This window comes from Osmerus eperlanus, chromosome 17 (genome assembly GCF_963692335.1).
Source record: "Osmerus eperlanus chromosome 17, fOsmEpe2.1, whole genome shotgun sequence".
Classification (NCBI taxonomy): domain Eukaryota; kingdom Metazoa; phylum Chordata; class Actinopteri; order Osmeriformes; family Osmeridae; genus Osmerus; species Osmerus eperlanus.
Genome location: NC_085034.1, coordinates 5,225,902 through 5,368,648, shown reverse-complemented (window position 1 = coordinate 5,368,648; position 142,747 = coordinate 5,225,902). Strand labels below are relative to the sequence as shown.

At 44.4% G+C, this 142,747-nt stretch overlaps 8 protein-coding genes across 19 annotated transcripts in view; 4 read left to right on the top strand and 4 right to left on the bottom strand.

Annotated features, from left to right (window-relative positions):
- Positions 1–3,051, top strand: part of si:ch73-352p4.8 (cystine/glutamate transporter) — a 9,841-nt gene extending 6,790 nt beyond the window's left edge. The window contains exons 4-13 of the mRNA XM_062483140.1: positions 71–186; positions 264–389; positions 509–608; positions 704–748; positions 829–952; positions 1,164–1,267; positions 1,386–1,482; positions 1,605–1,754; positions 1,954–2,131; positions 2,344–3,051. Of these exons, the coding sequence (XP_062339124.1) occupies positions 71–186; positions 264–389; positions 509–608; positions 704–748; positions 829–952; positions 1,164–1,267; positions 1,386–1,482; positions 1,605–1,754; positions 1,954–2,131; positions 2,344–2,408 (1,105 nt within the window). The 3' untranslated portion in view covers positions 2,409–3,051. The remainder of the gene's footprint in view (positions 1–70; positions 187–263; positions 390–508; positions 609–703; positions 749–828; positions 953–1,163; positions 1,268–1,385; positions 1,483–1,604; positions 1,755–1,953; positions 2,132–2,343) is intronic.
- On the bottom strand, positions 2,715–8,275 carry foxm1 (forkhead box M1). Of its 4 annotated transcripts, none has more exons than XM_062483138.1 (9): positions 8,022–8,268; positions 7,054–7,542; positions 6,774–6,922; positions 6,232–6,432; positions 5,944–6,072; positions 5,677–5,736; positions 5,273–5,321; positions 4,983–5,149; positions 2,715–4,892 (listed from the first exon to the last, which is right to left on the bottom strand). In XM_062483138.1, the coding sequence occupies exons 2-9, from the start codon at positions 7,508–7,510 to the stop codon at positions 4,068–4,070; spliced, it is 2,037 nt and encodes a 678-aa protein (XP_062339122.1). In that variant the 5' UTR covers positions 7,511–7,542; positions 8,022–8,268; the 3' UTR covers positions 2,715–4,067. The 4 variants fall into 4 exon arrangements, with proteins under 4 accessions (XP_062339122.1, XP_062339121.1, XP_062339123.1 ...); XM_062483137.1 differs by having other exon boundaries at positions 8,055–8,266; XM_062483139.1 differs by having other exon boundaries at positions 5,273–5,318; positions 7,054–8,275.
- A 63-nt stretch (positions 8,276–8,338) lies between these two features.
- Positions 8,339–10,147, top strand: rhno1 (RAD9-HUS1-RAD1 interacting nuclear orphan 1). Its single transcript, XM_062483141.1, has 3 exons — positions 8,339–8,544; positions 8,782–8,978; positions 9,121–10,147. Exons 2-3 carry the CDS (start codon positions 8,802–8,804, stop codon positions 9,874–9,876), a joined length of 933 nt encoding a protein of 310 aa, XP_062339125.1. The 5' UTR covers positions 8,339–8,544; positions 8,782–8,801; the 3' UTR covers positions 9,877–10,147.
- A 169-nt stretch (positions 10,148–10,316) lies between these two features.
- tulp3 (TUB like protein 3) lies at positions 10,317–30,576 on the top strand. Of its 6 annotated transcripts, none has more exons than XM_062483257.1 (13): positions 10,317–10,428; positions 16,480–16,521; positions 18,622–18,673; positions 22,661–22,823; positions 23,673–23,885; positions 25,766–25,981; positions 27,444–27,577; positions 27,690–27,881; positions 28,025–28,137; positions 28,330–28,447; positions 28,612–28,710; positions 28,986–29,157; positions 29,296–30,576. In XM_062483257.1, exons 1-13 carry the CDS (start codon positions 10,409–10,411, stop codon positions 29,427–29,429), a joined length of 1,668 nt encoding a protein of 555 aa, XP_062339241.1. In that variant the 5' UTR covers positions 10,317–10,408; the 3' UTR covers positions 29,430–30,576. The 6 variants fall into 6 exon arrangements, with proteins under 6 accessions (XP_062339241.1, XP_062339242.1, XP_062339240.1 ...); XM_062483258.1 differs by lacking the exon at positions 10,317–10,428 and adding an exon at positions 10,529–11,179; XM_062483256.1 differs by lacking the exon at positions 10,317–10,428 and adding an exon at positions 14,444–14,681.
- Positions 30,577–31,230: 654 nt separating this feature from the next.
- On the bottom strand, positions 31,231–34,792 carry LOC134037718 (protein mono-ADP-ribosyltransferase TIPARP-like). 4 transcript variants are annotated; one of them, XM_062483198.1, is made up of 7 exons: positions 34,569–34,792; positions 33,355–34,223; positions 32,835–33,003; positions 32,485–32,672; positions 32,046–32,309; positions 31,724–31,873; positions 31,231–31,629 (listed from the first exon to the last, which is right to left on the bottom strand). In XM_062483198.1, the coding sequence occupies exons 2-7, from the start codon at positions 34,188–34,190 to the stop codon at positions 31,506–31,508; spliced, it is 1,731 nt and encodes a 576-aa protein (XP_062339182.1). In that variant the 5' UTR covers positions 34,191–34,223; positions 34,569–34,792; the 3' UTR covers positions 31,231–31,505. The 4 variants fall into 4 exon arrangements, with proteins under 4 accessions (XP_062339182.1, XP_062339181.1, XP_062339179.1 ...); XM_062483197.1 differs by having other exon boundaries at positions 31,231–31,873; positions 33,355–33,971; positions 34,065–34,223; XM_062483195.1 differs by having other exon boundaries at positions 31,231–31,873.
- A 110-nt stretch (positions 34,793–34,902) lies between these two features.
- trim35-14 (tripartite motif containing 35-14) lies at positions 34,903–41,344 on the bottom strand. Its single transcript, XM_062483646.1, has 12 exons — positions 40,827–41,344; positions 39,875–39,961; positions 39,561–39,791; positions 39,185–39,207; positions 38,980–39,104; positions 38,172–38,701; positions 36,809–37,261; positions 36,444–36,539; positions 36,142–36,372; positions 36,017–36,039; positions 35,809–35,927; positions 34,903–35,676 (listed from the first exon to the last, which is right to left on the bottom strand). The coding sequence occupies exons 1-12, from the start codon at positions 41,277–41,279 to the stop codon at positions 35,132–35,134; spliced, it is 2,916 nt and encodes a 971-aa protein (XP_062339630.1). The 5' UTR covers positions 41,280–41,344; the 3' UTR covers positions 34,903–35,131.
- A 14,848-nt stretch (positions 41,345–56,192) lies between these two features.
- On the top strand, positions 56,193–80,783 carry ptn (pleiotrophin). Its single transcript, XM_062482926.1, has 5 exons — positions 56,193–56,403; positions 73,773–73,870; positions 74,238–74,411; positions 75,615–75,776; positions 79,878–80,783. The coding sequence occupies exons 2-5, from the start codon at positions 73,774–73,776 to the stop codon at positions 79,931–79,933; spliced, it is 489 nt and encodes a 162-aa protein (XP_062338910.1). The 5' UTR covers positions 56,193–56,403; position 73,773; the 3' UTR covers positions 79,934–80,783.
- Positions 80,784–81,530: 747 nt separating this feature from the next.
- chrm2a (cholinergic receptor, muscarinic 2a) lies at positions 81,531–135,879 on the bottom strand. The gene is made up of 2 exons (XM_062482925.1): positions 135,720–135,879; positions 81,531–88,406 (listed from the first exon to the last, which is right to left on the bottom strand). The coding sequence occupies exon 2, from the start codon at positions 88,341–88,343 to the stop codon at positions 86,832–86,834; it is 1,512 nt and encodes a 503-aa protein (XP_062338909.1). The 5' UTR covers positions 88,344–88,406; positions 135,720–135,879; the 3' UTR covers positions 81,531–86,831.
- Between the last annotated feature and the right edge of the window lie 6,868 nt (positions 135,880–142,747).

Below are 142,747 nucleotides of genomic sequence, written 5' to 3'. Positions count from 1 at the left end.
CCACAGGTCTCTTGGCATTGCGTCTCACTGTCTGGTACCCTGATCACCTGTGTGTGTGCCGGCGTGCCAGGCCCGCGGTGGCGTCCTACGTGTCTCTGGCGTTCGGGCGCTACGTGGTGGAGCCCTTCTTCGCCCCCTGTGCCGCTCCGACAGCGCTGATCCAGCTGGTCAGCATCCTCGGAGTCAGTAAGTGGCTTTTCTTGTTCTGCTGGTGTTTTGGACTTTCCTTGAGGGATTTATCGGGCTTCCCTGTGTCCCTGTAGCGTTTGTGGTGGCAGTAAACTGCTGGAGCGTGACCTTGGCCACTCGAACACAGGTCACATTGACCTTGGTCAAGATGTTTGCCCTGGTCCTCATCATCGTCCCTGGAATCATAGCATTAGGGAGAGGTACATTCATGTAGTCTTGAAGTTCAAACTTAAAACCGGTAGCAAAGGCCGGTAGCAAATAAATAGTTCTTGATAGCGATGGTTATCAGATTATATTTCTCTTCTCCTCCTCGCTCCAGGTCAGACTGAAAACTTCCAGAATGGCTTTGAGGTTGACACGATAACCCTGGATAAGCTTCCATTGGCTTTCTATTCAGGGCTCTATGCCTATGGTGGCTGGTATGCAAAACACCTGTACATCTCGGGACATTGCTGTCTATTACGAACTGCACAGTTAGTTTAAGCTTGCTTTCTGTTTCTGTCTACCTCCGCAGGTTCTATTTGAATTTTGTCACAGAAGAGGTCATTAACCCGAATAAGTATGTATCAAATAAATGATCACTTCACCATGCTTTATCACGAGAATCCGATGGTCATTGTTTGCTCGCTGTCACCTCAGAAACATCCCGTTGGCCATCATCTGCTCCATGGTGACAGTGACGGTGTGCTACGTGCTGGTGAACGTGGCCTACTACACCACGATGACTGCAGATGAGCTGCTGGTGTCTGAAGCAGTGGCGGTGGTCAGTGCAGTAGCCGGAACACACGTCAACCACAACAAGCCCAGTCACGGTCTTTGAGCGATCGTAGTGTGTCACCAGTCATGGTCTGTGAGCGGTCATGGTCTATGACCAGTTACGGTCGGTGACCAGTCATGGTTAGTCACTAATCATGGTTGGTGACCAGTCAGGGCTTGCGACCTTAACAACCGTATCTGTGTTCTTCTCCCCGTAGACATTTGCCAACCGTGCTCTCCAGGGCATGGCCTCTGTGGTGCCTGTGCTTGTGGCTGTGTCCTGCCTAGGAGCGCTCAATGGTGGCTTCTTTGGAGCACCCAGGTAAGGGAGCATACTTCCAATACTGTAATTACAGCTACAACATCCGGTGCCTAAATGAAACAGATGACATTTCTGGTTGTCTGTCTCCCTGACTGCCCATTGTCTGCCTAAACCCCAGGATGCTGTTTGTTGGGGCCAGAGAAGGCCACTGGCCTGTACTGTTCTCTATGATCCACATCCGTAGACAGACACCACTACCTGCCGTGTTGCTGCTGGTACGGTACTTTCCGACTGTTGATGTCACTAATCGACCCAGTGCAATTAGTCTCATTGGCTTTTGTGACCCTAGGTGACAGGACTGAGATTGTTGTGTTGTCCCCATCCTCTTTCGACACAGTACCCCTTGGTTATCGTGATGGTGGCCAGAGGAGAGATCTTCCAGCTCATCAACTTTGCCTCCTTCTCCCGTTGGTTCTTCATCGCCTTGGCAACCATGGGAATGCTCATCCATCGCTACCGCTTCCCACACCACCCAAGACCCTTTAAGGTTGCTATGGCGACAGCTAATGTCCGCTTTCCTTGACGTCAGTCCTTTGAGGTTGAAATGTCCTCCTAAATTCATAATTGTATATACCGTAATTGTAGAAATATTATCCAGACTCTTCTCTAACAGACGCTAAAGCGATTGCATGTTCAGATGAACACATATTGAAGCGTTTTCCTATTCCTCTGCATGTTTCCTCTAGGTGCCCCTGGTCATTGCAGTGACCTTCACTGTGGTGTGCTTCTTCATCGTGGGGCTGTCCCTGTACTCAGACCCCTGGAACACAGGGTGCAGCTGTGCCCTCACCTTGTCAGGGGTCCCTGTCTACTACCTGACCATCCACAGCTCACGTCTACCCCCAAGACTGAGGCGCACCTACAGTGAGTCACCAAGCACTTCTCCATCACCAGTCATGTTTACAGTACTTTATCCCTAAAATACCACTTTATGATTTTTACTCTGAAAAACTATTGAACTATCTGAGCTTACCGCTGTGAGACCACTTCTTTATTTGAATTGAACTTCATTTTATCCAACACTGAGGTGAGAGCTTTGTGTGGTAACAAGGCTTGTGCTTGTCTATTCTGTGTAGACTACTGCAGCAAACAGCTCCAGATCCTACTAGAGGTGGCTCAGCAGGAGGTGAAGACCTACTGAACATCCTGACCCCACCTCCCTTCACACACACGGCCTGCTGCTCCTATCCCATATTCAAGTCATATTCAAGTACTAGGACCCATAACAAACTCGCTGTTCAACTACGATAAAAGGAACAATAAACAAATACAGCAACTTTCCCCCCCCCCCCAAGTACAGTAACTGGCTCATGTTTCGAAATGGAGTAAATGTGTCTTTCAATGCATGCAAAGAAACGGATTCATCGGATTTATGTAATACCATCTAGTGAAAGTTCTTTAAGTTGCACCTCCTCAAATCTTGTCAAAACAATAAGCAGAGACAAACCATCTTCTTGTAATTTATATCAGATCATTCAAATTGCATTGACATAAAAAGGTAATACAACAGGTTTGCTTTGCTACAATATGATCTGATATGGTATGAACCTTTTCTAGACCTTTCCAAATGGTGAACTCGTAATAGAATACAATTTAATGACAGACAGAATGTAAAAAGGATTGAAGTTGACCAAAGTTGACATTTGTACTTTTTCTGTAATTTGTCATGTTCTGATAACTACAGTGATTAAAAAGGGAAGTTTTGAAAACAGAAAACCTTCTGAACAATATTCCCAAGAGCAGCACTTTTCAAACTTTCAGAACAATCACCCAAAAACAAAGAAACTAGCTTTAAAAAGGTCCAAGACGAGAAACGCAAGTTGAGCATTAACATTTGCTCCAGTTGACATTATCTGACACAACTGTCAAAAACTGTGTTTATTGCTAAGTTTACAAAAGTCTTGTGGCGTGTTATTTTACACCCAAAATCAGACATGCCTGAACACCTTTACAGAACCACCAGAAAGTACAGAAGCTGTAAAGCTATTGATCACCCTTGAGCTCCTTAAGCATTTTAGTTATAATTTCCCATACAAGTATACTGCACCTCATCAAACACTTTCAATGTCAAAAAATCTAATTTACTCCTTCCTATGTACCACTACACATGAAAAGACAGTTCAACCACCTCTAGCAGGCCACTCTAATATGCTTAGATCATTTGTTACAAAACATGGCCACTGATTAGGCATAAATACAAACGGTCTTGTCATACCAATAATGTCTAATGTCTACAAAAGTGCACTGAAGTTGTTGACATACTGACAAATTAGAAAATTGTGTGAATCAATAACACTAGGAAGATACTTATTTGGACAAAGTTGGTGTTGGTTACTTATTGCTTTCCAATTCTTTGTTACTTCCCTACCGTCTGCAGATCTAAACCTAAAGACACTTTCAAGTGATTCATTTAAATGGATACTATTCATAAGCAGAGGAATTCAGGAACCCCATTCTAGCATGGTATTGTAAGCTCTTACTGGGTGACTGGATAATCCATTTAATCCATTGACATTTTCAAGAGCTAAAAACTTTACAAATGTGCAAACCAAACATACATATTATATATACACATCTCTATTTTCTACATGTTCCATCACAACTAGGCTGCAGTGAAATATATTTAACATACATGTAGCTTGGGTTTAAAAGAAGGACACAGAGAGGAAAAGCTGGCAGTTAGTGTCAAAGGCAACCAAAGACAATGGGAAAGTGGGAAGACGATATGTGAGCAGCTTGAATAAGGACTTGGGACTATGCAGCCTGCTTTCATCACCCAACGGGACAGCTGTGAAAATGATCAGAGAGGAGGCTCCTTGAGTTCAGGGATGAGCTGGGACCAGCTGATGTTCCCCATCCCCAGGTCATCATCCTCCAGGCCAGAAAAGCTGATGTCCACCAAGATCTTGCTCAGGCTATCGTTCATCGTGTCCAGGACCAGACCCTCTGTCAGGGAGTGGTTAGCCAGGGGTGTTCCCCCCACCTGGAGCTCTCTGGAGCAGCCCTGGAGCCGCTGGGGGGAGTAGGAGGGACCCCCCGCCATCGAGGAGGAGCGGGCTGACGTCAGCAGCTCGCGGGGGGAGTTGAAGAGGGGAAGCTCCTTGAAGGGTGTGCTGCTGAAACTGAAGGGCGTGAAGTCGTGGTGCTGCGGGGTGAGGCTCGGCCCCCCGGGTGTGCGGATGGGGCTGAAGTCCAGCACGCCACGGCTCTCCTTCCCCAGAGGGGTCACCTTCCAGGGCTCTGGCAGCACAGGGGGCTTGCTGGGGGTGGAGGAGGCTGGGTGGCTGCTTTTGATGGGGGTCTTGAAGGAGTACTGCCTGAAGGGGCTGTCCGGGTCGGGCCGTTGGTCCTGCTCGGCATCGCGGGTGTCCTGGAAGGTAGAGGCCGAGGCGTCGGAGGCCAAGCCCGAGTCAAAGAAGGTGCTGTTTGGGAAGAACAGAACAGGCTCCTCGATGGAGGGGAGGACCAGGCGTTGCTTGCGCCGTGAGCTACTGGTTTCTCGTCTGGCAGCGGCTGGCTGGATGCTCCTGGGGGTCTCTTTATTCAGGGGTACACACACCTGCTCCTCCTTCACCTCCTCAAGAGTGGAGCAAAACATGATTGTGGGAGTCTCGCTGTGTGTAACCTGTCAAACATATCAAACATGTATAGGGTTATACGGTGTAGACACACACACACGTACTGTTCGGAAACACAAACACGCTTTCTCTCTTACCTTGGGAGCAATACGGACCCTCTTTCCCCCCAAGGACCTGCATTTCTGTGGGGGGGCCGGCATGGAGAGCTGGGTACTGGAGGACAGGTAGAGGGAGGGGGTGATGGGCAGCTGGATGGGGACCAGGTAGGAGTCAGTCCGAGGGAGAAGGGGTTTCATCCTCCTCTCTGAGCGAGTTGAGCGCAGGAAGAGAAAAGGTTATGTCCTTTTCTACATTCCAGAAATGTTGCAATCTTCCAGCTGTTTTGCCCCCCTCCTTCCCATTATGCACAAATCCCCATTCCACTCACCAGAGGCACCGGCTGTTTTCTTGATTTCAGGACCCAATCTCTTCTGCTGCTGCCAAGACAAAAAGGAAGAATCATGAACTTCCCGTCCTTAATTTGTTCTCAAAGGCCCCTTTCTCTTCACAGGCAGCATGGGATAGCCAAGCATAAGCTAGCCTGAGTAACAGTGCATGTTACTGCTGGCTATATACTGTCGCATACTGACTCAATAGATGGTCAAGCTTGGGGAAGTGTCTGCCTGCCTCTTTTTCTGTCTGCATCTCACATCATCTGCTCCTGAAACAAAACTGCTACATCAGATAGAAAAGACTAGATTGGGTTGGGGGGGGTCTCCCGTCTGACTGTCCTGTCCTCCCTGGCTCTGCAAGGCTGTTCCAGAAGGAAACTAAAAGGTAAAACCATCTTACTTGTTGGTCAAAGACCTGCATGGCCTGAGAGGAGAGGGAGGCGGCAGAGTCACCATCAGGCTGGGTGGCAGAATGGGGATGAGAGAAAGATGGAAGCGGAACAGTTAATAACAAGCAGTTAACGTTATAGCTACGAAAGAAAAAAAAAGTCTGGATTCACAGTCAAACACGACTCAAGTACAGATACACTTGCTCAGAGAGACTTTGTAGAGTTGTGATTTGTGTTGTGCTATGCCATGTGTTAACATCTCCTGCCCCCATGCCTACTTTGTAGACCTGGTCCAGAGTCAGACATCGGTTGGCCTCTGGTCGGATGGTCCAGTAGGACACCTTGCCATCTTGTGTTGTTTCACGGATGAACATGTCATGGAGGGAGAGGTTGTGGCGAATGGAATTCTGGTACAAAAGTAAAAGAGGATTTAAAAGGATGACAATCTCATGCCAACAAACTGCTTTGTTTTCTAATATTGCATCTAGATCTGATTTCCTCAACAAACTAAACTATATATATATATATATATATATATAATTTATAGTGAAATCATTTGAATTTACCTTCCAGCCTGGCTTGGCCACAAATCTAAAGAAGGGGAAGTGGTCTTCGATCCAGGTGTAGATCTCTTTCAGGGTCATCCTTCTATTCCTTTTACTGTTGATGGCAAACTGGATCATGGCCATGTAGGAGTAGGGAGGTCTTTCTGAAAGGGGATCCTTCACGACAACACTCTCTGTCTCTACTTGTCTGCTCTGTGGCTGCTGTAGAACAAAACAAAAAAAACACCTCAACAACCTCCTTAAATATACACTTGACAGAATCTAGGTAAATGTATATGTTTAATAGCCGCCTGCTATTTTGTTCATTTGCTTCTCTGTAGAGCTAAACAACTGCAGCAAGTTAAATGGTTTCAAGGATGTTTGTAGTAGAATATTACACTTAAGTGCCATACATGACGGGCTGTCAAGACAAACAGGACAATGTTGGCAGTACACCCTGGAATGTGTGTGGCAAACAACAAAAACATCTGGGAAGCATATTTGAGTACAGGCTGTTGACATGTTCCCAGTGACAGACACTACAGTGACGAACAGCAACACACCTGGACAATTTGAGCACAGGCATCCTGGTTCTCCTTATCAGCCGGCTTCTTGGCTGAATCAGGGCCAAGACCATCTGTACTCATTCTGCCCAGCCATTGGATGTTAGTCAGGCTGTCATCAAGTGGACTGCAATCAAGGTCCTTGTTTACTGAAATATAGGAAAAGATAAATATCAAGCACAAATTGGCGATTTGACACTGAGCTAATTCCAATACCTGTATTTGCATAGGACATGGAGGAATCGAATTGAATAAAGATCAAAAACCTTTTTTTACATACATGGTTTAATTGTAGTCAAAGGCTTAGTATCCAGAAGGGAGTCAATGGCTGCTTCTTCCTCTGTCCGTGTGTCGAGAAGACCCAAACTAGTCCTGGTAGTGCACAACCCACCATCCAAGTTAGCTTGACAGAACGACTCTGGCCCATCATCTAGACTGCCACTCAGTAGAATGAACTTATTTGGTCCATGAGAGCCACACTCCTTCCCTTTAGCAGTGAGTGCTCTGATGACACCCTGAAGGTCCGCAGTTTTGGGAATGACGACAACTTGGGTGTCAGACATCGTAGGATGGTCCATGATGCGGATGCCATCAGGAAAGCACTGACCACCTGAAGGCTGGGACGGTTCCTTGTGTTTAAGTCCATCAGGTCCATCATGTGAGGGCAAAGGATTATTTTGCTGGAAAGGCAGCTTCCTCCTTTTTAGGATCAAGGGTCTTCTTGGGCTCTCTCTCATTCTGCTCGAATCACAGACACTGGCCCTTTGAGCTACAGAAATGGCAGTTAGGTGGTAAACGTATCGTAACTAGATAGCAAAGACGGAGTAAAAAAATGGGTTAGTTGGCTAGCTACATAGCTGAATTGGCGGTGTACCAGTTTACAGAGATGATAACTATATAGCTAGCTATCGACGTTGGCAACAAAAGCTAACGTTGGCTATTTTGTAGCTAGGCTAGCTACTTTTAAAGTGGATGAGCTACAGTAGCTGGAAATATCCGCCTTTCAAAAGTCAGCTTGGTTCTGATGCATTGTCTTCTAGAACACGTTGCCGTTGGTCAGCTAGTTCTCGAAGACACAAAAAAACATTCTAAAATAGCCAATAAAGCAACGTTATCTCTGATTGACTGCAGTATGTTGCTTGTTGTTAGCTTGGTTAGCCGGACTTCTAACATGGCTAGCAGCCTTGCTAGATAGCTAGTGCTACATTTGTTAACTGACTATCATGAAAATGAACGTACGAGTCAAACCTTCATATTAAGATGATGAAACTGTTGACCAACCTAGCTAGTACTTTTTGTTTGTTGGATATCTGCTCCATGCACGTCATGAAATTTTGATACAATCTGATAATAATATGAGATGTAAGTGTTATCGCTAGTTGAGAAAGTGAAAAGCATATCGTCTCTCTTTATGAAGGTGATTTTGAATTTTGGCGCAGTACGAGTAATTCCGGTCACGTGGTTTTCCATGACCCATGAAGGTCCACCCGTTTTATAAACCACATCAGCCTGAATGGGTGGAGGTTTTCCCTTTGAGCCAATAGACTCGCTTAAAATGAAGAATCCCGCCTAAGAGAGACATTACAACTCACAAAACAATTACTTTTAGCCGGGTTGGGCAATGGGCATACTCAATTTGGAGCTAATCTCTCGGAGATCACTATAACTCGGAAAACATAATTTCGTAAACCTAAAGGACTATTAACAAGTAGCCTGCCTGTCACACTGTTATGTTCATTTATTTATTCAAGTACGCTGTCTTTATATCAAGGTATGTCGGTTATTTGAACAAATGCAAGCTAGCAAGCCAATACACTTTCTCTAATCTCTTGCTTGCCAGCAAACAGATTGATCAAATTCCACTTGTTTTTGTCCCTGGCCGTGGACACTAGTCTGTGTGATCATGATGGACACTGCTTAAGCACCGACAACAAGCTAGTATGCATCAAGATGTGTGTTAATCGATGTGTACAATTCTCGTTTAACAATTTTGTCTGGATCTCTACAGGTCGAAAGCAATGACATCCAATGCCCCGACCCCGTAAATCACGAAAAAAGTCATTGTTGAAGTCGCCCCTGTTATTTTTGGAGCCACCACTTGATGGAGCCAGATACTATGATGTACCTCAAGTCCAGGCAGCACTCAATCCCAAATCGTTTGCGTCAGAGGAGGAACGACAGAGCAACACGGCACTTACTTCTTGGGTAATTTTGTCTATGATGGAAGTCATGTTAAAAAAACTGGAAATCAACTAACATTATACATAAAGTCTTTACAGTTCCAGACTCCAGTAATGCTCTTTCTTGTCTCTCAGTATCTTGTCTGCTTATTTTCATAATTTTTCAGGTGAGCCCACAGTTTGATCAAGTGCAGATTTCTGCAGTCCCACCAAGGCGAGGGAGGAAGGCCAAACCAGCAACAAGTATGCTGGACAGGAGTAGTCAATTGTCTAGGAAATCTAGCGTTTGCAAGTTCCCTTCCTTGTCCTTCGAAAATAAGACTACATCCCAGGATCACCAACAAAAGCATGCACCTGGAAATAAGAAAAAAAACACAGAGACTGTCGTTGGGGGCAGAGTGGTTCAACAGACCTCACGACAAGTCCAAAAGTCACTTCCGGACACTGAGACACCTAAATGTCGACCCTTTCTTAGGAAAAGGACCACTAAGGGGTCAAGTTTGTCTAGATACATGACACATGGAATTGCATCTACCTCCTGTAGAGGCTTAGAGGACCAAATAAATCCAGCTGATCACATTACTGCTAAGCAACAAAACAACCCCTCATGTTCTTCTATGACTCCTGGATCAGAAAACAGATACACCCCCAGTATGAGCAATGTTTTCACTCCACCTGATATAGAGACTCCAGAATTACACCAAGGAGGCCACAGTGGTCCCTCCACCGCCTTTCTGGATCTCCTAATACACCCATCCCAGCCAGCAACTCCTCTGCACAGACAGACCCTTGAGACTTTGGTGGGAGACACCCCAGAGAGGGAATATGGAGTGAAGGTGACATGGAGGAGGAGGCAAGGACTAATGAAGCTGCTGAAGGAGCGAGGTAAACTTTCCACCTCAGAAACTCTAATTAGTATCTAAAGTGGAAGCATTAAACATTTTCAACTTGTCAGTGTTGTTGTGTTATGGTTGATGGGCTAGTAATAATGATGCATGATGAATGAACTGTCATTAAATACATGGTTAATTAGAAGGGGAGTGCTGCTTTCTGCATATACCACCTATAGACCTACCGTGCTTAAAAAAAATACTATTTTACTATTCTATTTTCTTTATTTTTTCTAAACTTTTTGTGGAGGTAGTCCACTGACCAAAGGAAACAGATTGGTTTGCAATAAAAGTAAATACATGTGTGTGTGTTATGAATCATTGTAAATCGTGTTGATACGCATTTATTTGTCTACAATGTTATAAAATAATTTTAGATAAGTGTACCGCAGCCCGACAATGTTAACCAATCACCCTTCCCCTAAGTAACTCGATGTCCAATGGCATAGTCCGTTGTAAACGAGTGAGGTAACCAAGGCACAGGAACAATTCTTTTTTCAAGCGCGTGAACGAAAGTTGTCCTGCAGGCCACCAGCTGGGGGATCCATAGCAACCGTGGATAAACATGAGTTACTACAGCATAAGGTAGTCAAACCATATAAATATACGTTTGCGTGTCTGTTGTTATGCGTTTGTTGGCTAGTTTCTGTATTAGAAGCTGTTGCGTGCATTGTAGTTAGACGGACATTTCTGTTGAACACAACTTTTTTAACAGTACTGTTGCATTGCCCCCAATCTGGGCGAAGATGTTCAAGTGAGCCAGCTAGCGCGCTACTGTAGCACGACGAAATTGCGAGTTAAAAGTATTTGTTTATGGATAGCATAATACGAGTCAGTGAGTTTTATCGCTGAAATCTTTTCATGGGGATCGGTTTTGTGTTTAATCGCATGAATCGAAGTCTCGAGCTTGACATCTTGAACAATCATAAACGCTAGCCAGCTAGTTGACTGCCGCGGCATTCACGCCAATGTTGCAGTCACTGAGTGGCTAAGAAAAGCTAACGGTTTATAGATTGCAGAGACAGACAGATGTTTGGTCCGTGCACATCTGTTTAGAATGACGCGGAAGCCTGGTAATATTTCGTCAATCGGATATTCTTGCGTTACAAAGGTAATCAAGAAGGGAACATTATTGATCTCTCGCGTTACGGTGGCGGTGACATAGGAGCTTGAACCACTTACACTCCCTGGAGACTGCTCTGTTGAAGTGCTGGTCGATGATTAGCATTATACTTGGCATATTAGGGGGGACACGATCGTCGCATTGCCTCTTGCCAAATCCATCTTGCTAGTGTCCAATACTAAGAAGTGACGAGATGAGCTTCAACAACTCCAGGTGAACAAAATGTCATAATAAGTATAACATGATTGGCATTGTGTAGCCTAGCGATAACCTAGAAATCGAACTAAACGCTTTTTATCGTTTGTGATGCATCATCAACCACATCCTGGTGTTGTCAGAGACAACCAGCATCTTGCAAAAGCTAGCATAAATGAAAGCAATGGTTCAGAAAAGCATGTATAGACCTTCCCCTCCCATCAATTCTTTGCACAAAATGCTGTATATACTACAAATTCCTGGTCAAAATAATGAGGCACCTCCCCCACATAATGTAGTGGAATGTAGAATGGATTGAGTAGTTGGAGACAGGCTATCGGGTCGTGTAGTATGTGATTACCTATTCAGAAATCATCACCACAAATGGCTATAAATCAGTCTTTAGCATACGACATACTATAGTCACTCTGTACAGATAACCACCCATATTTACCTATACAACCACTGCTTTTATTGGCCTACAGAAACAAACCTTAACCCAACATGAGATGAAAGAAATGGGGAAGCTGGGTGTTCAAGTTGAGACATGTTCTTTGCTTGTCTGCCTGCAACATTCATCCAGTCTGCTCCAGGACAGAGGTGTCTTACATCTGACCAATAGTCTTTTGGGAATGGCAGGTTCTTTGCAAGCTGTCTTTTCATGTTAACTGATCATGAAAACAGGTGCTGGCCAGCCACATGATCAAAGTGTGTGTGTTTGTGTGTGTCCCTCTTCCTGTGTACAGAGTCAAGTAAGCTGTGGGTCTCTACTTGAATGAGGGAGAGATTAAAATCAGAGTGTAGTAGCTCCCACCCTTTCCTCTTCCTGCTACTATTGGGCTGGCATCATTTGATTGAATCTTTTAGCTCCACTGAAATATTTCCAGGGAACCTCTTAAGTGAAGGGGTAGGGAGGGACAAGACAATCATCCAGGAAATGTGTTACCATGTAGGCTAATAAACATAGGCCTTGTTGTCTGTTTTGTCAGTGGAAATGTGTCGGTGGTCATTGGAGATGGTTGCTGTGCCTTCTGTAGACTGAGTTTGGTAGGAGCTGGGTGCTAATGTATTTGACCAGCGTAAAGGCTGCATGTTGTGTGAGGAACATACAGTAGGCCTAGACGTACAGATTTTGATTGAGCTGTGATTGGACAAGTCCTCACTCCAGCTGCGTCTGTCCAATAAGGATTCACAGATGACAGCACACCCGTAGCCCCCTGCAAATATATGAGGAAGTCACTCGAATGTTATCTCCTATGCTATTCATGCTAGTAAAAACATCTCTCACAAGCCTCTCTTGTAGTCTGCTGGCTTTCATGTTCGGTTGGTCACACTCAAGGCTCTCTCCTATCGAGCTGTTTTTGTGCTCGTATGGTGACTCACTTGGTAGAGTGGGCTATGCCAGCTTCTGATGGGTGAGTGTGTGGAGTGCTGAACATTTGGGCTGTGAGTGGCCTTTTCTATCCCATTTTACATTACATTTAGTCATTTAGCAGACGCTCTTATCCAGAGCGACTTACAGTAAGTACAGGGACATTCCCCTGAGGCAAGTAGGGTGAAGTGCCTTGCCCAAGGACACAACGTCATTTTGTACGGCCGGGAATCGAACTGGCAACCTTCAGATTACTAGCCCGATTCCCTAACCGCTCAGCCACCTGACTCCCTATCCCGTGTCAAAGGCTGGAACAACACCACTCAGTGTGTTGCACATACGCAGCCCAGAAGCAGAGCTAAAGGTATACCGAGGATTGGAAAGTCATCACCATCGAGATGACATCAGGAAGTAGAGCTCAGTGGTTCAAGCACTTGATTGCTGATCAAGAGGTCGCAGGTTCAAATTCCCACTGTACTTCACCTTGGAGAAAACCGTCTGCCAAATGGAATACAAAGTTATTGCATTGCAACCACACAACCACAGAGAAGGGCTGTGTTTTTGCTTCATACCCATGTGTACTGTAGACTTCCACTTCTTTTCACCTGACAGTATGGTTGTAGTACACTTAACACATCGACTTAACACTACCCTGGAATACAAGCATGTGGCCGGCTACTACTGGACTGTGTGCTAGACTGGAAGGTCAGCAATGCTTTCCAGCTGAGGGAAGCATTTGATACAATTTAATTTTCGGTTTTCTTAGCACGACACATTCCTAACACATATGGCTCAGTGGCTTGAGCAATCCACTGACTTTGTTGGTCATGACTGGACTGCATGACAAGAAAAACATCTGGTATTTTGTAATCATCCGGTTCATGTGCCCTAAAACAAGCGCCCTGTTTTTGTATGCTTGTAAAGTAAGTGATTCCTCTTGCTTTCCTTTTGTAGTCCTCCATGATGGTCTTTCATGATTTGTAGGCAACATCACAAGGAAGTACATTGTTGTGTGTTTCTGAACACCTAATGAAGACGCTATAGACTCTCACCCAGAGAAGAGCAGCAAGGATGTGTATTTGGAATACCTCTGGGATGGGATATTATCAGAACACATCTCAAGTTTCCGTCATTTGTTTTGACATGGTTTAATTACTCCCTCAGGTGTGATTCCCCAGGCTGTCCTTAGCTGACCTGGATGACACTCCGCTGTTTTGTACCTAAACACACACACACACACAGACAAAAGGACAAAAAGTTCCAGTTTCCTAGCAACTGGACCACAGTCATTGGTCGCTGACATAGATCCAAACATTTCTAAATGAGAAGATAGTTTATGATTCCACTACTTGAGAATATTCTAGTAGCATAAGCATTTGTATAACTTTCATGTCTCCATATCTTTAACCTAGTTAAACTGAACTAAGAACTTACCGTCCAACAAACACATCAGTTTCATATGGCTTTGGTTAGCTGAAGTGACCCTACAGTTTTGGGGTTGGGTTATAGAAAAAAAAATGATTTTTCAGTTGAGCTTCAGTCAAAAAAACATCTTAGTGACTTGGGTTTTGAAATTTGTATATATCCACTTTTGAGTGTGAGGAAATGACGTTGTGCAGATTCATCATTTGTCAACTCTAATGAGGAACAAACTTGACCAGAACAGTTACTGAAAGAGGCACAATCTCAGTGTTTATAAGAAAGGGCTCAGCTGTCTTAATTTGATTGTTTTCTCTACAGTTAAACAAACAAACTTTTTTGTACAAACCTGACTTTGATTAGTAGCCTTCTCTAACAATCTTACTCGTCATAGTAGTTTGGCTCATCGTACATCACAGATTGCGAATCACTGTTTGGGGCGTGTGATAGAGAGTATTGCTTTGAGTGAGCAGTCATGGCAACAGCTCTTGGTCTCCTAGCTCAGTCACCCTCAGTTGTGAGAGCTGTCACTCCCCGGGGCAGCACCCCCTCCCTCGGGCCTCCTGGCCTCATCAGAGCAGGTATCTAGCAGGACCATACATGTGAATGAATGCCATTTAGCCCTGGAGTCTGAACTAGCATACGGGTGTACAGCAGCAGCAGCAGTAACATGGATACTATAAAGAGTGGGGGCTCTCAACAGCCTGTCTACAGCCGCTGGTCCTACAGGTACACACACACACACGTTTCCGTACGATGCTGACACTAATGATGTACTCTAGTTACATACGCACATTGTAACAACTAGTGTGTTGCTTCTCCTTTTTGTAGAGTGTATGGTATGACGGGATTAGAAAGTGAAACTTTGAGGTTTGACCCTCGTGCAGTCAGATAGGAGTCTGAGTCTGTGCTGAGTCTGCCTCTGTCCTGCTCTGTCCTGCTTTGCTCTATCCTGCTCTGTTCTATCCTGCTCTGTTGTGCTCTGCTCTGTCCTGTTCTGTCCTGCTCTGTCCTGCTCTGCTCTATCCTGCTCTGCTCTGTTGTGCTCTGCTCTGTCCTGCTCTGCTCTGTCCTGCTCTGTCCTGCTTTGCTCTGTTGTGCTCTGCTCTGTCCTGCTCTGCTCTGTCGTGCTCTGTCCTGCTCTGTCTTGCTCTGTCCTGCTCTGTCCTGCTCTGCTACAGTTAAAGATCTATGTTTGTCTCTCATGTTTCTGCAGTCATGTCGTTACTTATTCAAGGGGCCAAGGCTGCTGTAACAAGAGTGCGTGACGTTGAATGTCGTATGGTTGCTTCGGGTTTTGATCCCCTCGTATGCTGTAACCTAGGAAGGCATAAGAAGTCATCCTCCTGAGTTGTAAGCTCTCCAAAGGGACTTCTAGCTCAAAGCCTTCAAAACCAATGTTTGAAATAGGGTAATCCCCCTCCAAATGTTCAGATGGTGCATGCATTCATGGGTGTTTTCACCATTGTAGCCTATCTCCAGATCAAACCATTCCCTCTTGTCAGAGGGGTGGATTAGTGGATTCTTTTGTGTACTTTTAATTATGTTGCTTTGCTTTAATAATTTACCAAAGGGGAAAATGAAATTATTTTAATCTGTCCGATGCCACTGCAATCCTTATGCATGCATTACTATAGCATTGTCTCTTTACATTGACAAAAGAGACCCACTGTTTGTCTTATGCTAAACTCCTCACAGCCAGGTCTACATTTGAAATTGCTTTGATATCGTCAGCTGAATGCAGTTAGTTTCATCCTCATTCTGCTTTTACCAAAAGCTTGAGGAAAGGGATAGGGTGGTGGTCAAAGGCATTCTAAAACTTGTTGTCTTGACAGCTTGAAAGCACACAGCTGTCTTCGTGTTGTCCCTGTTTTCAGGAAATCTTGACAGCATAGTGCTAAAGCAGATTCCCCTTTCACTGGGGAAACAATTGGCTGCAGTTTTTAATCAATGCTCTTCAAGGTGCAGTGTTGACGGAGGTGTCCATGGTTACCTGGTCGGTGTCACGCCACACAGACGAGACTGCCTCTCCTTCCTACTCACCTACGCTGTGACAGTAATGAAACATTGATCTGAAACTGTGTGTGTGTGTGTGTGTGTGTGGGGGGGGTTGCTGGGGATAGAGGACGCTCAATGCTGGTTAAAGTACAGATTAAAGTATTGAGGATAATACCCTGAACTGTGAAGGATCAAGTGTCCTTCACACAGCATCTGCCCTGCTGTAGAAACAATCCACGTTATACAACGGTCAAACAGACATTAACTAGCCTAAGCCTATTGGACTTTACAGTATAGGTTGAAATGATACCTAGGATTTTGTACAAGCGTATTCTAATATAAATAGAACAACCAAGTCTGGTGTGCTTCGACATAGTTAGCCTGTGGTTGATTGCACATGCAAACGTAGCCTACTTTTCTCAAATATGAACGTAGGTTTGTGTCAGTTGCAAATGACCTTCTTCCATTGCTTCTTGTCTTGTCCTGCCTCCCTCCCCTGGCCCGGTGCCACCCTGCCCCGCCACTGAAGACCCTCCAGCTCCTCCAGCTTCTCCTCTACCTCAGCTGCAAGGTAAGACGTCCCGCCACTGCCAAGAACCATGACTGGCACCTGTAATCAAAGATCCACACACACACACCACACACACCGATTTATTGTGTCCCAGCTCGGACTATCGGTTTCCATGCACGCACTCCCCTAGCACGAGGCCGGCTTTCTTCGGAGGGAGACATGTAAACTACAACCCAGTAGGTTCAAAAGTAAAGTGAAAGCCGAACAGCGTGAAGCACGTGGGACATGTAAAAGAGGTGTGACCTTTGTTCTAACTTAAAGAAATTCATCTGCACTTCTGCCATTCTGATGGCCATTTTACTGCCAAGTCATGCTTGCATCCAGTCCTTGTGGGGAAGTCTAAAGCATACAGGCCTGCTAATCCCTATGGCAGTAACCATGTCCACCAATCCCCTGCTCACAGCAGAGGACAACACCCACCTCTGCAGCTCCTCTTCTCTGAGGTCTCTAGCTGGACAACTGTTGCTGGAGTCAACACACCCCTCACCCCCTTGCCCTAATGACACTACCCGGGTGTGTAATTAACACCTCCCTTCACGCTGTAGTCTGGGCCTGGTCTGACACCAGCTGCTGCTCTGTGGGGGGGTATCCTAGAAGTGACCTCCCAATAGACTGACCTCCATCCATGGACCAGCAACACCACAGCCACTTAGCGTTCAGAACTAGCATTAGCATGCTATGCCAACACTGTTATTCTAAGGGCATTGCATGCTTGCACACAAAGTCACATTGTTGGCTGATAATGACAAATCTCAAGGAAACGAGAGCTACCAAGTCCTTGTCCGTGTCCAGAATGGATTTGAACATCGACCGGCTCAGTTGTTTTGTAACCCCGTCACTGCCTCTGATGGTTTTACAGCAGGAAACAAAAATGGTCTCTAATGATCTGCTATCATATGACCTCGTGGAGAGCAGGAAGCAGTAGGTGGAGGTATGAAAGGTCTCAGCTGTGCTGCTCTGTGTCTGTCCCTCGTACACCTATGACATCAGCTGCCACTACGCATCACATCCTGCTGTAAAGGAATAGAAAAAAGAGGGGCGGCGGGGGGGGGGTAGTGCTGTCCAGAATATCAGAAAAAGGAGGGTTGAGCTGTAGATAGGATGGAGCTCCAGGAGGCAGACAGAGACATACCCTGTGCAGACGGAAGCCTCCTATGAGGTCAGATGTTTGGAGAGGTTTCAGACAGGAGCCAGACCTATGTTCCCTCCCTTCCATCCCTCCCTCCCTCCCTTCCCTCGCCTGGCACACCCACGCTCTCTCTGAACACCTACAAAGAAATGTGTGAGAGTGTGTGTGTGTACGTGTGTGTGTTTACGTGTGTGGATGTGGAGCAGAGATTGACTCCTTTGACTGTGTCTGTCTGAGTAGTGTCCTGCTGCTGCCCTTCTCCCTCCACTCTGTAGCTAAGCAACATGGGGCCCACTGGTCCTTTCATAGGTGTCCAGCAAGAGTGCCCGTTGGAGCCAGACAACAGGCCACTCACACAGCCGGAAACCAGACTGTGAAAAATGAGAATGATGTTGTGTGTGTGTGTGTGGGTGGGCTATCCAATCACCAAGGCCACTGTGACATTCACGCTAGAGCAGTTAGCTTTGTTGCAGGGCACGAAGCTGTATTTCCAAACATAGAACTGGTTTCATAAGTCCCCCATATACAGTTTCCAATATATCTATTGCATGCATTCAATGTGAGGGTATACATTTATGTGCCTGTGACACTTCTTGTAAAAAGGGCAACACAAATAACACTTGATTTAATTTGATTCTACACAAATGACAAGCGAAATCAAGGGAAGTGTTCAAGCACGGGTGATCATCTGGGCCAATCCTTACGATGATTTTAAACATGTTATCCTCCTCCTCGACAACACACAGCTGTGGCTTCGCGAGCTGTTCCAAGGTTCTCCTCCTTTCCGATCATTTACATCTGCGTTGCCCCCTAGTGGAGAAATCTGGAAAATCCTTGGTTTCCTTGGTGTGTGACCATGCGGGGGGAACCTGGAACCTGCCTGAAAGGTGCAGCTGTACGGGCGTAGTGAGTCACACCTGAGTCGTGATGAGAGTGCATGATGACCCATCCCCTGCCCCCTCTCTCCTCAGTGCCCGTGATGATGACAGCACCAGTCTCAGACAGCAGAAGCTGGAGAAGCAGGTAAGCAGCACACACATACACACACACACACACACACACACACACACACACACGTGTATATTCCCATAACAGGGTTTCCCGCAGAAAATGTGTTAGTTAAGGTGGTAGGGTGGGGTTTGCGGTCAGACCGGGGGACAAACCCCACCCTACCACCCTACCGTATTGTTTGTGCGATAGACTAATGCGGGGGGAGGGGTAGGGGTGTAGTTTGTGCGATAAACGAATGCGTTCTGCAGAGAAGGGAGACTGGCGTTGGCCACTGTTTGGAATGGAAGGGAGAAAACAGGACAGAGTAGCACAGCGGATATCGCTATTAACATCTTTTGGGGACGACGTTAGTTAAGGCGGCAGGCGTGTGTTGCTTAGGAGGCCGCCTGAACTGGAAAGGGCTGCGGGAAACCCTGCATAAACACACACACACACACACACATTAGCATAGCTGTTCAAGTTCAGCTTCTCTAATCAGCATGAAGTCATTTCGGACTATCATGTTATCAAATGGTAATACCCGCTGCCAAAGTGCTGTGGCCACCAAAAAAATACAATATCCAGGCTTGCCTCAGCCTTGTTTTGTGTGCATCAGCATTAGCATCTCAGTGAGAAGCTGACCTTGTTTTGTCAGTTTAATGTCACCCAGAGAAATAACCACTTCTGGCACACTGGTCAACACTGGGCTTAGTGTGGTGATTCATGTCAGGCAGAGGACCCACAAAGCAGCTCCGAGCTCTCTTCATGCTATCACACTTTCTTGACAAAAATAGGACATGGCTTCAAAACTGAGATTTCTCTATATCGCACATAACTATCCTTATATCACATTATACCTCTCCTTATATCACATACATACCTATCCCCATTTCAGTATATCTATCCTAACATCACAAAATGTGATATCTAATGCAGACCTGGGTGCAGTGTTCGCCATGTGTGATGTTGAGTGTACAACTGTCTCTGTCTTGATATACTGTGTGTGTGTGTGTATGTATGCCAAAGCACTTCTTACGTAATGAACACACACTCGAATTTGGAGGAGTACTTGGTCTTCTACAAGACTAGAACCAGTCCAAGACAACACTGTGCTATGCTCTGCGGTTCTATTTAGTTCCCATGTCCATTCATCCAGAACATGGAGCAGAACTGCCCCCTTCCATTGTCTTTATCTCTCTCTCTCTCTCTCTCTCTCTCTCTCTCTCTCTCTCTCTCTCTCTCTCTCTCTCTCTCTCTCTCTCTCTCTCTCTCTCTCCCTCCCCCATTGTCTGTATCTCTCTCTCCATCCTTCTCTCTCTTCCCCTCTCAGGAGTCTCTCTCTCTCTCTCTCTCTCCCCCATTGTCTGTATCTCTCTCTCCATCCTTCTCTCTCTTCCCCTCTCAGGAGTAGAGTGCTAATGACTACTGATTCAGTTGGAGACAGTGAACGAACACACACACACTCAAGCACACTTTAAGCTCTCTCATACAAACACACACACACTCTGGTGAGCTGTGGAGAAGGCAGGCGAGAGTGCGCTAGACGGACGTGTGGTGTTAAGGCAGTCGGTTGTCTAGTCGTCCCGGGAGGAGGGTCAGGGAGACCGAGTGATGCCCTGCAGAGGTGCTGCAGTCGGGGGGACAGTTTAGAAGTCTCCAGCCTCTCAGAGCAAGAAGGAACACAAAGCTGTTGGGTCCACAGGGAAACTGTTCACTTCGATTCACCGCTGTTCACGATGTCCATGGAACGGGTCGGTAATTATTGTTCATCCACAGATCAGACGTGAATGTTTAATGTATGTCGTTTGTACCTGTGTGCCAGAATGTGTATAGAATATAAGGAGCTGGATGGACAGCGTCGAATGCCCTTGGCTCCATGTTGTCGGAAGTGTTGCATTCTTGTATAACATGTAAAGTTCTACATTCCGTACGTGCTCGCCTGCTCGTGCAGTGTGGGGAGCTGTGCTCGAGCTCATCCTCTGCCCCGTGATATCATTGTTACAGTCTTCTCCTGTGTAGATATCCCCTGCTGGGTTCTTATCGTGTGGTATTTTCATTAGCTCACTGTTTAGTTTCCCGTTCAGCCTCAGCGGAGACGGGACCAGCCAAAGGGGAAACACATCCTCTTCCCTCAAACGCCCGGTTCCAGCCAGCGTAGGAAGAAAAAAAATGAAACGTCACAATGGATTTGTTTTAAAAATAGCCCTTTGCCGTCTTGGAGAACGTCAAAGCAAATGACTGAACGCGAGCGATCCCCTGCAACACTGCTCACAGGAGGGGCCGACACTGCCCCAAGGCATCGGTGGGGTTTCAAAGTTTGAGCGTTCTCTCAAACAAAGGCAACAGTTGACCCTCCGATATAGATGGACCAGTGCGCACGGCGTCTGGGGAGAAGCAACTCGTTTGTGGCATGGAAGGAAGAATCGGGAAAGGAGTTTGAATACGAGAGCAACAAATGAACAGTCTGGTCATTATGATAATCCACTGTGATGTTGAATTCATTTGCCGCTTTATTTGTAGTCGTGTAGACGAGTGTAAGTGTCACTCTTCTTAAAACAAAAGCCTTTTGAGGTGTTAACCAGACCCTGGCTGAATAGCAGATGAAGCAGCCTTTCATCTCCACTTTGATTAGCATGTTAATCAAAGAGGAGATGCCAAGTCTGTCTGGGTCACATTGCAGGTGTATTCATGTCACACTTGGCTGGATGCTGCAACCTTTGTTCGCGCTGTGCTTCTGTGTGTGAGTGTGCTTGTGTGTGTATACGTGTACACATGATTGCATGAACTTGAAACACACTTGTGCAAACATTTTTTCCCTGTTTGTGTGTGTGTGAAAACCATGTGTGTGTAGCACGCTCCTGTGTGTGTGTGCAAGTGCTGGAACCCCTAACAATGCGTTATGAAAGCTTCTGGGCTGGTGAATGGGAGAGTCCTCGTCCTGTTCCAACTCACTTCACCACCAAACCAGTGAGTTGTTTTGATGCTGGCTCGCTAATTGATGCGGTTACGTAAGGCCCAGCCTGCCTTACCAGGGACGGGCAGCTGGAGGGCCATTTTGACTGATCCTGTCAGATGAGTTTACAGGACTAGAAGATTCCTTCGATTATGCCATGGAGAAATCCCAGAACTTTCTTTTTTTAACTGTCAACCACAATAACATGTACATGGTAACTTGTTCTTGCAGAGTCTCCCAGTAGCAGCCTCTTCAGTGGCTCCTTCTCTGACAGTACTGCAGTACAGGTCCTGTACCTGCTGTCTTTCAGTAGGATTCCCATCCTGCTTCTCAGGGTAGCCTTCTCCAGTCAGCACCAGCCCTGACACAGAGACAACGTGAACGTTGTGATTCCTCTTGGTGATGATACTTTTGTGTTTCATTCGGTGCGTCAGTGCTTGATCGTCTCTCTCGCTCTCTCTCTCTCTCTCTCCCTGTCTTTACCTTTTCTTCTTCTCTTGCACTCTCTCCGCTTCTTTCTCTACCTCTCTCTCCCACTCTTACCTTTCTCTACCTCTTCCTTTCCCTCCTCCTCTCTACCTCCATCCCTGTCTTTTCTCCGTCGTGAAATGACGACAAAGAGCGGTCGGAAGCATGAAAAAGATTTCAAGGGCAGGATCCACTTCACTCTCAGGCACTAGAGCCTTCCGTTACCATAGGAACCTTGCGCTCTGAGCCATCCCCTATCAGGGCAAGCCAGTCAGAGCAACGTGCCTTGTTGCTTCTCAGCTTTTTTTTTTCTTTTGCCTTTTGACGTTGCCGGGCTCACCAGTGACCCATCCACCTTGTTTGTTTGGCTGAACAAGGACGTTGAGTGGTCGTTGTATCTGGGGAGACTGTGATGAGCAGTAACGGGAGCGTTCATTGGTGAAGGGACGAGCGAGGCTTCACACTACGCGTCCTGGGAGCTGAGACTGCGGGAGAGACGGCAGCCTTCAAACCCCCTTCAGCAGTGTCCCGCTTCCGCCTCGACTCCGCCGCCAACCACTTTCTCCACTCACCCCTGCTGTTCCCCTCCCCGTCCACAGAGGGCGCTGCTGGAGCAGAAGCAGAGGCGGAAGCGCCAGGAGCCGCTGATGGTGCAGCCCAACCCGGAGGCGCGTCCGCGGCGCTCCAAGCCCAGGCGCGGCGAGGAGCAGGCCCCCCTCGTCTCGTCACGTCTCAGCAACACCAGCGACGTCATCATGGACGGTACGTTTCGAGGGACACAGGGCCAGGGAGAGCTAGATAAGCCAATGTTTCTCTAGGTTCTCCCAGGGGGTGTATTCATCTGGTCGGGTGTGTCTCTCAGTTCCCAACAATAGAGCTGAACTTATGATGATAATAATAAGTAAAACTGTGTGTGTGGCTGTGAGTGAGTGAGTGAGTGAGTGAGAGAGAGAGAGAGAGAGAGAGAGAGAGAGAGAGAGAGAGAGAGAGAGAGAGAGAGAGAGAGAGAGAGAGAGAGAGAGAGAGAGAGAGAGAGAGAGAGAGAGAGAGAGAGAGAGAGAGAGAGAGAGAGAGAGAGAGAGAGAGAGAGAGAGAGAGAGAGAGAGAGAGAGAGAGAGAGAGAGAGAGAGAGAGAGAGAGAGAGAGAGAGAGAGAGAGATTTTGACGGACGTGTGTGTGTGTCGTGTGCGTAACTGTTCCAGTTCTCAGGGTAACTGAGGAGACGCCCAGGCAGCGTTCGTCTCGGACACAGAAGAAGGCCTGGAGAATAGACAGACGGGGTTACCAAATGATACGCAGTGAAACATTCACGTGTTCAGGCAAGGACAGGGCAAGCTACAGAAACACATCAGAGGTCAGGGATACTCAGACTGCCACTCTTACACCATAGATTACAAGCTGACATGAGGCCGACATGTCCCTTTTACCAACCCTCATGGGTGCTAACCTAATAAACTGTAGAAGAGTTACTAAGCAGTGGGTGACAAACAGAATATCTGTCATCCTCATGCTAGCTGGACAGTCATTACCACGCCTTCTGTTACCGCCAACGCCTCACATACTAACAAGCTATTGAAGCTTTGTCAACAAATGTCCCCTTTCCTCCTGTAGGCATCGATGGTCCTGCTGCCTTCCTGGTGCCAGAACCCCCAGACCTGGGTACCAAGATCCAGATCCTGTCAGTGAGCCAGCCCCAGCCCCAGCCTCAGCCCCTGTCCCAGCTCAAGCCTCAGTCCCCCCCTGCGGATGAGCCAGAAAGGGATGGAGACACAGAGACACTGCTGGAGCCCAAGACAGACATCCATGAGCTGCTGCAGAAAAGAGGTGAGATGGGGAGGTGGGCCGGAGGGATGGGGGGTTGGAGGGTTGGGGGACTGGGGGGGATAGGCAGGTAAGGTGCTGGGGGGCTGTGTGAGTAGGGCTGGGAAGGACTATTGTCGGCCAAGACAAGTCGTCGGTCCAGACATGTTTGTATTGGAGCTGTGAGCATGTATTTAGGAAGAGGAAGTTGACATACAGTGTGTTTGAAGAGCACTGTTCATACAAGAGTACTTACTCCACACAGCAAGTAGGTCTATCAAATACGGCCTAGTTGTGGCAGGAAACTTGGCTAGCAGCAAGGGAGTGCGTTAGTTATTTACCTCCATCATTTACCCTGCCGATCCCCTGTGCTGCGCTGGGGCGGCACACACATACCAAGCAGCTTCATGGATACGGTCCGGTCAGGGCCTGAGGTGTCCCCTCCCTCTCCTGATACCTCCAAGTCCACCGAGCTGAGCACCACCTGAAGGGAGGATGACAAGTCAGAGTGACAGGAAAGGGGAGAGAAGCAGTGAGAGATTGAAGCCAAACGAGTGGCCTGAAGAGATAGAGAGGAGTGCGGCAGAGCAAGGGAGACTGGAGAGAGGGGAGTAGAGAGGAAGTGTTGGGGCAAAAAAGGTAGGGTGAGGTGATGTGAGGTGATAAAAGAAATCTAAGATGAAGGTCAGGCCGGGCTTGCGTCTGTATTTTTTTTGGGCATTCCTCTTTCCATCCCCAGAGACGTCAGCACGATTATGTTGTGGCTGTCCAGGGCAACCAGGCTTTTTCCACCCTGTGTGTGTGTGTGTGTGTTTTAGGGCAGCCTGTGTGTGTACTAGGGTAGCCTGTGTGTGTGTGCGCGCTAGGGCAATGTGTGTGGCAGGCAGCAGACAGGAAGGAGATTGATGGTGACGCATTGCTGTGAAATGGCTTGTTTCATGATTTGATGCAGCTTCATATGTTGGTTTCCCTGCAGTTTAAATTTTTTATTTTATTTACAACACACCAGACAAGGTCCTTAACTCACAGACTGGGTTCAAGGTCTCAGTCACCCTAACAAATAATTGCTGCCTTAGTTTTAGATTGGAAATATATACAAAAGGATATGGATATTATAGTTGCTCTTTGTACGGATGCTAAATATGCTTAAAAAAAAAAGCCACTGTTACATCCTTTTTTATGTTGACGAGATTCATTATAGCCGGAAATTTCTGCCTGATTACTCTGGGTTAGAGGGGCTGATGATAGGATATTAGGCAGCCTACTTACCTATATTCATCTGTTCCCCGCTTGAAACACGAGTCTTGGTGATACTTACCTTTCAATTATGCAAACCTTCATCAGTTATGTCACCTAGATTTAGCACTGGGTCTTATCCTCAGGTACCTCACAGGTATTCCTGTCTCCTCTCAGTTTCACATCCCTCGAAGGAAATGAACGTAAAAAGAACTCAACTGCATTTCCTTGAAGATTAAAATGAAAGATTTGACCATAATCGGTTCGAGCTTTTAACGAAGGGAATGGAGAATGAAGTGAATGGAATACAATCTCCATTCACAATCTCCATTCTCAGTGAGGGCTTTAAATAAAAAATGCAGACTGATTTCTTTTCCGGTTTCAAATGATAATTATGGAGCCTTGTCTCATAAAGGTTGAGCAAGCATGATCAGGCTCCTTTGACATTTCCAACAATCCAATTAATGAAGCTTGTCAGCCGTCCTCCGCGTTGTTTGCTGTTTTTAATTGGTGCCCTGGAGTCACGATCAAAGTGTAACATTTGGAATGTGTGTGTGATGCTAAGCACTTGTTTGGCATCCAGATGCATCTCCAGGGCTGGAGCTGAAAGGGTTAGGGTGTGTCAATATTGTTTCTAGCAGCTCAGGTCTGTTCCATCTTTACTGCAGAGGCGTGGGACTGCTCTCTCAGCTCTCAGCCCTCCCCCTCCGAGGCTGGCCCTGCCCGTGATAGGGTGAACCAGCTGAAGCCCTCCCCCTCCGAGGCTGGCCCTGCCCGTGATAGGGTGAACCAGCTCAGGTCCAACCCTGAGGAGGAAGGGCCAGAGGGGTCAGGGGAGGGCCCAGAGCGCCCCCTGTCAGCCAGGGTGAAACTGCTTCAGTCAGGTAGAGTGCAGTGCTTGTGGTGGTGGATGGTGTTTGGGTGCTGGGAAACGGGTCCCTTTGTCTCTTTCACTCCATCTTTGCAATACTGTGTCACAGGTTGATTCGAGTGGTTTGACGATATGGCACTGACAACGACTTTAACTTACTGTATCATACTGTAACATACTGGTTTCTGTTTGAAATGGAAGAGGCATATATGCTTCTGGCTGACAGGCACAACCATGAGGAAACTGTCTGAGGCTTAAGGTTGTGCATAATATGCCTGCCTTGAGATTGGACTCAAATTCTTCCAACAAATCAAACTGACACAGCTGCAAAGATGGAGTCCTCTCTCCCTTTTTTTTCTGGCTCTGCTAACTAGTCTACTTTTCCTCACCCCTCAACAGCACTCTAGTTTCCGTGGCGGCTTTAGAGTAATCCACAGAGCTAGCCGGAGTCTCGGCTGATGAATCTAATTAACAGTGAGATACTGACGCATGTCTACTGCAGGCCAGCTCGTCCAGATGCCTGGATGTCTGACCACTCTTATGATGTGATGTGTCTGCTCTGCTGATGAAAGCACTCTGAGAGGAGTTCAGCATCTCTTTCTCATCCTTTAAAACCCTCGCAAGTGGAGGGTTGGGGAAAAAAAGGGGAATAATTGCTGACAATGGTCTATTTCTGTCTGTAAAGAGCGTCTTTAGTTGACAACGCCAGGAAAAGCCAGCTGAATTGAAAGGGGCCTATTTGGCCCGCATTGTCAAGACGTACCCTTGGACCTGAACATTGTGCTCTCGGTGAATCTCTGTAGAAGACAGAGCCAGGTTGGTTATTAGCACATTCATTGTTGTCCATTTCAGTGCAGAGCCGGATAAGATACAATGGCGGAATGACACAATAGCAGAGGTTAAGTGCTGAACTATAATGGGGAACATGGTTTTTGGTTCCAACTTCCAAAGACGCCGTGTCAATTCATCCCTCTGTGGTTAGCTTACATACTTTCTCCTCAGTTATGAGTGTGGATGTTTGGTAAGCAGCTAGTTTGACTCCTCAAAAATAAACAAGTCTGTTGAATCTTTAAGTAGGCACAGAAAGAGGGGCTTGAGCTGCATAATATAATACTTGGTTTTTCCCATTGCAGAAATATTGCATCAGTTTGGATCAATTCAGCCGAATTTCTTTCATTTTTAGTATCACACATCAAAGTGTAAGTGATAAAGTAAAAAATATGCATATTCCGTTTTTCTGCTAATCATAACCTGCAGGGAATCTCTTATTCTCTCACGTTTAAACAAAGCTCTTCCTCTGGGGATAAAAGAACAGGGAAGCCTTAGTATTATAACATGCAAATGGATGTGCTCTGAGTTCAACTGTCTGCTTGGGCGCATCTCTTTTGGTGGAACAAGAATCAAGGCAAACTAAATGTCAGATCTCCCAAGCACACTCAACCCTCCTCACTCCTCTGGCCCCCTCGCTCCACCAGGGCTCTCTGGCAGCATGAACTACGACGAGGCCAGCGGAGATGAGGGAGATGAGGAGGAAGATCGGACTCGGTCCCTGTCCCCGAACACAGAGTCCACCAGGCCGGCGTCAGCCTCCAGCACCAAGTCTAACACAGTAAGAACCAGGCCTACAGTCCTACTTCGGACTGGCTTCCCTCTGTGGCTAAATGCAGAACAAAAACGATTGTTTTAACTTATCCGTGTGTGTGTGTGTGTGTGTGTGTCAGGAGTATGTCACCACAGGTTCTCCCACAGCAGAGAGCCCCCTGATTGAGGTGGACAACCTGGAGGAGTTTGTGCTGCGTCCTGCCCCTAGGGGCGCCACGGTCAAGTGTCGCATCACCAGGGACAAGAAGGGCATGGACCGAGGCCTGTACCCTACCTACTTCATGCACCTGGAGAGAGAGGATGGCAGGCGGGTAGGGCGTCCGTTCTGGTTTTTAACCTCCAATGGTGAACACAACCCATGGTTCCGAGTCATCTCGTTTCCCCCACGGTTGTCTTGCGTGTCATTGCCGAGAAACGGCAATAATCTCCTGGTGTGCGTTGTCGTGTCTGCCAGCTGTTCCTGCTCGCGGGGAGGAAGAGGAAGAAGAGCAAGACCTCCAACTACCTGATCTCCGTGGATCCCACGGACCTATCACGCGAGGGAGAGAGCTTCATGGGGAAGCTAAGGCAAGACGCCCACCACAGACGCTCTCAGCTTAAGCAGCTGGTGTTAAAGGGATAGTCCAACCAAAACACTAAATCATTCAGAGCCTCACTGTCACTTTATATTCCAGCCTTCTGGGTGAAGGGCTGTCGGTGGAGCACGGCTAGACGTAAGAACCTCCCAGATGTCATTGTGTTGTCCTGTTGGTGCTGCAGGTCCAACCTGATGGGGACCAAGTTCACGGTGTATGACAACGGCACCAACCCCTGCAAGAACCCTGGGACCCTTCTGGAGGAGAGCAACACACGGCAGGAGCTGGCGGCCATCTGCTACGTGAGTCCCTCACACACACACACACACACACACACACACACACACACACACACACACACACACACACACATGCAGACACACACACAGGCAGACACACAAACACTGGAGTTATTTAATCCTTAAGACAGGTGTGTGTGGTTCTGAACTCTCGTCTTCCTTCACAGGAGACTAATGTGCTCGGGTTCAAAGGTCCACGGAAGATGACCGTCATCATCCCTGGTATGAACATGAACTTCGAGAGGGTCCCTGTCCGCCCCACCAGCGTGAGTCCGGGCCTATGATGTCACTTCCTCTGTCGCACGGACTAAGAGAGTGTTATCGCTGCTGTCTCGGTGTATTATCGCCGCATTCACTACTGACATCATCATACTCGCTGCAGGCCACGCTTAGCGTTGCCTGTCATTTCAGAACCAGCACAGAATTACATCATTCTCATAATTGCAAATAATATGGGGCAATTTGTCCTCACACACACCAGAGTTTGCGAATGAGTGTGCAGTCTGTGTGACAGCTGTGTGTGTGTGTGTTGACTCTGCAGGAGCAGGACAGCCTGCTGAGTAAGTGGCAGAATCACTCCCTGGACAACCTGATCGAGCTGCACAACAAGGCCCCGGTGTGGAACGACGACACCCAGTCCTACGTGCTCAACTTCCACGGCCGCGTCACCCAGGCCTCCGTCAAGAACTTTCAGATCGTCCATGACAACGATCGTGGGTCTAGTCCGTGTTTCCCCCTCTCGTTCTCTCTCTCTTTCTCTTTCTCTCTCCCTACTCTAGATCAGGTTGTGTAGATCCTTGTTGTTCGTAGTTTCATGTGAGGTTCAACTGTCTCCCTTTTGACCCTGACAGCGGACTACATCGTCATGCAGTTTGGCAGAGTGGCCGAGGACGTGTTCACCCTGGACTACAACTACCCCATGTGTGCCCTGCAGGCCTTCGCCATTGGCCTGTCCAGCTTTGACAGCAAACTGGCCTGCGAGTGACCACACCGCCCCACTTCAGCATGATAACCCCCCCCCCCCCCCCCCCCCCCATACACACACACACTCGCCTCCTATCTCTCCACAGGACTGGGTGCCTGACCATTCCCCTGCTTCGGGGCTCAGACACAGATTCCCTGTACCGTTGACCAGCTGTAGCTGTACTTTGCCTCGGAAAGGAAAACCATGAACTCTGCTCGCCTTCCTGCTAATGACATGTCCTCCTAACACCACTCCTCTCCCTGTCAGCGACTTGTCAAATCATGACAGTCAAATCAAACTGACCAAGAGGAGGGGGAGAACTTGGGTGAGACGCGTGTGGGCCACTCGGATCAACAGGAACCATTAAACTACCACTGCACCAAGAGGGGAACTTAAGGCTATGACGCCTTTGTTTCTATTTGTATTTAAGCAATGCTTTGTGTTTAAACAAGTTTGTACTTGCAGTTTTACAATTTAGTCATTGTTAATTGGTGAATGTGTATAAAGGGAAAGAGGACACAGTCCCCAACACTCCAGTGAAGGTGAACTCAAGCACAGAACATGCCTCATCACTCACATCACACGGTATTAGATTTGAATGACTTGCTGCCTGGAAATTACCGTTGCATTATATTTTGTGGCAGATTGTTTTTAATGTTGCTTTTATTGCCTTCCTTCGTTTTTGTGCTCTTGCATTAATGTCACAGAGATTGTGACCATGTCGTTGATTTCTGCTTTAAAAAAAAAAGTATCCATGACATTTATATCCTTTCATATCCATTTAATACTTTCTTATCACTACAGGTTCCTGTTTAATCTGAGCAGATTATTACTTAACTACAAATATCTGTGTTTGTGTTTTAGTGAAGTGTCTATAGTTTTTCTACATAGCATGGTACTATAACGTCACAGAAAATTACTATGTTTAAACCATGCAGGAAAACAAATGGAGTAGTTCCGGAGAGATAAAAGGATTTATTTTATCGTTTATGACATAATGTTCACTTTCCTATGAACTGAAAATGTTACAAAATGTCAACTAAATGTCATGTTAGGACAGGAAGAGAATATAATGGCCTATACTAAACCTTCGCCAAAATAAATCTACCCAACCATTACAAATGATATCAGATTTCATAATACGACACAATACTGTTGAAATAATAAAGACTGGAACAATACCTTGGTAATAGGGGTTCAGAATTCCTAGTTTCAGTCAAAAGACTAGCCCAAGAGTAAAATTACCTTACAATGGATCTTTGGAAACACAAGGTTATTTTAATGATGTAATAGAATGTCTGCTTATTATGAGCAGTGGAATGATTTCTCTTGAGGAAGAAAATGGTTGATTCCAGAACAACATGTTTCAGCACTGATCATGTGTGTGCCAGTACCCTTAAGGAAGTTTAGCTTTTTTGAAAACGAAGGGAAATGTTTGATAAAACGTTATTTAGTTATGTAAGTAATACAACTTTTACTATGAGATTTTTGGTAAATGACATTCCATTCATAATCTAGTGTACTTTTATGGCATATGTTCATATGAATGTAAATTAAATGAATTTATTGTAAGTGATTTAGACTTGTTGTTTCATTTACAGTAAGAAAACATTTGCTTTATTTATTTTTAATGTATATACAGAACATTTGTGAATATTTGACTTCACAGTTTATTTTTTCAGAAACACTACTTAGTCAAAATAAACAGTTGGAAAACATACAAACATATCCAATGTTTACCATGAAGAAACTCTGAATTAAACTGGAAGATTGCATATCCATCCTTTTTTTTTCTACTTGATAATAGTTAAACTCCACTGGACCCATGTGTCATTTGTATTCATCTAAAGATAAAAGGTGATCTACTGCAGATACAATTTTCCTTTGAACCAGGTGAACAAAAATATTCAACAGTAAACAGTTTTGACATCTTATGTCTGGATCTCTGTAACTCGAGTCACAGTCAAGCTTCTTCAGAATTAACATTTACTTGTTAACAAAACTAACATATTCACTAGGCTCACACCAATTCCACCACCAGGGGCAGCTCTCTGTACTTGATTAGGTAGTATGGGTAGCACTGGCACCTGTCAAAGACTACAAAGATGGAGGGCTTGGACAGGCTGTCCACACAGGAGTCGTACAGGTTGTAGTTGTTCTTGTTGACCGGCGGGGGACGGCGGAACTTCTGCTTTCCCACGACCATCTTGCCCACCAGAACCTTGGCGAGGAACATGTGTTGGGTCAGGCTGTCACCAGACGGGGTAGCGTAGGTGTTGGAGTATCTAGCGTCGCAGGCAAAGTAGGCACCGTACCCGTGAGACACGCCGTTGACCCCGGCGACGCGCGGGTCGATGTTGTTGTGGCAGATGTCTTGGATGTTGGTGCCTGGGGTGCCGTGGAACAGATGTCGCTCCAGCCCCTGACCTGCCCTGGGGTCACACTTCAGCATGTGCTCCTTATGTCTGGGGCAACACAGACTTGTTAGCACAAGGTGCCTAAACACATTCGGAAAGACACTCACATGATTGTACATTGTTGTGTTTAAATGTGCTATAGGATTAACTCTGACTTGGCGGCATTACTCATTGTTACAGTGAAACTTGTAAAGCAGTAGGTATTGGTTACTTCCTATACCTCTGGAACTTGTCCCAATGGAGGACATTTTGAATCTGCAGGATGTTGAGGATCTCCACGCTGATCTCTGGCAGGCTCTGGTGGAACAGGCGGTAGATCTTCTGGTATACTGGAGAGAAGGGGGGCACGTCCACCATGATGCTGTTCTGCTCTGGGTTTGGAGCCCACGTGGGAGGGTACCAGGTGGAGAACTCTTCCAGGGGATCCACGCTGAAGTTACCCGCCGGTGAATCAGCAGGAGTGGGGACAGTCAAAATGCCTGTCCTGTGCAGTGAGTGGAAAGTTGAGGCGATGTAAAAGTGCTGTCTGTGGTTTAGATTTCCCCAGATTGGGCTCGACACTAGCTAGATTGCACTAAGTATGGGGTTGACATGTCCCCCCCACACATTCAGACATGTTGTATTTGTAAACTCCAGCCCCACTCAGCAATGGGCTGTACCTGAGGTGAGGCAGCAGGTCTAGCACCGAACGGTAGGCCGGTCTCCATCGGATCCTGCGCTCAAAGCCTGTGGTGACATTGGTCTGGGTCATGCTGAGGAAGTTCACCATGTACTCCTGGGATCCGATGTGGAAGCGACAGTCCAGTCTTTCACTGGCCATCGTATCCAGAAGGAGCTTAGACACATCCTGCCAAAGCCATCACAGACACTGCTATCACTAAAGCTCAGTATTAATGACATGCAGTCGAAGGACAGAAGAAGAGATTGACTGGTACAGAGGAAGATGCCAATGCAATGTGTTTGTGTGCGTGTGGTCGTGTGTGTGTGGTTGTGTGCACAGCAGCCCTACCTGTTTGTACTCCTCCCAGCTAAGGTAGTTCCACCAGAAAAAGTGCCACTCGGTAGGGAAGTGGGGGTTACAGATTCGGTTGGAGGTGTTGGAGAGACGCCTAACCAGGTCATACTTCTCAGATTTTCCAACCTCCATAGTGTCAAACGACAAGGTGACTACAGACATTCTGAAAGATATTCACAACACATATTGTTGTGAAATGATGTCCAAATGAAGTGAATTGGACACAAGATTTCACATTTCTGAATAAGCTTGACATAATAAACGCATTTCATTCATTTGACACATACTTTCATCCAAAAAGACACGACAAAGAGTGCATAGAAGGTACGGCAGAAGATCATGGACATAGTTTTAACAGTATTCGGTAAGAGTTCAAGTCTTCAGCTACCAGGCACAATGGACAAAAAGATACAAAGCAACAATAACATCTTGGTTACAGTATCTGGCTAATTAAAGCAGAAACAAACCACAAATATCCATGGTGTATTAGAGTATGCTGCATTACTCTACTCACCCATCACGCATGCTTATCTCGTCTCTGCTGACATGACAGTACAGCCTCTCCAGGCGTACCTGGTTACAAGTGGAAAAGTCCAACCACTGATCGCACGTGCTGTTCCGCAGCTGCCAGTGGAAGGGGAACGGCGTGTGATGTTTCTTGCACTTGAGCCCAAGGAAACAATCGTTGATCAGGAAGTGGTCACATATCTGGATGTCAGGGGAGTTCTTGGTGTGGAAGAGGCGACAGGCAGACAGGGGTGGAGTAGAGGTTGTGAACTGGGCCTGGTAGCTTGTGGTGGCTACAGTGCTATCTTTCTTGGCAGAGGTGCTGGGCTGAGTTGGAGGTTGAGGTTGCTTGATGATAAAAGGCAACGGGAGGATGACAGAGTTGGGGATGAGGACCTGGTTGGGGGTGGGGAGGCCGGGAGGGTGAGGTGGTAGGGATATCTGGAGGCTGCTCTGGGGGAAAGTGACCAGGACATTAGGAGTGTTTGGGTCTGAACCTGCGTGTTGAGACAGGGATTGGATGATGATTTGTTGAAGGCTGATGGCTCCGGTCTGAGGCTGGGTTGAGGCCAGGGTGGTCCTGGGTGTGACACTGATTCGGCTACACCCTGGGGCTGGCACCGGCTTGGACAGGAGAGGAGTGAAACAAACATTAATACTGTAAGGTGTCACAGTCCATCCGATGTCCACTTGTTGTGAGCGCATACTGTCCCACACTGGAAGGCTGGTGTTGGTGTCAGAGGGCATCTCCAGAAGAAGAAGACGGGAGCTCAGGAAGCTGACTTTGGATGACGCTGAAGGTGAATCTTTGCGAGAAATCTCACTTTCCTTTCTCTTTTTCATCTTGCTTGTTGAGAGGTTAGTCTCTTTTATAATCTGTAGAGAAATACGAGTTTAAAGCAGGAGTATCTACTTTAAAAACTGCAAGGATATATCTAAAATGAATAATTAATTCGATGGTTTCTGTTCCAAAGCCCTGGAGACACAAGTAATGGTCACCGTCTAAGCTATCCTTTTACTCAACTTTGAAAAAAAAAAAATACATGTGCGATTTGCTAACTCTAGAGGGAGGCTATCGAGGGCATAGTGACGGGTTTACACAACATTAAGTCAAACATAATCATTCAAACCATCTTAAAAACGTTATACAAACATACATAGACATAATAACAATATATTCCTTCTAACACTATTATAATATAGGTATAAGACGTAGCCTACTTCTGTCTTCTTCCTTACACTGCGTTGTGCGTTACTGTACCGCTTTGTCGACTGTCCTATTAGAAGTTCACTTTACACAAGTTAATAGGCCTACAAGTCAAACGATGGTGGACTGAAAAATTCGTCTAACATAATTAAATGTAGGCCTCCGCAGTAGGTACCCTCCGGAGAATTTTACAAATTATTTTAGATTCTAGCAGTTCCGAGGTTTTAACTCACGTCTGGATCTGAACATTCCAAGAGTGGTTTATTCCAACTGCCCTCTAACGAAAAAGTAGTAATAGTAACTTATGATTATATTAATAAATTACAAGTAAACAAAACAAATGACACCTTTAGTTGACATGCTTTTATTCTTGCTCCAACAACAAACAGTTACTAATTGTCACAATTATAGTATCTGAAACAAAACAAAATAACAATCGAAAAATACAATCTTAAGTGTAGTGACATGCAATTAATAATTGAATAGAATCTCAGAATATGTGTAAGTGCTGTCTTATATTATTTAAGTACTAAATCAATTATACTTCAAAAGAAAAATATATTATTAATTGAGATTCTCAACTACAATCAATCGTTTTTACAGAGACCTCTAGTGGCTCAATCCTGAGAGGACACTGTTTACATCCAACCCAGAAGTAGGGGAAGACCCTTTCAGAAAAGACATGTTTGAATGTGTAGATGTTGGAGTTGTCTGCCGGATCAGAGAAAGACACTCTCCCCCTCTCACAATCCACCTGCACCCTGATTCTCTGAGGCTTCTTCTTCAGGTTAAGACGTGTTAGGGGGGAGGTTCCTGCAAAATACATCTTGTGGTAAAAGTAAACAGATAAGTAGCCATTTTTCAGCACTGAGGATACTTTTTCCTTCCTCAGGACAGATTCTTTGGCCACACCCAGGACCCAGGCGCTGTTCTCCCCAACCTCTACATCCCAGGTGTGTTTTCCTGAGGTGAAGCCCTCGTGGCCCAGAACGCCAGTATCAGGGTCAAACCTCTCTGGGTTTTCCGGAAGCATCTGTTTGTCATCACTGTCTCTCACACTCGTGAGGTCTTCTGATAGGAGGAGCCACGGAGCAGCTGTGTTGGGGTCAAGGGTCACAGGTGCTGAGGAGAGTGTGACAACACATCTTTAGTACCTGATGAAGTGAAAAAGCTGTGCTGCCGTCATCTCTTGGGGTCTACTGAGTGTGTCTGACTTTACTGTATATATATTATATCATGGTCTTATGTACTTACTGTATTTAATGATCCCACGCATTCTCTCCCATACCATATACTTAAGAGAACCAAGGTACTTGGCCACATCTATGAGGCATCCCTGATCCACAATTGGTTCCTGTAGTGTACACTGAGCACTGCAACACCAAATAAAGTACTTTAATAGGAAACGCACAAGGCCACTGGCAAAATAGGTTGTCAGCACTGACAAAATGAGGAAACATACCTTGACATAGTCTTCTTGTATTTCTGGGGGAAGAAAAAGACAAATATTAACAAACAAAAACCGCTGCACTTTGGTGATCCACCTAGAACACAATTAAAATGACGTCCATATGTGGACAAGCTCACATGCAAGAGGGAGATGTCCTCCAAGGCCATCTCTGCTTCGAGGGATCTTATCGTGTCAGAGAGAGAGGCTATGTTATTGTTCACCTCCTCAATCTTCTGCCTCATTCTCTCTGTCTTGCTCTCCTCCTCCTCCTTCAGTGAGGCCATCCTAGCCTCCTCCTCTGCCTTGAGGAACTGATGGAGCTTCTCAAACTCCTCGTGGGTTCTCCTCTCCACAAAGTAGGCCTGGGCCTGAAAAACAGCTCCCTTATAATGCTGTTGGTATTAAGAGTTTTTAATGAGTGATCGACATCAGCGTTTACCTGAAGGTGTGTCATTATGTTCTCGTAGCTTTGCTTCATTTTGTCAAAAGATTCCCTCTTCTCTTGCAGAGAGGTGAGAGCAAACGTGATCTTCTCCTATCCAAAATAGGAACGTAGAATTTAGATTATGTGAGCCTCTTTCTCCAGTCCTTTCAGTGACAAGGCTGAATAAGTATCTGGGACAACTCTACAAATATCTACAAAAGCAGACAGTGTTTCACATCCAAGTCCAAAGGCAATAGTAAATATCACCAGGCTTAACTTCAAAAGCATTATTCCGACCAAACTGTTAACTTATTGTTAACACCAATAAACAGTGTGCCATCGAAGCCCAATAAGTAATCCGAGACGTTGATGTTACTGACCTTCATTTCGACGATAGCCTCGTTGACAGGGCAGCACTCGTGTTGTTTGTGCTTCCTGGAGGTGTGGCACACCACACAGATTGGCGCTTTGTCCTGCAAGCAGAAGAGCTTGAGCCTTTCCCCATGGAGAGCACATAGCTCCCCTGGTTCACAGTACAGCTCGCCTGCTGAGTCCTGGGCTTCACTCTCCTGGATGTAGGACTCACACAGGTTCTTCAGGGTCAGACTGGCCACAGGCTCTTCCACAGTCTCCCTCCTGCAGAGGGGGCAGTCGCGACAGGACCCCTTCCCAGACCAGTACTGCTGCAGGCAGGAGGCGCAGAAGCTATGGCTGCATTTGAGGACCACAGGGTCCCTAAAGATGTCACAACATATGGGGCAGGAGAGATCCACCTCAGCGAGAGAGAGTCTGGCGACTGCCATCCAGGTTTCCCTTATCGTAAGGTATGTACGTCAAAGGCACGGGCTGGAAGTGTAACAGACAAAACTGATTTCGATTTAGTCACACACAAACACTCTGGAGGGAGTGATATTGCTTTTCACTTGACTGTTTGAAATAACATGCGTTTTGTAAAAGAAAAGAAAAAACGTTCCAGAGACTCACCTTTCAAGGCACAGCTGAAAAACAAGCTACGACACTGACGTTGTTTCGACTTCCTGCTTCCTGTTAAAGTGAGTCATCATCCGATGGGGTGGAGCCAAGTGGTCGGCTTTTTAACCCTTGAAAGAAAAGCATTTACTTAAATCTTAGATTGAAAGTTTCCCGTATATCTTTTTCTGTTTTGTCCTTGTCCCGGTTGAAAATATCATAACAGTAGGTAAACCATCTTAGCTCAAGAATGAGTTAAATTAACAAGGTAAGATGTTTTATTCAAGTATGACACTGCAATGATGCAACACATCTTGTAAAAGTATAGAATGTTTAAAATAAACAAAACATCTCAGATTAGGCTCCAATATTTCAGTTTACAGTTACAAACTTGTTTTGATTTAAGCAGCAGACTGCTCCGTTATTATTTAAGTAAAACATACTGTAGATTTCAAAAAGCTATCCCCGTCTGGTGGTGAAACCTGGTAGTGAATTCTGATTCTGAACTTAAGCTTCAACAACTTTCAGGTATTTAAATGTGAAGCCATTTTCAGGGTTATGATTGGTGAATAAATATAACTGCCTGAAGTGTATTTTAATGTATTTGTCTATTTTCTGTGGGCCTTCGTTACATGTAAAAAAAGAAGAAGAAAAAGAAACAGATGAACAGATCAACTTCAAACATTTTAATATTGAGATCAACAGTTTGGAGATAATTTGTAATTTTCCAGCACAAGAATAATTTACAACATTCCTCAGCCAAAAAGTTAGTTATTGAACGCCTCCAAAACTCAAGTCTAATATCTGAAGCTTCAGTGGACATGTAAGGCTGCTAGTATTAAAGTATGGGTACACATTCCCTGTGAACTTGTTGTTGAAAGTGTATAATTCTGCTTGGGATATCCGATTTGAAAACTTCAACTCCCCTTTGTCGTAGTTCAGCTGTACTCTGATCACACGAGGGCGCTCTGCTACATGTATCTCCGAGCGTGCTTTCACACCTGCCCTGTATTTCCCACTGACAAACCTGATGCTCCACAGTCCACTCTCAGGATCCATTTTCAACAACTTTTTGCGTGTGATTGACTCCTTGACCACCCCTAAGGTCCAGTTGTCACTGTCTCCAACATCCACAAACCAGTAGTGGCTGCCTTTATTGTAGCCCTCAGATCCCAAGACTCCTGCCAACATTCGCTCAGGAACATCTGGCCATGCCTGGTTCTTCTCACTATATGTCACACTGGTGAGGTCATCAGTGAGGATGAGTTTTTTGGACAGTGTGTTAGGATCCATTGTGACTGGATCTTTGGGAAGGGGACAGTACAGAAATGTGTTTCAGTACAGAAACACATTTACACACATTAACATGGTGTGATGTGTCTACTATAATACAAACCAGTCCTTGACTTAGGCCACCAAAATACTGTTAGAATTTGCATTTCTGATCCTTGATCTTCTGCTGTGCTTTCTACATGCACTATTTGCATGTTGCTTTGTATAAAAGTGTCTGCTAAATGAAATGAAGAAATTATGTAACTTTAGCTGTGTGCTCTGTAGACTGGCCTTCCATGAACAAACTTACTGTGTTCAAGAAGTGCTGTCATCTTGGTCCAGATTTTGAACTTTAGAGATCCGATATGTTGGGCCATATCAATCAACATGCCTGGATCAGTCTGCTGAGGTGTGTGCTGAGAGGTGCTCTTTGCTCTGTGGTAATAAATATCCTTGGTGTGGTTACCAACTGCGTCATTTTCAGTCACGAAAACAACTGATTGAACAGGACTTACCTGTCTAGTATTGACTTGTAGTTCTGTAGAGACAACATTGTTTTAATGAGAAACAACTCAATACTTCTAACACCCATTCTATAGGGAACAACTGGACACTAATATGTTTTTAAGTTTCTCACTGTACACCTGGGGGGTATTGCAGAAAACAGGTTATGTGAAATACCCGGGTAAGTTAACTCCCCAGCTGACACCCAGCGTTGTAGCAACATTGCCAGTAGGTTGCTACAACATTGTGAATCAGCTAGTGGGTTAACTTACGCGTTAAGTTGCATATCCTGCTTTCTGGAATACCCCCCTGTTCACATGTTTACATTGCCTACCAAGTAATGACAAAACTCCTAATCGTCCCCAAGGTTCCCAAGTCCTATTGTACCTTCAGAAAGGTGACATCGTCATTCTCCATGTCCTTACTGATTCCTGAAGAAGTCTCTAAATAGGACGACATCTCCTTGGTCAAAGTGTCATTTCTTTCTCTTATCACTTCATATTTCTGCGTTTCTTCTTTCCTCAGAGCAGCTATCCTGGCAGCTTTCTCCTCCTCCAGAAACTCCTGTAGTTTAACAAACTGGGCTCTTATCGCTTCCTCTCCACATTGTCCCTGGTACTAAAGCAAACCAAAAAATATATATTTTGTTAGTGTTCTTTAACTTTTTGCTGTGTGACGTGAAAAAATGAAAACAGACCAACCGTTATGTGGTCCATCAGGGCTTTATGTTCCACCTTGGCTGGCTCCAGCAGGCATTTGCTTTTCAGCAGAATAACCTTGATTTCATCCTAGAGTCAAAGGTTGTATTTAAATATTGTCAACTTTCTTGTAAGTCACCTTGCTGTTGTGGGGAAAAAACATCACACTGTTGTAATTATTATTATGGATTTATATGATTTAAAATGAAACTCTTAATCACCTTTTTAGCATATGCTATACAACTGAAAACTAGATGCAAAGCTGTTGACTGATTATTATTGCCACTAAAAGATATTAAGCCCAAAGTGTAAAGATCTGGATTAGGGGCTTAGGGCTAGCAGCTGGCCTTCAAGGCCAGAGTAGGCCTAAAAATGGGAGAGTTTTCTATGCAAAAAAAGCACCTGATCTGAATCCCCTAGGACAAGGAAACCAGCAGGGTAAGAATGAATAATGCATTCGGTGACCAACAAGTATTGTACCAATGGCAAAACATCATAAAAAAATTGGGAAAATATATAAGAGAAATGTCAGGAGAAAAATTCCAGTGTGATCCCGGGATCTTGCTCACGTTTGTTGGAATCTCTGTCACTCTGAATTCTAATAAACACTTTGCATTAAACTTTGCTGAGTTCCAGTGCTGTTTCAAACTTTGAGAATATTTACCACTACATTGGATAAAAACGTCTGCTAAATGAATACATGTAAATGTAAAGTGTATCTGACACAACCTACAAAGACAAAAAACGAAATAACTGTTTATGATCTCAATGTTAGCCAGGAAATTTATGTCATAACCAATTCAGCAAGCATTTATCCGGCCAAACGTATACCCCATAAATTGCTATTGCTTAGGATTAAATGTTCTGCTAAATGAACACATAACGGTAATCATTATATCTGATTAACAGTAAATAAGAGAAAACAGTACTTGCAAAAACATGTGCTCTATCTCACCTGCAGTTCAGAAACAGCCTCTTCAATGGGATAGCACTCATGGCCCTTATGTGCTTTGGATGTGTGACAAACAACACAAATGGGCTGCTTGTCCTCAAAACAGAACAATTTGAGTTTCTCATCATGTAGCAGGCACATGTCCTGAGATCCGGAGACATCCTGGGATCCTGACACGTCCTGGGATCTTGACACGTCCTGGGATCCTATGGTCGTCTCACTCTTGCTCTGTATGGATTCACAGAGTCCCTTCAAGGCAAGGCTCACTCTGGGCTCCTCAGTGGAACACTCTTTCCTACACACCGGACAGGTCACACTCTCTATGTCCTGCCAGCACTCTTGCAGACACCCATGGCAGAAGCTATGGCTGCACTGTAACACCACAGGGTTGTTGAATATGCCACAGCAAATGGGACAAGACAGGTGTTCCTCCAGCAGAGAGATATTAGTTGCCATTTGTAAAAACTCTCAAAGGGAAGTGGTGTGACTCTCTTACTCTAGACGGATCCAAGCTGCTATTCCTGATAATAAATAGAGATATGGTCACACACAAACCCTCTGGATGGAGTAATATTGCTTTTCACTTGACTGTTTGAAATAACATGCTGAACTTGACTTTATTTTAAATCTTTCCTGCCATCGACATTTGCATTTTGTAAAAGAAAAACGAAAAAAAAAACGTTCCAGAGACACTTACCTTTCAAGGCACAGCTGAAAAACAAGCTACGACATTGACGTTGTTTAGACTTCCTACTTCCTGTGAAAGTGAGTCATCATCCGATGGGGTGGAGCCAAGTGGTCTGCTTTTTCATATCATAACAATAAGTAAACCATCTTCGCTCAAGAATGAGTTAAATTACCACGGTAAGATGTTTTATTCAAGTGTGACACTGCAATGATGCAACACGTCTTGTAAAAGTATAGAATATTTAAAATGAACAGAAAATCTCAGATTATGCTCCAAGATTTCAGATTTTACAAGATTTACAAGATTTTACAAACTACTTTTGATTTCGTTCGTGATGATCATGAACAGATCAACTTCAAACATTTTAATATTGAGATCAACAGTTTGCAGATAAATCTGACATTTGGCATAATTTAGAGTCCCGCCTTTCTTTTTCCACACGTCACTGATATGTTTACGTATGTTTGAGCCAGGACTTTTCAGGACATGAAACACCACACCCAAAACCACATAATCTCTCTCTCTCTCTCTCTCTCTCTCTCTCTCTCTCTCTCTCTCTCTCTCTCTCTCTCTCTCTCTCTCTCTCTCTCCCTCTCTCTCTCTCTCTCTCTCTCTCTCTCTCTCTCTCTCTCTCTCTCTCTCTCTCTCTCTCTCTCCCTCTCTCACACACACACGTTTATATGTGTACACTAAATATTTATTGTAGTAGAAGTATTTTACCACTAGATGTCAGAAGAGTGTTTTTCCTTGTCCCTTTCTTTTGACCCGAAACTGTATGAAAACACAATCCTTCTGAACCAAGCCAAGCTTATAGCCAGCCCAACCCAGCCCAGCCCAGCCCAACCCAGCCCAACCCAGCCCTAACCCAACCCAGCCCAACCCAGCCAAGCCCAGCCCAACCCAGCCAAGCCAAGCCCAACCCAGCCCAACCCAGCCCAACCCAGCCCAGCCCAGCCCAGCCCAGCCCTAACCCAGCCCAGCCCAGCCCAGCCCAACCCTGCCCAGCCCAACCCAGCCCAGCCCAGCCCAGCCCAGCCCTAACCCAACCCAGCCCAACCCTGCCCTGCCCAGCCCAGCCCAGCCCAGCCCAGCCCAGCCCTAACCCAACCCAGCCCAACCCAACCCAACCCAGCCCTAACCCAGCCCAGCCCAGCCCAACCCAGCCCAGCCCAACCCAGCCCAGTCTCAGTCTCTCTGGAACTGCAGAATGCCATCAATCCAATGAGCTCCATCAGGTTGACATCCACAAGTTATACCAATCTTGTCTCTCTGACTGATACCGCACGGAGAGCACCTCCGGTAGCTATTTTCACCCTCATGTGGGAGCTGTAAAAATACACAGTTAAACTGATTGTCTTTCCCCAAGATGTCCACCCTAGACTTGATTCCCTTCTGCAGCAGTGTGGAGCTCCAAACTGCAGAGATTATATCAGGGAGTTTATTGATGACAGTAGCTCAGAGAGCATACTAAAGTCTGTTTTTGATAGAACATAACAGTCACATTTATTTTGTCCTTGTATAAACCTATTTGCAAATATATAAACAAGTCAATACTCTATTACTCTGCAGTGTTTTTCTGCTAAGGTGGACGCTAACCAATGAATAGATAACTATTAGTTATGAATGAATGAATCCTCTGAAAAGAGCTGAGAGTGAGGGTGAGGGAGAGAGAAAGACAGAGATTGTGGGAGAGAAAGAGAGGAAGAGGGGAGAGAAACCGATAGAGAAAGAGAGGAGAGAGGGAGAGAGAGTACAGATGGAGAAACAGAGAAAGACAGAGAGAGATGTGATAACAGACTCCAGGTGCTGACAGTTGGAATCCTCCCAGGACTTCTCTACATGCTGTGCCTCAGCTGACTGGCTACAGTCCACTGTCCCTTGGATCAACAGTACCCCTACACCATCCCCCTCGTGATTATTAGCTTGGTAGAAATTGTACTGCAGCCTTGACTCTTCTGATCGCAGAAAAACAACACAAACATCAGCAGAGAGCAAAGCCTTTTAGCTACAGTATCATTGCAGCATGGGTTGGAGCTTTTGAGAAACATAATCTATCTATTATGGCATTATTTTAATTGCTGCAGCAGAGATGAAGTGATGAGGCGAAGAGCACAGCTGAATCACACTCTTTCTCTTATCTTTATTCAATCTGTAAAGAAAACGGTTGCGAATTGTCAACAAATCATTTCCATGCCCTCCACGTCCTCGAGAAAGAGGACCAGCATCGTCAAAGGATATAAACCCCGAGCACATCCATTTCATCACAGGATGCTTTTCATTTCAACTTTTCACACATGAATTGAGGCCTCCATTTAAATTGGATTAAATGCACAATTTCAACATGCCTGCCAGGGCTGCCCACCACAAGTTACCTTTTTCAGGCATATTGATTCATATTTTTCCTCTGCTCCCACTGAAATGGTAGAGAAACTTTTGACAACAATCTCAGTCAGACGGCACTGTCAAGCCCAAAGGCAAAAATAGTGGGGGAAAATGACAACGTTTCCTGCTGTTTAGGGCAAGAGTTTGGAAAAGTCTCACCAGAAGTCATTTCAGACTGACACCAGGTTGAAATACAGGTGAGTTGGCACAGCCAGTGAATACACACTCTCCGAGCCTGAGACACACCACATGTCCTCCCTCTATGCACACGCAGAGACACACATATACCCACACACAGACATACACAAATGCAATCACCCTTCACACACGTCTGGCCTGCAATGGAAATGAGGAGGTATGGTCAATCTGATTTAGAGTGCTTGGTGGAAAGCCCTTGGCTCAGTCTTCTCCTTGTGGCTCTGGAAGGTCGCCAGCCATCTCCAACCCCTCTCAGTCTCCCACACACATAGGCACACACACGCAGCACCCCTGAACAAGATTCAGAAAGGCCCCAGATATATTGGGTGAGCAATATGCAGCCTCACACATCCAATCCTTCCCAATGGAGTTTAAAGGAGCAGCATTAATTCAATAACCAGGACCTGACATAGCAATTCAGCACACTCACTCTCAAATCTACTTTTCGTGAAAGTTCTGGCAGAGGAATAGAGAGTGATCCCATGGTTGTTTCCTCAATATGAATTTGTGCACCCACTATGACTCAAATCTTTATTACAGTAAGGTGCGGGTTGTGAAATAACTGAAGAAGAGCAACTCGGCCCCTGTGACAAGGAAATGCCTCCAATCGTTTTCGGTGGAAATGGAGTTTCACGTTATGGATCTTTCTCTCCTGCTGCCACTCTGAACTCTGAGAACGACGGACGCCTGTAATGGAATCACGAGGCGAGAGTAGAAAACGTCAGATACAACTCATTCACCATAGGGCCCTGCGAAGCTACTGTAGGGTTTGGGATCATAGTGGCCATTCTGATGTAGAAAAACAGGTTTAAACCAATGTCACAGACATACCATCTCCATGCAGGTTATGTAGCCTGTGGAATCAGGCCGGGCCTAGCTGTCACCAGCGACGTGTCAAATCCTTAGTGGCATACCAATAGGGGCTGCTACCGGGGGTATGTGTCACTAGAGAGGGCAGAGGGCATGGAGGCGGGGTGGTTGCTGGTGGTGTGTGTGTCTGTGTGTGTGTCTGTGTGTGTGGTAGAGGTACTGCACCGAGAAAAGTTCATCCTCTCATATAAGAGCTATAGGGCGAGTATGCTTCATTTCCAACCCTGCACCACCACACACAGTGTCATACTACCGTTCAGTTATCATGAACTGTTGCATGGCTAACACAAACACCTCCAGATCCTTTTGCTTTGAGGAACTTCGTCTTCCTTCTATATTATTATTCTGCCACGGACACTGGGGTGTCCTTAGAGCCAAGATCGATGTACCACATCCTCCACTATGACATCGGAGGGCCCCAGTCACATGATAGAGGACATCAAGCCCTGTCCTGGGGGACAGCATCTGCCCTCACTGGCTGGGAGCTGGAGGGACTTGTGAAGGATGAGGATCGTTATAGGGGACCATATAATCCCCCATTGACCCAATGAGCCCCCAGCCACCGGCTGTGTGTAGAGGCGGAGATCAGGGACACACTGATGTGTGCGTGTGTGCGCATGAGAGTGTGTGTGTGTTTGAGAATGCATGGCTTTATTCATGATCAAGGGTAATGGTGATTGGTGGAGAATATGCTGTGCTGTCCACTGATTCTAGTGTGTGTGATGAGATGTGAGGGTCTCACTGGTCCTCACTGCACTCCACACTACTGCTTCGGACTGGAGAGGTTTTTCTCGATAAAATATTTGCAAAAAATTACATTGCAGCTGTCACTAACTTGACAGCGTCCAAGAAAATAGGATGAACATAATACTTTTATTAGGGCAGTCAGCACACTAGCAAAACTACTGTACACACACAGACATACACACATGCGCACACACACACACGCTCATACACGCAAACTACATTACCCCCTTAACACCCCCACATCACCATCACATCCTGGCTCCACATAACTCTTCTCTGTCCCAGCAACCTTTTGTCCCTTGTGAAATGGCTTGTCCGCTGTGGACAAGCTATTTTCTTTTTATTAGTGATCTCTCCCCAAGGAGGTTTTAGATTGGACGAGCTAACACGCTGGCCTCTTTCCACCCCCCTCAGTTCCCTTCCTCACGCCCCCCAACCCTCATCTATCTGCCTTCTTAAGACCAGGAAGCCTTCAGAATAGCTCGCTGAGGGCGACCAAAGAATGGTGCAGTACCATTGAGTAAGCCTCAAAGGAGGATGTTTGAGTCATCAGGGATGGGGTTTTGAATAGAAAGGCAGGTGTGGGCAGGTGGCAGTTGACCTGTGCTCCTCTGGAACTGTGTGCTCTTGGTGCAGTTGACCTAGTTACGCGAGCAACGGTGAACACGAAACATAGCTCCATTCCCCAGTTGTGGTTATTTGTGTCCATTGCTGCCCTGTCTCTGGATGAATGGCTGATAGTAGTGTGTGTCCCTCCAGCAGCTTGGGCCCCCCCTCCCCTCTACCGTGGGCGTGGAGACGCTGTGGCGTTACCGGGGATACAGCGGCTGAATGTGTCGTGGATGAAGGTTCTGGAGGATTTGTACCTTGTTAGTCTGACATTTCCACTGAGCGAGATCTGCCTCTAAATGACTTGCGCGTCTCCTGCCTTTAAATGTCAGCTTCTAGGCCTAATGATTTTTTTTACCATTACATGGCCATAAAAAGCAGAGAAGCCAGTCTGCAAAAGCGGAGAAAATAAAATGGGGAGCAGGCTGATCCAAAGATATGTTTTTCCTTGATCTGGCTTTCAAGTAGACTTGAGACAAGCCCACCTAGTGAGATGTATTTGATTTTGTCAGCAAGTGGATACTAAAATGATATTTTAAGGCACTTGCAAAAAGTGTATATACATTTTAGTACATTCATTTGGAGAAAGGTGAAGCCCTTGAGGGAGTTGTAAATTCTTGAATACACTTTCTCATTCCTCCCCACACAACCATCAAGTGTCAGGCATACCATCGCACCACATTAGGACTGTATAACGGCTGGATGGACAAGGATCCATATCAGCTCGGGACTGTGTCTGAATGTCCATAAAACAACTTCTTCACTTTTTTGCATCACAAGCTTCCAATAAATGGAGACTGTTCCTACCAGTTCTCCCTGTGCTAAATGATAACGATGATCATAATCGTACTGCCAGATGTATCGACTGACGACGCTCTGGTCCCCGAGAGCAGGGTTGGTGAAGAGAGGGAGGCCACAGTAATCAGACATTGATCTGAGGGCAGGGGGAGGTGGGAGCGGTTGGAGGGGTGTGGGTGGGTTCCTGGGCTACACTCAATATACAGGGGGTTTAGATTTTGATAAACAATGATGTATGGTGGACAAGGAAAGGGGGAAACGAGCCAAGATAATTGTTTTGTTGGTGTTCGCTCCTGGACCACGGGCCCAGTGAAGGTCAGGATTTATTGAGTGTTTCGCAACGCTTTTAGCCATAACCACGCTGTTAGGGATAATAGCACTAGTGATTACACGCGTATCGCACGTTTTACAACCCTCCAAATTGCCCCATGAAGATGCAGCTCAAGTTTTAAACGAATTTCTCCAGTCAAGGTGAAATAAAATTATCCATTTGCAAGAGGAATGGACGAAAGCTGCTGTTTTCCACTCAGTAGCAATGCTACGTCAGGCCACGTTAAAAAGATGGATGTGTCAATGATACATTAAGTGGTGTGTGCATACCTGTGTGTGCGAGGCAGCGTGGGATGAGGCTGATCTCTGTTCAGACTGCCAGGGAGGAGGGGACTGATGGACGAACACAAGTGATAAGCAAAAAATAAGTGAGAGAAAGAGAGTGTTTCTGTCAGGACGGACTGTGTCTGTCTGTCTGTCTGTCTCTCTCTCTCTCTGTCTCTAGATCTCTCTCTCTCTCTCTCTCTCTCTCTCTCTCTCTCTCTGTCTCTAGCTCTCTCTCTCACTATCCCATTTGCTCTCTTTCACAGTCTTGTTCTCCCTCCTAGCAGGCTGGCTGGTGGTGGGCTGTTTGTTTTGCAGTCCGGCCCGGTTCCTGACAGGGTGGTGCCGGGTGGAAAGGTCAGCATGGTTCTTCTCCCCCTCATTAGAGGAAGCCAAAGAGCTCCTGGGTCCAGACAGACAGTCATCAGTATGCCAACAGACTCTAATACACACTCCAATGTGGCTGGAGATACGCAAACTTTGGTTGCCTTGAATGAACCCCCCCACACACACACCCACACACCCACACATTCAAATAATCTCACACACATGCATACATGTGTACATGCCCAGGCACACACACACACACACACACATTGTTTGTCATGTCTGCTTTTAATGTGACCCCTACCTCCCCAATACATGTGAGATCACATGCATTTGAAGCTCATTTTAACAACACTTTTGAAATAAAGATGGGAGTTCGGCAGTAGGTCTTTTAAAATTGCGTTCCTATGAAAGAAATGTCCCCACTCGAGACGATTGAGAACGATCACGCTCATACTTTCATGGCGTGTTCAATTTACACTTGATTTTCATTAGGCACTGAAAAAAACTGGGAGGAAATTAAGTGAGCAAACTATATAGCTGTACTCTCTCAGTTCTCATCAAATAAAGGATTAGGTTCAAATATTCTTCTCTCATGAAGTTATACTGTACAATAACGGATCCTCTTCTCTTTCTGTCTCTTCATCAGCTGGAATGTCTTCCTCCTTATTGCCATGGGGAGGAATTCACTTCCATGCCACAAGACATATTTAAATTTAAGGGTGGGAAACCCAGTTTCATTAATAATGCATGTTCACCGAAATGAGCTCTGAACATTGTGATCAAAGTTTAAATCCATGTTTAAAGAGAGATCACTTTTCATTGTCCATAATTACAGTGGATTAGGGTGGGATTATACGGGGGCAATCCTGTTAGATTAGTGATTACATCACCCCTGCCGGATGATCTCAGTCACTTTATAACTCATATCCTCCCACTAGCAGTACTGAATTTAAAGAGCTTTTCTTACTGGAATCAGTGAGCTGCATGCTGTCTTCAATACAAACTGAAGCATCACATCTAGTGTGCCCCTAAACAAAACCTGCTAAGTCAAACTAACCCATAACTACACTTGTCTAAACTCCATCCCTGCTATTGAGGCAGTGTGGCTCATTAACACAGCAGCAGTGTTCGTGTCTGTGATCGCTTACAGAGAAAGACAGCTTGCTGGTTAAGGAGTAGTAAGACTATAGATCAGCTGGGACTAGATGCTCCGTGTAGATTTGTATTTGCTTTTGCTGCTCTGTGGATTGACAGTAAGCACCTGCAAAGGGCAAAGGCAGCTCCCACTAAGCTGATGTGTTTACACGCTCTGTTGATTCAGAGCGAAGCTGGGGAGTTGAGAAAATGAGGGCTTGGGCCACTGTGCCAATCAAAAACCGTCTGCAGTCTCCCTGCACCTGTAGGAGTGAGGTGGAAGGAGAGGAAGACGCAGACCGAGAGAGATGGAGGAAGGCAAGGGAGGGAACAAGAGATTGTTGAGCAAGGGACACAGGCACGACCGATAGAGGGAGAGAGAGAGGGAGAGAGTGCTGAGGTTATTTTGACCTGTCGGCTCCAGATTTCTCTGACTGTCTGCGTGACGAGGAGGGGTGAGGCTGAGGAGGGAGCGGTGAGGCCTCAACCCGCTCCTCGTTTCTCTGGCGAAGTCCGGGCTGACGGGGTCCTTCATTTTCCAAATCGATTTTGACTGCTATGCCATCCAACTCTTGAAGTCTTAGGGATCAAAAGATGGACAAATATGTTGTTACAAAGATATCCATGTCTATCTAAAATCGGATCGTCTTCATAAAGGGCTGCAAACCAGTAACATGAGCAGAGTGCTGTACTGTACCACAAGCAACTGCCTCCCTCCCAGCCATTTTGGAATTCCAGTGAGTCCAGGACTGACTGTGTGTGAGTTTGTGTGGGATCTGATTTGTGCTTGGACAGCAAGCTGGGGATGTCTTTCAGTGGTCCTCTACAGTCCCGGAATGTTCCATGTCTGGCCACAGTGCCATATTACCCCTTCTCTCGAACGTTCACAACACCAGTTCAAGGTTTGGATGGAATGAATGAAACAAATGGGAGGGAACCAATCAAACACAGAGCAACATGAAGGGTTCCCCTCAGGGCTTTTCCCTATTCCTAAACCATTATCCTTCAATGTTATTCATGGTTGCCAGGTTAGCAGACAACCTTCAGTCGAATTCCCAACAGCTGTGTTGTGTCTGTTTTATCTCATTTTAAAGGAGATCTCGGGTCTCTGAAAAGAAAACAAACAAAAAAATGATATCACACTTGATATTACAAATAAGCTTTCCTACCTCCGAAAAATCTATTTCGGTTGAGGCAAAAAGAACACATTATTTGTCACGTTTATAATTGCTATGTAATATAAGGTTGAGAAACCTATTAATGGGAACATATATACGCCATAGCAGGAACACCGAAAGAAGTCATTAAAGATTAATGAGTTTTTTGGGGAGGCGTATGTGGGCGGATAAACGGCTGGCGGCCGGCGAGGCTGTCGGGCTGAGAGACAGATCGCGGCGGGCTGCCTTGCCGACGCTGTCACGCATCGCCGGCCACGACAGGGTGTTTGGCTCCTGCAGATTAATTGTCAGCGCTAAATTAAGTTTCTCGCTCCATCCAATCGTAGACTGAAATTCTGCTCTATACCGATGAAGCTCTTGGGTTGGTTTGAAGCAAGGGGAGGAGAGGAGAGGGAGAGGAGAGGAAGAGGAGAGGAGCGTTGAAGGGGTTTGAGAGGAGACGTTGAGAGGAGATGAGGTCAGGGCAGAAAAGGGGGGTGAGGGGGAGAGTGATGACGGACAGTGCTGTTTCTGTTCCAGGAGCTCTCAGAATGCTCTGACAGTCCACAGAAGGATGTATTCACTTTAAACGGAGATTAAGAGATTAAGATTAAGATTGTATTTATTAAGAATTGTCTCTTGAAGGTAGACTAGATATTCAAAGAACTATACGATCTTTTGTTAAATTCCCACTGGATCACATACTGAGAGAGTATATGTATGCTGCTATATTTTAACAAACAGTGCTATAAAATACAAAATAAATACAGAGATAAAACATTTTACTTGCTATGAATGGAACAATGAACATTATTGGGTGTGCTCAAGCCTTCGGCGAGAGCACAACCTTTGTTCTCTCACATATATATTTATTTATTATTTATTTTCGCCCCCTAAAACTCAGTCAATATTTGGCCTACATACACAACGGCGGTGTCAAAAGGTTCGTCTTGGTAGCGATTGCGTTGCTTCTATTGGAATTTACGTTCCGTTGCATGGTTTGGGCTTAAGTTAAGTTTTTGTGGCGAAAAGTGAAGCTAACGGTGGCTAATTTGCTAGCCACAGTCACTGACGTTACTAACGTCACTACGTCACTAACGTCACAAAAACACGCATGACTACCTGTAGCAGAACATTCGTTTCGCATCTGTTAACTTGGGGGATAGCTAGGCTAACTATAGCTTTACTGCAAGGCAGCTGCAGGAACGCCACAAGCAAAGAGGCCAGGGTGATAACTATTTACTCATTTTACTTTGTGATATGACACACAATTGTGATGTGTAATGTACAATATTACTGATATTATTAAGGAAGTAAGCCCACATCTACTTTCGGAAACGGTAGTCTACTATTTCACTGAAATATTAGCATCATGACATTAGCCTCTGTTGCCCGGGCAACACATACTACAGTGGTCTATGATGTATCTGTTTTCGAATCGTTAAAATAAATGACATTAGATTACAAGTAAACGATTTGTGGGTGAAATTATCATTACCTGTGGTTTCAATCCAGTGTATCACTGCAACGCTGTAGCCTACGCGAGACACACGACAAAAACATATAACATACACAGCTGTTTAGGAAGTCAAACGGCGACAGAACATGTTCGGCATCTTACTTAAATCAAAAGTCTATCTAACTACTAACCTGAACTTCATTGCCACAGCCTAAACTTTGTCAATCTGTTCATGAAAATAATTAATTTCAGCCTAAACCGTACAACGGAACGTTTAATCGAATTCAACCAACGCAATCGCTACCGAGACGAACACAGCAGTAGTCTAGTACTGTACCGTAGTAGTAGAATTTACCGGGGCAGCTTCTCCACACAGGGCTATATCGCATTTTGCGTTGTTACCTTACAATGATCGCTACCAGTGAGCTTTTTATGAATGAGCGATTTTCCACTAAATAAATGTCAAGCTTATTTACGTTCTGGGGGGCATATTTTCAGTTAGCAGATGGTACTGTTTGAATCGCGATTCCATCTTCTACTGCCGGGTAACGTCGTAGAATAATCTTCGAAGGGGGTTCTTTATTAATGAATGAATGCAATGAGTAGGCTAAATGCATGAAAATATCACGAGAAGGGAAAAACTTAAAAGGACATTTAAGTCATAGAGATTAGGTCAATTTGTACACCGGTCTGCCAAATTTATGCGTTTTGATTCATGAGGCTGCCTCTTGCAGGGGAAATGAGAAGACATCCATTTCATTCTACACTTCACTCGTATTTTCAGTTGTAAATGAGCAGCAAAAAAAAATGCTTTTAAATCTATGTAATCTTTATAAATAATAAGTATGCATTTTTATATAAAATACAGAAATATCAGTTGTAAAAATGTCATTAAAAAACGGACCCCTGTCCAACCGGTACAATTTCCCCAGAAATTGTACCCTCTCTAGTTTAAAAATGTTCTCTGAGTTTCAGAAAGGGGAAGACTAAGGGATACGGATGATCATGCAGAGTTAAAATCTCTTTACTTTTATGAGCAGTGCCACAGAGACATGAATATTAATATTCAACCAAGAATTCATGATTTATGCATGAAACTGAGCTTCATGTGAAATTAAATTGGCATAATAGGATTTCTTTAATAACTCCATGCTGAATTGATGAGAGACACAGAATGCTTTTGGAGACGGAATTGTTCAGACGACTGCTTGATCTTGATTAATATGAGCGGCTTCCTTGGGCATCAGTTTGTAAACTAGAAAACAGTTTGAGTGACAACGTGATCAGATGAGCAGAAGGTGAGTGACTTACAGTATGTTTGTGAGACGTACAGGAACACAACAACGCCACACACAAAACACACCGATTGGTTGGATGGACAAGCTGACATCACTCTTATCTGTATTGATTGGCTAGACAGACAGACTGACACCACTCTCTTGTTTGTATTGATTGGTTTGAAAGTCCCTCTCAGAAGCCCAGTTGCTGCCAGATGTTTCTTGAGGACCCCCCCTCCACTTCCACCCCCACCCAGTCTAGAAATGATCTGACCAGACTGGCCCTTTGTCTTGCTCAAACCATTAAATCACATTCATTTAATTTGTTCTCCTCTTTGTCTCACTGCTGTACTAAAAGATGCCAATTTGCGAGGATGAATTCAACAGAGGATTTGATTGCATTGTAGAGAGCATCATGGTTCACGGAGTGAACGATGAGGCCTCATATTAGTCTATATTAGAAGTGAGTCAGAAAGGTGCAGCCATGCTTCAAGATGCTGAAGATGACCAGCCAGCCGGCCTGCCAGACCTCTCTTCTCCCAGGCTGATTGAGATGCATGGTCTAGCCCTCCGCAAAGATGGTAGCTGTCAGACTATGTGTGTGTGTGTGTGTGTGTGCCTGAATGACTCCTCCGCTCCCATCAAGAAGACCTGCGCAGACTTCCTCTCTCAGACGTAATAAGTTCAATCTCAATTTCCAGACAGACAGATGGCAGAAATAGAACATTTGCGATGTAGAGGTAAAAAAAAGCGAAATCTTCTCTCCCTCGTGCCCCTTTTTAGAGATGGGCTGACACTAGTCCTTTCAGCTCAGCAATTTCCCCCAAGCGAAGGTGTTTGGAGTCAGGTGGCTGAGCGGTGAGGGAGTCGGGCTAGTAATCCGAAGGTTGCCAGTTCGATTCCCGGTCATGCCAACTGACGTTGTGTCCTTGGGCAAGGCACTTCACCCTACTTGCCTCGGGGGAATGTCCGTGTACTTACTGTAAGTCGCTCTGGATAAGAGCGTCTGCTAAATGACTAAATGTAAATGTAAATCTACAAATGACAGCACCCCAGTCTGTCCCAGGACCAGAACCACCAGCAGTTTCATATGTCAGTATGGAGGTGCAGGCTGATTTCATCCCATTTCATCAGACGACGCAAGCACCACAGACACAGACGTTCGCGAGCACAGACATGCGTGCGCACACACACATTCACGCACTCACACACACATTCCCTCACTCACACACACACTCACAGTTGTAGGAAGGCCTCTGGCCAGAGTTTGAATAGGGTTGAGACAGCGCTATTTGTCATGTCAGCAAGACCTCGACCGCAAGTCCAGAAAGAACAACACCTGCTAAAGAGATGAAAGCTGGAGAGGAGAAACTTGCCTTTCCGAGGAGGCCTCCTCAGTCAGGCTTTTGTCTCTGAACCGCTTTTAGTAGGAGCGCCGGGGGTGCTTTGATGCAATAACAGACCCACATTCACTGGGCCAGACAGAAACAAACCATGAGAGATAACCAAGGCTTCTCAACCCTATCCCTTCATCGTCTGTCAGCACTCATTCAATAAGTCGGGGGAATCTCATCAGGGGGGGCAGGGGGGGGCTGGAGAGGGTCAGGCCGAGGTGCACACTCCGGGGAGAGCCTGAGAGGATAACCGACGTGCTTCATTATTGATGAGAGGAATATGAGAGGGGGATGGCACAGTGTTGCGTCAGGACCACAGGGGAACAAACACACACACACACACACGATCACACACACTCCAGGGTAACATGAGTCACCACGAGGAGGAGTGACCATCAGTGCTGCCGTCTCTCTCATGCCCTGGTGAAACGGAGGTGCATGTGGGCTGCCGTGTCCAGAGTGGCAGGACTGTTCCGGAAGGCTGTGGAGAAGCTCGCTGCTTGAGGCTTGGCTTTTACATTCAGTAGGACACCAATATTTCCCATGAGAACCTTACAAATGCTTTTCCAATGTACTCTTAAAAAAAAAAGTCTAGGAATGAATCAGATATACATTTCATACCTTTGACAAACGTAATATCCAGATGTGGAACCGACAGGTTGTCTTTCAAATTAGACTAAAGTGCATCAATGGAACAAACAAGCAAAGAAAACAACAACAACAACATAAATCAGCATCAATGATTGCCCCCCCTCCCCCCCGCTCCCTCCCAGAAGCAGGTCTGAGCCATTGTTATGAAATGCACGGCTACATCGCTGTCTCTGTGTGTGTGTGTGTGTGCGTCTGACATCAGCATGGTACATGGCCTGCAGACAGGGCTAATGGCAGAGGTTATTGATTGTGGGTGCTGTAATGTGTCAAAGGTGTCCATGCTAGAAGCAGAGTGGGATCAGGGCTGTCTGTGAGGTCACATGAAACCATCTGTTACAAACTCAAGCCACAATACCTCCATTCGGAGGGTCAAGATGGGAAATTAAATAAAACACAATGATGAAAACAGCTTTTTCTTGTTGATGTGCTATTTTCTAGGAATTACTACTAATGCAACCTGTTGTTGGTTTCCTGGCTCCATGTTGTGTTTTACATAACAAACTGGTTGGGTGTATGTGATAGCTAAGAGTAGTTTTCCCCAGCCTGTATACCCACATTACCCAACACAACTCTTCCCTGTCCTTTAAATGCACATGAACACACACGCAAACACACACACACAAACACATAATGTCTCTCTCTCTCTCTCTCTCTCTCTCTCTCTCTCTCTCTCTCTCTCTCTCTCTCTCTCTCTCGCTCGCTCTCTCTCTCTCTCTCTCTCTCTCTCTCTCTCTCAACTCTCTCTCTCTCTCTCTCTCTCTCTCCATCTCTCTCTCTCTCTCATCTCTCTCTCTCTCTCTCTCTCTTTCTCTCTCTCTCTCTGTCTCTCTCTCTCTCTCTGTCATTGTCTCTTGTGGGACTCTGAATCTAAGACCTCATACTCCTGCCACTCTCCCTCCCTCCCTCCCTCCTTTCTCTTTGTATCACCCTCCACCCTCCCTCCCTCTCACTCCACCTCCCTCCCTCCCTCTCTGAGTGCTGCTCCCCTGCCAAGTGGGCCGTCCCTGGAGTGACCTTGTGGGTAATGAACTGCTGATCACGAGTCAGGAAACCAAGCTTTCAGCACGCCCTCTCGGCAACAAAAAAAGAGAGAAAACACACGCACACATCATTCTCTTACACACAAACTAACTACACCCAGCTATCGTATGCCCAGCCTTGTGCAGGGACAAGAGAGAAGGATACTGAGAGAGACAGAGTGAGAGAAAGAGAGTGACAGGAACAAGGACTAGATGAGAACAGAGTGAGAAACTATTGCAAGCATAACACAACTACCAGACCTCCAATTCAAAGTAAGTACTTTTTTGTTTGCTTGGCCTGTATTGTTTGAGTGGGGCGTAGGAGAGAAGGGGGATTTCAGCACTGACAGACGTGGACAGAGACAATCTGGAAGGTAAAAACGAAGCCGGCCCAGCTATTTGGGTAGATAAAGATGTATCATAACAGACGTTACGTGGGGGAATGCAGCCTATGCTTTATGAGATCTTGGAACCACTGATGTGTACTTGATAGCATCCAACTTTCTATGTTTTCTCTTTGTGTTGGTTAGCTGGGCAGACATCCAGTTCATTAATTACACACCTCTTTGACAAAAGAAGTAGCTGAGGAACTTCATGTAGAGGCCAGTATGTAGGGGCCAGGATGCAGGGGATAGGTACAGGGGCTAGGATGTAGGGGCCAGGATGTAGGGGATAGGTACAGGGGCTAGGATGTAGGGGCAAGGATGTAGGGGATAGGTACAGGGGCTAGGATGTAGGGGTCAGGATGTAGGGGATAGGTACAGGGGCTAGGATGTAGGGGCAAGGATGTAGGGGATAGGTACAGGGGCTAGGATGTAGGGGCCAGGATGTAGGGGATAGGTACAGGGGCTAGGATGTAGAGGCCAGGATGTAGGGGCAAGGATGTAGGGGCTAGGATGTAGGGGCAAGGATGTAGGGGCTAGGATGTAGGGGCTAGGATGTAGGGGCTAGGATGTAGGGGCAATGATGTAGGGGCTAGGATGTAGGGGCTAGGATGTAGGGGTTAGGATGTAGGGGCTAGGATGTAGGGGTTAGGTTGTAGGTGGTAGGATGTAGGGGCTAGGATGTAGGGGCTAGGATGTCGGGGCATGGTTGTAGAGGCTGGGGAGTAGGTGCTAGGACATAGAGGGTTGGATGGGTGACTTCATATTGTATTTGACATGCCTGATGAGTGTGACTAACACACCGTCTGTGCTTTAGTGCAACGCAATGCCCCAGTCAGCAGCAGTTTGTGATTGGCATGCCTACTGTTGCTTGATCTGTTCATCTACTTTGTTCAGTCAACATGCAAACTAGTTTAGCAGATGTAGCAGAACATTAGAGATCTTTACCTTTTTGGGGAGCTTTACACAATGATGCGTTCAGGCAGATGTGATAACTTTAAAGAAGTTACGTTTAAAACGTCCCGAAACAATGACTGTGTGACTTATCCGTGATATTCACATCGAAGGAATGTCTCGAAGGGTCTGTATACTTTAAACACCACCACTCACACAAAACTCTATCTTCAGCATCGATGTAGCCCCGTCGTCTGCGAGCGTTTCACCGATTTCTCAACCGTTTTTTTTCCAGCGGTCGTGCATGTGTGTGTTCACGCGTGTCAGTGCTACGTTAGGGCCAGCTTTCCCAGGATGTTGTAATTTGGGTCAAGCCTGACTTGAATGACAAACCGAGGGGGCCGTCATTGTACCAGCTCTATGAGGTCGGAGTGGACGTTACACTGCCGTTGCCATAGCTCTCCCAACCCCTGGAGCAGAAACCCAACTCACACACCGGCCGTTTCTCGCCTCGCCGTGGCATTCCTACTGTGTACAAAAGCCCCCAGCGCCCCATTCCAGCTCTCAATGAGAAGGCCAGCTCATTTCTTTAGAATCAACACATGGTGTGCTACTAATGAAAGCTCCGGGAGATTAAAAGACGACGTGGCGAGGATGAGCTCGCGGGGAGGAAACCAGCTTTGGTCAGAGGGAAGTCAAGCTCATTGTGGATGTGCCTGGATGCGGGCCAAAGACGGAAAGGGGGAGAGCTCACATAACCAGTCCCATGTGGGCCAGCTAGGCCTTCCACTTTCTTCTTGCCTTTTGGGAACACACAAGAGACATTGTACACACACGGTCCTGTCCTCTCATCTGAACAGCTGCCTCTCACATTTAATCACGGGTTTTTACCGGAATGTACAGAACAGGGTGGGATGGAGAATGGAGCACAAAGCCAATGTATATCTCCCTTGAGTCTATAGAAAGGCTTTCACGTGACTGCTCCCCATGGAAGACACCCAGCAACAACACCCAGGCTGTCAGAAGCCCTAAGAAAGCGCTGCTTCACGGGGGGGGTTAAGAACCACTCTCAAAGGATCCAATTCAGGTCTATAGGGTGAGTGTGTGGTGTGTGAGTGTGTGTGTGTGTGAGAGAGAGAGTGTGTATGTGTTGTAACGGGGCTTTGGGGGATAAGAACATGCACAAAGATACCAACATTGAGTGGCTGCATGTTGAGGTGCACACTGACCTCTCACATAAGATGAAACAGAGGGGGCTTGATGGGGTCTGGGAGGCCTCCAGAGGGGCTGTTGATGGGGGGCATCGGGGGATGGGGTCTCCTGGCAGAGACTGTTCATCTATAGCTATCACTCGAGTATTTAGTGCCAAAGTGGAAAGGCTGGTCCTCCCTCTCCAGCAATGGAGGACGGGTGGTCAGGCCAAGAGCTTTGACCCTGCTGAAGAGGTTTGTCTTGAAGCTGGAATGGAGAGCACTGGATGATTGTGTCCATTTGACAGTACCACTGGGTCTGAGGGCTTGCTGGTACCAGCTTGGAAATGATGGTTTATAATTGAGCTATCTTATTATGGCTAAACAGAGGAAATCCAAGAACCAACAAAACAAATCCTCTAAGCCAGTGGTGGGAGAATGTCTCTCTTGTGCTGTTAGTCTATTGTCAAGAGGGACTCTCTTTGGAAAATAGCTCTATTGATGGTGCTGGTAATGCCTTTTCTTGATGAATAGGAAGAATGCTTAGTGTGTGTGTGTGTGTGTATGTGAGAGAGAGTGCCTTCGGTAGCACGGAGGGGGGGGGGGTGCATGTGTGATGTCCATGTGTGTGTGCGAGTGAGTGTGTGTGTGCATCCGTTATGTTCAAGTATGTCCATCTTTACACACCACTCACATGCATCACATCCTTTGATCCCAATTCACTCACACGCTGACACCCTTTTGGAGGCAAAAAGAATGGTCCTCTTTAGTGGCAGTGGTCAGTCTGTGGGAATCTAATTATCTGGCTGATGTCAGATGTAACCTAACGCCTGTGCGTTTGGTCTTATTATTGGCTTGACGTTCTGTTTGATCCTCAGGATGCTAATGATACCCTGAGGGCCTTGACCACGATCAATGTGTTCATTAGCCTCCCACTCTTCCAGGCCTGCGATTGGCTAGCCCTGGGGATGAGGGCAAAGGTGAGGCTGTTGGGAGGGGTATGTCGTGTGTCGGTACACTGGTAAAGTGAATCCAAACGGTATTATGTTGTCATTACTATATGATGGCGTTGCAGTACTACATTGAGGATAATTCCAATTCGACCTTTGAACAAGAACTTGAAATGACAAAAACAAAAACCCTTTTATAAACATTGAGTGTGTGTGTATGTTGGAGTGTGTGAGGCAGGGTATGTGTGTGTGTTGTTGGAGAGTGTGTAGGTATAGCTGGGAGTTTGTGTGTGCGTGAAGTAGTGTAGGTGTGTTCTCTAGAACTGGTCTCCAGGGGGTTCAGCCTCTGTGTGTTTGTGTGTGCTGGTTGCAGTTAGGACACTGTGGGGGACCTGGGACTGTTTGTGTCTCTTTAATGAACTGAGTGATGATCTTGTCTCACACGCACCAACTCACCAGAGAGAGAGAGAGAGAGAGGGGGGGGGGGGGACAGTGAGAAAGTGAGTGTGTGTGTGTGTGAGAGTGAAAAAAGACAGTAAGATAGACACATAAATAAATAGATGGAAAGAGCATAAAAGAAATACAAAGAGAAAGAGAAAGAGAGACATTGGAGAGCATCTATGTACAGTAGTTCTGACGTACATTATGGGATCATGATCGTTCACATTCTAATGATCCAGAGAGAGCGCAGACAATGTGACGTACGCGACAACGGGCTGATATCTGATAGAACCAATCGTAGACCCGTATTATTTAACAAGCTGACACTTCAAGTCGTCAGTGGCTGGACATGAGTTTGATTGTTCCGTAAAGCTTCCTCTATTATGACCGGCAGTATCAGAGCATAATCTACTGAAACTGCATAGCTGAGTGGTTGTTAAGGGATTTGTGATTGCCTGCCTGCTCCTGTCTATTTTGCTACGACAGCCCAGCCGCATGTGGGCCATGTGTGTTTTGATGTAGCCATTGACGTCGAACGGAAAGTTTAATTGATCGTGAGCACCCATGGCCAGCACTGCAGCACTTAGTGTCTATCTTCCAATCTCCCCCTAATAGCGTCGCTGGTGCTAATGGCAACAAGAGATCCGATTGAACGGGATAATTGTGTAATGGCAAGTTGTCGCTCCTATGGAATGTCGAGGTGTTCCACGTGAACACGACTCTGCTCATGACTGTAACATGAGCGTGGTCGGGGAGAAGTCATGGCTACACTTCGAAGCAAGTTTTCCACAACTAAACCCTCCCCACAGTCAGATTTACAGATTCCCTCACCATGCTTGAGATATACCTCTAATCCTACTATAGTCAAATCTTGCCTCCTTTTAATCTGTTTCAAAGCAGACTTTCAAAGGCTGGTAACACTGTGGGATGTTCTCATTTCCCTCCGGGGGGGGACGTTATTCAGAAACGTCCCACGTCAGTGAGGGACGGACGGAGATCAGACGGACACCCCCACGGTCTTCAGCTTGGTGTCCTCCCACAGTGTGATTAATGTCCAGGATCATTACGTTCTGAGAGGCTGTATTCACTCCTGCCCCAGGGAGTCATTCAAAAATCATTTCTGCCATGTTGTTAAACCACCCACTGCACTCCCTCAGTTCACTGGGTGGTTTGTGTCTCAGATATCTGTTTGGGTTGTTTCCGTGGCAGCATTTGGAATCTTCTGAATGTAAACAGAGTTGTGTCCACAGAGTGGTGGATCATACATTGTGTACAGGAGATGGAGAGAGGTAACAAGAGAATGTGCGAAGAGGAATACACATTGGAAAAGGAGAGTGTGTGTGTATGTGTCGGTGCATGTGTGTGTGTGTGTGTGTTTGTGAAAGAGGGAGGGAGAGAGCCATTACTCATCCATTAGTATTCTGTCCACAGTTCCATATGGAGACGATAGGTCTAAACAAACGCCAGAGAAGGGGTTGTCTCATTATACGTTTTCTTTCTTGTTCCTACATAGATCGAATTCCTCTGACCATAAACAAAAGCCACAACACACAGCCACGCCCTTGGTTTGTACTGGAGTTGAGGGACGAAGCTGTATTACCCAGCAACATTTCACATGCTTCTCATGGCTCCCATCAGATGAGGGAACCACCAGGAAGGCCAAGGGGAGCCAGGGAGCCAGGGAGCTGGGGTGGGGGTCTGTGGGTTTGAGGGGGATGTAGGGCTTCAAACTTTAACAGCCCATTATGTCCACTGATAGTCTGCTCCTGTTCCTCTGTCTTCTGGAGAAGCGGGGGCTTTGTGCTCTGCAAGGGCCAGAACCCCCTGGAGCCTGGAGGAGAGGACCTGGTGGGCCCCTGGCTGCCTCCCTGAGGGGCTAACTGGGCCAATGATTCGTGAGCTGCACAGCAATACCAACCCGAAAGAAACGGCGTCAGATTGCCGAGGCGACAGCTAACAAAGGCTTCGACACTCGTTTTGTCGATAGCATCGTCAACAACACCCGGAAACCCTTTCTACACGAGCTGTGCGGTTGTGTGAGGGGCTCCGGGTGAAACAGGAATGTGTGGTTTGTGTTTGTGGGTCGAGGAGTGTATTCTTAAAAGCGACGAGTGACCATGCCAAGACACATTTGTCCAGGTGACCCATTTTGCGGTGACAGAAGTGGAGGTAGTGAGCACGTGCACAACCTCGACATCAAATACTGAGAAATTCCAACGCGTTTTTCCTCTGTCCAGTCCTAATGCTTCCTGGTATGTGGAAAGGAGAGAGTCAATGCCCTCAAGGGGTTGCTTCTGCATCCTGTGTTTGGAAGCAGGTGGCACTAAACTCCCCTCTTAAACCTCCGAGAAAGAAGAACCAGAGAGTCAGCAACACAGTGTCAGAAATGTTTAGGCGTGTTGTAGATGAGAAGGAGACTGAGACTGAGTGAAAGGTTTTTCATGTGGACGCTAGCTCACGGGAATGCTCTCCCCCTATTCTCCATCACCCCCACTCTCTCCTCTGAGAGAGTTGGATCAACACAGCAAAATGGGCCAAGCTATTTACTTGCAAATTGCACACAGGAAAGTAGAGAATATGTGGGTTTTGGTTAAAACCCCCCCCCACAAAAAACAACAAAGCTGGTCAGATTCAGACATGTATAGAGATGTAAATGTAGATAATAGCAGGTTTGGATAGAAGGGAAGTAACTGTAGATGCGTGTTAGAGGAAAGGCAGTGTGTTTCTGAAAGGATACTGAGAATAACAAATAGGGCTGACTTTGACCAGCTAGATGTTCCTGTGCCTTGACATTGCCTTCAGAAAGGAAACAGTGTGTTTTCTCTCTCGTAAACCGTCTTTAGAGAGCAATTTGACGCAGGTGAAAGGATTTCTGATAAGTGATTGTGTGTGTGTATGTCTGTGTGTACAGTTGTGTTGAGAGTGTCAGCGTTCAATTGAGAAGCAATGTGTGTTTAATGAATAAAGTGTGGACTTTTTTCCTGTAAAACATCTGTACCAAGATTGACCGCAACCTCCCTTCTTCAGACTCAGAAACTCAGGAAACAGAACCAAGATGGAGGCTACAGTATACCATCCACATCTTGTCGCAGTTAGAACACAGCACTAGTGGAAAAATAAAACCTGGTTTTATTGTGGAATAAATGAGCCAGCGTTGATGGGTATTGGATTCCCATCAGGTTTTGCAGCGGACGTCAGAAGGACCCGAGGCGCTGGGTCTCTCATGGCTGTGCAGCACATGTCCTCCTCATCAGTGACTGCTCTCTTAAAAACCCACATCACTGTCGGGCTCTTCCTGGCTAGGCAGGCACACACACACACACGCACACACACACACACACACACACACACACACACACACACACACACACAGAAACACACACACTCACAAGCCTCTGCACAGGGGAGGGGGAAGAACTGTTCAAAGTTCATTAATCAGATGAAGTTTTTCAAAAAATCAGTTTTTCGAAAACTGAGTGGAAATAGGTGTCGGATTAAATTAAAAGTCCACTTGTACTAGTGGGCGATCTTTAAATCCTGATATTAGCTTGACATTCAGAGCTTCAGAGTTGTTATAGAAACCCAGGCGTTGTGTCAACTATGTCTCCTGCCCTTTCCTACTCAATATTAGCCTTGGGTCATGTTGTTTCACCTTCTTTTAATGAGGACTTCTGTATGCTCTGACGGGGGCCAGTAAATGGAGAGGTCAGAGGGCAGGGCTACTCAGCACAATACATGAATGGAGAAGAGGAGAGAAGCAAAGTTCATTCAAACATGTTACATGACCCTCACACCCAATGGCTGTAAAGACAATACCAGAAAAGTAAAGGATTTGGATAAAGAGTCCTGTCCTGTCCCAAATCAGAGTTATCCAATCCGCTCGTGGTTGCACCATACAATAACTACCCATCCCTTAACATCCAAAAGACCTGAAAGCATGACTGTCTCAGTTAGAACTAAAGACACACAGAACTGCACAGCAGTGCATCTATCCCACAGCAACAGATAGCAAATTCACTGGTAGTCCTAAAATGGAATTGTGAAACACGCTTCAAAAAGTTGAATGACACTCTCATTGTGGAGTGGAGTAAACACTGTGCTGAAATATATGTCTGCTTCAGGTTTGTTTGGAGAAGGAGTGCAAGTGCTCCATCACTGTCTCTGAGAGGACCTCCAGAAGAAGAAGCAATCCTCTCCTAGAGTCTGGAGTAGCATGGACAGAGAAGAAGCATTTGTTTAAAGATCGTTTCTTTCTTTTCTCTTTCTTCCACCCTATCTCTGTCTTTCTTTCTGTTCTTTCTCTCTCTTTCTCTTTCTCTCTTTCTCACGGTCTTGTTCTCAATAAAGCTTATTTCTCTTGAAATCTGAGGTGATTTTAGATCCGTCTGTGTTTTTCCTCCGGTTATCACAGTTAAAATAGTTTTGTGTCAAACTTGTATGGCTTTCAAAACCTTCAATAGCAGTACTCAGGGCATCCCAGGAGAGGGCAGTGTGGAGTTGAAGAGGTGATCCAGACTTTTTACGTTGAATTACATTTAAGATAAAATATATTGTATAGAGAGAGAGAGAGAGAGAGAGAGAGAGAGTGAGAGAAAGAGAGAGAGAGAGAGAGAGAGTGAGAGTGAGTGACAACACATGTCTGTGTGTTGTGCGTGGGTGTGTGTATCAGGGGAGGGAAATAAGGGGTTACTTTCAGAGGGTCCTCTGCTGACAGCTACGCAGCTCAAATCTCAGCCAAAGGATTAAAGAAAGCAATTGGATGCTTGTATCACCAAGCCAGCTTATCCCTGCATCCGCCTCATGAATGCAATCGGTTGGAGAATCCAGAGGTCCTTTTCTACACGAGAGCACTGGAGCGCTGAGAGAGCCATGTCCAATCTACATCGCACTGCATCCTGTTGTCTTTCAGCAATATTTGGGGAGGAAACAATCATGTATGTTTTTTAATGGAGGTAGTGCTTCGTGGGTGCCCTAACAGTTGGCGCAGGGGGAGATTAGCTTTTAATTATAGGAAGAGAGGCAGAAGCAATTAGTTTGTACACCCACTTACCATTGTACCCACTGATAGACAACAGAGATGATGTCTTCACGGGCAGGGATGGCTGGATCTCAAATCCCACCAGTACTGTCTCCATGGCCCCTGTCTCCATTTACAGACGACTATTTTCGTAGGTGTCTGTTATTATTGAGTCATCCACCACCCACCCTCGCCCGCCCAAGACAAACCTATATCTCTGTGGATATGCAACCTGGAAAGGTGCGAGACAGAACTATTAATCAAACAACTTTTTTAGAAGCAGAATCAAGGTGTGCATATGTGTGTGGGGGCTGAGGTCTAATTATTTTCCTCCCCACACCTTGGTACCATGTGGGTACAGCTGGCACAAATAAGAAGTTATGGGCGAGGCCCTCCAGAGAACCACTGAAAATGACCAGTGACGATTCTCTGGTACCAAAGCAGGCAGGTCCCTGATTAAAACCCGTAATTGATGTAATTGTCTGTGCAAATGATTAGGGATTCGGTTAGGGCTGAAAACAATCTGGGGAAAGCTGCTTTTGCTTCGTAAAAAAAAGCCCGCTACTGTGTCTGAGAGAAAGAACAGATCGATAAGCCATCCAGGCCATCATTCAGACGGGTTCGTTCAATGGGCTGAAAAAGTCTAAAAGCATGGGAGGTTCATGACATGGACCTCACACACCACGAGCGGTCTGCCTATCCTGAGCTGCAATGAGGTGAAACTCCTCCACCGAGATCATTTACTACTGTTTGCTTTGGTGTGTGCCTGCTCTAATCTGGTGCTAAGCTTTGTTCCCTGTCCAGCTTACTGAATTTATAGCACGGGGGGGCCAGGGGGGTGCGGGGGTGAGATAGTGCTATTAAGTTGGCCTTGACCGCTGTGATTGGATGACAATCCACAGGTCAGGTGCTCCGTCTCCACAAGGTGGAAAGAGATCAAAAGGATGATACTGTTGTAATAGTCGGGCCGAGACCGTTTTCTGATCGTTTTGGGGTGATTTGGGTGGAGAAAGGCTGCCTGTTCACTTGAGGGGCACTTTGATTATGGCTAAAGGAAAGTTTGAACAGGGAAAAGGTATGTCAACAGCTGAAACATTCCGTCGATCATTTACTCAACTTGGGTGTGAAGCCCTAACCTTGACACGATCACATGTGAGATCTATGATAATGTAATAATCGGATAGGAGCATTATCTTCCCTCTCTCCTTGACCACTGACAGTGATTCAATGTGTGTGCTCAAGCAGTGACGTCCTCGCTCGTCCTGAGGGGCTGTGCCCACACTGGCAAATGGGAGCCACGCTGTTTACCTGACTCACGGCATCAAGGACACCCTGTTCTGATCCACACAAACCAAACTGAATAAACAGAGCCAGAACATCTGAAACATGCAGGCATATGGAAGAGGAATGCACAGGCTATTATGCAGTCGTACACATTTAACAAGAGCTGGAACGAGTGATGGAGAGAACACGTGACGAAAAGAATGTGTGGCAAAAAAAAGAAAAAGGAGATGCCTTAATCAAAAGACGGACAAAGCTGCACCGCATCAAAGGCTTTCTCTTCCTCTGACACACTTTGATGAACAAGTGTTTCAAGGTGCTTTCAAGAGCTTCTTAGAGAGAGAGAGAGAGAGAGAGAGAGAGAGAGAGAGAGAGAGAGAGAGAGAGAGAGAGAGAGAGAGAGAGAGAGAGAGAGAGCGAGAGAGAGAGAGAGAGAGAGAGAGAGAGAGAGAGAGAGAAAGAGACCATCTTGTTCAAATTTGAGGCTTTTGAGAGTGGGCAGATAAAGGAGTGAGAGAAGAATAATGGGAGAGAGAGGGAGGGAGGGGCAGGGGAGAAAGGAGGCAGAGAGGAGGGAGAGATGAGGGAGGAGGGGGGGCGGGGGATGTGGGGGATGTGGGAGGCGACGTTTGTGGGGTGAGACTGGAGGCAAACTCATTTCCCTTCGCGGTTTGACATGTAAGGAGAAGGGGTCGGTTGCGAGCTGTGGGTGGTGACCGGGGGTAGGGAGGTGGAGGTCAGAGGAGAGGAGGGGGTTAAAGGACAGGCCTCTGGTCTGGGAGTGAAAGAAAAGCCGCCATTTTGAGCAATCCCAACAGAGAGGATATAAAGGAGAGAGACAGAGAGAAGGAGAGCGAGCTAGATAAGGCATCTCCAGCAGCCACAGGCTCCCCACACAGGTAATTCAACCATGACTCACACTCAACTCCCTGTGATAAATTGAGATTATAAAATAAGGGCCAGTAGAATCCCCTTGTGAAAAGACGCTCGATATTGGCCACGTTAAAGGCAGGCTGAAATCCCTGTAGAAAATGAATATTCATGTTCAATGCTGTACTATATAATTGGTCAGTCAAGCTTCAAGCAAAAAGCCACCATGAAAATTGACATGCTGTCACCCTAATTACAGTTTTTCTCAATTGTTTACACACAAATACTGGTACTTGAGACACAATGACCACAACATGTAACTCATGCACCAACCCCATGAACCAATTGTGCTAAACTACAAGCACAATTCCTGCTTTACACTCAAATTGCAGTTCTAACACACACTTTTTTCAAAACACTACACACAATTCTCTGCATTTGGCACAATTTTCATGAAGAAAATCTTTTGTTTTCACAAAGAACACACTGCCATTCAAATACGCACGCTGACTCATCGCATGGACAAACACCTGTCACACAGTTTTACAATTAGCAATCAGAGCTTTAGAATAAAAGGGCAACAGGTGACCTTTTCTGTTTTTGAGCAATGGATGCCAACATTGGAAACAGAGGCAGAGGAGTGAGAGTAAGAGGAGGAGGACAGGGAGGACGAGGATGAGGAAGGCCAAGGACCATAATCTCTGATGAGATCCGAGCCGCTTTGGTTGACCATGTAGTCAACCATGGTCTAACAATGAGGGAGGCTGGGCAAAGAGTACAGCCAAATTTGAGCAGGTACACTGTAGCATCCATCATCGGGACTTTCCTAAATGAGAATAGGTAAGAAATCTACTCTCACTACAAAATTGCAGTAGGCCTACTGCATATCAATACAGTACTCAATGAGTACAGTAGTAAAGTATTGCCTGTGGACTGTTCTGTAGGACTGTAAAAAGAAAGTATGTTTCAAGTATTTGGAAAATGTATTAATACTTTGTATTCCTACACAGTATTTACAGTATTTTACTATATGTTTGGCAGAACTGAAAGATTACCAACACAAGGTGGTCGGGAACGTCTTCTGTCTCCTGAACAGGAAACTGAAATCATGAACATGGTCCTATAAAATAACGCCATAACATTACGGCAAATACAAAGAAAAATAATAATAATGTAACTGTATACACTATACAGTAAATTATTCTGTTGTTTTGTATGTAAACCGCTGTATGTGCAACTTTGTGTTGGTTGGGATGTACACTGTGTACATATATGTAAAATATATTTGTTACCGTGTATTTCTGTGTTCTGAGTATAAAAACAATATTCTCAAATATTTTACAACACACTTATGTATGTACTGTCTGTAGTAAATGTAACACTGAACAAAAAAAGGCCTAAATCACTATGATGATAGTGTTTTACATTGAGCACATCAGTGTTCAAATGGTTCTTATAAATGTCGATTCATATGATGGGTTGTGTGTGTCATTTGAAGACAAAATACAATTTTGAGAAGAAATAACATTGTTAATGTAAAGTTTAATTTTGCAGGAGAAGTGAGGGGTTTTGCCCATTGTGTGTGTGTGTGATTTGTGTGTAGAGTTCTGAGAGTATGAGGTATGCATTCAGAAAATGTGTGTAACCAATCGAGAAAAACTGTAAATGAGTCAAAATACAACGTAACTATTTTGTTCTTGCAAGCAAAGGTGTCAAGAAGAAAAGTGTAACATGGTTTTACCAGACTGTTGATAAGAATGTATTGAGATACCATCTAAATGCCTTCCTATTGGTGTGATGCTGTACATATCTGTACTGGGGAGTACTGGACTGGAAGCTGGGCCTGTCAAAAAATATTTTAGCATCACTCAGAGAGGTAGAGAGAGAAGGAGAGAGGGAGATGGAAATTGAGAGGGAGAGAGTGATATAGAGTGGGAGTGGCAGAAGGAGACAGTTAAAGGGAGAAGGAGATAGAGAGGGGAAGGAAAGGGAGAGAGGAGGGAGAGAGAGGGGGTAGAGAGGAGGAGACGGAGAGGGAGATAAAGAGGGAGAGAAAGAGACAGCGGGAGAGGGAGGGGGGAGGGAGAGTAGGAGACAGAAAAATGAAGCTGTGTTTGTCATCATTGTGATTGTGGTTTTATGATTGCCGTCACTTGGCTATTGACGAAAGTCAAGCTCTATTCTGTATTTGCTATTTGCTCATTCCTCCTTTCCCAGAAGCCCCTCTCTAAACACGTACACACACACAAGACCCTCACGAGCAACGCACTCACTCATACACATCCAGACCCCCCCACGCACACACGCACACACAGCAGACACACACATGCACTGTTATTGTTGGCAGGGAGAGATCTCTGGGGGTCTTATTTGGGCTGCTAGGAGAGATAGCAGACCCTCTGCACACAGAGCATCCCCCACCGCATGACCTTTACAAACCTCAGGTCAACAAATACCTGCCGTTTGATCCACCTCACCCCACAGCTAAACACAAGAGGAACGGCGACAGGGCTCGTTTAGGATGTGCTCCCTCCTCGGCTGTGAGAAATCTGCGTTCTCACCGGGTTGATGGATCTGTGGCTTTGTGTCGGCTTTTTAGGAATTTTGGTTTGGTTTTCCTTGCTTGTGACGTTTTGCTGGTGAATCTGCGTTACTGCATCGGCTGGGTTTCTGACGTTTTTTTTTATTGCTTATTGTTTCAGACTTCTTTAAATGTAATTTCTTTTCAGGAACGAGTGGGGGTTCACCCCGGTCTCTGTAGATAGAGTTTCTATTTCTTTGTATTGTTCTCTCGAAAGCTCATAAAAACTCACAAAACACAGACTGAGAAACGTTATTCTATATTTCAGTCCACTGTATAGGTAAGGCACTTCCACTCAAACACAGAGGACTTCTAAACTCAGAGCGTTCAGCCTTATATTTTCTTCAAGAACAAGTCAAATGCATTTATTTGACTCAAATACTTACTCTAGTTGTTAGTCGATGCAATCCCCACAGACAACAAGACCTTGTAAATCCACTGGGAACAATTTATACAAATATGGATTGTTGTTGTAGAATCTGTAGATAAACCCTCTTTCTCTCTTATGTTCCCCTTGAATAACTCATTTCCCTTCGTCCAATATTGGCTGTAACCTAACATGATATAGAGAGAGAAAGAGAGGAGGGGAAGTTTATCCTCCAGCCTGCAGTTTATCACAAATTATCATCTGTTTACATCTCTCCTCGCCAGTGAGAGAGTCAGATTGAGGAAAACACACAGAATGTATGGGCTAAAACCCTTTAAATCATTCCCACAAAGCCTACACTTATCTCCCTTCACAATCCATGCATAATTCAGTTATCTTTGGTTCTGGAAAATAGGGATTGGCTTTTTTGAAACCTTAAAGATGAAATGATTTTATTAAATCTTCATGTTTTATTAATGCATGGCCAGCGTACACTAAAAGCATGTAGTGCATATGGAATCTGCATTCAAAAAGTTTTCTCTACAATACCAAAAAAAAGGATAATTATTGCCGATCCCGTTATTACAATCAAAATGTAATTAAAAAGTATTAAGCACCAATATAATTTTCTTCTCAGCTTGATTTTCATTGGGTCGTCTTCATTCAGCTGAGATGGCTAATAACCCAGAGTGAATTCTCCACTCAAATAAAGTCATTTAACTGCTCCTTCCTTTGTTCCCCCATTTCATTGCCTTCCTCCATTGAAGGAAAATACACTAAGGGATAGGATAGCGAGAATAGATTTTTCTTTATTGTTCAGCATTCGGACATTTTCGACGGGACAGAGAGCAGGTTCAGACAGTGTTTGTGAGATGGAAGTCTGGACCTGAGAGTGGTTATATAGTTATACAGACAGAGGAAGGTGTTGGGGCGAGCTGGGGCTCCATTGATTCCAAGTCCAGTATTGAATCTCTTCCTTCCCCCTCCCTCTCCTCCAGCAACCCACTGCCGGGCCTGATCAATAACCGAATGGCCCGTTTGAAGGAGCTAATCCTAGCCAGCCGATGAACCAATGACACAGCAGTGTGTGAGCAGTACACCCACCATAACAGATGGGTGGCAAACCTCCGACGGTCTCGTTCGTCTGTCTCTGCTCATGGAACCTTCTGGATGGGTTGGGGTCGCCCCCCACACCTCCCACCAGCTCACACTGAGCTCCGCTACCGAGACCAGTCAGACCCATATGGAAACATATAGAATGATGCGCATGACTCTTACACAGCAATATCAAACAGCCATCACATCCCTCACTGTCGTGTCAGTCACTTGCCTTCTGAGACACGACCGAACTCCCACCATTAGCAATAATCTACACAGCTAACAGTCCACTGGAGTTGCTGTCCCTGAGCAGCGCTTCCACTAGGTCGTAGGTCAAAGTTCACCAGGGGCAGGAATCTGGAAAGGGATGTTTGGTTTGATGGTTTGTAGGATGTTGTAGATCTCTCTTACAAGCTCTCATAAGGTTATCAGCTCTTCCTAAGTTTAGCTGTGAGCTGTGCAGGTGGAAGAAATGAAAGAACGGGTGCTTCTTTGAGGGAAATGTCTTAGCACTGGTGCAATACCCACTGGCTGTCTATTAGAGAGGGGGTGTAGCATTGTGCTGTGTAAAAGCCAAAGCCTCTGATTCAGTCTGTCATCCATAATAGAAAGTGTTTCCATGCTCTTAAAACACAGGAAGGGGAATTTGGGATTTGGTGCAAGTATTTGATGCACAGTACCTACTGAAGAATAGATTAAACCTTTGTGTGGAGGGCGACCCTGAAGTTTGACCTCAATAGGCCCTTGGCTTCTCCATGTAACCTGCTCCAGTACTGCTCTGCTGGAGCTACCTGTCTCCCACCAGCCTATCTCCAAAAAAACTCCTCATTCCTTCTCTGTGCACCCTGCAGTCAGCTGGTAATACATTATTTAGGGAAAGCTTACCCATCCTTTGAGCTACCAGAAGAATATGTATTATAAAATTGATTTCTTATGACGTGGCAAGATTCACAATTTAACTTCTGAGTAACAAGTACTCTTTCATGGCTCTGGTTCACTCGCAGACTGCTTCTGGGAAATAATACTTAAGTATTCAAAGATGTTTGAAGATGTGCATTCAAAGATGTACATTAGAAGAGATCAATTCTTCATAATGTCTTACTGAGACACCAAACTACTATGAAAAGGCTTTAGACTTGTTTTTGAATGGATAAACTCAACATTCATGCAATCAGGGTCACTGAGGAATCTTCTTCTGAGAGCTCAAATATGATGGACTTGGGCGAAGGTACTGTCACCAAAACTGTAATTTTATCAGCTAACGAACACGGTTCATAGTACAAAATGTACTATGAACACAGCCTAATACTAAACTAAAGAGAAGTTTAATTGCCCATATAAAACTCATCAACCACTCAGCAGCCACCTTGCATTACAAATGGGTGGAGGGTGCATGAACTTCTGTGAAGTCTCAGAGTGAAGACATTTAACAACCATACTGTACATGGCCACACACAGTGGGGAAGGGAGGGGGGATTAACTAACATTTATGACCAGAAACGATTTCCCCACCAGGCTATACCTATCTCCGTAATTTGAGCACAGTGGAGCGTTTTGGCTTGAAGATGATTCCTAATTGCTTGAACCTCAGGCTGCCTTCCTCCCCTCTGAGTGTGTGTTTGGTAGGGTTTATCTCGCCAGTCAAGACAAGACACTAGACAGAGGGGTAGACGGAGGAGTCAGGCTAATGCCGTTTCCCAGAGTTCCACAGCACTGTGGTCCCTCTAATTAGATCCCACTGTGTTTCTCTCTTATCGGTGTACTGGGATTGAAACCGAGGAGGTCTCTCACATGGTACATGTGTGAAGACATGCTGACGGCAGGACATTATGCACTTCCTGTGTTGATGTCCTCCACTTCCTGCTGAGCAAAAATGGATGAATTCCAGCTCACTGGATTCGACACTGGGTCGACAGCACTTAAACTCTCCCTCGTCCAGCCTCCATCTCTTTAGTAGTAATACGGTGACGGTCAGACCTTTTCTGAGTAACACATTCCTCACAACATTTCTTCTTTTCGTAGATGCTTTTATCCTAAGCAACTTGAAAACAGAAGAAAGAACCTTGATTGGATGTATCACTCTAACCCACGATTCAGTGTATGCACTGCCCAGCATTGAAGTGATGGAACTGATGAAGAAAGTGTTTTGTCTGTCTCTTCATAAACGGAGTGACTAAGTTCAGTTGAGTTCTGGATTTTTCAATCTGCAGATTGGGAGAGAAAACCAGAACTCTGACAATAAATGACAACACAACACCAGGCTTAAGTCGCAATCATGTCTCTCTCCACTCTGAAAGCCGGAGGACTATCTTTTATAGGGCACAAGAATGTAAACATACTAGATAGTGACAGTCAGGCAGTAATAACTTTACAACAGTCTGACACATAGACACAATCTACTCTTATTAATAGCAAGCTAACATGAGAACATACTAACTAGTATCCAATGACCCGTTCTATTGATTAGTGAACAATGTAAGCACACAGGAAATCCCAATGTCTTCCACAGGACGCCTTAGACATGGTCTGTTTTTGACGCTCGTCTCTCATGACGTTTTCCCTCCTCCCAGGATGCATGTGCAGAAGCAGTGGGCATGCGTTGCCGTGGTTGCGGCCCTCCTGATCCTCACTGTGTCTGCTGCTGAGGGTGGCAAAGCCGAGAAGCAAGGTGAGATTCTGGCGCATTGACAGCAGACACCAGCAAATCAGACCCCCGGAGCAGACACCTGTCTCATCTAGAAATGCTGCTACGAGAGGGGAATGTTAATTAGATGTAAATCTTGATATCGGGTCAGATTTCTGCACGCATCCACCGAAAGTAGAGAGGGGCTTGTAGACTTTTAATGACAGATGCATATCTCAGTGCGGATCAGATTGAAATCATTTGACCTTTCACAGTGGAATTGGCTTCATATTATTTCATCTTTATTAATTGCGTCCTAAATAATGGTGGAGGTGACTTCGGTGTGAGGGTGATGTGCGTGTGCACGTGTGTGTGGAGCTCAAATTATTTGTGTGTGTGTGTGATCCAACAGGAAAGAAGGAGCGTAAGTCCGACTGCGGTGACTGGCAATGGAGTGTGTGTGTTGCCAACGAGGGGGACTGCGGACCGGGCACCAGGGAGGGCACAAGGACCGGCACCGACTGCAAGCAGACCATCAAAACTCAGCGATGCAAGATCCCCTGCAACTGGAAGAAACAGTTTGGAGGTGAGGCGGGCTCGATTGTCCGAACACGGGAGCATAAAGTATTTCTCTCAAACATGCACTGTGATGCCAATGTGTTTCACATGGAGGTGAAAACATCAAGAAACTGGATTCTGTCTGAAATGTCTCTATTGGGAAGGTCTTCTCTTTGTGTCTCCCATGGGGACAGCAGTCATGCCTTGTGTATGGGAGAAAAATGTGAGAAGATTAGTGTGCATGCGTGTGTGTGACTGTATTTGTGTTTACAGACTTGTGTGTGTTTGTGTGTCTGTGTGTGTGCGCTCCCCAGACCGTGTGTGCGCTCCCCAGAGCGCGTATGTCTGAGTGTCATCCGCAAACAGAGCGTGGGCACCGCTCTGTCCCCCCAGGGGGACCTGGGTGGAAGCGTGCTCACAGCCAAATGATAGGTACACAAGCTCCCGCTTTCACCCTGCGCTGTTTAGGAGGTCCCTGGAGGATTCCTCCAACAATGCACCCTGTCACCACCCTCTCCCCATCCCTCCTGTCCTCTCCCCCTCTCCCTCATCCCACTCCCCCTCTCTGATGAGGACCCAGGGATCTCAGAGCCAGGTGACAGGGGCCTGTGCTTTTATCGGGGAGGGAAGTGAAGGATGGGTAAACAAGTGTCACTGCCCTCAGGGGAACAGACGGCTGGGCTGACGGGAGACGAGACATGCACACAGACTCACAGGCGCGCACACACACACACACACACAGTACATTACACATGAACAGATATGTCATTACCTTCTCCTGCACAGAGTGATGCAGAACACATGGAATCCAGCTGTAACCTTTGTATTACACTTTCCTCATTCCACAAAGTATCTCACTACATCGCATAGCACAGCCACACTTCAGATACCATCCCCTTTAGGACAAAGAGGCTGCTTAATCTGTAAAAGTATAAAACATTTCTGATGTATTTGTAAGAAAGAAAAGTATACAAAACTGTTAACATCTCATAACTCATAACATCTCATAACAAAAAAGTGACAATGTTCTGCTGTTGTGCTCTCTCTCTCTCTCTCTCTCTCTCTCTCTCTCTCTCTCTCTCTCTCTCTCTCCCTCTCTCTCTCTCTCTCTCTCTCTCTCTCTCTCTCTCTCTCTCTCTCTCTCTCTCTCTCTCTCTCTCTCTCTCTCTCTCTCTCTCTCTCTCTCTCTCTCTCTCTCTCTCTCTCTCTCTCTCTCTCTCTCTCTCTCAAGGAGAATGCAAGTATGACTTCCAGGCCTGGGGAGAGTGTGACCTGGCGACTGGCAAGAAGAACCGGACAGGCGTGCTGAAACGTGCCCTTATGGATGCCACCTGCCCCACCACAGTCAGCGCCACTAAGCCCTGTGGCAAGATCCCCAAGACCAAGCTACAAGGTACAGTCGGCAAGCTTGCACAGCTCTCGGCCAGTGCCCTCTCCCTCACTCTGTCGCTCTGCTATTCCCATCTTTCTCTTCAGGAGACTATCAAGAGGTTTATTATGCACCAAATATTGAAGCGTGAAAATGTGTACATCCCTGGGGTAGATTATCATCTGTATGAGAACCTCTCAACAGGGACGAGAAAGAGAGAACTTTGGGTACATTGTAATTTTCCATATTTACATTTCCATATATATATATAAATGCCTCGTCTAGCTTTGAGTGTGTCCTCGTGGCGCAGTAACCTTGGTAATGATGATAGGAGGGAAAGAGAGTGTGTTTGAAGTCCAGGATGTGCTCTCCTTCTTCCGCAGCTCCCACTGATTACATCTTGCTGAAGACCCAAATCCTCTAAAGGATTTAATCAGAGATAGTGCCAGACTTGTCACATATTCATATTTAATCCATTTTCTCTCCAGTCCAAAACGAATACCCTCTCTATTAATCCTTGCATTACATGAAGAAGCTAAATAGCTTTTACAAGGTAAACAATGTATACAGGGGCAACCCAATTTCCACCATCATGTTGCATTATTTGGCTGGCTAAATAAGAAAATCAGAACATCGAAGGTAAGATAATTGTTTTTGCTTTGTTCGCAATGCCTCCGTAAAAAGACAAACCTATTCACGTCCAAATGAGTCTATTGATCCAACATTGACCTATGGAAAACAGATACTTGGATATGGTGTGGTGTTGCTTACAGTATGACCTCATTACTACAGTAGATTGAACCAAGCAGAGCCATGTTCTTAATTCATCATGTGCTTTGAAAGATAAGCGTGCGATCTTAACAGAGGTATTGTATTGGATGATGCATCAGAGTTACACTGAAATATTCAGATAAGTTCATCAGTTGCTTTCCCAGGTCTCCCAAACGATCTGCACAGTCTCATTCTGTTCAGATCAATATCCTTCCTCGTAAATCCCATCTACATACACCGTTTGTAAAAACCCTCAAAAATAGAAAATAAAATAAGAGAATCAGCCATTGGGTTTGTTTGAAGATTCATGCTTCTCCATGTCCAAACCTTACATGATTTCAAAGGGAGAACAGTCTGAATATTTCACTCTCGTCTCCATCACTAATGTATGATGACAGGGTGTTGGTAAAGTGCGCTGAACAGCTCCCTAGACTTCCTGTGTCTTCCGTCAGATCAGCCACCAGACAAATCCCTGCAGTTACCAAGCTGTTATCATGCTTGTTAAAACCCTTAACAGACCACGGCTTCTCTTTTTATTGGGTACATTCTCTCCACTCTCGGTGACCATTTAAAGTAAGATATGTCTATAAAGAGGGATCTAGAGTTTATGAAACCAATATTGGTCTGGGTTTGGCACTGTAAAGAAAATGAGAAAAAGACATCTCTGAACGCTCATTGGTCTGCTAATATTGACTTTCAATCGTACACTGAAGTCACAGGGTTGGATACACACTCAAAATCTCCTGTCCATATGATTGGAATTTCTGGGTTCAGTTCCTGTTTTCCCTCGCATTGTGACTAAGTTTGAGTGAGTCAGTCATGAGGGTGAGAGCTGTAAGCCAAATCTTCTTCTATGTGTGAAGAGTGTGCTAGATTGACAGAGCTAACTGTGGCTTGGTAATAGCTGTCTTATGAGCAGACAAATCCCAGCATGCAGTATAAGCCTCAAAAAGCATATTAGGATGGCACATACAGGGAGAAATTAAAAATAAAATGTCATTTGAATGAATGTACACATTTGCATTCCAGCACTTGAATTGATACAGTACGATGTGTTGTATATTCATGACATGGATACAAAAAATCTGTACAGCATGTCAGTACTGTTGTGTTTAGTGTTTGTGTGTTTATCTATACATACGTGTGTTTGTGTGTGTGTATGTTTAAAAGAGACACAGAGACAGAGATTGAAATAAAGAGAGAGAGAGAGAGAGAGAGAGAGAGAGAGAGAGAGAGAGAGAGAGAGAGAGAGAGAGAGAGAGAGAGAGAGAGAGAGAGAGAGAGAGAGAGAGAGAGAGAGAGAGAGAGAGAGAGAGAGAGAGAGAGAGAGAGAGAGAGAGAGAGAGAGAGAGAGAGAGAAAGACGGAGATAAGAGTTTGTGTTCATACGCCATACACCATAGCCATACACCATAGACTCTAAACACACAATCCTGGCTGTCACCACACTGTACCTGTGTGAATCTCCCTTCTAATGAATGCCGCCAAAGTCAGGGGTTGCTGCCCTGGAGGCAGATCAGTGCAGGGTGAGAGGCTCAGCAGGGATGACAGGACTGGGATGAAGAGAGACAGTTGGAAAGAGAGACCCGTTATCAAAAAGATGTGTGATTCTCCATGTCTGCCAGTTCTGAGATAAGCCTTGGAAGCAAGGGGGTAATTCTGAAAAAAAAAGATTCTGATAGTGTTGCGGTGTGTTTGCAAGTGTGTGTGAGTCTGTGTGTGTGTGTACATGTGAGTGTGTCTGTCGGTGGGATAGCAGACACAGAGTCACAGTAAGACGATCAGAGAGCTTGTGAAAAAAAGAAAAAGGAGCAACCTGTCCTGAGAAGGCTATCTCACCTCCGGCACGGGGCCTCAAGCCTCAGGCCTTATTTGCAATTCTAAACAGCTACCTCGGGTGGAGGAGATAGGTTTCCCCTGACTACTGTAGCCGAGAGTGCGAGAAAACATCTGTCAGTGCCAGATTCTGCTGAAGACAATACAGAGAGGCAGCCAGAGACGCGATGAGGCAGTCAAGGGTGTCAGGGCTCGCTGGTCTCGCATGGGTGAAACGTGCCCTGTCGCATGAAACTGAGAAGGACCAAGAACAAAGAGTGACGGCAATGAATCGTACCTGTAGAAACCTCCGAGTCCCTCCGAGTCGGTTGGTTTTATCAACCAACCGATATGGGAGGATCTCATTTCAGTGGCAAGTTTAAACTTGCTACAACTTTTAAGGAGTGAGTTCTAAATATTACCGACGCTTCCACCAGAGTGAGTTATTTTTCCAAAACGGAAGCTAGCTAGTTTTAGTTAGCTTCCGTTACCTAGCAACCTAGCATAATACTCGTAGCAATGCTACTACCTGCTAGTGTTACTTGTCAGCCTCCTAATTGTGAATTTTGAAGCCATACTATAGCGTTTGTCATATAGTTTTTGTCTATCGGAAAATAGTCGGTTGGAATGTTCAGAATCACACGTGTGACGGTACTCTGTGGGGCCCGCTTTCGAACGATCACATATGTGTGACGCTACTCCTTAACGGGTTAAATCAGGTACACAGACAACACAAACGTGTTGATTAGCCTGTTGATATCTACAGTCTTTCATCGCCCACAGACCACATGGTGTCCTGTCTAAAACAGGACACCATCAGTGTATGAAAGGAATTACATCTTTTTTTTTCCTTTTTCTGGAATACAAATCACACATTTTGATTTCTAACTCAGGTTCTGAGAATAAAATATAAACTGAATAGATACTGTATGTAGAATCTGAGAGATGTACACACAAACTTTAAAACAGATAGAAAAAGGGAAGCACTGTATAGGCAGGCAGACAGACAGAGACAGACAGACAGACAGACAGACAGGCAGGCAGGCAGGCAGGCAGGCAGGCAGGCAGGCAGCCAAGCAGGCAGAGTGACAGGCAGGGAGACAGACAGGGGGATAAACACGGAAGGTGGTTATGTTCTTCCTATTCACTGAAGCAGAGCGACAGAGAGGGTGGCATGGACAGCGGTTCTTGTCATTCCTGCCAGGTTCCAAATCCGCTCTTGTGGGACAATGATAAAGCATTTTTCATACTGTACTCACATGCCCACCGAGGCTTCACTCTCTGGCCAGCTGCAGCAGTAGGATTGACCCAAAACCAAGAGTGTGTGAGAGGAACACCGGCTTAAATTGAACATGGTGCTACTCATCAGTGACTGCAATATCACAAAACGTTGACAACAAAGTAGATTATACCCCGAAATTCCCTTGGAAAAATAATTAATTCACTTTTCACAGATGAAGGCCAAGGACTTTGTGGGTTCTGACGGAGTAACAATTATTTGAATAAATTCTAACTGCATGTACATCTGTTCTTACTGCAGATTCCAAGAAGCCCAAGAGAGAGGGAAAGAAGAGAGAGCGTACACCAATGGACTAGCACTGAGGTGCATCACACCAGGAAGTGGGCGAGGAGGAGTTTACTGTCCATATGGTTCCACATCACATGGTTCCTCTTGTATGTCCTGCAGGTTAAGACTAGAAGCATGGATTGTAGTGTAATGGAGTTATGGATTGTAGTGACAAAAACAAACAAAAAAATATTTTTCTTCCTAGTGTTTGATAAACTTTGTAAACTGTAGTTACCTAATGCTTGGGTGTATGCATTACTCAAATGGACAAAGAGTTTCTTAATAAAAGGCTTACCTAATAAAAATTTTAGGGTCATTTTGTGATTTTTTAACACGTAAGTCTCTTGTTTGTGTTAGTTGAGGTGAAAAACACAATTCTATTCACTTTGAAAAAGTGATGTCATGTATTGATTTATTGCTTCAGCACGTTGAAAAACTCATTTTAATCAAATGATCTCATTGATATCTTCAATTAGATAGCTCCCACTTCAGTCAGTCAACAAGAATATTAAACAAATGATTAATAAATCAAATTTTATGTTGTAATAAATATTGTTTATTCTACATTATACATGACCGGTTTGTCAACAGACGATTGTTGTAGACACTTTTTAAGGTCAAAACTATTACAACTGATATATCTCAGATAAATACAGAGTAAGATGTATACTATTGTCTCGTAACTGCTTAAAGTGACTCTGTATATGTGCCCAGTCTTGTTATTGCTGCTTGGTTTGTCTCATGTAATAGTGTCCCCTGACATCTATAAAGATTTCCAAACATTTTAGTGTGTGTAGTTGATGTTAACTCCTCCCTCAACTGTACCCCTCATTTGGTATTACATTTTAAACCAATAAAAATGTAGATGTGTAAACCTGATTGGTTTTCATGTTGTATGCTATATGCTCAAACTATCAAAACATATTTTTACTGTGTTAAATAGTCATACAAAAAATCAAACACATTTCTGAACATTTTATTTGAATTCGGTTTCAAAATGTTTTGGCACAATATATCCACTGAATGTAACTTTACAGAGTCATAGGTGGCCAGTGACATTACAGTAACACTCAGATTCATTGTCCTTCACAAATAGTCAATCAATAATGTTTAAAAATGGAAATCAATACCATTATTACTGTACATTAGAGGGAGTGGCTAGCATCATATAGGAAGAGGGAGAAGGTAGGGAAGCGAAGGGGACATTCAGATAAGCTATTAAACATGTATGTACATTTCAACTGTACTGCATTCAAAATACATATGTATACCATAGATATATACAATGCAAACAATTTGCCTTTACCAGACAATTTACTTATTGTATGAGGAGCCACAAGCCACAGTGAATGAGTACACAATAAGCATCTACATACTTATGCAACTGAAAATGAACACCCTGTACAGTGTGTACAGCTATTAAGGGAGGGTTTGCTTGTTTTTTTTTTTCTGCAACAGGTCCATTTAAAGAGGCTTTCTCATTAAAATTTAAAACAAGTTCAAATGTATTCCCTCCTGACAGGCTTTGTTTGTTCCATAAAACACTTCCTCCAATATATGACTTGTGAAGTTTCCAACATGGATGTGTGCTGTAGCAGCTGGTCGTCAAGGTACTCCCCACGGTACATTTCCCCCGTCCTTCATCTCTAATTTAAAAGTTGACCCTAAATGGATGCAAAATATTTCTGATGAGAACAGTTTGAACTTTTCATAGTCTTTCAATCATGGATGTAGTTTGGTCATATATCCACAACAAAATATCCTCTAGTTTCTTATCCACTTACAGTCCCCATACATGGGATAGAATCCGATCATTCTACTGTATAACTGAAAGATCTAAAAAGGTTTCGTGTAATTGAATGTTTCACAAGGCAGTTGTCCACTCCTTCGGAAACCATGCCTCAAGAAACGTTATGATACTTTTTTTTTTCACGTACATCAAAGTAATTTTTTTCTTCCAACTTTGGATTTTAAACTTTCTTTCTTTCGTCAGTATACTTTCATCTTCTCTTTTTCAGTTCTAGATACTTATGTGCTGGTTAGATCTGTAACTCCTCTTACAAATATTTGCACATTTTCAACATTTCTGAATTTATAATATTACATTTGTACATCCATTCAATACACATATATTTATAAAATGTGAACCAAAATAAATGTCTGTAATATGTGTGTTGGCTAAATGAATGCCTATTTTATATGTTGACTTTTCACTGAATGTTTTGTCTCTGAGTCTTTGGAAGCCATTTGCTTTTGAGACACTCATGGAAAGACCAATGAAAACATCTATATTTCTACAACTTGTGCCTTGTGAAATGAGTTCTCAATCAGAGATGCTTTCTGATAGCTTCATGCAAAGATTTTTGGTAACACTTTACATTGTGTGTTCATTACAAAACCATGTAGCTAAGTAGTAATAAATGCAGTTGTTACATAGTAGTTACACCTAATGTAAATTGTTACCAAATGTTATCATAATGTAAAAAAAAAGAAAAATCTAATAAAGAATCACGTATAACTGCCATACTCATTCATCTGTACATAGAGTACAGTATTTTGGACACAAACACACAAATTCTCTTTCCCACACACACATGTACTCATGCACATGTTCAAGCATGTTATCCATTTACCTGCCTTCAGGGTTGTAGCCTTAAAATTTGTGATCAGGAATACAAAAAAGAGGTATATTAGTAAAGAGTTTTATTTCTAATGAGTGGAATTTTTTTCTTTGTTTTTGTAAAGAGCTGTTGTTTGAGTCAGGTAATTGACACTGATGTGGGATTGTTCAGACACATAACATCCCAGTGGTTGCCAGGGCGATACGTGAGGTGAGAGAAGAGACTGCATCTCAGCACGGCGAACAATGTAACATGTTGCATCCATAAAAGATCTCTGAATTTTCACCACTGAAGTTTATACTGATAACATTTTAAATACATTGTGCTTTTCATAACTGCTATCACACAACCACCAGCAGTTTTCAATACTTCAATAAAATATGACTATTATTAACATTTGAGAGCAATGTTTTATTCTGATGTGGTTGTATATAAGGCACTTCAAACTGCTCGGTACAATCTGGCGATATGATGTATTTTTCAGGGGAAACCATGAAGCTACTATGGAATCAACGGCATGCATGTTTGTCCAAATACTGAGGTTGACTAAGGCCCAAGGGACTGTTACTCCTTCACCTTAAAAACAAGATAAATCAGAATGGATTGTAATACTACATGGAAAAACTAGTCCTAGCCTATTACTCAAAACGAAAACAAAAACAGCCTAAAACTTCACTATTATGTTTTAATTATGTATGCTTTTTACTATAAATATTTAATAGATCTCCCTAGATAGGAGTTTAGCCCTTTGATATAAGCCGTGTGAAAAGGAGCCCAGTTAGCTCTGTCGGCACATAATGTTCTGTTGACGCCATGGAGACAATGTTTACATGATGCTGGAGAATGGTAAACTGTGGAATGACAAATCCACCCCATGAAAAACACACAAAACACCACACAAACACATGTCTACTGTTCACTGGGTCCTCTCTACAATACATGTTATTTAGGAATGGGATGATGTGTGGGAGGAGTCATATAAACAAGGAGTCATATAAACAAATCAGAAACTGAACCGTAACTCATTTTGTTTAATAGGACTCTAGGACGGTTAAATAATTCCTGTAGAAAACCCTTGGCTAACCCTTGCTCAAAGAGTCGGCCTTCATTTTTTCCAAATATGGTTGACGTGTTGACAAGACTGTGAGCCTGCCTGCTGTGCATACAGTTGACGGGTCTTCGCTATGTAATTGTGACTACAAAATCTAGCTTATCTAGGTCGTACTGAGTGGACACCTCAGGGTCTGCCTGTTCCTTCCTTGCGTATGCCACTTTAACACATGGCAGCATTATCCTCTCTTCAACTCAACTCAGCCCAAAACACTCACCAAAGAAAAAGCAGAAAACTATTTTTCTTGTAAGACCAAACACCAGCCATTGAGAGGTTAGAGTTGGAACACTTTGATAAAAAAGTTGCCAAAATAGTGAGTGGCGAGTCGCGACCATTTGGAAAACCATCTCAATAAAGAAGTTTTACTGCTGTCACTCCCCATCACCCAGCCAGGTATCTGTTACCAAAGCTGGCCTTAGACCACCAGTAGTGTTGGAGAGCACTTACCTCCCTGCTGGTATCACTCAAATGACAGCTTAGTCTAAGATTAATCAGACGTGGTAGCAAGCAAGGAGGTGCTTAGCCTCTACTGAGAGGCGTGACAGATGACACCGAGTCATGGGTCCACTTATCATAGTGACGGATGGCTGGATGCTCAACTTGGATGGATGCCTCAGCTCGCATAGCCTGCTGGGATTTGGCTGTCTAACCGATGGACTGGATACCGCGGTGATGCCAAGTGTCCAGTGGCTAACACTTTTATTTCAATCATGATGGTTGAGGTTTCAATCTACTTGTCCTCTTTTTTTAAAAGTCATATTTAAGGTAAGGAAAACGTTTGCGTCTGAATTCCATCTAGAAACACCTTTTGAGAGAAAGAGTGCCGTTTATAAAGAAGGGACAAATACGGAGGGAGAGAAGAACATTAAATAAAGAAAGACAGAATGAAAGAAACAAAAAGACAGAGGAGAGGTGAGAGAGAAAGAGAGAGAGCAGGAACAGGAAGAGCGAGAGACGGTAGTAAATATGTATGCAGTGTTCCCTGTGTTAACATTCCCATGGAAACAATGCCCTGGTACAGGGACAGTCACACATAAGAGGATGGGAAGGGGGGTGGGACCCTAAGTGAGAAGGGCATCCTGTATAAACCAAGCGTATAATGGGCAACTTTTAATCTCCTATGTAGGTGTTCCACATCATATCATAATCTGATCAGCACCATAGTGAGTTCCATAATGGACCTGTCCAAGATCTTTCTCTTTAAGGAGACAAGTGTCAAGGGCCTGCTCTATGATGGCATCATATCCTGTTATGCCGCACAGTCTGGCTACCATCCAATCACTGCTTTTATATTCATCACTTCAATTGCAATTCATACATGCCAGAAAACAGAGACTTGGTTTGAGGGTTAGCATTCCGTGTTAATGTAATATGTGCCCTGTGTATTTGTCGACACAAACATGATTATGTGCTTGTCATTGTAATTGTAATACTGTAATTATACAGAACCAGAACATTAAATATGATATAATGCACCTGCATACAAAACAGATCTCAATTTTTTTGTCGATGTATTCACTTCATTCTATGATTCACAGCATGGATTATGAATTATGAATGTGATGTAACAACATGAAAATAGCCCTTATAAATCACAAGGCCAAAGCATGCGATTAAAAGTAAGCCTCGTACAGAGGCACTGACACGCACCACGACGGCTCCCGCGCACTCACAGAGAGATCCCCCAATGAGGAACCAATCTGGCAACCCCTTAAGGTTCCCGAACAAATAACCGTAACGCTCGCACCCCACACACACACATGCACACGCACACTATGATATAAACCAGTACACGTTGTACCACAAACCACGCATCAACAGGATGAAGGAGACAGCCGTCTGTGTCCAAGAAACCGTCCTCTCATCTGTCTCCCACACTGCTGCCACAAGAGCCCTCCCTGACAGGAACTGCCACTCTGCGCTCTAAAACCTGGTCGCTCTCAGAATGAGTCAGAGGGCTCTTAAGATCAGTGGACAGGATGACAGCACAACCATAAATGTCTCAACAGCAATTATCGCAAGAATAAAACAACCGGTATTGTATATTGTTAAAAAATCAAATGATGGTGCTAAAAACTGGCAAACCAGAGAACGTGAATGAACAATCCCTTTTCAAAGTTTTTTTCTATTTACCCTTGTGTCACTCTTGCTGTTTGTGTTCCATTGGCTAATGTACAGCATGTCCTACTGTGCACTACAGAGCTCAAATCAATGTTCAATCGTTTTAAAACCTAATTATGCTTGATATACTATGGGGGTCTGGCATGGAGTTAGGTCCATGGTACGATTTGAGGGGCCCTTGTATTCCATCTCAGGAGATCCTAACTATAGTATGTGATTGTGTGGGCCTGCCAGAGGCAATTTAGGCAAGCTGTTCTATATTGAATCACGCCAACACACGCCAGTGGAGAACAGAAACAGATTGCAACATGAAATATGTCCTTGAGTCATTGTTACTGGCGGCCATCTTCATTGAAATGGATTATTTACCCTTACACTCATGCCCTAACAGACACGCAAATGCAGGCAACTGAGAGCAAACTGTTCGTTCTCACAAACAAACGCACAGCCACTCACTCAAGTATGTTTTCTATACACAGTTATATACAGGGATCTTTTTACACTGAACTGCAAACTTGACGTTTGTAAATTCAGTCAGCCCTATTTTCCCTTTGAATTTGTTATGTATTTTACACAGTGCAGAACTTTCTATCCAGCTGTCTGCTTCATTGTCAGTCTATTAGTTCTCTTGTGCAGTTCGCTGTTAGACTCATGTCTCAACAGTTGCATCACACACCGTCCTCTGATTCACTTATGGTGTATCTCATTTCAACATTGCTGTGATGTGTATCCTCTTAAGAGACCCAGCAGAGATGTATTGAAAACTGTTGCAAGGATGTCTTTGTAGATATTGATTATTTCTCATATAAATCAAATGTTTTTGTGGCCAACAGCAGTTTATTCCTTTCCTTTCTACACTGTTAAAAAAAAACTGCAATGTATCTCAACAAAACTGGCTGCAGTTAAGCGTGTGTAAAGTGCTACAACAGGTCACAGAGAAGAAAAAGATGTCAAAACAAAGGAATCAAACTGTCATACTTTGTCGCACACATACAGATCAACCCACACAAGCACACACAGACACACACACACATACACACAGACACACACAGACACACACACACATACACACATTCATCTAGCTGACCTAATGTTTTTGTACTGGCAGAGAAGAAGATGTTTGAATGTCTTTTTGAAAGTGACATTGCAGAGGGCGTAGCAGGCAGGATTGATGGTGCTGTTGATGTAGCAGAGCCAGTAGCCGATAGTCCACACAGTGTTGGGAATGCAGCTGGAGCAGAAGGTGTTGATCAGCACCATCACGTTGTAGGGAGTCCAGGTGGCCACGAAGGCCACCAAGATGGCCATGATGGTACGGGTCACCTTCTTTTCCCGAGACGGTGCTGCTTTCTTCTTCTTGGGAGGCTGCTTGGTCATCTTCACGATCTTCCTGGCCACGTGGTTCTGCTTCTCGGTGGCAGGGACGATCTCCACGGTGGCGTTGGAAGGCGTGTAGCAGTCTCCCTTGGGCGACTTGGTCTTTATCTTGATGCAGGTGAGTTTGGAGCCGCCTGCTTTGGCCCGGTGACGCGGCGCCGGCTGGGTGGGCTCGGCGCTGCAGTTGGCCCGAGACGGCTCCGCCTCTTCGTCCTTCTGATTGGACGCCGCCGCGCTGCCGGACGTGGAGTCGTTGGAGCTCTCCTTCTCCTCCCCCGGGGTGCAGTTCTCCTTCGCTCCCTCCTCTCCCTCCGTCTCGCCCTCACCGCCCCCCGCCGGGGACGAGCCTTTCCCGTTCTGCAGCTTGCCGCCGTCGTGCTGGTTGGGCTCGCCGTCCGTGGTCTGGGTCTGGGCACGCTCCGGCTCCTCCATGGCCACGTTGTTGTTGTGGGGTTTGGGGGTGTGGCTCTGGGCCTGGTTGGGGGGCACAGCCCCCTGATTGGCCTTGGAGGGGTTCCTGTTGCCTCTCTTTACCCGGCTCTTGCTGGCTCTGGAGATCTGCCAGTAGAGCACAATCATGATGATGACTGGCAGGTAGAAGGCCGCGATGGCAGTGCCGAAGGTGACGGCGGCATTGGAGAAGAACTGGATGTAGCACTCCCTCTCAGGCACTGTCCGCCCACCTACAATGAACTGCCAGAAGAGGATGGCCGGCGCCCAGAGGATGAAGGACAGGACCCAGGCGGCGGCAATCATCATCCCTGCCATCTTGGTGGTCCTCTTGACAGGGTAGCTGAGAGGTTTGGTGACACAGAAGTATCTGTCAAAGCTGATGATGAGAAGATTCATGACGGACGCGTTGCTGACGACATAGTCCAGGGCTAGCCACAGGTCACACACCACGGGCCCTAAGGGCCAGTAGCCAATCACAATGTAGATCGTGTACAAGTTCATAGAGCACAGTCCAATGATTAGGTCAGCGCATGCTAAGCTGAATAAAAAATAGTTGTTGACTGTCTGAAGGTTCCTATTCACTTTAATGGAGAGCATGACCAGGATGTTTCCGATGACGGTGACCAAACTGAGAGAGCCAGCCACCAGCACAATGAACACCACCTCCACAGTCTTGTAGGGGCTTCCGTTTTCATCCACTGAGTTTGTATTGTTGCCTTCAGAGGCATTCCAGTAGGTGAAATTGAACACATCCATTGCATTTGGTCTTGGTTGTGTTTCTCTACGTGGTTGGAATCTGGGTTTGGAATTGCCACTGATCTGTAGAGGGAAGGAGAAAAACAGGTCACGACAGGTCCATATGATACAGAAATCTCATTTTCCCCTCATTTTTCCATCTCATTTCACCAACATGAATATAAATGCAACATTTATGAAGAGGAGGATTATACATATTGTAAACAGTAATGTGTGAAAAACCAATCTGTTCAAAATGCGCAATGACATTGCACTCGATGTAAGGCTACTACTACAGGCAAAAATACTTAATTTAAAGTGAGCCAGCCAACTAATATATGGTTGTGATAGCTTTATCTTCTGACGATATATTTCATGAAAGCAAATACGCCAGACCTTTAATGTTGAAATGGACCTTTAGGCAGTTCGGAGGCAATTTCATAATTTCTTGAAGTGAGACTTATGAACTTCTTGGCCATCAATGTTTTATTGAATATATTTGATATATATGCTGAATTTAGGCCCAGTTCAAATTATAGTATTCAATGAATCCACATTTCTTTAAAGGAAATGGTCATACGCATTCATTCCAGCTGCTACTTCATGTAAGGTCTAATTTCATATTAGTCTAAACGGACACTCAGATATTCACTTGATCAGCATTATTAACTTAGATCCCATTTGACCCACAAACTCCCATTTAACTTGAAGCACTGCGTGTGTCTGTGTGTGTGAGTGCCCATGCGTGTGTGAGTCTAAGGTCTAACCCATTGCTTTGTATACTGCTCAAAACTCCTATTCCTAGTCTTTAGATATTGATAGCGATTTTGTTAGACAGTTTTTGCTGTACACCTGCAGCGAGCGAGTGACATAGGCAGGACCAGCTGATGTCTGTCATAACTTTAACGATTACACACCTTCTGGCCTATCTCTTCCTCTCACACAAATCAAAGAGCTTGCACACTGCTTTGACGTAAATGCCATTAGCTTCTATGCTGTAGTCTCTCTCTCTCTCATTCTTGCTCTATCTCTCTCTATCTCTCTCGTCTTTCTTCTACCTTCTGTTCTTTGATGCTCGACCCTGCACCTGAAGAACTGTTTGTGCTGTGGCGTGATGTCATGAGAGTCTGTGACAATGCCCTTATGTCTGTGACTGTGACATAAGGAGGACTAGCCACTTGATACTCTGGAGACTATCTCAATTCTAACAGTGAAGTAATTTGAACAGTGAATGTACTGTGGACGTTTTCATAATTTGGTAAGGAGTCAATTACTGTCTTCGTTTTCACTGCTGACTGACTTTTTGACTGGCATTCTTTTTTATTAAATAGAATATCACTGTGAGTGGTTGTTTTTTTCTTTTCAGGGAACTGACTGAATCACCATGCAGCAGTGACTGATCTGCAAAGGACCTAATGAAGAGTTATTTGCTGTCGGCCCATCGTCAAGGGAGTGCTTCTTTCCAAGGCCCTGCCATTTAGGTATACCGCCCTTAACAGTTGAGCACAGCAACTGAGTAACTAGAGAGCATTTACTTATCTTCTAGGCCAGAAATCCCTAATCATTGCATTAGGTGGAGAGCTAAACTCAACTAATCCCTATAAAATGTTTAAGTCGACAGATTTATATTCAAAGACAGCAACAATACAAACAGAATCCACTTGTGGCTCACCAGAGACAAGTGGATTAGAGTAGTAAAGTGGATCAGTGGAGATGGACTGAGGGATGAGGAAGCCAGTAAGTCTCTCAGCCCCTCTTTGTCCACCTCCAACTGCCATAAGCCTCCTCCCACACCTGAAATCTCCACCACAACAGCCAAAGCTCTGCCTTCATTGAATCCAACAGACACCCAAAATCCTCTTCGCCACGAAGCGTGCATGGACATGGTTACTAAAAAGGTCCTTGTTTGACAGTGTTTTCACACTCCACATCACCCCTGTTGAAGGGTAGACATCTCGACTCCCCGGGGAGGACGAGACAAGTGTGTCACCTTTCACCAGAGAGGTGTGGAAGATGCGCTCGGTCCAGTTGTCTTGCTAGTCGTTTAGCAGTGTGGGACTCAAAGCCCTCTCAGTGTTGAGTACTGTAGAGACATGCCCTGCCTCAGGCCCATCATGGACTTGACCTGAACCCCTTCAGAGAGTGGCACTGGTGAAGGATGACACGGTTGCCACAGTACTGGCAGCACAGGTGCAAGTGTCCAGGTGTGAGGTAGCATCGTCCCGGGTGTGTGCAGGTGTCGACACCCGAGGCGACAGTGGTGGTGGCTCCGACAGAGCTATCCATCACTGACTCTACCTCAAAGTCAGAGAGCCCCTGCTGTGCCCCCCTGACACACACATCCACACAGGCTCGAGTAGCTCTCAAACACAACAACATCCTGAAAACAGCTCCGATGTGTTTGTTTCCAATCTGTACCCGCATTTCCCTTTTCACGTACGTTTTTTTCTTTGAAACGCGAGAACAATTTCATTTGGAGTCGCATTTTTCCACTAACTGTGCCGTGCGTGGAATTGAATGCTGCCACCTCTGATTTCGCCATCTCACTGTGTGTGTAAAGAGATGGTAGAGCAGTCCGGTTCTACTGTGAGGTGAATGTGGATAACCGAGTTTAAATGAGTATTGTTCTGCATTTTAGACTTTAGCTGTTTCTGTGGAACTGGCTCAGTAGAGCTGAAAATTGCTTGTGTCCATGGGGAGCCTCAGAGGTCCAACTTTGCCCTTTTTACACAATTCATGCTTGTAGCCCTCCTTTTGTCATAACTGGCTGAATGCAGACCAGTCGGGTGACATTTTTCCAATACACAGTGCTCAAAGTCAACCTGTCGGTTTTGCCTAAATGACAATGATTGTTTACAGCCAAGATATCATCTGTGTTGCCACCCAAGGCTTTTCTGGTCACAAGGTGTGTTGTACACCCAAGACAGTATTATTAGACCTTGAAATGGGTAGGTAACCTTTCTCCAACACTGGTGTATAATCATGGTTGCTCTTGATATTATATCAAGCTTACCATGCAATTGCAGGGGGAAGGTAGTGTGTAGGCGCACTTAAAGCGATGCATTACGGCTGACTCCCCAGTGTACTGCTTCTCATTCCCCATCTCGGCGCACTGATGCAAGGTAAAGCCCAGGGCAGTCGGCCTTTGCTACCAATGATTAGATGCATTTTTATTGCTTACCCCTCCACGGGAGTGCACAGGGTTAAGGCTTCCGTTCACTGTGCTGTTTGCTGCAGAGCATGCCTGGAATCCAGGAGCCATCATCACTGCAGGACGGCTCCTCCTCAGGGGGTAAGGATACACTCAGCGCTCCTCTCTATGGTATTACATGGATGTATTCTAGGCAGGAGATATGAGAGGAGCTGTACATTATATGGGCTCAAGGCCTATCCTTTTCCCATTGCTTTTATAATCTAGAAGATGATGTTCAAATTCCATCAAAGTCTATTGATTTTTTTTTTTTATCCAGTTTTACTTTCAAGATGTAACGGTAGTGATGGGGTTTTGAAACATTGCGCTTAAAAAAAAGGTTAAAGAGTCGTCTTGAGTGTCACGCTCCGTGGTTCACCCTAGAATGTTGCTTTGAATTCCTATTAGAGAGGCACACTCCCCTGTTAAGGGGTTGCTTTGACATGATGGACATTTTGAAAACTGTAGTTAAATCAACCATAACAGCTCTACTCCCTGTTCAGCCTCTTCTATGAGGAGGAAAATGATAAACATCTCCTTTAGGACCGTGTGGAAAGTGCTCTCTTTTGAGGGTCAGCCGGAAAGGCACATTAACCACAAACATCAAATACTCTCTGGATGTTCAATTACAATTCCAGCTTACAATGATCCTTCACACATTCAGCACGTAGTGTACCCACTGTTTATTTCTGGTTCAAAATGTCAGCGGAAATTGAAAAGGCCAGTGGCTGCGGATTGAGACCGCAACCATCCTCCTTCCTCATCACATGATGGATGTCCTCATTATGATTCTAATCTCTAGTTTCTAGTTTCCAGCTATGGGGAAGTACTATACCGAGTTTGAATTCATTTCCTTTTAGCATTTCTCACCAGGAACTCCCATTCTTAAAGATAGCTCCCACTTCCTTGACTCTAATCACCAAAATATTGTTACTGTGATCTGCTGTTCCCTCTATGTGCACTGTTTGTATGGTGCTTTGAATGAAAGCGTCTGCTGATGAAAATGTAAAGAAAAGTACTTATTAAAGTTAACCATGAGACTGACAACACTCTTGATCAGCTGTGCAGTCTTCTCTCTACCAGTTTACTGGGAGAGCTTTGAGAGTCAAGCTGTCCCATTTGAATTGAAATTAAGGCATTCAACACCCTGGTCAGGTGTGAAAGAGCCATCTCCTCACACACGTTATGGGTGGAGTGGACACAAAGTAAAAGGGGTTAATGGAAAGTTAACGAGCAGCAAATGACAGTCAAGCGAGTGGAAAAGCTCTCTGTGTTGAGCAAACAGGGTGGTCAGACTCCCCAGAGAACACTAAAAGCCCCACAACTGTGTGTGCGTGTGTCGTGTTTGTGTGCTCAGGCCTTGCTGTTGTGAATGCATGTGAGAGGGGTTTAGGTGAGAGCGTTGTCCATGGAAAACAGTTCTGTATCAATAACTCTTCCAGACAGAGGGCAGTGTTGTTGATGACACCTCACCATCTGCTTGTGTCAGTCCCCACTGTGAGGGTCAACCTCAGCCAAAGGCAAATCCCTTTGTCTGTTCCTCCGCATGGAGGTCCGCAATTCTTCTCCAGCTGACCTTTACGTGTCACTTCCTGGAAATTACATTAATTCAGATTTGCCACAAATTTCACTCCTTGTCGCGGGACTGGCATGTTAAGGTGCCCTCTAATTCTTTCCCCTTCTCCGAGAAATCTGCCCAGAGATCTGTCTATTGATATTCAGACTGGTTTGCTATGGCCGTCTCCTCCACGTCATCTGTGAAAAATGACAGTGTCACACACGACCTCTGGCGTTCTGTCAGGCTGCCCAGCCAGCGCTGGCTGGGCAGCAAGACGGCAGGATTTACACTCAGGCAGTCGCATCATAGACACGCCAGGTCTGGGGAACACGCTAACACTCAGTATATCAAGCCTACGGACGCTAGAAGAAATATAGGTGCTCTTGAAAATGCCCTACAGCTAGAGCATCTGCTGTTGTATCAGAATGACGTACAGGAGAACCCGTGGTAAACACAGACACATTACTGGAGCTGGCTCGACCAGCAGACTCTCAGACTCAATGTGGTCTGAAGAGCACTAGAAAGATAATTTCCCAGTTTGCCACCCCTTGCCTGTTCTGTTGTTCAAGAGCCATGTGGGCAAGCGAGGTATCATGCTGATTTGATGGTGTTAGGTGGAAAAAAAACACGTTGGCTGAAAGCTGAGACTCGAATGATGAAGCAAAGTCCTGGAGCAGGCTGATGAAGGTAAACAGACATACTCCTGTCATAGTGAGAGTCCTCGCGGCTGGGGCTACTTGACAAACACAGTCACGCCGCATACCCAAATGCTCCCAATCTCGTCTCTCATAACACACATTACTGCTCTCGTCATTTACCTGAGACTGGAAAAACAACAACAGGAAGTTATGTCCAACTCCTTCGCATTAATTAGTCCAATCTGGCACTGTCTCTTGATTGTAGATTTGATGAATGCCAGGAATTAATTTGGGTTCAATCAAAGTTATTTTCTTATTTCTTAGCAGAACAATTATACTTGTTTTTCTTTGATAATGAACCCAATATATGTTGTAAAACAAGTAACAATGATTCCGTATGGAATTGTGGTCTTAAATAGTGATGTTCTAACTGTGATGAACAGCTGGGTTAGCATCAACAATGAAATCGAATGGTTCTAGTAAAATACTTTAAAAGGCCATTAAAACTTGTGGCAACACCAACAGCGTCAATCTAAACTCGTTCATTGCTCATCCTCTGTGAATAGTATCCCAGGTGTCATTTCTGGCACACACACGCAACACCTTTTTCACAGGGCATAGAGGACGACGGTAGCACCCCTGAAATAGCCCATTATCAACAGGCAGATGTATTAACGGCAACATCTGGCAGGCTGGTCATCTCTCTGGCATGGTGCCGTGCTGCGGGCCAATGCCAGCCCAGGAACAGACAGGATGTTTACGCCTGAGAGCCTAATCGCACGGATGGGATGTGCAGAGCTGAGGTACTGTACACCTTCCCAACATGATGGACCAACACTGGACAAACACAGACACCGCCAGCTTAATCGACTTATTAGGATCCCCATTAGCTCTCAAAGCATCAGTGTTTGTATGCCTACTCAAGGTTTTCCTCACTCTGGGGTTTTCATCCTCCTGGTGCGATGTTGTCCATAATATGACTGAGCTCCACGTTCACCTACTGTAAGACACTCCATCTCAGGGTCTCTCTCAGAGATAGCTTTACAAGAAAATCCAGGGAAACGGTATTGCACCAAATCTTTGCTTGGCAGACACAGTGGTGTAACACATTCTGGTTGGTAATGTGACACATACAGAGTCATCTTCCAGGTAAAACTCCCCCATGCTGAGTGTCAAATAAAACAAGTTTCCTTTTTTAAAGAGCCAGGGGACCCTTCTGCTGTCTCTGGGCCCACCACACTATGCATGGCAATGAGAAGGCCTGCTGCTATGTCAGAGGGTAAAGCTCATGACTGCTTTCTTGTAGAGCGTTGTAAGGATGGATCTGTCAGCAGGCAGGCCGGCAAGAGTCACGACAATTAGAAAAAGGGTTGACTCGGTTTTATTAGCTCGACGTCGGATCATGCCACCAATCCACAACAGAGTGGCTAGCATGAGTGAGAACTGTCTCTTACAAGAGTGCTTAAATACAGTAGAGGACATGTTCAAACATAGAATGCACAGAATCGCTTCCTTAACGGGTCTTCAGTGGTCAGTACACTGATACACTAGAACATTCAGCAGGTGAAGTGGTCGTTAATCACATAAGTCCCAGTTTGTACATGATTTGCCTTACTGTCTCCTAACTGTCTGGGCTGTGTGCTATATTCTGCTCAGAGGGGGGCCTCGCTGTATGACCTCTTGACCTTACAGAGACTCAAGCTTCTATGTACACAGAAAATCTGCATATCAAGCGTGTTCATGGATGCCTTGACTCTCTTCGCACTCACAAGTGTCATGGAGGCTTGTTAGTCATCCAGGCAAGGCCTAGGTAGATCTGAGGGTCATCTTCTTAGGTCTTCTTCCTCTTTTTTGGTGATGAATGCAGCCCTGCTTCTCTACCAGGGTGCAGGATCAGCTGGCTGACGGTCTGAAGCCACAACTTCCAGAGTTAATAAGCTGAAAACAGATGTGACAGTAGGCTTTTTTTTCTTCAAAGAATTGAAATGCTCCAGGAGTTTTTTTTGTTTAACACTTGTTTTCATCTCAAAGCTGTCAGAGGATTAAAAGAAGGTCTTCCAGTGAGCATTAAGAAAATGTTGTCTTTTCCTTTTTCAGTCGTGTTGTATTTAGCACACCTCACCTCTTCAGAATAATGTCACTGTGACACTGTGCCAACTGCATTCAGTTTGTTTTGGAGTAAAGTGGTTCTGAATGCACCACAGGCCTTTACTGTCTAGACTAATTTTATGAGTTGGACGTGTTGAGAGACTGGGTACAATGATAGAGACAAGGACATCATGTACTGTAGACCATGTACCAGTGAAGAGGTACTAGAGAGGGTGTCTTGTTAGGACCATCATGCTGTCTTGAATGTCTCCAGAGAGGTGTCACTTTCGATAGCAATCCAACTCTTAAGAGCAGACCCACAAGGGACAAATGATGAGCAGTCAGGACACTCTGTCGATATCACTGATTGGATGAGTCAAGAGTCAGATGAGACAGCCAGACTGACACAGTCAGTGCGTAAAACTGAGGACATGACAAAGTCTAATTCTGTTGCTAACCGACAATTCTTTACTTCAGTGCTGCATTGTGTTTGTCGCTCACAAGGATTTAGCCTGCATACCGATACAGTACCGCATTTCAAATAGTTCATTACAGCTTCACATTACAAATGTTTTAAACAAGTTCTGCAGTTCACATGCAGCAACGGCACATTTCCACAGACTTAAGGCAGTCTTTTCTGTCCGAAAGCCCTTGTTCAATTCCACAAAGACGAGGCCTGTCCCATTCTACTGCCATGACCGTACCCTACTCTCTCTCTCTCTCTCTCTCTCTCTCTCTCTCTCTCTCTCTCTCTCTCTCTCTCTCTCTCTCTCTCTCTCTCTTTTACTGTGAATCAGCATGGCTGTCTACTCAATCTTAATCGCTTTGTGTAGAGTCCCGGCAGCATCACTGTCACCCCATTCCTGTCCTCTCCACGTCCCCCTCTGTGTCCTGCTGGTGATGCATCGCACCACCACTCTCCCTAGATGGAAAGCTGTGGTGCTCATTAAGATGGAGAGAGATAGCAAAAATGGGAAAAAAGAGGTGGAGGACGAGATAAAGCGTGTGTCTGTTGGATTTGTTCCACTTCATTGTTTTCGTATTTTCAGTCCAACACCCCCCCCCCCTCCCCACACACACACACACACACCTCCTCTCCTTCTACCCCGCACACCGTTGCTCTTCTTCTGAAGCAGCTTGGCGAATAAACCGAGCCATATCGTCCTTGAACGGGTTGTTCCATTGCCTGTTTGTTTTTCTTGTTCCTTTTTTTACTACCTGCATGAAGAGGCTTGAGTCAATAAATATGTCAAATTATATCAATAATTTTGGCAGTATGAATGACATACCAGTAAGTCTACGAATAATTTATCTACTCTCCGGACCATTATCCAGTCAAAGAAAATTCAGTATGTAACAGGACTAACATTTCTCACGTGGACTATCTTTGTCTGCCGTTAAACCAAGTCCATGACAAGATGTTGTTGCAACCTGTCTGTCTTCAATACCCGTTGTGGGAGTTGAGGTCTGAGAATCACTGATGCATGAAGTCTTTCTGGGGTCTGGTTTCCCTCATGTGAGAGACAACTTCAGCCGTGTCAGATAAAAGACGAATGAAATACACCACACTCCAGACCAGTACTCGACACCAAGTAATGTCTACCCTAAAACCCAACAGTGTGGCTGGACATAAAACAGGCTGATAGCTGCTAATCCACAGAGTTCAGCCTTTTTTCTTTCAAACATCAAGTTCAGCAGGAAAAACAATCAGAACCAAGACTTTCATAGACGATGGCCTGTCAAATCAGGTTAAAACAGGCAGGTTGGATCTTGACAGAAACCACTTAAGGTTTTTTTTTTCAGATTTAGCGTCATTTCCTATTTCTCTTTTAATGAAAAAGCGTCAGTACAGATTCACACATGACAGGTTGCATAACCTAGTCATGCAGGCTACGCTTAGCTCAAGAGCTTAAGAGAAAGTTGGACATCTCTAGCAATTTCTTAGTTTGCTCTTTTTTTGCCTGCACTTCTACTCTTAGTGCTAAAGACATTGCATCCATCATTCAACCGAAGCCCCTCGCACAATAATCATAATTTCCAGTGTCTAGGCCATTTATTTATAAACAAGACTTGTCATTCAGCTTGAGAGAGAAAAAAAACTATTGGAAGAAGAAAAACAAACTATGTCAATTTCAGTCTCCAAACCCACACTATATTGCAAAGACATTCAACTAATTGTGTTGTGTATTTAAACTTCACCTCCACTTTCCTCTCTGACTTTGGTTTTCATTTGCATAGCTTTGAGAGAATATCCCTGTAGGAGTATTTTAGATTTTTGAAACAGCGACTGCTCACTTAAATTAACTTCCCAGTGTTTGCTGAAGCATTAGATGATGATCACAGACTTTCATTTAAAAGACATGAAGGGTGGCAAAGGAAGAGAGAAAGAGACTTAGGGCTTACAGAACAAAATGTTCAGACGGGGATATCGCCGCACCTCTCCCATTCTTGTCTTTTCAAAGGCAACAGCAAACTCCACCGGACAGGCATTGGCAAAACCTTAAAGAGCAGCATCCAATCAAGCTAATTAAGTATTTGAATGCAACAAAATTTGTTATACTCCGATATGGTAATTTGAAGGCTGGTGGTCTCAGATGTACAATTAGCTATTCTAAGCCCTCTAGCTTGCAGAACCATAGTCCCTGGTGTCCTGATGGACAGCCCTGCTCTAACTCAAGGGGCAACTGTTTGCTGGACTATGGTACACACAAGCCAACACACCCTATGGCTAATTAGCCTGTGCTGTCTAGCTGGAGCTACAAACAGCAAGGCCGACAACATCTCATCAGAATTGCAGGCCAAACCTTATCAAACCACAGGCACGTCATTAGGGAAGCCTGACACTGAATTGGGGTATTTTTGTAAATCACCATTGGGAGTCTGTCAAGGGAAAGCCCAAAGGAAACTTGCTGTCAAATCAAATTCTGTTAATTGATGTTTTAGCTGGTTTGTCAGAGTTTTGACTTAATGTGGCCTTTGGTCAAAAATTCCTTGAAAAGGTCAGTCTATAACTTCTATGTCCATCGTTACCTTAGTTGTTTCGCTCAATGTCTGGGAAGATCATTTTCAAACGAGTATTGAAAAATCAAGAGTGTGGTTTTTCATTAGCTCATGTAGAAGGCAGAAGTACTGCTTTATGTTTTGTACAAATACATTAGGTAATTATTAAATGCATTCTCTTAAATGATTCTCCATTTATTTACATTTACTGTGTTTGCTTCATTGTTTACAAAGGATTTACATTTGCGTCCATGCAGAAACTCTTTGGAATAGCCTGAACGGGTTGTGGATTTGAGAACCATCCAAGCACTGGCATGAATTCACCATGACATTTTATTTGCATGCTACAGTATTTCCAATGCATGGCAACAGCCTGGGGTCATTGTGAGACGAGCTTAAGACCTTGAAGACATAGAGGGTGACACCAGCACAGGGAAACACAGGTCTTGTCAGAGTTATTTAAATGACAACATAAACATATCCACATTCACCCATGAGCACTCTAATGTAGAAACTACCTACCACAGCTGAAGCTTTCTCTAAATGCTCCAGATGAACTACGTCAAAATAAACCCTTGATTCTACACACAGTGGTTTTAGTTAGTATTTTTTTCTAGTTCTTCAGTTGGACTTTTCTAAGCAAACCACTTTGAGATATAACATTTGGAGTATGCTGATGTAAAATACTGTACAAAATAGACTTTGTCTATAATAACTGGAGTCAAATGCATTATTTACTTAGTCGTACAGTATTTATATTTTATGAGTTTCTGACACAAATTGAACTTTTGAACTGATCCTAGATTGAAATTTGATGCACGGAGAATGAGAACACGAGAGGATGGGAAACAGGTTTGAGACAATAACATTGGCTAAAATAAGCAAATAGGTACTTATTAAGTTTCATGGAGCAAGGCAGTATAGGGAATCAAGAAATAAGGCATGCTATCAGTTTCTTGTTTTCAGGGGATAAACAATTGAAAGTATAACAAATTATAAGTTGTAATTTTAAATGAAGGATGCACGTTGAATCGTATTAATATTACAATAAATGAACGCATGTCCCCACAAAGGAATGGGCCACTTTTGAATATGAAGCCCAATACTCCTTGTGAAATCCACCAATAAAAAATGTATTTCTCAAGAAGCGTTCTCGCTTTCACTGACATTGAGTGCAATTGATCTTTGACTGCAGTGGGACAGATTCAGATTAATTTGAAATCATTCAGGCCTTTATTTGTATCTGCCAAAGCTGGGCTGAACTCCATCATTCACAGAGTAATGACTGTGATTTGATCCCTTCCATTCACAGCGTGGTGGTGGTTACCTTAAAGTCATAATTGGCTGTGATGAAAATGATGAGCTGGTCTTTGTGTTTAGTCCTGGCTCACTGATGCAGTACAGATACAATAGAAGAGTATAATGGTGGCACACCAGTCACATCATTGCATATATATATATATATATATATATGCTGCAGCATCTGAAACACTGAGTGATTGACAGGGTCACTCATTTAGTCATTTAGGAGCACTCACATCCTATCACACTGTATTTATTATTCCTTTACAGTTAGTCCGGAAAGCACTAACATCACCACCTCAAGCATAAGCCACACACACAGCAAGATCAATACTTGTTGTTTGTGGTCTGTATGTATAGGGATTAACCTTTGCTTAATAATAATAATACATTTTATTTGTATTGCACTTTACATTAAAGCAATCTCAAAGTGCTACAGAGCATATAATGCAAATTTAAAAAAATCAAAGTTTAATAATTAAAATGAACCTCTTAAGAAATGATTCATTGTATGGTTGTTGTTTACTCTAATAATATGCTGTCTCCTAAGTCATCTTGTTTTACATCTAAAATGCCAACTGGTAAAGGTCTGTCTGAATTTACATAGCCGCCATTAACACAAGTCATCTTGAACAGCAAGCAGAAGACCTTGAAGATTTCCTGCTAAGCCATAAAGAATACATATTTCATGTACACAAACTGGGTTAACATTGAAATATCTCTCAAAAGTCTGTCTGTGTGTCATTCCTAAGTCACATTACATACCTCCACAGACTTGCTGCCTCTAACAAACACTACCTACAAAGTTAACGGTTCTTCAAGGATAAGAAGAGACAACTAAAAGTGGTGGATAATGGAGATTTAACAGTCCTTAAAATGACTCATACATCTGTTTACTTGGTTTAGTGTTTCTGATGTGTTTGTTTATTCTCTTGTCATGCTTCTGTGTCATTCCCCTTGGTTGCCCCTCTGGAGCACTGCCAAGTACGAGCTGTCCTCTCGACTCTGTCTTTCCCTGTCTTTCACTCTCACTGTCTCCCTCTGTCTCTACATCTCTCACTGTCTCCCTCTGTCTCTGCATCTCTCTCTGTATCTTTCTGTCTCTGCATCTCTCTCTGTATCTCTCTGTCTCTGCGTCTCTCTCTGTATCTCTCTGTGTCTGCATCTCTCTCTGTCTCCCTCTGTCTCTGCATCTCTCACTGTCTCCCTCTGTCTCTGCATCTCTCTCTGTATCTTTCTGTCTCTGCATCTCTCTGTATCTCTCTGTCTCTGCGTCTCTCTCTGTATCTCTCTGTCTCTGCATCTCTCTCTGTATCTCTCTGTCTCTGCATCTCTCTCTGTCTCCCTCTGTCTCTGCATCTCTCTGTCTCTGCGTCTCTCTCTGTATCTCTCTGTCTCTGCATCTCTCTCTGTCTCCCTCTGTCTCTGCATCTCTCTCTGTATCTCTCTGTCTCTGCATCTCTCTCTGTATCTCTCTGTCTCTGCACCTCTCTCTGTATCTCTCTGTCTCTGGATCTCTCTCTGTATCTCTCTGTCTCTGCATCTCTCTCTGTCTCCCTCTGTCTCTGCATCTCTCTCTGTATCTCTCTGTCTCTGGATCTCTCTCTGTATCTCTCTGTCTCTGGATCTCTCTCTGTATCTCTCTATGTCTGCATCTCTCTCTGTATCTCTCTGTGTCTGCATCTCTCTCTGTCTCCCTCTGTCTCTGCATCTCTCTCTGTATCTCTCTGTCTCTGCATCTCTCTCTGTATCTCTCTGTGTCTGCATCTCTCTCTGTATCTCTCTGTGTCTGCATCTCTCTCTGTCTCTCCCTCTCTTTACCTTTCCCTATCTTTACCTCTCTATTCCCCCTCAACTCAAACACTTTCTCTCTTAGGTTGGGATACTGTACCACTCAGGGAGAATCTGCTCCCTGTGAAAATGATTGCTTTCAATTAATAATTTTGACGGTTGAGAAATTCAGTGTTCATTTATTTTATGTCTGCAATTGGAGCTTGACCTTAGTTGGACAAGGCTATTTGTGGCAGTTGTTATGAGATTGGGCTTTATGTGGCAGATAATTTATGATTAGGCCACATATAGACTGTATGTAGCAGTGGAATGTATCTTGTCACATGGTCAGTTATGGCATAATATAGCTCATAGCACCAACTCCAGACTCAAATGATCTAAATGACTTATGAAAACCCACATCAGATATCCAGACACGTTTACCCTCCAGAGAGAATGTTCTTCATCCAGAGCTCTTCAGGTCTTACTGATTGATGAACAGAACAGGTTTAGCAATTATAAATCTCCAAGGTATACTTTAGCTACCCTGGAAAACATCCCCTCCTTCTCTTTCCCTCTCTCTCTATCGTCCCTTTCTCTCTCAGTTAGCAGTAGCTGTCTAATTATCAGATCAGGACATCAAAATTGAGATTGAACTGATCAGCGTAATAAGATGAGGGAGGGGGCGGTCTTTTACCCTCTGTCCCATTTAGCAGATTAGCATCACAAGGCTCTGGCTGAGATGGAGTATGGAGACTCCACTAGGCTCACCGCTCAGAGGGAGGAGGGGAGCCGGACGTGAGCTTGGAGCTTGCAACTGATCTTATTGATCTGTTTATCCCCACACAAGGATGTTTCACAGGCTAACAGCGACTTGAAGGAGGGGTGGTCTGCGCAGCCACTGAGAAACACCTTTCCTTGCACCAAGTGGAGAGGATAACTGCACTGGCTTGAGGGCAAACAGTAGACTTGCTTCCGTTACACTCAAGAAAGGAGGTCATGTGAGGTGAATTCATAACAACGTGAGAAACTTTTAGGATGATTGGGCTAATCAGGGTTCAAAAACCAGGATGTGAGTAATATTGGAGGTACGATACCATGGAGCAGGAATCATAACAGAATGACCACTGGCCTGCGGACTCCGGGACCATAGCACTGGGATTAAACACTCAGGAAGTTTGGAAGGGCATTAGGCACTGGGGAGGAAATATTGTTTGTTGGGCAAAAAAAAAAAAAAAAAAAAAGGAAATGAGATTATTCCATCTGGCTGTGACCCAGTGTTATGATTATTATCATATATATTATTATACTGAGTTATGCATTTATTCTGGCAGTGATGGAGCAGAGTGTGGTTTTAATCTGCAGGCGTCACGCCATCATGCTTTCTTGCTGCAGTGGGTTTGATAAACTGGTGTGAGGAATTCTGCCTCTGTGCATGGAGGAGAAGAGGCCAGCCATGGGATCTGTACACCAGGCTGTCTGGACACCACTACATTTCCCTGGGATCTGCACATCGGGCAGCTCTGGGGCAACCACTAGGTCGAGATCAGATGTGACAGGCAATCGGGAGAGGAGTTCATGTTTGCGGCCTCTTCGTCCTCTGTGAGGAAACTATTATATTTGATTGGAAATGTGCCTTGTCTGGGTTAGGGTTAGAATTATAAGGTATAAAGTATTTTTTTTAAGCATTGCTCTCCACCAATACAGACAAGGATCCAGATAACTTCAGTTCTCTTTCTAGTCTGTGAGATGTGTACATGATGCAGCTGCTCTCTGTCTGTCTGTCTGTCTCTCTCTCTCTCTCTCTCTCTCTCTCTCTCTCTCTCTCTCTCTCTCTCTCTCTCTCTCTCTCTCTCTCTCTCTCTCTCTGTCTGTCTGTCTGTCTGTCTGTCATGTGAGGTGTGTTGCGGAGCTACATGGTTTGTGGGAGCTGTTTAGCTCTCTGCTCTCTGACAGACAGTCATGAAAGGACCATTATCAGTGACCCCTGCAGTAATAAAAGCACTGGCTTTGTTCAGGAGGGACCGGAGGAGGCTGTAGAGGACAGTTACAGAGGCCTGGACTCAATGTTGGGTCACTGCACACTCTTAGCAGAGTGCTTTTCAACCGTTTTTTCTCTCTCTCTTTCCTTCATACAGGGGGCAGTTTCTCCTTGTATAACGTGTATAGGTGTAATTGCTCAAAGTTTGGAGGTGTGAATCTTGCAAGTTGCAACAGAGGTTGTGGGACCTTGTTAGAGGGTGAATTGTCTTCCCGCTTCAGTGGTTTAATGTTGTCCTTCTGGGGGTGTTGAAACAGAGTCGGGGTGGGTGAGGGGTGATGAGGTAAGCGTACTGAATGGCCTTAATGCTAATAATATAAAGTGTGATATATACAAGTGTTTGTGTGTGTTGTATGTGTGTATGTGTGTGTATAGTATGATGTGTACAGTATGATGTGTGTGTATGTGTGTATGTGTGTGTATAGTATGATGTGTACAGTATGATGTGTGTGTATGTGTGTATGTGTGTGTATAGTATGATGTGTACAGTATGATGTGTGTGTGTGTGCGTGCTGTCAAAGTGTGGTGGTATGCAATCTGTGTTTTGCAGCATATACAATTTGATCTGTATCTCGTTGATATCAGTGTATACGCAGAAAGCCCGTACTGTCACTGAATGCTGTATTGAGGTGGAAGTATCCAGTTGCAGATGATAGCAGATTGGCTGGTTGACATGCTATATCTATTGCTTGCCTGCCCAACAACTGATAAGCTTCCAGTTAAACACTGATATAGAAGGATAGGTGGGATATCCATGTTTTCTTTTAAGTGCATCAACTGATGTGGTTTTCATGGAAGTGTATGGGCTCCAGGGTGAATGTACTTGCAGGTCAATCATAGTTTTTGAAGCATTCAGCAGATGTGTGGCTCTGCAGGGGATACATGTTTGCATGTATGAATATTGCATATGTGTTCTATTATATTAATGTCATGGAAAACCAGTATGGTAGACTACATCATATTATCTCTCCACTCTCTAAACACATTTCATCTATCAACAACATGAACCATATTTGAAATGGGGAAATTACTCATTATAAAAGTGCTGCTCACTCTGTTCCTCATGGCCCTCATTTTGTCACAGACAGAAGGCAGTGTCACCATCTCATTTGGGATTGTAATTTGTAATTATGTGGTGTGTTATGATTCTCTCTGTGCCCAGTCTGCACACAGCTGTACCCATGGGACGACAAGGACTGAGACTTGAAAGATTAAGCTATCAGCCTTGTCCTTTAAATGATACTATTAAACAGACCGCTATACCAAACACAAAGTTGTTTTGTGCATGACCACCCTGACAATACTGTCTGGGAAACACAGAGACAGTGAATCAAGAATTATAGTCCTATTGATCCCTTGACAGACAATGTCATTTCAAGGCTGGATTCAAATGAGTTGATGTTGGTTTAATTTAGTTTCGAGTGGTGCCGTTACAAACATTTGAATGCTATTTTTGCTTTTGTGCACTCTCAATTACAGTTTAGAGCAGCGAAAAATAACCATTCGAAACTAATACAAAAAAATGGTGACATCTGAAAGATAATGAAACTATACCACAACTATACCTCAACACATAATTGCAATGAACTAAACTAGTATAGATAGATAATTAATATAACATGATGCAAGTCACAAACGTGATTCATCAACATATGGATCAACCTACACAGGAAGTGTTCCCTCCACCCTGAAAAGATGCCTGAAAAATGACCACACCTGCATTGATGACCACACCTGCATTGATGACCACACCTGCATTGATGACCACACCTGCATTTATGACCACACCTGCATTGATGACCACACCTGCATTGTTGATCACATCCAATTAAGTTAGCCTCCAGCTTCCTGCTCGTCATGAGCAGCCAGGCCGCTAAACACAGGTATACAAACTCTCTGCATCCTCAGTCTACCCCGACGCTATTCATGAGTCCAGGTGTTTATGTGCATTCATTTCCATTTCATTCATGGTTTTACATCCATTAGTTTGTTTGTTTGTTCAGGTCAACTGATGGTCAACCTCATTGAAAAGATACTCCAAGTGTAAGAGATATAAATGTTGCCGATTTTGGTGTCAGGTGAGATTCCCTACTGACCTCACCAGAAAATCCAACTAAATGAAAAACAACAACAGCCGCAACTGTAATTGTGACTCAGGCAGGGTCCATTGCCAGCGGAAGGTTAAAACGTCTCCAATTTGTGAAAAGGAGACAATTAGAGCAGGGGGAATAGAGTCATCTCTGGCCTGCATCCAGCGTAAGCAGCTCTCAGAAAACTTCCCTCACAATGTCCCTCCGCGTCCATTCACCGGCGGGATTACGTAATGCGATTACTGGAGCCAACAAATGAACCGTGGTGAATGCGGCCTGTAATTACAGCTAGGAGATGAGGAAGGTGTATGACAAAGATTAGGAAAGGTGAACTACAGTGTGTGGTTGGAACACAACACGTCTGCGGCATCAGCATTGAACAGAGAGGCTGGGTATGGAGCGAGATTCTTAACGAGAGAGTAGGTACTGTAGCTACTCATGCTTCTCTCTTGGGAAACCAACAGGTATCCTTTGTTTTGTTTATTGATACTTTTATTTCGAATCGTGATCGAGACTTTGAATAATTGAATGAGCGATGGGTTCTCACATTCTTGAAGCCTAACTTGTTGTCATCACCACGTGCAGTAATCAATATCAATGTAAGTGATATGGTGTCATTTAGAGACCTGTCATGGATGCTGTACAAGTATCGCCAACCGTTGAAGCTGCCAGTTGGTTTTCAAGCCAATTAATCATACAGACAGTAATTAAGAAAGCAACTTTTATTTGAGGGTTTGATTATTTGGACAAATTAGTACTGGGGTTTGACCAGATATTTGAACAATGTATCTTGAAGTTGCATCATGTGGTGTGTGTTTTTTTTCTTTCATTTACTGTAATGCAGGTTGTCTACCCTTCAGTATATCAACAGAACAACTAATGACTTCCCCTCTTAGACCAGTTTTTCACGAACTGCATATTGTTGAAGAAACTAGACGTCTTCCAGAAGGATTATCAAAAAGTCAAGAGACAGAATATCTTTCAAAAACTCAAGATGGCTTGGTGGTGTATTCAGCGAGGCAGATGCAGCATACACGGAAGGTTCAAAAGACACTCACATTTCCTTGGACATGTCATTATATAGACAAATATGAGGATCAGACCCCTGGCCTGTCTGATACAATGACGCAACTTTCTAGAACCTTCTAGAAGGTTCTTTAACCCGTTCCTATCCACCCCAAAACTGTGTGCGCATCCCCTGGCTCTTAAAGTGTTGATCAACTTCTCTCTTACTGGAAAGCCCCCAGAAAGCCCCCAGAAAGCCCCCACTCTCAATGTCCTCGTTTCATCTCAACTCCAGTTCACCCCAACTCTCAGTCTCTCCACGTCATGCTTAACCTGTTCCTACATCCTCCATCTCTCCTGATTCTGGCTTAGGTCAGCAGGATCTGTCACTTTTGATACATGACTTTGGCCCCTTAAGAGTAAGTTCAGCTATTTTTTGACCATACCAGCTGTAAGCTATCCAAACCCCTTCCTTTTCATGACAGGACAATCCTGTTGATGAGTAGCAATCCATTGTTATGTAATAACATAAGCCCATTCCACTCAAAACACGCACTCTTTTCCAATCCTACGATTGCCAAACCATTTCCCCATCAGATTTTTCCCTGTTCTGGTTTGATCCTGTTCAGAGTATAATTATAACTGCGCAGGCCCCAGTCCGCCATCTTAGGCCCCAAAATCTGACCCCATGTACACTTCTCCGATTGCCACCTTCCCAATAATCAATTTCCCACCACAATATCTAAGCAGGCAGTGTCTCATTTGACTCCTGAGATATGGTTTGCACAAAGTAGTATTGTTACTTAACTTTGCAAGCAGGAAAGAAGTTTAACAACCAGACAGGGATGCATATTCTTCTAACATTGGCTTAGTGCAATGTAGGATCACTGTTACCTGATATTGTGAATAGTATTTTTTTAAGTCTCGAGGCGTCTCCAACTCTAACTCAAGGATGTAAACAAGGACACAGGGATAATTTAAATCATCCTAAACTATCAACTGGTTATGGTTCATTCAGCTTTCTGTTTTATCCTTGTTTTAGCCTGTTTTACTATAACAAACGCAAACTAGAGAGGGTACAATTTCTGGGGAAATTGTAGGGTGTGCTTGCTTGCGTCGGTTGCACAGGGGTCCGTTTTTGAATGACATTTTTACAACTGATATTTCTGTATATTTTATATAAAAATGCATACTTATTATTTATAAAGATTACATAGATTTAAAAGCATTTTTTTGCTGCTCATTTACAACTGAAAATACGAGTGAAGTGTAGAATGAAATAGATGTCTTCTCATTTCCCCTGCAAGAGGCAGCCTCATCGTTGAATCAAAACGAATAAATTTGGCAGACCGGTGTAAAAATTGACCTAATCTCTATGACTTAAACGTCATTTTAAGTTTTTCCCTTCTCATGATATTTTCAGGCATTTAGCCTACTCATTGCATTCATTCATTAATAAAGAACCACCTTTGAAGATTATTCTACGACGTTACCCGGCAATAGAAGATGTAATCGCGATTCAAACAGTACCATCTGCTAACTGAAAATATGCCCCCCAAAACGTAAATAAGCTTGACATTTATTTAGGCCTAGTGGAAAATCGCTCATTCATAAAAAGCTCACTGGTAGCGATCATTGTCAGTAACAACGCAAAATGCGATATAGCCCTGTGTGGAGAAGCTGCCCCGGTAAATTGTACTACTACATTTACATTTAGTCATTTAGCAGACGCTCTTATCCAGAGCGACTTACAGTAAGTACAGGGACATTCCCCCGAGGCAAGTAGGGTGAAGTGTCTTACCCAAGGACACAACGTCAGTTGGCATGACCGGGAATCGAACTGGCAACCTTCGGATTACTAGCCCGACTCCCTCACCGCTCAGCCACCTGACTCCCTACTACTACATTACAGTACTAGACTACTGCTGTGTTCGTCTTGGTAGCGATTGCGTTGGTTGAATTCGATTAAACGTTCCGTTGTACGGTTTAGGCTGAAATTAATTATTTTCATGAACAGATTGACAAAGTTTAGGCTGTGGCAATGAAGTTCAGGTTAGTAGTCAGATAGTTTCACCTATTGAAAGACTTTTGATTTAAGTAAGGGGAGTGCCGAACATGTTCTGTCGCCGTTTGACTTCCTAAACAGCTGTGTATGTTAGATGTTTTTGTCGTGTGTCTCGCGTAGGCTACAGCGTTGCAATGAGCAACACTGGTTTGAAACCACAGGTAATGATAATTTCACCAACAAATCGTTTACTTGTAATGTAATGTCATAGTAAATCCTACAAAGAAAATGTATTTGTGTGGAATGTTTATTTTAACGATTGAAAACAGATGCATCATAGACCACTGTGGTATGTGTTGCCCGGGCAACAGAGGCTAATGTCATGCTAATGCTTCAGTGAAATAGTAGACTACCGTTTCCGAAAGTAGATGTGGGCTTACTTCCTTAATAATATCAGCTAATATTGTACATTACATTTCATAATTGTGTTTCACATCACAAAGTAAAATGAGTAAATAGTTATCACCCTGGCCTCTTTGCTTGTGGCGTTCCTGCAGCTGCCTTGCAGTAAAGCTATAGTTAGCCTAGCTATCCCCCAAGTTAACAGATGTGAAACGAATGTTCTGCTACAGGTAGTCACGCGTGTTTTCGTGACGTTAGTGACGTAGTGACGTTAGTAACGTCAGTGACTGTGGCTAGCAAATTAGCCACCGTTAGCTTCACTTTTCACCACAAAAACGCAATTTCTACTTAAACCATGCAACGGAACGTAAATAAAAATACAACCAACGCAATCGCTACCAAGACGAACCTTTTGACACCGCCGTTGTGTATGTAGTCCAAATATTGACTGATCCTTAGGGGGGCGAAAATAAATAATAATAATAAATAAATAAATATATATGTGAGAGAACAAAGGTTGTGCTCTCGCCGAAGGCTTGAGCACACCCAATAATAAATAAATATATATGTGAGAGAACAAAGGTTGTGCTCTCGCCGAAGGCTTGAGCACACCCAATAATAATAATAAATAAATATATATGTGAGAGAACAAAGGTTGTGCTCTCGCCGAAGGCTTGAGCACACCCAATTATTGTTTCAACTGGCTTAAGAACTACCTACAGCAACCATATGGATGCCATAGGGTTTGTATGCACAATCACATCCTCTTTGTTTAAGTGTTATTTGTGACACGCACAAGTTGATGAATCTTTAATATCTGTGCATACCTGAGGGACCTCCCTGCACAATGCGTGTCTCTTCGATGAGCAAGACAGTGTGTCATCTGGCACCATACCCTTTGGCTTAGCTGGAAGGAAGGCAATCTGTATCCTACCTCCGAAGCCATATATCTTCACAACACCTCAAACTGAAGGCAAAGACTCCCTCATATGGGAGAGGGTGCAAGAAGAGGCCAAGGGTTCTAGCAAGGAACAGGCTCAGTGGGGGGTGTGGGACAGTGACAAGGTCTCCCGTAAAAAAAAAAAGGGAAGTCTCACGTCCGTATATCAGCAATACCAAGGGAAGAAATGAGGCTTATCACAGGAGCGGTCACCCATCCATCAGCGATTCCTCTCCCTTTATCAGCCTGCCCAAGTCGAAGCGCACGATGATGTCAGGCATTCATCAAACGCTGACACCTCACATTCAGGACTTGTGTGCGGTGCTGCTTTTCCTCTTCCCGGGGGTGCACAGCACTGTCCTGCTGAGGCCTTGACAGGAGGGTGCCCTCCAGAACCACAGGAGCCTTCCCGGTGGTCCAGGTCTGGCTGGATTCTTCCTGATACATGGATGGATATGTTGTTTGTTGAATGGAAAAGGGTTGCGTAAGAAAGTGTTCAGGACCATAAATGAACAGGGACGAGCATTCATTAACACAAGACAATCCAAATTGAGTAAATGTGTCTCCTTCACACGCGGCCTGTGTGACTAAACAGTGAAGATGATGTGCTGTATGTTATTATTATGAACATGTTTGCCTTCCTTGTTGGAAACCATTTTATAATTTTGACTTCTGGTACTGTAGTCTTCTATGTGTTTATGAATGAGTTGCAGAAGCGCTGTGTTGCTCTTGTCTGCTATAATCCACTTACATTCAAAATGCAGTGGAACAACATGAGAGTTTCTGGGGGGAAGGGAAGAGGGTTGTCTATTTTTAGAGACCCTGCCGATCGCAGTTTTTCTGTCTAGAAATTGGAAACATAATTTTTCCTATTTAATTAATGTGTTGAGGATTCAGTGCCTCCTGAGAGTACAGGCAGACATGAAGTCAACATTGTATCTTTTAAATACAGTAGTTTAGATCTCTGGCATACATGTTCTCTGTTTTGACAGGTGACTTGGAGGCATTGATTGTCGTTCAGAGAACCTAAGGTTATCTTTTGTGCCTACTTAAAAGCGAAAGCATGTGTGAAAAAGTCAACAGTAAAAGCTGTTTTGGATTCAACCTGGAAGAAATAGACTCCCATAGTGTCATGGTACTGTTTAATATCCTAGGGTGTGAATTATTTAGACGGAGGGGTCTCTGGGATTGCGAGGCATGGAGCCAGCAGTGACCCTGGCTCACATTCTCAGCCTTTTCACTCTCACATGCTTTGTGTTGTTTACTGTCTTTTTTTTGTCATGTTGAAATGGCCCCTGTCCCCAGAATGGGGATGTTTTGAACGCTGTGTTTGTTTGTCTCTGAGCTTCTCTCCATTTTAGAGAGCAGCACAGAGACGGACAGAGATAGATGGAGAAAGACAGAGTGAAGAGAGACGGGAAAAATACAAATAAGAAAGAGAAAAAAAAAAAAAACACCTCCCCCATGTTTACCGTTTCCAAAACGTCTGTATGACTGTGACCTAAAACAGACCTTCCCAGGAGCACACGCAGCTGCCCTAAACAGGAGGCCGGCACATGTGGGAAAAAGGACCGTGAGCTAGCGGGCGGCGGGGGTGCGTGAGTGTGTGTTTATAGAAAGAGTACTTCACACACCCAAAAAAAAAGAATTTAAAGTCAACTTGGAAATGAGATTTGACTTGTTCCACAGCATGTCTGCATCGTGTGTATATCTCCTAGGATACGTGACAGCTTTACATTCCATCAGAAAGGTACAAACTTTTCTAATAGAAGGTCATGTTTGCATTGAAATGCAATGTATACAGTATCATCATCAACGATACGGCCCCGGGCTGAGTGTGAGTGAACCCATTTTATTGTCAATGATGATAACAAATGGAACAAATCAGGAAGAGGGAGCGTTATCACACTCACTAGCTAACAAACTTCTAATGGCTACTGAAGACCTTATTTCCCCAAAACAAACAGTGTGGATGAACGTAATTTAAATCCAAACTATTTTAAATGTTCTCTCACTACAGTTCCGCAAGCTGATTGACAGGCAGCTGCTATTCCACGATGTTTCCCTGTTCATCCATGGGGACTTGAGAGCCTGCCTGAGACTGCAGCAGCAATCCCATGAGGTTTCGACACTGTTCTTCAGGTTCCATGTTCCAGCTAGCTATGGCAGTGTCCAGCCACACTGGATATCTCTCCTCTCACGGGCTGCTAGAGCTGTGTCCACAAGGACCAAGAGGAAATGGATGCAACTCATACAATGTTCCAACATTGACTTCCACATGAAGTCTCCGCAGGGACCTACAGTGTCAGTGACCCAGATTGCTTCTCCACAAATGTCATATTCTTTCCAGGAATCTTTCCAGTACACAGTAAATGCATCCACTATGCTGTTTGAATGCAATGCAGGCAATTACTTGTGGGAAGCATGCACAGTCACACATCTGTGCAGATCCATGGTACATGCATCATTTAATGGGCATGGCTGTAGTCCGAGAAATTGATCAGTTACTGTTTCACATTGTAAAGTAATGGCAAGAAACGTCTGCATCTGATCAAAGGGAAGCTGCAGAATTTATGTGTGCATGTTAGTCACACTGCAGAAACCAACAGCAGATTACAAAATATCATCTAAGTATAGACATTTATAGGCTCACTTTGAGAACTCACTGTCATCAACAACCTTGCTGCAGTTAATTATTGTTTCGTTTATTATTCTGAGATACGCTATACCACTTATCTGGAGAAAATACGGTTCACATTGATGGTTGCTAGGGAACGTTTAATGTTATGTACTTTAAAGAAAACGGGGTCAGAAGTCTGAGATCGTTCTGCGCCCTCTCTCCTCCTCGTCTTTGTGTCCATTGAAAAACTCCTTCTTAATTGTCTGATAGGTCGACTGGTGACAAAAGATGAACAGCAGCCCTTGGGCAGACTGAGCCATGGCTAATGGTTCCCAGACATCAGCTCAGACGAAGGAGAGCGAGGGTTCATATCTTGACATTTAGAACCTAATTAAAAGCGAGGAGGGAAATGATCCAAGTGGGGTCAGCTCATTACAGGCAGGTGGTCACACACAAAACACACACACACAACACAACAACAAAACACACGCACACAGTCATTGTAAGAGCACATACACAGACACACCCAAACACAAATTCACGCAGATAGGCACACACACAATGGTAAACACACCAACAAATACAGACACAGACATTTAGACTGCCCTGACAGAACCAAACATCTCAGAGCCACTGGTTTCAATCACAACAAGCAGACCTCAGTGGACATATACTGCTGACCTACAAAGACCTACACTTCATGGGATGTGACCTGGTAAACCAACAAGCCGCGGGCAGCACTTGAACTCAAAATATGCACGTAATTGAAATGCAAGGCTGTTTTGCATATAGACGCTGATTACATGAAGGTCTAATGATAATGTTCATGTTTTAGGCTCAAGCTGGGAATTCTTTTGATGAGACACATGCAGCGTTCCCATCAGCCATACATTGTTAACACAGTCCCATTCTTGCCCCGTTGTGCTCACAGTGTGCTCAGTGTTTCATCATTGGACTCAGTGCCTACCAGACAAGATGAAGACCATCATTCCCAGTGACGTCCAATCGTGCTCAATTCATTAAAATGTTCTATGTGAGCCCACCCCCCACCCCCCACCTTCACAGAGAACAAGAGCTTCCACTCCCCAGACATTCCTGTGAGATATTTGTTTGTTTGCTTGTGTAATGGCCGCCGCACTAACTCCAAAACTTCTAGCAGAGCTGCTCAGAACAGACCCAGTCCTCCCTGCCTCATCCCCTAACCAGGAGAGACAACTTGAACTTAGAGACAGATCTCCCAGGAAAGTTGAAACAGTAGTAATATTTCATTTGAGCTACTTCAACTGCAACAATTAACTTCAGATCTTGAATGCTGTGAACATTCAGTAATATTTCATTTGAGCTACTTCAACTGCAACAATTAACTTCAGATCTTGAATGCTGTGAACATTCAGAAATGCAAAGTGATGGAGGGGGTGCTACAAACCATTAGTATAGTCAGTAGTGGTCGTTCTGCTGGCCGTTCGAAAACGGAGCTTCCAGGAACCTGCAGCTTTGTATTCCGAGACTGTTATCTCGAAATTGGCGCGTCCTCCATGGACTTCCCTATCAGCCTCTTTTTCTAATCTGCCTCTCAGTTGCACAGACGCGAGTTGTTTGTGTTAATCACCTTTTTGGATGCTGCAACCTGCCTTCCGTCTCTCTTAGTCATGGGTTATTGGCTATGCAGCGCATGTCTTGACGGGCGGAGGAACCTGCGGGCTTCTGCGTCGGGGGGAACGGGGGGGGCTTGAAGAAACGGAGCCCACTGAAGCATGGCCCGCGGCTCCTGACAGACACCGTCTTTATTTAAGAGTGCTCTCCTTTTCATACGTACTTTTTCCTTTTGGCGTTTACTTTTCTCTTTTTTGTCTTTCGCGTCCCTCCGCACCTTCTTTTGCAATATCCGCCCATCCGTCTCGCAGCTTTGTCTGTTTCCCTGCCTGCATCCCTCCTCCTCTATTTCTCTCCTTCTAGACACTGCGGGTTCACATTGAACATGTGGACTGTGTGCTCTACTTCCCTTCAAGGACAGGGTTTACAAGGTCTGCCCAATATCCAGATTACACACATGTAGTTACAGCCCAGCAAACTGACGGGCAACCAGGGTGCTGTGGTATCTATGGCCAGAGCTTCACTTGGCTGGAAGTGGATTTCTGATTTAGGAGACTGCCAGACATATGGATTACGCAACTCCAAAGCTGTTGCAATCATGCTGCACACCAGCGCCACCCATTAGCCAACTGCCAGGCCTTTGTCGTCACCACAATAGCCCCTCTGAGGTGACGAAGGATTCCACATAACATAAGCTCCAAAGTGAAAAACAATTCCAAATGGTCAACCAATCCTCATTGGACCTGACAGTACTACCCAAGTGGCAAATGTGACCTTTAACCCCAGTGCTACCAGTGCCTATACATTCGGGCTGCTGACCCCAGGGTATCATTACACAGTAATCATGCGTCGCTCTGCCTGCCCACATTTGTTATTTCTCCCTGACAGCCTAATGTTGAGCCGAGGAAATTTCACCTGATGGATGATCTTAAAAGGACGAGGGACTGTAACAGCCCTCACGCCTGTCACTTGAATTATGCACAGCAAACCCCGAAAACCACACTCTCTCTCCGTCTCCAAAACCTGCCTTCTAAAATATACGGCCTGCGCATGCATGCTCATGCTACGCAGCCCTGAGAAGTCCCCTCATCAAAATGCACGTGGGACGTTCTTTCTATAACCAGCTTTGATTTCGATAAATACTCCACCTTAGAGTAGGTGGGAGTTGATGATGTATTTTTAGCTAATTCCCAAGCAGCCATTGATTCATAGCCAGTGATCCCTTCAGTTCAGGGAAGCATTCAGTCCCTTTGACACTCCTCACGCCACGTGAATCAGGCAACAATGAGGAAAAAGTGTCAACGCGGGCCTCCTCAATCTTGTCACTGTAAGAGGCAATCAATGCTGCTTTCCAAGCTACAGAATGAAATTGGATCCTACACCCCCCCCCCACCCTATGCTACCCGCCCCTCCAGCTAACCCCCCACCCCCTCCAGCCAACCCCCCCCCCCTACACCCTCACCGCTTCCCCTCAATCGACTCTGTTTCTCACACACTGGGTGGAACATTTCAATCAATAGGCTACTGCTGGAAAAACCAGCAGCAGAGACGACAACAAAGTACATCCCAGGTTGAGGTAAGCGCTTCAGAAAGGTTATACAGGATATGCTCCCTGGAGGGTTTCACCGCAGTGTGATATCACTATGAAGAACATTTAAACGCAGTAAATACTTTTATTGCTTGACTACAAAGACGTTGTTTGCAAGGCTTTCACGTAAAGGTTAATCATTCTGAGAGGCACCTATTGGAAAATGGGGAGGCGTTAAATAACAACATACAAGCTTGAGTAGATTATGCCACGGTTCTGACAACAAAAAGCATTAGACGTCAGAACGAATCACAGGTAGACGAATAGTTTAGTCACTCACACAATTGCCAAGACGTTTATAACTCATTGGGACATGGACTAATGGGTTGCTACTCCCAGTCTACCTATCATCCTGATAGATCGCAAGCTCTGTGACATTACGTGGTCACACACGCATATAATATAATAAGCCAGTTGGGGGTCTGGACCACTTTTCACCCAAGGACATGGATAATATTCTGCTTTTCACAACCCAGCAAAGGAGATAAATGTTGCCTTTATCAATGGCTGGCTGCTCTTGAAGATCAATGTGGGCTGCCTTGCACACTCTATTCACCTCTGTATGTGTGTGTGTGTGTGTGTGTGTGTAGGGGTAGTCAGTGTTTGAGTAAGGGAGAGAACGTGAGGGAGAATTGCCAGTGACTATGTACTGTGTGTGTGTGTGTCTGCCCTCCTCTGCATCTGCAGCCCTCGCCAGGTCGTACAGACAGGGTGAGGCCAGGGATGGATGCTCAGGTTACTGGCCGATAATTGGAGGGGAGCCCCCTCTGAGCTCCTACTCAGGACTGGCAGTCCTCCTCTCTCCTGTTCCTCTCTGACTGGAGGGATGTTCTCTCCCCTGTCTTTCTATCCTGTCTCCCCTCTCCCAACATTTAAAAAGTTACATGTGTTTAGGTGCACATAGACACATACTGTACACCCGCACATGCATGGAATAAAAACATCATGAAGCTTGAAAAATATATCAAAATAAATATGTTCTCTCGCACTCACACTTTTTATGGCGGAGATCAGAAGTTGGCACACCCGGCATATTCCTCCATTTGCAATGGACATAGTATTTCACATAATTAAATGCTACCTGCCAAGTGTGATTTAACAACTATGCTTTAGACTGGAAGTATATTAATGTCTGCCATTGGGGGTTTGTGTGTTGAGGATGATGATAATGATCTACTGACTATAAAATCTTTGAGGCAGATGGTGATTCATAAAAACAAGAAGGCTTACGACACATACTACATCATCTCAGACAAATGACTTTCAGATAGACATTATGGTATGTAAATGTGCAGATCGATCCAGACCTCAGGGCCTATCCCTCATTGTAATTTATTTATTCACACATTTTTAAGATGGGGAAAAGATTTAGCCCTATGTTGACAGTATTTATCTGTTATGCCATGTCACTCAAGGTCATACAAAATGATGACTATCGCAATCAAATTCCATGCCTGGTGATGCTGTGTCTATGTAGATACGGAGTCAGGTGGCTGAGCGGTGAGGGTATTGGGCTAGTAATCTGAAGGTTACCAGTTCGCGCTAAATGACGTTGTGTCCTTGGGCAAGGCACTTCACCCTACTTGCCTCGGGGGGAATGTCCCTGTACTTACTGTAAGTCGCTCTGGATAAGAGCGTCTGCTAAATGACTAAATGTAAATGTAAATGTAGATACAGGGAATATGATTAACATCAACACCCAAAGCAAAGCGATCGACAGAGAAGAGCTTCTCATACACTCAACATTGCTTTTCAGATCTAAATGAATGAATCAAAGGCAAGGTGTTAATTTAGCAGTAGGAACCCTGCTGTTCTTCCCCAAACCAGGTGATGAAATGAATGGAAGAATGGTTGCCTCTATCCAGAACTGCGCAACATGCTGTAGCAAATACAAGTATTCCTATTGTAAATCCAAATGGCATTTTAAATACATATTACGTTCAACACAAAATACTATTCATTTGAACAGACTAAGCCAGTGACTTTGTTCCAGGGTGAAGTGGGAGCTGGGACCAGCCCAGAGGTTCTGCTTTCAGTCTCCTCACTTGATTAATACAGACTTCACAAGCCCCTCAAGCACCTGTAACCTTACACTACTGCACGATGAAAGCCAATTATGAAACATTAAAGCGACTCTCACCGCCTCCTATGTAAATGAGCTTGGTCATATGTCAAGGGCCTGTATAGAAGCCACGGGTCTTTAAGACCATGATACCAGTGCCTTCCCCCTCCCTCCCCCTCCCACAACACATCCCCTTCACCCCTTCTCTACCCCATCGCTCCCAATGAGCCACTGTAACAGGCAGCCTCATGTTTAAATGCAAATTTGTGTCACACAACACCTAGCCAAAATCAAAGCACTTTTGAAAGCTCTTTACTGGAACCTGCACGCCTGTTACGAACACGCCCTAAGAAGAGTGTGCTGATGACTGCACCAAAAGCAGGCAAAAAGAGGAAGGTCACACTTGTTTCAAACCAAAGGCAAAAAAAATATTGCTTTAGACGTTTTTAATGGGGAGGGTTGAGAAGGGTGTTCAATATGGAGTAAGCCCTGTGGCTAGAGTTTAAAGCTCAGGTATGGTCTGCTGGTAGAGATGCCATGTTAAGATATGCTCTGTTTATGCAACGCGTAACAGCCATCGTAGGCTGCAAGGTACTCAACTCAGTATGTTATGACTAATCATACAAACACACCCACGCACACACACACAAGCACTGACACCTACAGTACAAACACACATACTCACAGTAAAGCCCTAGGTACTTCAGCTTTCAAGGTGCATGGAGGTTGAAATGGCTCCCTTGAGGTGGAGTAAAGATCAAGGTCATTTTTACTATAAGGAATTTGCATGATAGGTAACCAGGAGGGCAGAGAATAGTAATACTAGCTGTATGACACATAGCTGTTGTCTCACATAGTTGGGCATCAAATAACCCAAATGATTTCCCTGCAGACATTTTTTTTGTTGTTTAATGATCATTGTCCTTGGTGCCATAATTCACTCATAATGCTAATCGGAAAAGTCATTAGTCTGATCAGACATTGCATGAAAATAAGTAGACTCTGGTGTACGATGGTCTGCTACCCCCCTACCAAACAGCCTGAGGGTGTTTCGTCAGATGGAATTACTAATGTGAGAAAATCAGACAAGGTATCTCCCAACTCTCAGTCCCATGACAAACGCGTGCACAGCAAGATGTTACACATCTTCAGTGGGGATGAATCCAGACGGGGACAGCAGATGCAGAAGTGTATCTAGTAAGGTCGAGGCTGAGCCAGATGGACAGACTCGGGACATAAGGCAGTTTCCTGCTGACCAGGGATAAAGTTGGTCTTCCTGTTGGGCCGCAGCTGTCCTGGGGGAGAGTTATCAGTGTGACACGTGAAATAGCCATCAGGGCTGTAAAAGGGTGGTGTGTGGTCTGGCGTGCATCTCGCCTGACCCAGCCTAGCTGTCTTTATCCACGATCCATCACCTTAATCTCCCCCCATAAATTACCCTGCTGCCCCATGGGTGTGGAGCTTTTATTTAATAAAGCCCACAGACCTGTCTCAACAGACTGTCATCCCTGATTTACTCCCCTCTAACTGTTTGTGGAGGGCCTCACTGAGCGTGTGTGGATGTGTGGATGTGTGTGTGTGTGTGGGTATGTGTGTGTTTGACTTTGACTGTTTGATACGGTAAACATATAAAATGGAGGCGCATGTGTTGGGTGCTCTTCCATGTGAGTGTGCTGCATCCTTATATAGAGTTTTTTAGCTACAGCATTAGGTTCAATTAAAATCCTTGAAGGTGAACCCACTTGTAGTTACATTATTAGCGTAATTTGTAGTTGAGAATTCAAACAGCGAGTTTTATTATGCTGAACTACTCGATAAGACTTTTAGCATAGCTAATTAAAATCCAGATTGAATTCTCCAGGAACCAAGACCTTGGAGTTACACAGTGAATTGCTTTTGCTTCTCAAGAGCCTAATTTAAGTTAAAATGTACACATTTTATAACTGCATGTTCTCAGAAAGTCTCATCTTACTGGAACCTCAGTCAGTAATATCTAACCCGACTCAACCCAGCACAAAGCAGCATTATATCAGATTTACATCATAGTGATTCATTCAATCCAATGCTTTATGGGTACCTACCTCTCTCTCTTCATTTCCCTCTCTTTCTCTCTGTCTCACTCTCACTCTCTTCCTCCTCTCCCCTGTGTCTCTCTCTCATAGTTTTTTCTCCTCCCCCTCTTCTCTCTCTCTCTAGTTGTCTCTCTTTCCCCTCTCTCTCCCATCCAGTTGGGATGTGCAGCGGTCTCCTCCCTCCTGTGAACACGCTGCTGGCCCTCCTCTGCTGGCCCTCCTCTGCTGGCCCTCCTCTGCTGGCCCTCCTCTACCAGATCTGCCCTCCTCACCTGGATACTGGGGGAACACGGTTGTCAGGGGTGCAGCATGGGGACTCACAGACACACCGCCCCAGCTAACTAGACTCAGACAAATGACTACTTAAACATGTTTACTCAAAACAGTACAGCATGTGTCAAATACAGACTAATTTCTCAACTGTTACAGTTTAGTGTTAAGGTTGCACAATATCCATCTACCAGACCCATTGTGGCCTCTTGTCTCCTGTGAGGAAGAGGGCAGGGTTTTAACACTGTGTAGGGGTTAATCTCTGTACCAGTATCCTTCTGCGTTGCTGTAAATCCCACGACTTGGTCAACGGAGGGGGGGGGGGGGGGCAATAGTATAATGCCAGTCAAATACAAGGAGGCCTACTTCAAGATGTCTTCAAGTGTAAACATCAGGGCTAATAGTTTGAACGCTTGTGTTTAGAGAACTCCTGATGTCTGGAGAGCCGAGTTAGCATCAAGAAACAGTTGATCCATTTTAAATTATGTTTGTACAGTCATCCCAATTTCCCTTCAGTAAACTCTTCGGAGAGATCGCTGTTTACTGTCTGCACACTCCAGTGTGTCAGTGCCTTCCCCTTGGTCTCTTTGCGGTGTTATGAACGGTCTTGAGTGCCTTGAAAATACCTCATCGAAAGCATCGGTCATAAACCAAGCCTTCTAGTGTTTCCATTTTTAAATACCCAAGAGGGAGCATCCATAATGCGATTTTCTAGTACTCTGTGTTACTTGACGGTGTTTGCCGAGGCCCTGGTCCAAGTGTGAGCTGCCGCTATTTGAGAGCTCAGGATTATAACTGGGGGTAACCACTCTCGATCCGGCCCGGGCCCCTCGCTGGAGATTGTAGCTGACGTCTTAACTCGCTCCACACAGTATGCCGCATCACTTCCTCCCAGCTAGGCTGCTTGTCTCACACTGCCTTCATGACACGTTGATTTCAAGATGTAGGTTTCTGGAGAAGTTCAAACATCAAATGCATTTAGTTTCTAAACCTCTGGTGTGTTTGTAGGGTGTTTTCGCATAATTATACATGCTGTCTATTTCCTTGCATGTGTTGACGTGACGGGCATCTAGATAGCCACCCTCTGCTTGATCAGATATGGTTTGAGATCTATGTGAAATCTTGACAACAACTCTCCATTCATCGATGAGCACTTGCAGTTGTTTGAGGGAGAATCTTGTCTCATACACACATCACAACACAGTAGGGTACATTTGTGTGTGTGTGTTTGTTTTCTCCATGGTTGAATGTCAATGTGTGTTTCTTTAGCGAGACCTGTCTGCTCTAGATTCATCGACACTGGAGTCAGATGTGTGCAGTCAAACAGCCCATCTCCTGAGCTCATATTGCCTGTGTGAATGCAAATACAAAATCAACAAAGAATGATTAGAAGGTCTGTTTAACCTCAAGGCAAAAGACTATTTGTTTGTTATTTGTTTGTTTGCCGAGATGATAGCATAGCTTCCCACTCTCCTGCCGAACACTATGTCCCAATACCATCCAAGATATGTGCTTACAGTACTAAGTAAGCAAAACATGATGTTCACATTATAATGCCAGAAAGATGACTTTTACCATTACTCACTTAGATAATTTACTAAAACAAATAGAAAAATACACTGACTTGCAGAGGTACTTAAATAAATGGAATCCAAAGAATGTTATCCAATGTTCTTTGCAAAACATCCGACACGCATATTGAAATAGTTGTTTATCTCATTTCGATGCATGGAGGAACATACAATCTTATAATGTCATATAGTCAATAATCCCTATGGCTGTCATGAATTCAGCTCCATGAATAAAATGACAGATAATTGACTAACACCATACATGAAATGGTGACACACTCCATATGTATTCATCGGAATGTTGATGCCAATGTGTGAACAAGCATCTAATTAAGTCTCGATTTCACTTGGAAGAAGAACCATCTAATAGTAGATACTAGAAAGTGAGGGGTGGCTCTACTTATGTTGATCCCCTGTCAGGGACTGTCAATCAAAATCGTTCCTTTTCGAATAGCCTTCAATGAAAAGTGGTGTGGCTCGGTGCATAAACAAAACCCCAATCAGCTGTATGAGTGGTACACCTGAGATGTTTTTTCTCCTAACCATCAAGGTACTTGGAAGTGTAAATATCTCGATGCTCAGAAGGTATGGAGACTGAAGGCTACACGATGAGCTAGTAAACCTGTCGGATAACCACATTTTAGTCTGAGGATTTGTTTATTCACTTCCTACCCCACTGCTTCTATATAGACACCGATAAGCAGTCCAGTTCACACAACGGCTCCTCTGCAGACTTAGCTCTGCATATTTATTCGACCTTATCCCATCAGCGCCGAAAGTCTCTTTTTTAAATCCATGCTATTGAAAGGGGAGTGGGGGCTGGGGGCTGGGGGCTTCCATCCCTTCTTCACCGGAGTGCAGTCTCACTGCTTGGACCAAACTTTACACTGGGATAAAAAAAGATTCCATCCTAAAGTTCATACTGTAGCCAGGGGAGAGAATAGAATGAGGGACATGCAGTCAGAGGGAGGCAGATAAGGCATGAATAAACACTCAGTGTGTAGCAGAAAGGTTAGCCTCACACATTGTGGTCCAGCACAAGTCTCAGAATCCAACAATGGGTGGTGATTGTAATTCTGCCCTGCTTTTGATCAGGGCTAATCTTGATGGCAAGACTGGACTTTTTCATAAGAACCAATAAACGCTAGGCTTCTTTCTATCTCTAACTCCAGTAGCATACATCTAAAGACAGATTCAGAGCCAAGCTGGTGTGAAGACTCGTACTGAGGAGTCGGCGACGGGATGGAAAGATGTGGAGACGGGTGACCAGGCTTCGTCTCTCAGTCTGCACGTAATATCATTAAAATCACAAGAAACATTTCCAGGGTCGGTTTAAAATGTAATTTTCCTCCATAAGCACAGTAGGGCATAGTGCTGGGGTTAAAAAAAAAACCTGGAAGGAAATATGGGTTAATTAAAGGTTACAGAACTGGGAGGTAGTCTTCCCTCTGAACTATGATGTAACAAGGTTTGCTGTCAGAGGTCAGCTCTGGGACAGGAAGTCTAATATTCCCTTTGTTATGTAAACAATGCTAATCTTATACACCACCGTGATAAGCTGGTAGAGATGTGACCCAAATAGAAAGTCCACAAACAAAGCAAATGAAGAAAACATTTTGGAAGATAATAAAAGCCTCCAGTACCTATTGCAGAGTATGGCTGTACTACATCAAGCAAAAAAATACTATTGGTATTCATATCGTGTTTGAGCACTGGGTCATCTACATTGCTTGTACAGCAACTGAGAGTTTGTTCCTTTTAAATGAATGTTCGTACGGTCAAATTTGCATTCCATCATCTAATTTCCTTCTGGAACAATTGTTTGGGAAAAGCAAATAGCCATGTCTAGGAGAAAAGAAAGACTAGAAGAAACATTCATGAGTGGAACTGCAGTATTTCATTTGTTAACTAAGCTGACGTGCCATCAAGTTCACTTGTGTTACTCTCCAGGGTAAAGATCAAGTCATGGTGTTGTTCACTTACAGGGAATAATACACTGGGACGACAGTGTAATTAGACAGCAAAGTAGGCTATTAGTATGCAGAAAGACCAACAGCAGTCTGCCAACAAACAAAACCACCAGCCTGGAGCTGGATAGGAAGATCTACAGGCCTTTTCAGACTAGGCAGGCTTCAAAATTGATTATTTAAACATTTTTCTGTGTTGCGTTTATCTTTCCTCAGCAGAATAGCCCTGTGAGAGTCACCATGCGGGTGAATTGAGTAAAGGTGTTTACGCAAGCGGTGAAGAGGCCTTTTCACTCCTTTTCACATCCACTGATAACTTTTGAATTTGACCGTGTGTATTGTGTCAAGGCGAGTGGGTCCTACAAGCAAAAGTGGTTTGCTTTTTTCCGTATGGAAAACCAGGAAGAAATACATTTACTCAAATAGAGAAGTTTTTTGAAAAGCAAGTAGATTTGTTTTCTGTTCTGGATTTAATTTATGAGCAATCCTCATCTAAAATCATCCAAAAATGTTGATTGGATATCTTTAAAAAAAGAATCTTACCATGTTGCACATTCTCATGTTCATTTCTTACAAAATGCATAATGTATTACCTATCCATTGCGATCAAGTTTGGACGGCAGTGTTTTCAAGCAGTCAGCACTTTTGTATCTCTCAGACTCAGGATCTAACAACGGAATGTTCCAAGCCTCAAATGGCTTTATAATGAATTAGTCAAGGCAGGAGATGAAAAAGCTGTGCTTTCAGCTGGATAGCAGTGGGGTCCGCTCATGTTGCTAGTCGAAACGGTCCCTAAATGTTCCCTAAATGTTCCATACCAGCCCTACATGCTCCACTTTTCTTTCCCTTGCAAAATCCCTCTTCCTGTACCTCTCAGTCTCTCGCTCTTTCTGTCTGTCTCTTTTTTAGTGGGGTCTTTCCAAAGTGTTCTGTTGTAAAGAAGACTCAAATGATGATGGACCGAGACCGCTATGTACTGTCAAAATAATCAGGAAGTCAGTTATCTACAGGGAACAGCTATGTCAACAAATAATGTTTCCATCTGAATAAGTGAAATGCTCTTATTTGCAGCTCGGTAACGCATTCCGATAGGGACCCATTTCCGATGCAGCCCCCCTCCCCCATCCCTCCCAGATACCAGTGTTCATTCCGCAGCCATTTTCCGGAGCGATTTGTGAGGATAATAGCACTCACAAATCATCCTCTGGGCACTGGCGCTTGTGAAATGGATGTGCCTTCATTTCAAAACAATGAAGGTGCCTTATGAGGGGTCTTATGATGTCATAACTTCAGCAGCTGACAGGCTGGGCAGGAGAACAGGGCCTGAGGATGGGCCGGGGCCTATGGAGCCCTCACCAGGACGACTCAATCAATCCCAGAATGTCAGGGGAGATGGTGGAGCCAATGCTATAAGCATCCACCAGACCTGCTCAATCATGCTCCTTACACTGAGCAGAGGACAGCCTTTACTTTCAAATCTGGCTTTCCTCCCCTAGACTGGTATCCACCCTCTATTTTTTTTCTTCTTGTTCTCTTTTTGTTCATCCCACTGTCTCTCTTCCCAGTCCCACCGTTAACGGGATCATTTGAAGACAAGACTGACCACACCTGTACCTCATAATCCCTTGCCTATCCTGCATAAGCAAAACACAATTTAGGAATCCTTTAGCATCATCTGATAAAAAGTCTTAAATATTTACATTTAGCAGACGCTCTTATCCAGAGCGACTTACAGTAAGTATAGGGACATTCTTCCCGAGGCAAGTAGGGTGAAGTTCCTTGCCCAAGGACACAACTTCATTTTGCACGGCCGGGAATCGAACCAATAACCTTCTGATTAATAGCCTGACTCCCTAACCGCTCAGCCATCTGACCCCCCATGTGAAATATGCTCTGGAATCGATGACAAAACACTAAAGCTGAATGTGTTTGTCGCAGCAGTTTAGCCTTTATATATGTCTCACTCCCTCTCAATGTACCGGCCGGGTGATATCAGAGTGGATTAAAGAGCTGCTGGGGTTTATATGGAAGCGATTGAGTAATAAATTATTCATGGGACAGGGAGAGGAAGACCATAAATCTAGAGAGTTTTTGAGCAGAGGCCCCTTGCGTGAAACTTATAGGGTTGTGCATCGTTGGCGCTGACACCTCACACTGATTTAAACTCACTGACGAAATTAATGAAAACCTCCATTTTTTTTACAGGGGAAATTCTCATCTTCAACCCCGATCTGTCAGCCGCGGTCACATTCCTTATTAATACCTCTTCCTGTGGGTGTGTGATTTTTATCAAGAAGTGCAAGGGTTAACACCTCTGAATGAAAGATTAAAAAGCCACTTACATGTGAAAAAAGAATTATGGGTGACCGGAGGAGCGCTGCTTAATTGGAAATTGATTGACTTGGCAGGGTTCTTAACGCACCTGGTCTCACAACATTTCACATCCCCTCATGCATGGGGACTTCTGATGCAGTTTGAGCTTCTCCACGGTGGAGAAACCGTTTTCATACTGGCAGCTCTGTGTGGAGGAAATTGTGTGGATGGAGTTGTCCTGCCTCAACAGATCCAAGCCAACACTTCAAAGAGACAGGGTGGGGATGATCTTTGCATGACGGATGGGGCTTTCCTGGCTGGAAGCACCAGAGGAATGAGTTACCATATGTATCTGGGTCTTGCATGCCATCGACCTACCATCCGCCATCTACAAGAAACGAAGTCAACCAATCATGTTGGATCACGCCGGCCTATTTCCATCTTAAACAATTAACTTGGTGGAGAAGTATGGCTCGTGACTCATTGCTGGGAATGCTTGGGGTGGGAGGGAAGTCGCTGATGGAGGGATGAAGTGGGATTTCCTGCTGTTTCCTGGGACCTGCTCTCCAGGCTCTCCAGACATGTGCAGATGGCAAAGCGTGAAGACAACAGACAGGGGGAATCTCCACTCGTCTGCTTCCAGCCAGGGTCAGTGTCAGCACGCGTCTCCTCATGTACATGGAGACTCCCGCGCACCGTCCAGTCACACACACAGACACACACACAGACACACACACACATACACACACACAGTCACACACACAGACACACACACACCTCTATCTGAGAGCAGAGCACATCTCCGGGCTGTCAGACATGGCTGAGGAGGTTAGAGGAGGTCAGGCTGACAGTGAGCCACCAAGCAGACTGCTTGACAATTTTGCTGACAACAAGACCGATGTAGCAATATCAACACACTGTATTCAGGGCTACCAAATTCTGCCAAAGCTCTCTCATCTGAGATATTTAGCATCATAAGCTTTCCTCTATAAAGGTAAGACAAGACAGAAACAAGAAAGTGATTCTGAGGGCTCACAGGCCTTACTTCAATAGACAAAACACAGGTCACAGACACCATTTCCCTGATCAGGCAGCCATGTTGGATAAAGGAGTTATTGGACCAGACTAGTTGTGAGCTGTAATAAAGTACTCATGTCTCATTGCTGGGTTTGCGTAATGCAGATTTGGGGGCACCAGCGTCATCATTACCAGTATTCTTCTGAGGCAGACTCCATTGTGAAGCAGTGTCACAGAGAAAGCCACCACCACTTAGCAGGCCGAGACACAATGAACAAGAGAATACGAGAGGGGAGGGAAATGAAGAGCGACAGGAAGGAGACTGACAGGATATTTGAAGAGAGTTAACTAGAGGAGGGGGAGGAGAGCAAAGTAATGAAGTGGGTCACAGGATGAATAAGGGGGGCAGCTTAGAGACATTGATGGAAACAACCGGATCCACAAAACACTGACCGGTGGATAATTAAGTATGTAAACCATAGAGTACCTCCCACAAACCTCAGATATGACAACATCACTCAATCCTTTCACAACTATGGAGAAGCAGGAATGCTGTTCAGTCCAGATCATCTCCAGGAATGTGATGCCATGGTGGCTCTAATGATTCTGTTCTTTGTGAAAAGTGGAGGAAACCATCATAATCATTCAACTCACTTGATGCAGTCATCCTGTTTCCCCTCGAAGGATGTGCTGACTTACGAGTAACTGACTTAAATATCAGAATACACTTGGTGACGTGTCTAGCAAATGACCCAGGGACATTGGTCACTGGTTGAGTAGTAAAACTGTGTTGGAAGATGTGGTGTAGATGATTGGTCCTCCAAGACTTGTCTTTATGATCAACCTGAGTGATTCATCGTTATATGGAAGATAATTTATTTTCTCAATCAATTTAGCTAAATGTTTTAGGAAGGCATAAACTGTAGCTGCTCAGTTAATTGAATTGCCGTTAATAACTTTCTGTCTCTAAAATCTGAAAGCTGTCAACCACCTCCGGGATTCTGTCAATAAGCACAACTATTTTGAGTTACTTTTGGATGAAAGAGGTGCTCCCACTATACGATTAGTCAAAATAAAAATCTCTTTTGACCTCAAAGACTTGAAAGACCTGAATTTAACTGGACAATACCTTCACCTTAAATGACCATATCGAGATCGACATACTTGAATCCCTAACGACATGTTGTGGTGATACTGAATAGCATTGAATCTCAGGTCCCTCATCAAGAGTCTCCATATAATTGAGAAACAGTTAGGAACCATATCTGCCAACTATTATCACCTAAGTTAAAGTGTCACCTCTCTGAATTTATCATGCTCTATTGATTGGATTGAACGCCTCTGTAACATGGGGAACAATGGTGGATGACCTTTTCTCCTTTACTTCCTTGGAATGACAAAGTGAGCTGTTATGTGTCTGCCCTGCATGCTAATAGCATCTCTTGCCCACCCTTCCAGTTGTCTATTTCAATTGACCCGACAACTGCTTTGGTTTTCAGCACTGTCAAACAACCTAAGCCTCCACATCCTCACAACAAGAAGGAACTGTTTTTAATTAAATGTCCTTTTTTTAAAACTCTTTCCACACCTGTATGCTTGTTTGCTCGACACATCTTTTCCCCTCACTGCTTGGCAAGCACCATGAGTTTTTTCAGAAAATCATACTTGTATTTTTCCCTTCAGAGATTTCTGACTTCTCACAGAACTGGGGTTTTGGACAAGGCCGTCAAAGAAGAAGGTATTCTGGCTGGGGGAGGGCCCTCATACTGTGAATTCACCCATCTGTCGGTTTGTGTTCCACTGACACACTCTATTCTCTTGGCACCCACCAAAAGCCAATCTCTGTCAACTCAAATAACAGCATTTCAGATGGGCTTCTTGCTTTGACATGCCTTGCTGACTCAATGGGAAGCCAAAGAGAATAGAAAAACTGTTCAGACTGTAATAAAAATACGACACTTGCCTATAAATTCGACGCTGAATCATCAAGCGAGGTCGGAGTTCCACAGTGCAAGATAAATAAGCCTAAAAACACTAACTTTCTCTGGCATTTCTCTGAAATGTCAGTGCAGTCACCTGGAAGCCATTATGTATACAATAGAAACTTCAATTTTAATGTCAGGACTGTCCATTGAATGTGTTTAGAGCAGTTCTATAGGACAAATGGCTGCTGGTTGTTCGGAGAAAGAGCTTGAGGTGAGGAAGTCAGGCGTCCAGACTTGGTCATGTTGTGCTTCTAGAAATGTCTAGGAAATCTGGATCGGCCGCCTGTCCCTTCACTAACCCGGTCATGTTTAGCTTGTGGAAGTTTCTCACGGCCCTGTTTTCTGTCAGTCTGAGCTCTATTGCTCTTACATCGTCCACATACTCCAGTGATTTCTTCTACCTTCCCCTAGGCCTGTGGAAGTGAGGACGCTGTTCATTCCAAGAAATAGGATTGTAAAACACTAAAATAATGCCATCTAACAAGACAGTGGTTTTACAACTGTTATCTGGCGTCCTCGCTGTTACTTTTAGTTAGACAGCTGCAGACAGTTCCTATAAATTGAACCTGCTGACCACGTACAAAATAAACTACACTTCACTTGTATAGAGCACAAAAAGAAACAAAGTCCTAAAGATAAATGTGTGTGTATAAACATCGCTGGTGCTACTAACATTCTAGATAAAGCTGAGAGGTTTCAGACAAGCCAATAACAGGCAATGATTGTTGCTGACACAACTATCTCTCCACAAATGAAAAAAGGAATATACCACTATTGTTATCCTGTAAATCAACATGTCTAATGGGATCTTCCAAGACCTGTGGACATGGGCTCTCTTCTCTACTCAGGGTTCAGACTGTGTTAAGCTGTTGAGCTTTTGCACATTATTGAACGTGATGTCATGCAGTCTTTCTCCGTAGTCTAATTTAAGGCTGATTTCATAGATTGTTTTTTCCTCACTGACACTGTGAATGTGAGAAAGGCAATCGCTTGGTAAAATTGCTCTGGCAATTTACAGACTGGTTGTACACACTAGATATGTTTGTTCTGCAATGGTTGGTTCACCAGGAATAAAAACAGCCCATTTGCCCAACTTTTCAATTTTTCAGACTGTTCTGATTTCCACACTACTCTGAATTCAGAAGACTTCTGCAGCTTTTATTCCAGGTTGATACAGATTATGTACTAAGACTATACAAATGTAATGGTGAGTAAATGCTACATGCTTCACCAGGTCTTCCCCTCAATAGAGATGTCAGTGAAACTGTCTTGGGACATTTATTATGCACCTCCTTAAGGGCCATGTTGGCAGTATTCAGAGTAATTAGCATAAGGTTCTACAGGACTTGCAGTTGAGTCACCTTGAACTGGGTTTCTTTTTTGAATGTTTCTGATATGCACTGTATGTATATACGGTTAGTAGAAATACTGGGGCCGAGACAGAGTTAAAAAAGGCACTAATGATGAAGATTTTATAACCTTGAGGGTAATACTAACCAGCTTTTAATAACTGTCAATGTGTTATTAATTGGTTTGTTCAAATGAATGGCTGAGGCTGATAGCAACAAACTTTTTTTTTCTTCAAATATTTTGCTTTTTAGCAATAACCATTATTCTGCCACTGTCTTTTCTGTGTCCATAAGTAGCTCACACAGTAATTATGTGAAAATCTGAACGCTACTGAGAGATGAAGACTAAGAAAATAATGACTCTGTATGGGACAGAAGTGTATGCATATGTGAGTTAACATATGTGATGTCTCCATGGTCCTTTTAGTGTCTGTGAATCTTTTAAATTCCATATGTAGAGGCAGTTTGGAACAAGTATAACTCCCCAAGACTGTTGGGAGATATTTTTTAACTCTGTTATATTTTCCCCCTGGAGGTCTTCTTCCTACTGGCTAATTGCTCGTTAGCACTCACAACCCAATAAAAGATACATTTTGAGGCCACCTCAGTAACACCCACACAAGCAACATTTGCAGCTCCATAGTGAAAGCCACCAATCTTTCACGACAGTGACTCTAACCAGTAACAGGAAGACTATAGTGATTGACCAACTCTGCTAGTCACTCTCACTAAGGCTACTGGGAAAAGAGTTTGAGGGGAAATGAATCAACCATCAGCACTTGCCCTCTGTGTCAATCCCTGCATCCCTGAATGCTCCAATGCCCTCCAAACATTATGTGTGTGTCTGTGTCTCTTCACATGTGTGTGCTTATGTGTGTTCATGTGTCACATGTGCCTGCTCGGTTGTGTGTGTGTGTGCGTGCATGTGTGTGTGTGTGTGTGAGGTCTGAGGTGCAGCAAAGCCCATTTCTCCTCTTCTCAAACCTAGCAATCTCCCATCCAGGAGGAATTAAGCCTGCATCCAATTACGCTGGGATCGTCCTGCCATGGAGCCAATGCGAGAGAGCAGGCCTAGCGATGTTTCATGGAACCAATCTCAATGAAGGATCTGGATCTAGGAGCAGAGCACCGGATTTGCCCAGGACGGAGGCTGAGTACAATTAGGCACGGGGACAGGCGGCATATATTCTGATATTCTGGATGAGTGGCGGGATTTAGGAACACCTGAGGCTGTTGGAAGCACTGCCACAGAGCTGATCACAGAAGGACACATGGCTGAAGATAGAAAACAATGTTATAGTTTTTTCCTGCTACACCACCTCTTTTGTTGAACTTTTTTTTTACTGTAAATAAATGAGAGGGTTCAGGGTTTTTTACTATGCTAAATGCTATATTCAGCTTACTTTACAGTTTGTTATAGCATTTGTAATTGAAAAGCTATGTTGTGAGATAACAGTTGATAGCATTATGATAATGTGCCGAGCCACCTTGACAGGAATGGAACCGTGTCACCCTGCACCCCAGACTGCATACACCCTGATACCCCAAGAGGAAGATGGCCATCCCAGAGACAGTCAGTAGGCTAGCATTCAGAATGGAGGTAGAGCAATGCATTGTTGAGCTCGTCTTTTGCATGTCATGATCAACCCAAACATAACTGGAACCATAGCTTTCCTTCAGCTCATCAAGCCATCATGCTGTAGTATGTTGATTTGGTGTCATATAAAGCATGAAACTTATTTGAATACAAAAAACTGTATGTGGTGCATAACATTTGTATTCTTGGCATACACTTGGCATACAATCACACACGGTTATACTTTACTTTGCATCTCTATTATATGTTGGAGCATGGAAATTGGAGAGGACCATTCTGACAAATGACTCCCTTGCACAGTTTTAGCTTAATTAGACCATCTTATTTCAGAAACGACCATTTCTACGTCCCTCGGCTTATCCATACAAAGCAAAAATAACATTTTGATTGCATAAGAATAAAATAAATAAGTGTTTAATGATAGCAAGAGAAAGCGATTAAAGCAGCGCAGTTCGGTGCAAATGGAGGAGCTGAAAGCGTGATAATTAGGCATTCCTTTCAACAGGCGCCAACTTCTAGCTTCGCTGATGTGCACAGACTGTGTCGATGCACCATAACAGAGAGGCTTATATTCTAGAATCACGCAACCCCTACCTGCTAAAATTAAATGAATTGGAAAGAAAATATTTTCACTTCTCTGTGGTTGTAATTGTGCTAAAAGAGTTGGCAGTCATAAGAATGATAGTGTGTGTGTGTGTGTGTGTGTGTGTGTGATCCACATAGCCGTCTGTATCATGACCATTTAGAATGGGCCCCTACACAAATTCGGTATCTTGAAAAAGAACTTAATGGCATACAGAATTTACACCCGAACTGATGGAAATTAGGCTCGAAGTAAATGAAAAACGTGAAAACCTCAAGCATGCATTAATTTCCAATCTTAGCAGTACAAAAAATCGACAGTTGCTCTTGTCCTCACATGTGCTTCTGCCACCCTCCACCATACAATAATCATCATTAACCCACAAGTCAGTATGCATAGAAGCTGACCATCAAATGCAAGTCCATAACGCAGAAAAAGCAAACTCAAAAAAAGCATAAAGCAAGTTGAAGCTTTCATAGATGACCCTTACAGTTGCGACATGAGAGGGTTTAGGCTGCACGGGATGACGAGTATCAGCATTGTGAGAGAATCCGGACATTACGATCTTAAAGGCGTGTCAATATGATGGTAGGTTATCCAAGAATACATCCCACCAAAAGCGGTTTAATGCAATGATGACTACTTAATTCCCTGTGGGCATCAAAAACAAATGACCGTTACAGGCAATAACTACAAGAGCTAAACGAGTTCGCAATCTATCTATCTATCTTTCTACCTATACAAGTGCTTATTTCTTGATTTGTATGTGTGGATGGAGAATGCAGAGATGCAGGATAATGTAGCAGGTCGAAAAATTAACTCTCTACCATGAGCTGCTCTCAAATCACATGCATATCAATTATGTATGTCTACTGTGATGGATCACAAACCGGGAACAAACTGGAATAAGGATGGCGCGAAAATGGCCTTAAGTCGATATGTGTGTTTTTGACCTTTAAGACGAATAATAAAAATCGCAGACTAATTCTCAGTAGCTTTAATATCTGCCAATTACGCATACCTAAATGTATCCTAGTCTTAATACTTGTATTATTATTATTTAAAATGATTATTATTCAACTTTAATCACCGTATGAACACTCGACAAACGTTTGTGATGATGTGACCGTGGTCTTGCACTGATTAATGTATACCCTCAGCTACAGTGTGTTGGTCTAACTTGGAACTTGGAATACCTAAGTACGTTTATTCCCACACAGTGTATCCACAATTATAATAGAGATCACAAAGAGTATGAGCATAGGCTACTGTATGTTTTGACCTGTAAGCCTATAGATTGTGTTCAGCCAACATGCATCAAAATCAGAAACTTCAGTCAAAACCATATTTGGACATATTTCTGAGCACGTCTTCCAACCAAGTAACGATGCAAGTCCCTTTCTGATCAGTGAACAAAATATGTGTGCAATAACTCCCGTCGAACCTCATGTACCTTTCATTACTAATTTATTCAGCTTTTTTGACGTAAAATACATATGTGAGCTACAGCAAGAATCAAAGATATAACAGGTTAATTTAAAAGCGTACCAGGTTTCATACGCCAAGTGCGCTTTTACGCACACACTGTATAACAGCGTGATGCGCTTCAAGGCAGCTTCCTTCATCACAAACCAAAATGATGTTAAACATTTTTTATCGCAATTCACGAAGAAATCATGAGAAAACTAAACTAGCATGAAAATTGCTACCCTTTGTGAGTTTAGCATCAATATATCATGGTTCTTCGTGTGTTCTGGGGCCAGTGGCTGCCAATTGATCATTATCAAGGTGCGAAATGATTAGAGCAGAGGCTGACAGCCCGCGTGAGCTGACTTGGAAGGCACGGTGAGCTGCAACAGCAGCTCAACGACATCCTCACGGACGCGAGCGAGTTGTATTTGAATGGTATGCAACAACCAAAGTAAAGAAAATGGGTGCGCACAACATACATCCGTTTTAAACAAGGCAGTATAACAAAATATTCACATGAATTATCTGTATTGACAAATGTTGGCAATCCTAATTCAACAAAAAGATAGATTGATACACAAAACGGGATTTATACTTTTCAAAACACGTGCTTAATCTATGCATGCAAATTAATTGTTAATGTTTAGTGGAAGTATTGATTTAATTAAAAGCTTTATAAGTAGACCCTACTGTACAAGCAACTGTATAAGCAGTGAAGAAAGCGTCGTTTTTAATAAAATATAAAACGCATCGGCCATATCTAAAGAGTGGGTAAGAAACCTGCATTATACTTGAGGTGCATTAGACTGACAGCTCGGTGACTTCATTGCAGAACTGTGTTCGTGTGCAACGTGGTAATTGCTATTTAATATACATACGTGGGGAAAAAAGATTGTATTTGGATCTAAACCTGCACAAACCTTAGAAATAACGTATTTTAATTATGATATACTTCATCCGACGGAAACAGGAGACGCCAGCGACATTGTGAATCATGACTACCCTGCCATCGCACCGTAACCAGGGCAAAAGCGCTTTCACTTAGTCTTAAAGTCCTTAAAAACTTTCAAAATATGCTACTTGGGGGGAATCAAGGAGACACTTAAATTTGTGTATGCGAACGAAGTTTTGGTGTCATCTGGCGCATCCTGTGTTAATTTATTTCTAGTGTCCAAGTTATAAAATCCAGCAAGAAGTTAAATGCGTGTCTTTAGACTCAATTCCGATTTCTGCACAACTTTGCAATGTACTACTGACTGTGAAAAATAAATAAATAAAACCTCTGCGTTACATGTTGTTGAAATTAATTACCTGTTCTCAAGCTGTTATGCTCCAGGGGCTACCGTTTTCTTTCGTCCTGGTCGCTGGCCGTTAGTTGATCCGCTTCATCACACAGCTGCACGTCTGAGGACATGCTTGTAGAGTTGAGCTTTGAGTCGAACTAGTGTCTTGGATGGAGAGAGTGTGGAAGGAGGAGGATAGTGTCTGCGTGTCTATGACAGAGAGAGAGAGAGACAGAGAGAGAGAGAGAGAGAGAGAGAGAGAGAGAGAGAGAGAGAGAGAGAGAGAGAGAGAGAGAGAGAGAGAGAGAGAGAGGGAGGAGGGGGGGTAAGACAGAGGGAGGTATACAGAGAAATACAATTTCATAGAACGTCGTTGCCAATGAGCCGACTCCCTCAATATGCTTTGATGAACGGAAAGTGATGTTCCTTTGCTCATTAATTTGATCTTAAACTTTGTAGTCAGAAAACCACGTGACAGTTTTACATTAAAAAAAAATATGAGACAGTGTTTTGTCTGTACTTGTTATTATCACTGGATCTATTTTCAGTAGACGTACTCGGTAAATGTGCGGGCATCAGATTGTGCGGAAGTAGTTTCTCGTTTCAGCACCACGGAGAGCGCACTCGGTCGCTGGGCGCCAACCTTGTCTTTCGGACCAGAAAGTCGATTATGCGTACATTAGTAGGCTACTGGCCATCTTCAAAACGTTCCTAGCATTTCAGTTGGCGTGATGTGGTAAGCAGTTGAACTTGCGTACCACATAGAGAACAATGCCCCCTCGCTCTCATATACCCTGCGCTGACCACTGTATAAGCGCCAAACGCTAACCAATCCATCAACACAACGGGCATATTTTTTGCTGTTACCCTCTAGCCGAGGGTCCATTGTGAGAATGATTCTCATCAGCTCACACACGGCCTTGAATGACAGGTGAAGGGACTGATTTATATGGGGTGGCAATAAAAGACAATAGCTCAAGGTGTTTGTACTGCATACTCAGGTGAAATAAGAATTTAGGGGATAACTTTGCTGGTGTTTATGTATGTCAATGTATAATGCACTGGCAACATTGCCATCTTAATTCCATAATCATTCAAGGAGGGCAGGGGGGGTGGGGGGTATTTTGCAATATGTAATGATAATCCTTTGTGGTTTTGCAATTTTGTTTGGTTTTTCTAACAGAACATTTTTACTGACATCTACTGGGGAGGTCTAACCCCCTTGGTATCACCTTTCTCTCTCTGTCTCTCTCTCTGCATCTCTCTCTCTGTCTCTCTCTCTGTCTCTCTCTCTCTCTCTCTCTCTCTCTCACTCTCTCTCTCTCTCTCTCTCTCTCCCCCCATGTCTCTCTTTCCATGTCTAACTTGTGCTCCTATTCCCCACACTGGAGCTGAACTCTGTCATCAGAAAGTTAACGGAAACTTCATACGGGGACAATGAAAAGTATTCAAGTTTTGTAAAACATGTTGATGGACAGGTCATTTCAAATGTGTCAGCGGTCTCATTAGCTGGAGCACCTGGCCCCATGCATTCTTTTGTTTCTTTACCCGCTTCTCACGGGTAAAGAAACCATTCACTTCGACTTGACAAAGCTATCACTCCAAGAGAAACCATTTCTGATTCCCCAGCTGTATTGTTAGACTGTCTTTTCAAATTGGCTAAGGGTTTAGTCAAAACATTTTAAATTGACTGCAGCTGTCAATTAAGATGGTGGACTAATAATGGTGTGTGTCTAGGATGTACTTTACTGTATAGGACCGCATGGCATAGTTATTCTGTCATACTGTGCAACAAAAGCACCTCTTTCAAATGGGTTGGTGAAAGTCTGAACTGTAGCTAGATTTTGAGAGAAAAAGAAAGATAAACCGAACAACTAATGAAAATAAAGCATTTAATTCCAAGAATTTAAAGAGATAAAACATTGGTGTGAACTCACCTGTTATAAGGAGATATGCAGTTAGTCAGAGTAAGTCATACAGTCAGCTGCAGTATGCTCGGAATGTGCCTCATTGTTCAATCCATTACGACAAGAGTCTAGTTACAGGGTAGTGGTCTGAGACTAAATACCACATTGACCACATACACACATGAACATTCACGTACACTGTCCGTGTGTTTGTTTGTGCACGTGCAAAATATGCCTTAGTAAACAGGTGCACAATATAAAAATGGGACAATGATTAAGTGGTGCATATTTTAGTAGGACAAGCTGAATGAGAGGCTGAAAGGTTGGCTTGAGTGCACATCAATTAGAGACAGAAAGAGCCCCCGTTAATGTATCCTCTTTCACAAAATTGGTATGTTTCGAAGACACATCCACTAATGCGTTTTGTCTTGGATAATTCATGCACCCATTTACACACACACACAGTAAAGCACATATCCATCTGGCATGTTGGAAGGATCACCAACATAGCAGTTGCACAGTAGCCTGTCTGCTTAAAAAATCATTCCATTGATCTGTGACCCCCTTAATGCTCCTCTGTGTCAGCTCTACACCCTAGGTATATCGACACAAATTGTGTCTCATTTGTGCCCCAAAGAACTGCCAGTGTGATCGACGTTGGAATATCAAGATGGCCTTCTTCAAACACTACAAGTGGTCTTCCTGATCAATACATTGTGTTAGAGATTAGTGGGTGTCAGTTAATTCAGAGGCTATCAAAGTTTGACTCAATAATGAATCCAGAGAGACTTGAAGAAACCCAGGAGAAATATAGAGTTGCAATAAGGATTCCTTTTTACTCTAATCTATGATTTGCTCCAACACATACACTGCCCATCAGCATTTGAATGGCTGTTTTGTGGTGAGGATAATTCCATACACTGAGTTGACCTGGAGAGAAGAGTAAATAGCACTTCACCATTCTGCCCCTGAGTACTTGTGTCGCAGCCCTCATCCAGTTTGAACCCACTCTTAGGTGAGTACTGTACATCTCGTGTCAACAACGTGCGTTGTCCCTCTAGTGGGCCTGGGACCCAGAATCCTCAGGGTTCGAGTATGATAACAAGTAAATGAGTTGGTGCTTGAACATTCTGTCTTAAACAGAGGCCTGACATGTCAATGACAAACTGGGCTGCACTCAATACACTGGGAACTCCCTCCAGTGACAGAGATACAAAGGAAGATCAACCAAGAGTGGGAATGGGTGCCAGGAAAGGAGAAAGAACTGGAAAAGGAGAGAAAGAGAGAGATGTGAGAGAGAGAGAGTCATGACAAAATATAACATAACAAGTCATGTTATATGTGCTAATCAGTAGAGAGGAAGAAGTAGGCGTTTACCAGGAATCCAGAAACCACAATGAAACAGTGACAGTTTAAGGCATCAGGTTGCTGATTGCGATTACGCTTTGGAGCAAAGGAATTATTTACAGCTGTGAGGCAACCATACAACACAACGACAACATAGACCAAATTGGATGCTACATGTGAGTCCATCTTTTTGATGCCATCAATCTCTCAGACATAACAGGCTCACATATGTTTATATTTGTAGATCACCTTTGCAGTATTCAGAAAATAAGCTTTCTTTAGAGGTCACACAGAATGTCATGTACTTCCCCCACAGTCTGAATGTTTTATTTAGAATACAATTGTAATAGCTTTCCAGGAGACTTCTGTGAGAATCAGCATGCTGGAGGTATGTTTCCTGTGAATGTCTTGACCTCCACCTCTCGTGTTTGTTTTTAGCTGATGATGGTGCACATGTTGCCCTTTTAAAGAGTACAGCCAAGGTTCACACCCAAGGTCAAAATTGCTATTAGCATGATATGCTACATCAGCACAATAACTTGCTAATGGACACCCCAGAGAATACCGTGTTGGTAGTGTTCTGTACGCAACTGTATGACAGTCATTATGTAGCTGCTTAAACTAAAGGCACACTTCTAACATCTGAGGACATGGGCCACGAATGTAGAGTGAAAGGTCCATGCTTTCTCCATTTTTCCTTCACACTATATTCTCTGGCAGCCTAATATCATGAAACTGCCATTTTATCCTGAGCTGTCTCTCACTTGGAAGAAATATCGATCTTCCTAATGTGAACCTTGAAATCGATTAGATATCAATCCTCAGGTTTGCTTCCTTCCTTTATGCAGCGATACAGAGGTGGGCAGTGCCTTTGGCCAGGGGGTTCATTATCCTCCATGCTGGGTCCTTGTTTTAGTTTTCACTGTCCCCAAATTAGCTTATTAGCAATTCTTTGGGATGAGAGATGGTTTATGCATCCTAATTGAGACTAATTAAGGGAAGTGATAGGGCTGGTGGGTTGGACAAAGCATGGAGCTGTCTGTGGGAAGATGAAGTATGAACCTGTAATTGTAACCTCTGGAGACCACTTGATCCTCATTGCTGGCCTTTTTCAGACAGGTATGGTGCAACGGTTCGGCATTCGGCTCCTTCATGAAGGGAGAGGATTCTATAACCCCAAAAAAATGTTTTTGTAGAAAACAGCGTTTGATCAGAATTGTTTCTGTTACATTACTTAGGATCATTATATTGAATTGTGATTGGCTTAGTCAATTTCAAAATAATAAAGTCACTCCACAAGTACCACTTTAGTTTGTTGTAGAGACAGAGTCTATTATAATTTAATGGTAGGGTGTGTAGAAGCATTTGTTGTGGTTGCAGATTTCATTTTGGTCTATGTGACTGCGCCATATTTTATTTAATTTCTGGAAAATTATAATGTCACTTGCAGAAAACCCAAGTAATAAAATACACCAGTGGCACATTGGCCTTATGTTCCTCAGAGGTTGGAGATGCTGGGCTTCCTATTTGTCATGCCAACTACTGCATGCCAACTACTGTCGGATCTCACAGCAGTCTGCTGTGCACCATTGAGAGTGTGTCTGTGCATGCACCCTGAAGGATATTTATAAGTTATACGTTTTCTGTATTTAAGTTTTAATTTCTCTCTACCTCGGAAGGCTCTACTGTGCCGTACCATTTCGGTCTCTGACTTGAAAATGACAACAACCCTAGAATCAGTGAATCATTAAGAAAATAAGTTCAGCCCGTTAGAATATTTCTTTGTGAGTGTTTTTGCCATGACAAGGAAATTCTAATTGCTGGTTAGAAGAAAACTATACAACAGGCAAGTCTGTAACCCTGGGAGGTTTGTGACGGTGCTCTAACTTCTAGCATGAAAATCCACCTGATGTGAACAGAAGAAAATGTCACAGCAAAATATATGCAAGTCATGTTCTTCATTTGGAATGGAATGGAAGAAACTTTGAGCCAACAACTTGGCTCTTATGAACTCAACTTAGTTGTGAGTCACATTTATATATGTTTTTTGCCTTGTTGCCTGATGTGTCATTAGATGTTTGCATAGATTGACCTCTGAGAAAATGTCAGACTATTACCCATGACTCGTTTGCTCACATTCAGTCCTTCCTATTGTCACTTGCACAACATAATGTCAAATTGTCAGCATGCACGTTGGTGTTTGGAAAACAAGACTTCATTTGGGAACGAATACCCGGGCTCCTCAAGTCACACCAGAACCCTTGCACAATCCATTTGGTTGTGAATGAGGGGGCAGGGAAGGAAAGGGCCAGTCATGAGCTACAGTACTGGGGTTTGAGGAGCTCCTCAGAGTTTCAGTCAGCTCCAAGTTGCTTTGTTTCAATATCGATTGCGCCAAGCGGAGCAAGACGGATATAAGGAAATTGAAAATGATTCCTGATATGTAGGAGACATTTTCCCTGACTGGGAGAAAGGAATCTACCAGCCAGCTTTGATTGAAGCAGGCAGCCAGCTTACGAGGATTCTAGTGATCAGACACATCTGTGCAGAACAGACAGAGGTTCCCAAACCACATTATGGATGACTCCAGCCAAACACACTCAAAAGAACAGAAATGTGCTTAATCTAGAGAACACACACACATTGCACAATATCACATTTCACCAAAGATAAATTAGTTTAATGTCCTAAAAAGGATTTAATGTCAAAATGTACAGATATAAAGATATCCTGGTGTAATTGTCTCTTAAGGCCGGGGTGTTCGGGAGCAGGAGTCTCTTTATGGTCAACACTTAAGTTGAGCAATATGGACAGCAGAGGTGTAATAGAAGAGAAGTTGTTGGGAAGTGATGGTTACTTGGCCATGAGTTTAAATCAGCTGCCGTGATGAGGGTAACAAGAAATCACCAGGGAAAGGAGGAGCAACGTGAGGGCCTTTTTATTTTACACTAATTATGCTATAAATCTGTGCGTTAACATTAAGCATCGCCAACCAAATCTAAAGGGAAATTAAAGCTACAAGCAGCATTGAGTCGGGGTCCAAGCATTTCGAGGTATGTGGTAACGGGTATCCTTAAAGTGTAGCTTGACAAATCTCCAATTCTAAAGTCTAACAGTGTTTAAATCATGTGCAGATGTTGAAATATCTCAACAGCTGGGATAAGTAATGTAGCTTAGACGATGACTTCTGCAGTCTTTCAAAGTAGTCAGTTGAAACTGCAACAGCAGAAGGTTAGGGTTAACCTCACACTCTCTCCTCCCTTCTCTCTATCTATTTCACTCCCACATTTTACTCTACTTTAGATGGCTAAAGGAGATCTCCCCTTCCCTAAGCATGGATGATAGGAAGTAGGAGTATTTTGCTAATTCCCAGCCAGTCCCTTAGCCCCTCAGAGCATGTCCCTGGGAGGGAAGCGGGCCAGACTTCCACTAGAATTACTAGCATGTTGATAAGAAAGAGACAAGTAACATAGACCAGATGTGGGATGATGGGATATAATACTGAAGCATCATTTTATTTATCCTCAGTGTGCTTTTGATAGCATAATGGGGTATTTGTGTTGCCAATGTATTTCCAATAACAAATATTCCTGGACCACAATGAAAAGGACAAGCTTAGAAAAAAACACATGTGTTTATGTGTACATACAATGAGCAACAACAGAAAAGCACAATATGGGAAGCTGCACAAAATAAGGTTTGTGATATTGACATCAATTTGGAGACAATCAGTAATTCTGACCTCCTCTGCTGAGCCCAGTCTAACATACTCATACTTCCTCCTAAACCCCACGTGTCTCGC

Coding starts and splice junctions, on each gene's coding strand:
- LOC134037718 (XM_062483195.1), bottom strand. CDS start 34,190: ATGAAAAAGAGAAAGGAAAGTGAGATTTCTCGCAAAGATTCACCTTCA. Junction 32,673..32,834: donor GCTGGGAGGAGTACAAACAG/GTAGGGCTGCTG, acceptor TGGCTTTGGCAG/GATGTGTCTAAGCTCCTTCT. Junction 31,874..32,045: donor CATTGGGACAAGTTCCAGAG/GTATAGGAAGTA, acceptor GTGTTGCCCCAG/ACATAAGGAGCACATGCTGA.
- rhno1 (XM_062483141.1), top strand. CDS start 8,802: ATGCCCCGACCCCGTAAATCACGAAAAAAGTCATTGTTGAAGTCGCCC. Junction 8,979..9,120: donor ACACGGCACTTACTTCTTGG/GTAATTTTGTCT, acceptor ATAATTTTTCAG/GTGAGCCCACAGTTTGATCA.
- tulp3 (XM_062483256.1), top strand. CDS start 14,623: ATGGATACTATAAAGAGTGGGGGCTCTCAACAGCCTGTCTACAGCCGC. Junction 18,674..22,660: donor AGCAGAAGCTGGAGAAGCAG/GTAAGCAGCACA, acceptor CCCCGTCCACAG/AGGGCGCTGCTGGAGCAGAA. Junction 22,824..23,672: donor CAGCGACGTCATCATGGACG/GTACGTTTCGAG, acceptor TTCCTCCTGTAG/GCATCGATGGTCCTGCTGCC.
- foxm1 (XM_062483138.1), bottom strand. CDS start 7,510: ATGAGAGAGAGCCCAAGAAGACCCTTGATCCTAAAAAGGAGGAAGCTG. Junction 6,923..7,053: donor TTTGACTACAATTAAACCAT/GTATGTAAAAAA, acceptor CCTATATTTCAG/TAAACAAGGACCTTGATTGC. Junction 5,737..5,943: donor CTCTGGACCAGGTCTACAAA/GTAGGCATGGGG, acceptor TCTGCCACCCAG/CCTGATGGTGACTCTGCCGC.
- trim35-14 (XM_062483646.1), bottom strand. CDS start 41,279: ATGGCAACTAATATCTCTCTGCTGGAGGAACACCTGTCTTGTCCCATT. Junction 39,208..39,560: donor ACGATGTCACCTTTCTGAAG/GTACAATAGGAC, acceptor TTGTCTCTACAG/AACTACAAGTCAATACTAGA. Junction 37,262..38,171: donor TGAGTTTTGGAGGCGTTCAA/TAACTAACTTTT, acceptor CCGTGCCTTTGA/CGTACATACCTTACGATAAG.
- ptn (XM_062482926.1), top strand. CDS start 73,774: ATGCATGTGCAGAAGCAGTGGGCATGCGTTGCCGTGGTTGCGGCCCTC. Junction 74,412..75,614: donor CTGGAAGAAACAGTTTGGAG/GTGAGGCGGGCT, acceptor CTCTCTCTCAAG/GAGAATGCAAGTATGACTTC. Junction 75,777..79,877: donor CCCCAAGACCAAGCTACAAG/GTACAGTCGGCA, acceptor TTCTTACTGCAG/ATTCCAAGAAGCCCAAGAGA.
- chrm2a (XM_062482925.1), bottom strand. CDS start 88,343: ATGGATGTGTTCAATTTCACCTACTGGAATGCCTCTGAAGGCAACAAT.